Source organism: Argentina silus, assembly GCF_951799395.1.
Source record: "Argentina silus genome assembly, chromosome: 13".
Lineage (NCBI taxonomy): Eukaryota > Metazoa > Chordata > Actinopteri > Argentiniformes > Argentinidae > Argentina > Argentina silus.
Window position 1 is genome coordinate 17,198,574 of NC_139667.1, and position 123,087 is coordinate 17,321,660.

General features: G+C 40.4%; 5 protein-coding genes across 7 annotated transcripts; all 5 read right to left on the reverse strand.

Moving 5' to 3' along the window:
- Positions 1-2,506: 2,506 nt before the first annotated feature.
- Positions 2,507-25,101, reverse strand: LOC310814622 (CD109 antigen-like; the record flags this gene model as incomplete). The annotated part of the gene is made up of 34 exons (XM_083684116.1): positions 2,507-2,750; positions 2,886-2,988; positions 3,743-3,899; positions 4,096-4,238; positions 7,175-7,240; positions 7,422-7,577; positions 8,438-8,628; positions 9,715-9,886; positions 10,268-10,499; positions 10,921-11,002; positions 11,304-11,480; positions 13,652-13,793; positions 15,498-15,716; positions 16,593-16,706; positions 17,023-17,140; positions 17,796-17,892; positions 18,911-18,980; positions 19,291-19,380; positions 20,041-20,190; positions 20,479-20,652; positions 20,860-20,922; positions 21,115-21,219; positions 21,601-21,858; positions 21,992-22,101; positions 22,369-22,525; positions 22,669-22,774; positions 22,998-23,079; positions 23,318-23,357; positions 23,626-23,751; positions 23,869-23,994; positions 24,219-24,247; positions 24,477-24,637; positions 24,888-24,903; positions 25,035-25,101. 34 exons carry the CDS (start codon positions 25,099-25,101, stop codon positions 2,560-2,562), a joined length of 4,290 nt encoding a protein of 1,429 aa, XP_083540242.1. The 3' UTR covers positions 2,507-2,559.
- A 1,008-nt stretch (positions 25,102-26,109) lies between these two features.
- mtres1 (mitochondrial transcription rescue factor 1) lies at positions 26,110-29,024 on the reverse strand. Its single transcript, XM_083683031.1, has 4 exons — positions 28,911-29,024; positions 27,387-27,946; positions 27,170-27,242; positions 26,110-26,643 (listed from the first exon to the last, which is right to left on the reverse strand). The coding sequence occupies exons 2-4, from the start codon at positions 27,824-27,826 to the stop codon at positions 26,461-26,463; spliced, it is 696 nt and encodes a 231-aa protein (XP_083539157.1). The 5' UTR covers positions 27,827-27,946; positions 28,911-29,024; the 3' UTR covers positions 26,110-26,460.
- A 475-nt stretch (positions 29,025-29,499) lies between these two features.
- utp25 (UTP25 small subunit processor component) lies at positions 29,500-43,027 on the reverse strand. The gene is made up of 12 exons (XM_083683954.1): positions 42,620-43,027; positions 42,439-42,478; positions 41,563-41,722; positions 41,158-41,424; positions 40,287-40,375; positions 39,390-39,800; positions 37,517-37,733; positions 36,898-37,100; positions 35,691-35,873; positions 35,224-35,333; positions 33,303-33,548; positions 29,500-31,716 (listed from the first exon to the last, which is right to left on the reverse strand). Exons 1-12 carry the CDS (start codon positions 42,718-42,720, stop codon positions 31,461-31,463), a joined length of 2,283 nt encoding a protein of 760 aa, XP_083540080.1. The 5' UTR covers positions 42,721-43,027; the 3' UTR covers positions 29,500-31,460.
- Positions 43,028-45,520: 2,493 nt separating this feature from the next.
- Positions 45,521-60,181, reverse strand: bend3 (BEN domain containing 3). 2 transcript variants are annotated; one of them, XM_083683952.1, is made up of 4 exons: positions 60,068-60,181; positions 56,274-56,328; positions 50,445-50,641; positions 45,521-50,257 (listed from the first exon to the last, which is right to left on the reverse strand). In XM_083683952.1, exons 2-4 carry the CDS (start codon positions 56,323-56,325, stop codon positions 48,017-48,019), a joined length of 2,490 nt encoding a protein of 829 aa, XP_083540078.1. In that variant the 5' UTR covers positions 56,326-56,328; positions 60,068-60,181; the 3' UTR covers positions 45,521-48,016. The 2 variants fall into 2 exon arrangements, with proteins under 2 accessions (XP_083540078.1, XP_083540077.1); XM_083683951.1 differs by having other exon boundaries at positions 50,445-50,653.
- A 9,074-nt stretch (positions 60,182-69,255) lies between these two features.
- On the reverse strand, positions 69,256-117,724 carry pdss2 (prenyl (decaprenyl) diphosphate synthase, subunit 2). 2 transcript variants are annotated; one of them, XM_083683781.1, is made up of 8 exons: positions 117,070-117,724; positions 103,144-103,278; positions 90,713-90,911; positions 83,328-83,402; positions 82,661-82,834; positions 80,249-80,380; positions 79,383-79,418; positions 69,256-69,664 (listed from the first exon to the last, which is right to left on the reverse strand). In XM_083683781.1, the coding sequence occupies exons 1-8, from the start codon at positions 117,312-117,314 to the stop codon at positions 69,509-69,511; spliced, it is 1,152 nt and encodes a 383-aa protein (XP_083539907.1). In that variant the 5' UTR covers positions 117,315-117,724; the 3' UTR covers positions 69,256-69,508. The 2 variants fall into 2 exon arrangements, with proteins under 2 accessions (XP_083539907.1, XP_083539908.1); XM_083683782.1 differs by lacking the exon at positions 103,144-103,278.
- Positions 117,725-123,087: the final 5,363 nt, after the last annotated feature.

The following is a 123,087-nucleotide window of genomic DNA, read 5'->3' on the forward strand; positions in this document are numbered from 1 at the left end:
ACCAACATTCAAATGCAATACAATGGTGACATATTTTTGCGATTGCACCATATTTACCTATATATTGGAATGTAGCACTATGGCATGGTAAAGGTATTTAAGCAACACATAGAGGACCCCAATTTGCATGTGCTAAAATTGGGGCAAAGTCGGCCATCTTTACCTTAATATTTCTAATAGCAATGAGAAATAATTCAATAAGAGTTTTGAATACTGCGTCTAGCGTTTCCATGATATGCAATGCATTTTCAGACTGTTTACAAAAACTCTGATACAGCTTCCTCAAAACCATTGTTAAAAACAAGCTACAATAAAAATCATGCTATTGAGATCATAACAATCACGAATATATATATAGGTCAAAAAACATTTTCTGATTTATGAGATTTAATCTTAGTTTCCTCTTGCTTGAAGTGAGACCACAACACAACTTCAAAACTGAAAGCATGATGAAACCAAGTCTGCCATCTAGTGTCAGAAAAAGAGTACTGAAGCCCGACACATACAGTAGTGTGTACAGCAATACAGAGCAGTACTGAATAATTGCACTCCAATTTCTGAAGCAAAAAACATGAACAGGGAGGTATTGTTGCTTTTTTTAAAGGCACCATTTCCTAGATGGAAAGTGTTTGTTTGACAGACCTTGCTATGGCTGTAATGGGTTAACTGCAATGTAATTGGCGTTGCTCCTAAACTCTGAACAATGTGTACACAGTGGCATGGCATGTTTTTGTTGAGAAATGATTAATCTGTGTGTGTGTGTGTGTGTGTGTGTGTGTATGTGTGTGTGTGTGTGTGTGTGTGTGTGTGTATGCATGGATGTTTGTGTATGTACGTGTGTGTGTGTGTGTGTGTGTGTGTGTGTGTGTGTGTGTGTGTGTGTGTGTGTGTGTGTGTGTGTGTGTTTCCCCTCTATGGCGTTGTTTACTTCCCATAGGCCTGGCGATCTGTGTGCCCTCACAGCTGAGAGCGCAACATGTTTGTTTCAGGTGGTGTCTTTGATTACTGTGTGGTTGCTATAGTCCCACCACAGTGGAGGAGGGGAGGAAGGGGTGGGTGGGAGCTTTGCTGTGTATGTCCTCTGGTCACTATCCTCTGTCCATAGGACACCTGTTTTAGGTGGCAGATTAGCGACACAAGCTACTACTATTGAAATGAATTGGGTGACGTCAGACTTCAATGTGTTCATTATTTTACAGTCATTGGTTTGAAGTAGAATGCCTTTCACCTAGGGACAACCTTCGCACAGAAATGCACATCAATTACAACTTGCTCCGAGGGTGCCCCGATAAGGAACTTGCATAGTTTCAGCCCTGCGCAGAACATGCATAGCTGCACCTGCATGTAGTAGCCACAGGAACCATTTGGTTGCAGCTGAGGTCCCCCATCCACCACCTTCACATCTGACAAGCTTGTCACGCCTGGACAACGACCCTAAGCACACAGCCAAGACAACACAGGAGTGGCTTTGGGACAAGTCTCTGAATGTCCTTGAGAGACAGAGCCCGGACTTGAACCTGATCGAATATCTCTGGAGAGACCTGAAAATAGCTGTGCACCGACGCTCCCACCGATGCAACCTAACAGAGCTTGAGAGGATATGCAGAGAAGAATGGGAGAAACTCCCCAAATACAGGTGTGCCAAGCTTGTAGCTTCATACCCAAGAAGACTTGATCATGCTGGAAATACCCATTAGAAGATGGGTAAATTGTGGCCATGAAGGGATACACATGGTCAGCAACAATACTCAAATCGGCTGTGGCATTTAAGCGATGATTGATTGGTATTAACGGGCCCAAAGTGTGCCAAGAAAACATTCCCCACACCATTACACCAACTCCAGCATGAGAAGGGATTGATTGAAGCACATACTTCTTTGTCACAAAAAACATTCATGAAGTTTGGTTCTTTTATGAATTTATTATGGGTCCTCTGAAAATGTGACAAAATCTGCTGAGTCAAAAATATACATACAGCACCTTGAATTATCAATTTTGGTGATGTAGAAAGTTGTGTCAATCAAATTTGCTTTGTGGCATGGCCTCTTAACTTCTTATGAGTGATTATGATTGACTACAGCTGGTGACTTATATCATTCCATTTAAATAGGGCTCATTTGATACACTCATTACACTCACTTGGAGCCATTTCAAAGCAGCTACAGGTCCCAAGATCAACTGTGCAAACAATTGTTTGTAAGTATAAAATGCATGGCACAGTTGTGTCACTGCCACGATCAGGAAGAAAACGCAAGCTATCACCTGCTGCTGAGAGAAAATTGGTCATTTCAGAAATTCATTTCGAAATAAATATTTATAATCTTCAAAACATAAAGATACACATTTGCAATACCCCAAAAATGCATTCACATTTTCATCCAGAGCATAAAATTATGACAGTAAAATGTTTTATTTCTCAACGTTTACAGATTCACTGATTCAGGCAGGCTATAGTTAATAATAGTCTATTCATTGAATAATAATGATATATTATTTCTATTTGGCCAGGTAGTTTTTGCCAACTCACAATTCCTTTAAGTAAAGACGTGGTCCGTTTTGTTACAATAAGAAAGAGGTTATTGCGGCAAGTAGACACCCAACACTATAGAGGGCGCTGTTCTTCAAGTGGGTTGTGGATGAGCTACTTATGATGATCCCTCCCCCGCAGCGACTGCAATACCTTTCACAGAAAGCACAGTAGCCCATGCTGTGCATCAGAACGGAGTTGTATGACCTGACTGCTCTTCGCCCTGTAAGATTTTGTGGAGAGAAAACATTTAATTAATAATATGGTCTTGAGGTTCAAGTTAAGTGATATTAGTATCATTGTGTATGTGTGTGCGTCCATGTGTGTTTAAGCATAAGCGGGAGAGTCTGTTTCTTACTAGGCTCATAGTAGTCGTACACCTGAACCACTGCGTCTTGGACTTGTGCCACCTTGAAGTCTCTTATCATTGGGAACATGATGCAAACCTCTGATGTGGTCAGCTGTAAATTAAATCAAGTTGTGAACAACAAATAATGGATGCAACAAATCCATCTGCAAACACACAGCAAATACTGCATTGTGTTGATTCCTATCTTACTAAACTAAAACATATATGATACTTAAAGGGGCAACCTGGAATTGGTACCTCCATTTTTCATTTCAAATGAATGATATACAGTGCCCTGCATGAATAATGGGACAGTGAAGCATTATTTCTTCTTTTGGCTCTACAGTCCAGAAGTTTGGATTTGAAATTAAACAATTACTGAGGATAAAGAAGAGATTCTCAACTTTTATTTCATGGTATGATGTGTACCCAAACGTGATGGGACAGATTTATCAAATGTATAAATTAATTACTCATGTTTAGTATTTGGTTGACAATCCTTTGCATGCAATAACTGCCTGAAGTCTGCAAGCCATTGACCCCACTAGATGTTGGGTATCTTTTCTGGTGGTGCTCTGCCAGGCCTGTACTGCTGCCATCTTCAGTTGTTTATTTTGGGGACGTTTTGCCTTGTCCTATCATCAGGAAATTAAATGCATGTTCAATTTGGAGCATGTTCAATGGACAGTCCTTGCATCCATAGCTCCATCTATGAATTTGAGAGTGGTTACGTTTCTCCAGCCCCATCCCTCACCTGTTTACCAAAAAAAGTGTCAGGGAGAACACTTTGTTTTTGTTAGAATACCAGATCTCCCCACATAAAAAAAATTGCATAAATTATGCTTTACATATGAAAAACAACTTACTGAATCTAAATACAGACTAACTTTCCCAGCAGATGTCTCCACCTTTCTGACCAGGTCTCCCATGGCAACGGCTTCTGGGGCGAGAGTAAATCCACTGAGCATGCCCACATCTACCAACACCATACCAGTCTGTGCAATCCTCTGGCTTTCCAACAATCTAGTGGATGAAATGAAGAATCAACTTTATTAAATTGTACATGTTTAGGTTGCTAGTGTACATGTATTGTAATTTAATTTTACCGTGGCAAAAATTCCAACAATAGAAATGTGGTCAAAACAGGCAAGGTATCGGGTAGCATACAAAGATGAGGTGTAATCAAATACAATTTATCTCCATAGATATCAACCCTGACCTGGTGCATATGGATAAAAGGACATGGTCCAGGTCCTCCATGTCATCCAAGACATCCACGTCCAGAGAGAAAGCTTCATGATCTGTGGCATCATGGTGTCTCTCCGACAACACTCTGATTTTCACATTGTAAAACATATGAATCTGTGTGTGATGCAATAAGGAACAGGTGTTAGCTGTGGTAATTTAATTCCAATATAATTGATAACTGCCTAAATAAATCATTATTTTCTTTCAGACTCTCATAAAATAGTGTTTGAACAAAAAAAATAGAATCGTCTCTGGATTAGTTTGAACTCATGCCAAAATGTAATATAGTAGATGGTTCCATATTGATGCAGAGGGGCATCAAAAAGGCCAAGCACATCAACAAGCTAAGGATCGAGGATCACTTCAAGAACAACTCTGACCACCCCCCCCCCCCCCCACCCCCCCCCCCCCCCCCCCCCTATCGACGCCTCCTTGCCTGATGAGCTGAACCACTTCTATGGCCGCTTTGACAAGGACAACAAGGAGGTGGCCGTCAAGGCTGTGCTCCCTGCAGATCACCAGCCCCTCACACTCTCTCCCACCGACGTGTGTGCGGCACTGAGCAGGACTAATGCACGTAAGGCTGCTGGTCCTGATGGCATCCCCGGACGCGTCCTCAGGGCCTGTGCTGTGCAGCTGACTGAGGTTTGGACTGACATTCAACCTGTCCCTAGCCCAAGCAGCTGTCCCTGCGTGCTTCAAAACCACCTCCATCGTGCCGGTGCCAAAACACTCCACTGCAACGAGCCTTAATGACTTCCTTCCAGTTGCACTCACGCCCATCATCATGAAGTGCTTTGAGAGGCTGGTCCTAGCTCAACTCAAGACCTGTTTACCACCCACACTGGACCCCTTCCAATTCGCCATCAGAACAGGAGGACAGAGGATGCCATCTCAACGGCACTTCACTCCGCCCTGTCCCACCTTGACAATAGCAACACCTATGCAATCATCCCCTCCAAACTGATCACCAAACTCAGTGAACTGGGCATCAATACCTCCCTCTGCAACTGGATTCTGGACTTCCTAACCAACAGGCCGCAGGCTACATAACCACACCTCCTCAACCCTCACCCTCAGGATTGTGAGTCAAGGACATTTCTCATCCCAACCACAGACTATTCACCCCACTCCCCTCCGGGAGGCACGACAGGTCTCTCCGCACCCGAACCAGCAGGTTCAGAGGAAGCTTCTTCCCTGCGGCTGTCACCCTACTGAACTGAACTCCAACTCTGCACCTAGGTGACAACCTACCAACCCCTACACCCCCCCCCCCCCCCGGACAATTGTACTACTCTTACCCTATAGTATTCCTATAAACTGTACATCCTGTATCCTCACTTGTACACACTGCTCTTATATTATATACTACTGCTCTTCTGTACATATCTGTCTATACTGTTCATAATGCACATACCCTTATTTACTTATAATGCTACTGTTAATACACTGTACATATCTGTACATACTGTACATATCTGTTTATACTGTTCATACTGCATTCCATATTTATTCTGCTTATTTACTCTGCTTTAATGTTACTGTTAATACATATACTGCTTATACTGCACTACTTATACTGCTCATATACTGCACTACCTGTATATATTGTTCACACTGCACTTTTCTGCTTTTTTTGCACTTCTGGTTAGACGCGAACTGCATTTCGTTGTCTCTGTACTTGTACTCTGCATAATGACAATAAAGTTGAATTTAATCTAATCTAATCTAAAATACTTGGGTAGACAAGTGAAAGCTTATGTACACTTATGTACACATATGAAAGATATGTACACAGGGGTCTGGAACCAAGGAAAATGCAGTCTAAATTTAGTGCAGTTGAGAGCAGGGTCTCCCATCACATCCTCCATGGATGTAATTAAGCAATAAGGCACGAGAGACCAGGCTTTATCTTGAATAAAGTCACAGCTGAGGGGCAGTGTTAGGTCTGACTGGTTAGACTGTTAGGAAACAGGCTAATCAGGCCAACCATTTGGAACTGGTTTTCACAACAGCCAGTGATGGTGAGTGATCAAGTTAAGTGTGACAAGAACTATCAAACCAATTAGCATACAGGTTGGTATGACAGGACAATGTTAATGATTTGTATGCTGCCACCAGTATGGTAAACAGGTAAAATGTGTCATGTTACTTTAACAGGGAATAAAGTATGGCTTCGGCCAATCACAGTGCTTGTTCTGATCAAAAAGTTGTATTCAATCTTCATTATTTCAATGTTTAATAATAAATGTAACATGTCCAAAAAGTTTGAAAATGTATATATATACTCACTGAACATTTTATTAGGAACACTACACTAATACTGGGTAGGGCCTCCCTTTGCTCTCAAAACAGCCTGAATTCTTTGTGGCATTGATTCCACAAGATTCCTTTGAGATTCTAGTCCATGATGACATGATTGCGTCACACAATTCCTGCAGATTTTTCAGGTGCACTTTCAAGCTGTAAATCTCCCGTTCTACCACATCCCAAAGGTGTTCTATTGGATTCAGATCCGGTGACTGGGAAGGCCACTGAAGAACACTGAACTCATTGTCATGTTCATGAAACCAGTTTGAGATGGCTTTTGGTGTGTGACATGGTGTATTATCATGCTGGAAGTAGCCATTAGAAGATGGGTAAATTGTGGCCATGAAGAGATGCACATGGTCAGCAACAATACTCAAATAGGCTGTGGCATTCAAGCGATGATTGATTGGTATTAACGGGCCCAAATTGTGCCAAGAAAGATTCCCCACACCATTACACCACCTCCAGCATGAGAAGGTGTACAGGTGTTCCTAATAAAGTTCTCCGTGAGTGTATATATACACCATTTACTGTATATCCATATGTTTGGAGTCTATAGCCTCTTGGTTTGCTCTGTCACTGGGAGATAATTTGCATATTGAGTCTATGTACCGCACATATGAATATCCATAACAAAACCCTTGCATTCTATTTTCAGCTGCTCCATATCTCAAGGAATTAAGTGGCTATGCTCAGATTGATGTTGATTTGAGATAAGGAATACAGTGGGCTCACAATACCTGAAATAATGCGAATCCTCTTCCCTCCATGAACACATCTATGAGTAAATCTGTTTCAGCATCTATCTGAAAAGTACAAAAGTTCTTTTGGCAACATTCTGTACATTGCACTGCACTGTCTGCATGCACATCTTTATACACAAACATATCCACTTCTATACTGTACAAAGTCAAGGCGTGCACATATAACCATCTGGAGATAAACAAACATGAGTATGATGAAACATCATGCCTTCCCCTCCATTACCTCTGTACTCTGATGTAGCAAGTAATTGGTGGAGTTGATGTTGAAGTGGGACACTGAGCGAGAGGCTGAGGTGGAGACTTTGATGCTGAGGTCGATGGCATCTGCCCCGCTGAACATAGCGTAACTGGATAGGGCCTGCAGGGCTATGACTGTGTCCTGAGTGGAGGGAAAGGTTAAAAGTGAAGTCACATGCAAAATGTATGGTCACCGGGTGAAGATACATATCTTTGTTTAGGAGGTGTAATTAAGGTGTAATTTCTGAAATGTTAATTGAAATCAGACACACTCTCTAACAAACCTCGATGCCACAACAGAAGTCCACAGAAGTGTCCTATTGTAAATTACAGTCTCTTAAATGTCCAGTTTGTAACATTCAAGCTTCCTAATGGGTGTAATGACTATGTTTAATCTGTAGCGATCAAGGAATGAGACCCCTTAAAAGAAATATTTCATTTACGAACGCTTGTTGCTACAAATGTTTTGGTTCCGCAAAAGCGCTTTCTAAGTTGGAGTATCCTACCTGATACTTGGTTTGTATACAAACATGTTGTTATGGCCAGGGGTGTTCTAGGGGAGTAGACTCAGTGATTTTCGCCTTTCTGTCTCTGGTGGCTATCTCCTCGAATCGCTCATGCAAAAACACAACAGCTAATGTTCCACACTGCAAGTCCATTTCGGGGGTTTATATTACTATTATCAGATGTTGTTTGGAACTTCAAACTGAATTTTGCCGCGATGGCCAGAGGTGGCAGATTTCTGTCAAAGTTAGGACCAGCTCCTCTGTACTACTATTGTGTTTTAGAAGAGGAGAACTTACAGGAAAGAATTTCATTGACATACACTCCCCTGTATCCCAGTACATGTGACAATAACATTTTGAACTTGAAGTGATAAACAATAATCCAACATGGGTAGGCAGTAACTTCTATCTCTCTTATACTGTAGTTAAATTCATCCCAGAAGCACTGAGCTTAGAGCATAGATTGCGGGTATTCTGCCTAAGGTGGGGGTCTCACCTGTGTGGTGCCGAAGCCCCCCAGGTGGTTCCTCTGCTGGCTGAGCCACTTCATGAGGGCGATGCCCTCCACCACGCTGGCACGCCTGAACAGGGACAGCAGCACATACGCTGCCATCTCTATCTCCACCGAGCGTGGCTGCCACCCGTCCAACACCTCACCACCAGACGACCTCCAGGTCATGACCCCGTCTGGAGGGAACAACAACAACACACACAACTCAATTCCGATTCTCTTATTACCTTCTTCAAAAGTGTGCACATACAGTGCCCTTCGTAAGTAATGGGATAGTGATGCATTTTTTTTCTTTCTACACTCCAAAAGTTTGGATTTTAAATCAAACAACAAAGGTTAAAGTAGAGATTCTCAGTTTTTATTTGATGGTATTTGTGTACATATTGGTTTCACCATTCACCATTGGTTTCACCATTCACTTTTTATGCATAGTCCCCCTATTTCAGGGTACCCCAAAGTGATGGGACAGATTTATGAAATGTCCAAATTAAGCACTCATTTCCAGTATTTGGTCAACAATCCTTTGCATGCAATAACTGCCTGAAGTCTGCAACCCATTGACCCCACCAGATGTTGGGTATCTTCTCTGGTAATGTTCTGCCAGGCATGTACTGCCGCCCATCTTCAGTTGTTTGTTTTCATGTGCTTCAACAAATGAAACCAGCCAATAACTTCACTGTCCCATTACTTACGCAGGGCACTGTATTCACTCATATCACCATATATATATATGAAAGGAATAGATTGCTGTAGGAAATATGGTGGAAATTCCCTCCAACCCATGTTCACACCAATCCAACGCTTTTGTATTCATAAGGGGAGTGAATTAAAGTCATAATTACAGAATAATAATTCAGGGTTGGTAAGACAGGGTGCAGCATAATTTTCTTAATTTCATTATCACCAAATACAGGGTTGGTTCAGTGTATGCATGAGACATGGGAGCCCAATACCTCAGTCAAGACTGAAACCAAGACCAATGTTGATGAGTGAGACAATAGACTTCCAAGCAACCATGATTATCAAGTAGAATCATTCTTCTCTTTGGCATTAACATCTTTACAGACACGCTCAGAGATCTCATTAAAGGGGCACTCACCACTTTTTAATCTCATATTCATTATCTCCAGCATCATACCATCATATGTGTCTACATTCATGAAAACTGTGATTTTCTATGTTCTGTAGTCAAAAAGATACAAAGAAAATGTCCTAGATTAAAAAAAAAAAAATCAGTTATTTGCTTTCAAGTCCATAATTACCACTCATGTCAGCTCGCCTTGTGAGCTCGGCCAGGGCTGTGCCTGCAACAGGACTGTTGGCCAGAGACAGGGCATAGGCCACAAGACACAGGCTGTAGTTAGTGGACACTCCACTGGCCACTCTGTCCTCCAGGTACTTACTGGCCAAGGACACGTTGCCTGTAAACATGCCCTGCAAGCAAAACAGTGGAGGACAGCATGACATAACAATCACTATCTAGTAGACCTGGTCTAAAATAGTATTTACATTTTTTTCAAATACTTTGAGTGTTTGCTTGGGCCTGCCTGGAGTGTCTGATGGGTGTGGTTTGCAATTTTGAGACTATTCCATTCACTCAATTGTGCCAGGCAAACTCAATCAAGCACAGCAAAGTATTTAAAATGATTTCAAAACAATTATTGGTTGATGAACTGCCAACTCTAACTCCTTTACTTCATTTGATCCATGTATTGTATCCATTATTTATCCATGTGAGTTTCGTTTAGATATAAATATATTTTATAAGGGTGCCCCCCCTTTGGATATAAGGGAAGAAACTTGGGTTCTTCTCACCACGTAGGTCTGGTCCTCCAGCAGTGCCATCAGCACGTAGGCAGTGAGAGAGACAGGTCCATCCTCCAGCCCCCCCTGCAGCTCTGTGTGGATGACCCTCCCTGCCTCAGTGAACTCTCCCTGTGGTCCCTGCTGCCGCACCAGCCAGCCCATGGCCCTGGAGAGAACGGTCTGGTCTATCTGTATAAAGGGCCTGGCCTGCAGGAAACACCTCAGCACAAACGCTGTCAACCTAGAATGTGGGAAGAGACAAGAGTTAAGAGTTAGTGAGACACTTTGGAGCTTTACACACTACTGGTGGGACCCTGGCTCTACTGTGTTGGCTCTGACATGTTTCGTTTTATACTGTTTTAGCAACTATAGAGGATGCATAACCAGCCCAGACCAGCTCAGTTCAGCTCTGTAGTGTAAATTGCCATTGCCTGGTTGCCATCAGAAATCACTCATTACACCCCAATTTGGGATCACATGCAGTAGTCTCAGAGTTGAAAGAGCCAAGGTAAAACATTTTATGTTGAGTCCATAAGACCACGCTCTTGTTGCTTTCATGCTTTTGCAATGACTAAATATGAAGGCTTAATTAATTAAGAAGCCTTTAGTCTGTAGTTTTGGTATGAACAGCACAACCTACAGACATGAACCATGTGACCTACCATGTGCTACCAGAGGTGTCGCTGGTTCCGAAGGCACTGAAGGAGCCGTCATCTCGCTGGTAGGACAGTTCTCTCTGATAACCTGAACATGAATGAGAGAATACAGGTTAGGATGCCTAGGAATCTGACCACTAAATAATCCATAAGGGCAATTATATGTACTATTATTACTCTCATAAGATGTCTGAACAACATGCCTGTCTGTCTCTACGTTAAGCCAACCAGCAGTGGTCTGCCAAAATGTAGACACATCAGACACTTAGATGCTTCTGCTTGGTTCGATCGAATTTCAGACCAAAGCAAGAAATTCCAGAAAAAATAAAATAGCTCTGCTGCACATATTTTTTAAGGGGATATCAGTGATTTGTCTGAGAGCAATTCACCTTCCATCATGTACATGAGAGCTCTGTTGCGTATCTCCTTGTTGGCCTGTGGGGTGGTGTCCAAGTACTGCAGGACATACACATTGGGGGCGAAGTTGATCATATTCTGTTCTCCACAGCCGTAGGGTATCTGAACCAGCAAGCCCAGCCCAGTGATGGATGGGCCCAGGATATCACCTGTCACACCCCATACAGAAAAGATTCATAAAAAGTGTATAAGACATATATGTTGTATATGGAACTTACAAGTAAAGCATATGGCATACACAACTCATGGTAGATTCTAGTCATGTCTGACATAAATGCAATTTGCAGACATACAGAAAATGTATCATCTATTGTAGAAAAAACTTAATTCACTACATGTAAGGTCTCCCACATAGAAAATATTTCTGAAAATGCAATAAGATTCCTATAAGATTTTTCCAAGCCAGTGAGATTTTGGTCTCATCAGAAAATAATGACTAAATCACAATTGAACTTTCCCAAAGTTATGTCGGTGTACATTTATAGAATTCCAACATTGTTTATGTTTCGCACACACACACACACACACACACACACACACACACACACACACACACACACACACACTCACTCACTCACTCACTCACTCACTCACTCACTCACTCACTCACTTACTCACCAACCCATGCAACATGTAGGGTCTGAAAAAGAGAACTTCAGAGTATCTAATTCCAAAATTCTGAATTAATCCTAAACCTGAGTCCTTTAAAGTCGTTTTTAGTGATCAGGGCAACCACAGTGGTGTCATCAGCAAACTTGATGATGGAGTTGGAGCTGTGCATGACCACACAGTCCTGGGTAAACAGGGAGTACAGCAGGGGGCTGAGCACACAGCCATTGAAGGCTCCTATGTTAAGAGTCAAAGTGGTTGAGGTGATGCTGCCTACCTTCACCACCTGGGGTCTACCCATCAAAAAGTTCAGTTACACAGGGAGGTGTTGAGACCCAGGTCGCTGAACTCAGTGACAAGTTTGGAGGGGACAATGGTGTTGAATGCTGAGCTGTAGTCAATGAACAGCATTCCCACATGGGTGTCCCTCTTGTCCTGGTGGGATAGGGCAGTATGCAGGGCGTAGACGATGGCGTCATCTGTGGATCTATTGGGGCGATATGCAAACTGAAGGGTCCAGAGTGGCAGGTAATGATGAGTTGATATGTGACTGAACTAGCCTCTCGAAGCACTTCATGATGATTGAGGTGTGTGCAACAGGACGGTAGTCATTGAGGCAGGTTACCTTGGTTTTCTTAGGGACTGGGATGGTAGTGGTCGCTTTACAGGTGGAGATATCAGACTGGGACAGGGATATGTTGAATATATCTATGAAGACACCTGACAGCTGGTCGACGCAAGCTCTGAGAACATGGCCTGGGATGTTCTCTGGTCCGACTGCTTTGCGGGTGTTGACATGCTTAAAAGCGATCCTCACATCAGCCGCGTTGATTGCTCACACACTGTCCTCGCGAGCAGCAAGAGCCTTAAGTCACCCCTATATGTCATACATTATTACAATGGCCACATTCAGGCGTATCAGATGTATGAAGTATAAGTCACATATAAGACACATATACAAATTGAGTATTCACATATAAAGCAAATGTACAATGTTAGCCATAAGAATCTTAGACTTTTTATAAAAATGTTCCATTTGGGTACGTACACATTTGCAATGTTAAATGTACAATGCCATATACATATTTTCCATATGGGACAACACCACACAAACAGGAAGAGAGGGGGAAGCATTTAAACATTACACAACAGCCGTTGACGGTAATACAGTCGGTTGGTGTTTGAGGTGGCAAATATTTATCATGGTGTCCAATGACATTTCAGACCAAGCAACAAGGACTGAGAGAGTGCGAGAGAGATAGAGAGACAGAGAGGGAGAGAGAGAGAGAGAGGAGGAGAAAGAAGAATAAGGCAGAAATGCATTAAAAGAGAGAGAGAAATGCCACAGATCCTGGGGCTTGAGTATTTAAAAAAGCTGCCATTGTACACAACAGGCACAGTAACCACAAGGTTTCTAGCTCGGTATTCTACCGTGACAAATTCTCAACATCCCTGGACCTGAAGGTAAAACAAACAACGAAGCAGCTGCTCCACTGTAAACAATGCATTTTGATAGCTACAGTATAATTTCCATTTTCATTGTTTAATACCCAATAGTCTGGGAGGACAGCTTTTCTATTTCCATGTGCGTGGTGGCACACCTAAACACAACATGAAAAGTGGGTATTTATCGTGGTTGAATTCCCAAAATGTAATCAATTTTAAACAAAGCTTTGTTCTGTGGAAAACAAAAAAGGAATGGTACACATACCAACCACTGCCACATGAGCCCTCTTGCTTCCTGGTACCACATCTGGAGGGAAGGAGAGTGGGATCACTCTGGACAGGTTCCACTCGGATGGAGCCAGCTCCAGGAACAGAGTCTCGGAGAAGGACTGTTCCACACCCTCTGACTGTGGGAGAAGACAGACATCTGTTATGCCTCAGTGTGGTCGAGTGGTACTGATCACAGCTCTTAGCACATATGTGATCTCTGGCTGGAGACCAGGGTTCAATCCCTGCCCCTTCCTACTTTGTTCCCCTCTTTGTCTACCCACTTGATTCTATTCTTTTTGTTTAATAATAGCTCTACTAATTCTGAGGGAATATTTCTATGTGGGACAGCTAAGACCTCCAGCCTGCTGTAAAAAATAAATGAATAATGGACCCAATATCAGTATTCACGCTAGAAATCTGGGCCATTATAGTTAAGAAATACAAACTAGAGAGTGTTCTGAGCTGGTTTGCATATGATAATGTGATCTAAATTTAAGTCAGGGATCTATGACCTAAGATTCAAACAATGGGCAGAGAAAGGTATCACTGCATTATGTACTATTATGGAATATGAGGAAAGTATGAGCTTTCAGGACCTGAAGGAGAAATATGGTCAGGATTTTTTTTTTTTTTTTTTACCTGCAGCTAAGGGATTACTTTATGAAAGAGATAAGAACTGAGCCTTCCATAGGCGTGAATGGTGTAATCAGGGTTATTATGAATGCTTATAAACAGGAGGGGCCTCTCTGCTTTTTATCAAGGCTTGGTGGAGAGCAGGGGGGATTCAACGCGATACGTAAAAGTTAAATGGGAATCAGAATTTAATGTCGAAATTTAAGAGGAAGAATGGTATAAAATGTGTCAGACACAATATACCTCCACCAATTCGCGAATATGGAGAGAGTTCTGTTGGAAGAACTTAACTAGCTTTTTTGTCACACCCAAAATCAAAAGCAGGCAGCTTTCCACTCAACAACCATGTTGGATATATATTTTCTGGAGTTGTATAAAGATGCAGATGTTAACTTAGTTTTGAAGGATATTTTGGGCGATGAGATTCCCAATATTCTATATATATGTACCTTGGGATCATTGAAGATGTTGTGATGAGAGGGGATCGATATCTGACCAAAAGATGGTATAAGATAGACCCTCCAAAACAGGTGCAGTGGTTGGATATTGTCCAGTAAATATACATAATGGAAAAATGTACGTACCTGGAGTGAATGTTTAATGTCAATATGATGAATATGAATATAACTACCTTTGGACAGTTACGTGTATTATTATATGTTGTGTTTTTATTATTTTTATGTTACCTATTGTGTTGTTCCATATTTTTTCCCAATTTGTGAAAACTCAATACAAATTTAATTAACAAAAAAGAAAAGGAGAGTGAAACCCATCTGTTAATCTGTTACTAAGAAAAGGAGAAAGCAATGAAGCGCTCAATGTGTAGGATAGGGTATAGGCTGGGGAGATTTATCCAAGGTGCTCAATGGGGTGCTGTATGTCAAAGTTAGGAGAAACAAGAAAATATTAGCCACCATTGCATGAATAAAGTATGGGCAATTAAAAGTTTTTGTCAATATCTCCCAACTTAGACATCTCTTACTGTAGATGTACCATGAAGCACAAGTATCATTCAGTACCAGCAATAGAGTGATATGTTCTAATGAGGGGAGAGGGGTACAACAAGACTTTAAAGAAACCCTGCATTGGTAGCTTTATGTAAAATATACCAAAGTGACATTGTTTTTATAAGACATTTAAAACAGTAAACAAAAATAACTACAGATCATGTTCTGTAACTAATCCAAACAAGCCACGTTGTCCTGTACCTTCACAAGCATTTTCCGGACGATATTGTCCGAGGCCTCAGAAGAAAATGCGTTCACAGATATCTCCATCTCACCAAGAACAAGAGGCCTTATGGGAAAGAGAACCGAGGCCCCGTCCTGACTCCCCACGGTCACCATACGTGTATTAACCATAGAAACATCGCCTTGGGCTGCCAGGATAAACTCAAACAACTCACTCTCCGCAACCATTACAATGACCTGTGGAGAAGAGGAGGAATAGGAAATCAATGATGGATGGATCACTTACACACAGGAAAGCTGTTTGATGTTGGACATACAAAGAGGATGAAGGTAAAAAAAGGTTGTCTCTTTGGCATATTCACAGAGCTGCATGATTTGTGTTCAATGTTTGACAGTATTACAAATAAAAAAAAATCCAGAGAATACATTTCCAACACATAGTGAGCCTATTGAGGAATTTGGCTGAAGCACAAAAGGTTAAAAAGTAAAAAGGATAGGAACTCCTGCCAAAAGGGTGCCTGCCTGCACATACACTGACCATAGATGAGTGAAGGTTTTGTGTGGGTGCCCCACATAAAAAGCAGGCTTTTCTTTTGCTCTCCAAGTTCACAGGCCAGCCTCACCAACATTTTGGCCTGGCTTTTTTCAAGAATTGCTTTAAAAACAGCCAAAACATCAGTAAATCTGCACTAATTTAATTACTATCAATAAATGAGAACTTAAAGAGCAAAAGAAAAGCCTAACCCAACCCAACCAATTGACTTGAAATTCACTACATTATCTTCATGTCATATGTCACCGTTTATAAATAAAATCGATGATCCGTCAAAAAAGGACAAAATCCCACACAAATCAAAATGTTATCGTATAACTATATCTTATATCATATCAATCCAGGTCACTTTGTTCAAATCACATGAAACTTGGGCATCAAGGACATCACTCTGAAGTCCTGTACTGAGTTTGGTGTTGTTCACTTGAGGATGATGCTTCATTACTTGAGCCCTGTTTCATTGTTGCTCACAGTTATATTTACATACATTTTGCTTAGTGTGAGGACTCTGACCAAATTGAACATATGCTTCAACCAGTCCAAATACACAGTCCACTTACCTCCATTTCCTGCTGTAGATAGTTGAAGAGGTTAACCTCTAGTACCAGATCCTCTCCTCTAGTGATGTATGGTGGAAGATCCAGAGAGAGTGAGATGTCCTTGGAAACTGTCAGCTGGAATGAGACGCACCATGATCAGAATCAGAATCCCAGCCTCTACGTACATTCCTACCCTGGAACACCTACAGTCATTCTCCTAAGAAGAAGAATATCTGCAGCACACACTGTAATGGCATGGAATGAGATGTGCTGTATGAAGACCACATTGGAATAGGGTTGCTACGCATTTTCCATTTCAAATTTCCAGACTTTTCCAGATCTATCATTTTCAGATTGGTCAGTTGATTTGTGGGTTTGTGTTTCGGCATATCTGTCAAAAATGTGCGTGAGTGGCGTTATCTGCATCCTGACCTCTGAGTTATGTACATACTTTCTGTGGTATGGAGGTGAGGCCCAAGCCAAGGTTATCTGACATTACAAAAGCTGTGGCTCTCCAGGAAGTGATGCTGTCTGGAACAGCCACACGGAGACTGGTTGATGTAGACTCACTGATATGGGAAAAAGAGAATGTAGTATTTAATCAGCAGCTCTTCTCTGTTTTGACGCCCCAGTGGTGGAATGAGCTTCCCACCACTATCAGGATGGCAGTGTCATGTTGTGTATTGTAAAGAATGGGACACGAGGCAAGTAGCGGGATGGTAGCTTTAGTATCGCATGGCAGTAATGGACACCATACAACTGTCACATCCGCTTCTTCTACGCGCTAATTTACTATGTAATGCTGCCACCAACTGCTGTTAATCAGTATGAATGCAATATACCTATCTTCCAACATAAAGACCTAAAGACCCATCTCTTTAGACCACACTTGGGCTCCTCCTCCTCAGAACCCCCCCCCCCCCCCCCAAACACATTATTGTTATTACCTGAAAAAAAACTAACAACTTGTTTTCTTTCTCTAGCACTGTGACTGCAGATGGAATTTGTTCTTATTATGACTGGTGTAGAGTTGATTCACTTACTTTAGACAAATGCACATATTTTAAGTCGCGTTGTATAAAAGCTAAATAAGCTAAATAACGTAATGTAAATGTCATTATTTCAATCCCATACTCTTAATGTATACAATAGTGGCAGAATAAATTACAGGGTAACAAATAGGACAACACTATAGTTTTAAAACAGGGCAAAAAAGAGCCTCACCTTATGTTAATGTCAAGCCACAGCCAGGTCTTAGAGGATCCCAGGATGGGTCTCCAATCGTCCCAGTGCTGCACTGTCATTCGGTCCTCCATATCCTCTGATGAACACACAACATAGACAATGAATGATCTCAAGGTTTATATACAGTGGGCCAGGTAGACCATCGCAGTGGTGGTCTACCTCAATGCTGCTGCAGCTGACACAAGGTGTGAAGTGCTGCCAAAAGCCAAGCTACTATGTGCGGCGCTGAGTGTATTGGTCTCCAGGCCACAATAATAGTGCCATCTACCTGTGATAACATTCCCTTTCTCCCCTCTTTGAAAATTACAGTATCCAATGCATCAAATGTAGGCTCATGTGGTTGCCAGAGTGGGCTCTGGCAATTGATGAATCTGTCCCATCACTTTTGGGTAGCCTGAAATAGAGGGACTATGCATAAAAAGTGTTGTAATTTCTGAATGGTGAAACCAAATAAAAGCTGAGAATCTCTACTTTATCTTTATCATAATTGTTTGATTTAAAATCTAAACTTTTGGAGAGCCAAAAGATGAAAAAAAAAAGCTTCACTTTCCCATTACTTACATAGGGCACTGTATGTTTAGCTAAAACGATGTTAGGTGTAGGGGGCATATGCCTACTCTTACTCTTACTAATAAATGTATTTTGTCAATCTTGTTTTGTGCAAACTATTTTTTTTATCATAATGCCTTTCCCCCACTTCGTCAACTCTCTCGCCCCACTTCATCCCACCCAAATAGGAGGGCTTCATCTGGGCTTTGGCGATGGTCAAGCTTTATATTTGAAAGTAATTGTAGAACGTGATGGTCACACTGGAATTGACCTCATTTGGCCAGGAACAATACCGACCCAATTGTCTTTTTAAGCAGAACTACAAGTGAGAGCTACAACAGCACCCTGGTCCCGACTTAGTGGAAAACTATAGGGTGTAGTATAACTTATCTCCACCAGAGGGATCAACTGATACCAAATTGTTCCCATTAGAAACAGCTAACAGAACAAAACTGAGCTTACAATGACATATGCATTTTGATTGTGTGAATGAATTTGGATTGATTTATTTAACCAAATATTGTGTGGTGTGTTTATTTTCATACCCATTTCAAGCTCCTCAGATTTCTCCATCTTATGCAGATTGGTATCAGTCAACACAAAAAGGTTACAAGCCTACAATATATGAAAAGCAATAAACAAATATTTAATGACAACATTTTACACTAATAAAACCATTAAAACATACATTTGCATATAATATTTGCCATTGATGTACTGTACATTAAGTATACTGGATTTCATCCTACTGTGAAGTCCACAATCAGGTAATACAGTACTTGAATGATATGATATGACTCAGGTAGTCAAGTCAGCTTCATAATGTAACACTACATGACAAATAAAACATGGATACTGTGAGGCGTAGGGTTATTTCAGGTTCAGTATCATCCATTCAGTAGGACACAATGGGTGGTACCAGTACCGTGAAAACAGAGAGGGGGTCGTCTCTAGTCATTCCATTGTGGTCAGGTCTCATCTCCGCCATCACATATTCAGCCATGTCCCCCAGCACCTGAACACACCCACAACACTACAGTTACCACCTCTTCGAAACAATAACATTGCCTCAGAACAAAGTAGGTAGCTATATTACAACAGGTTAGGCCAGTTTCAGCAATAGAAGGTAATGACGTCTCAATTGATACAATACCTGACTGCAAAAGAGTTTCATAGAAATGGTTAAAAGCACTAGATTAAGCACAATGAGACTGAGATGATTGCATGTCAGCATAAGCCCCATAATTAAACTATTTTTGACAATATCTGATACCTCCTTTGTTTGGTAGACCTTTTGACAGGATTCAGAGAGGTATGAGTTTCAGCAACAAAATCTTGGATATGGATGCTCTTATGTAGTGACAATAACCAATGCAAAGTTGTATGTGTTGTTTACAGTACAGTATGTACCCTAGGTTTTACTTGTATCTATCCCGAAAGCTTTGTAGCTAAAATAGTACTGAAAATCTAGTCCCACTCCTCTCCTAGATCAGCAAAGTTCTTTATTTAATTAATGTCATTCTTTCACGCACAGAAAACAGCTTTGTGGCTAGGTTGTCGGGACAAATTAAGTACTTGAGCAAACAAAGGTTTTATATTAAATTCAAGAGAACTTTATTTATCCTCTCTGGGGTAGTTTTGACATTTCCTGATCACAAATACATTCTCTGCTTACCTCCTCTCCGATGTCACTGTCAAACTTGGAATACTCGTCTCCCATACCCACAACTGAGATTCCTACCAGGGACCCGGGTTCAAGGACACTGACTGTGAGAGACACCTTATCCCCTGGCCGAGATTTCCCGCTACTCCAGCTTAGAGACACCTGGAGGAAAAGATGACATGTCAGCATACATACAAATATACACAAGCCAACTAAGCCCTGTCTATTACCCAGATAGAATAATAGACCATGACAGTGTTAAAAGCATTAATACTGTTAATACAGTATAAGGCTTTATATGTAAAAGGATTCTAAAAGTTAGAGTTACAATTGTAACACTGTATAGATTTTAAACTTTATTTTGCCACTGAGGTACGCAGAGTAGTATTGATATTTTGAGTATCTTATTTGAAGATTAAGCAGTTGTCAAGTACAGACAGAATAAATTACATTGTTTCGTAGGACTCGGTCGATGGGGACATGTATTGCATTGTTGATGACCTCTCCATCAGGGAGGACACAGTACACAGTGATGCATGCCTCGGGCGACCAGGACAACAAGGGGGTCAGAGAGAATGAAGAGGTCTCCGTTCCAGCAGCCACCACTTGACCCCTGGCCGTGACCTGGAAGTGAATGACACAGAAGGTCATCCCAAAGAGCATGATCCCCTACATTTCCTGTTAGAAAAGAGTTGTTTTGCAGAGCCATACGTTGGTGTTGTGTAGTGCTGTACTGAACATTTCATTTTCATCTACTGCCTATGAGTGATGAAGATTATTATTGTTTGTGTAAGAAATATTTTAAAATGCCTAACCAAGAAAAACACTTACCAGATAGTGAAGCTTGGTGAGTTGAAAAGTGCTCTCTACAGTTATATGCAGTGGTTCTCCAACCTGGAACATTAAATGATAAATTCATATATAAAATCTTTCAAATTGATACATTGTTTAATATTGTTTGAAAAAACCTTCCATTTCCAGGACCTAAATGACTGTATGCTACTTCATCAAAAACAGTTATAGAGGTCTAATTCAGAGCAATAAGAGTCAAGTGTTTCTGATGTATAGTGGATGTGGATAGATCACCTGTTCTGGGTGAGAGTTGACGTGGTGTATCTGGATGTATGACCCACTGGGGGAGACGTGACCATTGTACATCTCAAGAGTCTCCTCACTGGACATGAACTGGGCCTACCGAGAGCATCACATGGGCTAAAACAATGATATCTTGCGGTACAGTTAATTGTCATACTAACATACAGTATGTACTGTTCTCCATCCTTTTCCCTGAAATGTACACATGTCCACTCCTCTACACAGATTTAAAAGTATACGATCGGTGTAACAGCCCATGCCTACACTAATCCTATACTTTTCAATCTGTGTATTGGAGTAGACAAGTGTACATTTCAGGTAAAAAGATGAAGAATTGGGACACAAGACTAGTGTTGTGTATTTACTTCTTAACGCTTAACACTTAGCCTAACACAAGCTCAACTGCTGTATGGAAGATTCTTTGTGGACTGACATTCCTGTGGAGAATAGACTACCTCGAGACCAAGTGGAATTCACCTGTATCACAAGCATCTCCACCTGATCTTGTAACTGAAACTCAATGTGTACAATTCCATCCTCGGGCACTGGGAGAAACAATGTCTTTCTTTCATCTTCTTCAGTCTTCATCCTGTTTAGCAGAGAGTCAGATGAGTTGCTGCTCTCTCCCTGTTCCTGTCCCCTGGGTTTGGACGTTCTCTGTGTGATCTCGATGAGCACAGAGTCTGCACGATCCGCTGAGGTCAGCGGCTTTCTGTCATAGCTGGATATTTTCAACTGAGAAGAGATGTGCAATTTTTAAATCATGATTAGATCAGAGCATATGGTGGAAAGAGAAACTAAAGAAAATATGTCTCTTAATACTCTTAAAAAAGGCTTCATACTCCAAGCATACTGTAGTTTCACTCACTTGGGTAGAGAAGAGTAAAGATGGCTTCAGTGCATGTGGGAAATTGCAGAATTCAAGGTGGTATTTATTCTCCATTACATGCACTGTGACTGTCCTATTGGTTTTGAATCCTTAGGATGGAAGACAAGATCACTGATATGAACAGTCCAATGAAATCTGGATTAAAACATTCAGAGATGGTTTATCGGACACAGACAAAGCATAGTCCTGGACCAAATCCCACTTTCAATGGAAAGTCTCCATTGAAGATAGTTTAGGCTTAATTTGTGTCATGGAAAACAGCCCTCAAAGTTTACCAAAGGCACATCAAGACTGACTCAAAATATTGGATATTCTCTATTTGCTAATTATGTGCAAATTAAACATGTAGAGCTCACCTGTCGAGGTCTCTGTGACACAAGCTGTGACATAAACAGCAATGCTTTCATCATCATCAGTGTAGTGCATTGAATCATCTGGCTCTCTTGTCCTGCTGTACTGATGCAGAGCAGAGAGATCATCCTTGCTGAAGAAAAACTGGGTGGACCCATGAATCTGAAAAACAGATGGTAAGAAATTAAGTGAACACACTATAACAATGGTTCTACATAAATTACTCAATTTGGGCTCAAACTGCATTCTAATTGCATGCTTTGTAGTTGTCAGGTTCCCCTCATAAGCGTAACTGACTGGCTCACCTCTTCAGTAGTATTCAGAATGAATGGATGGCCAGAGTTGTACGAAGTCGACACAAGTGTTACTGTGACAGATAGAGTTCCATGCACAGGTTGTCCATTTGAGTGCCTGGAAATGAGTATACACATGTATGACATTCTCTTGAAGATACTACACAAACTTAGAAACGATAGGAACTCATTTTCATGAAAAGTAAAATTTTCATCAAGCTCAGAAACATCAAGAATCAACTAAAAACTCTTTGAGAGCTTTGTCACATGCTAAGAACTCAATAACATTCAATACAAGTAGAAAGACACAGTATATATTCTTAAAATGCCATGAGACTCACTGGGCAGTCACAGTCCCTGAGATGTCATCCCCCACCAAAATATCTGGAGATGTCCTCACCAACACTTTAAAGTGGGGTGGCTCTACAACGGTGAAGAGTGGTTTAATCAGTTAATGGTTAGTGACAGAACCAACGTCTGGAGAGAAGTCTGTCCTTGTCCATAGACTCCTTTCAGGGTAAGGAACCAAATATGTGATTTTATAATTTGGGTGAACTATCACTTTAAACAGCCATATATACAGTAAATACTGCATATACATACATTAGGTGAACAATGCTGAAAATTGCTCATTGGCTCTGGATTTATCGAGACATCTTACCATAGTAATCCACAACAAACTGCTTTTCTGTGGTCATCTCCTACAGAGGAATAGACATGAAGTGATACAGTACACTTTCCTAACACATTACTTCCTGTGAAGCACTAACAGTAAAATAAATGTCAATGAAGAGAAACTATGCACACAGATGGAATAAATGCTGCTGAATTAAAAACCATCATTGTGCCAATTAAATCAATACCATCTAAATCAAGGGGTCATTATACAGTATAATGACAATGCACAATGCACAGTCAAAGTATGGTAAAACATTATTTTATTTTTTTTAAATAGCAGTTTATGCTTACATTCACCATAGCCTCGATCATCCACGGGCCAAGGGGAGGTGTCCTAGACAGTTGGAATTCTTTGGACACAATGCCCAGAAGGCTGTCCAGGGACAGCCACCTTTGACTGAGGTCTCCTTTGCTATCCTGACGCACAGGGAGTGGACAACAAAGGGCCATCAGTCAAACTCTACACAACACAATGCTGGCTGGGCAATCTATTAATCTCATTCTATTTTGTTTTACACAGGATTTTTGACCGACCCATATAGAGATATCCACCCTGCCCTTGTGTGGCTTAGCATCTTGACGGAGAGACAGGACTCTCATTTTGACCGTCTCTCCTGGTCTATAGTTGGGTTTATCAGTCTGGATGAAAGTGTTGAAACTCTGTGGGTTGAGGTTTAGAGAGGTCGCGTTGGTGAAGATTATTTTTTCCCCCTGGAATCCCTTCACCATTAGTGTATAAGGATGGCTTTGGCTTAAAAAGCCTTCAGGAATCTAAGAAAGGAAAAAACATGTATTGAGGAGAAATATATATCAGGTAGAGCTTCTACAGAGTGTAATTACTTGATAACAACATTCAAATTGCAATTAGATAGTCAAATACTCACAGGAGGAATAGTCAGAACTCCTGTCAAACCTTTGAAAAAAAAAAGAAGAAAAAAACAGCAACACAGTTTCTTTCAAAAAGGTTGATCACAAGCACTGTCCTTTCTTGCACCCTTATTGACGCAATATTGATACTCCACACAGTAAAAAGACATTAATCGAGGACTTCACACAAAAAGTATACTTAAAACTCAGAAGTATATTTCTGAGTCCCAAAATATTATTTAAGTCTCATAAAAGGTCAGAGAAATGAATGTCACCTCCTTGAAAGGTGCTTTCTGTCTGGGCCAGACTGGTGTTGCCATGTGTCAACTGGGCTGTGACCCTGACTAGCGAGTCAGTGAGGATAGTGATGGCCAATGTTGTGGGGGTCCCAGGACTCAGAGCACGAGGGATTGAGATCACATACATGGGTCTTATACTGTGAGAAAGATGATAGAGAAGAGAGATCAGCAGTACAACATACTCGTACATCAACTGTCGAGCCCCTAAATTGATCAGAAAAGGGAAAGAAGCAATTTGACTACTACTATTTGACAACAAATCATGAATCCACAGAATACAATTGTTTTTCAACGGATGATCAAGTTTTTTCCGAAGTGGTAGAAATTAGATACCTATATCATTTGCTTGTAATATTTCTTCAATTCAATTCAGAAACATTAATTTACCTTGAGGAGTTCTGAGCTGAACCAGGAATAACAGTACATGTAAATGCCACACAAACTCCCAGGACCCAAATCCACTCCATGACTCAAGCCTACTGTGGTTTGATCAACAGTACTTATCTCCTGGTCCAGACAGATTACCGACTGTACCACACCAGTCCCGATAGCTCTCCCAGCTCCGCTGACATGTGCCTGTGTTAAAAACCCCATCTACCATGCCAAAGCCCAGGGGGACACTACACCCCCCCCCCGAAACAAACACAACACGTAGCCAGCCATATCACATTCACTTACCTGTGGTGGCCCATGGGGAGGGGGGGGGGGACTACACCTCTGCCCAGAGCAAAGAGCTAAAGATACTTCTGTGTATGCTGTATTCTTTTTTGGTGGCAAAGACTGCATACAGTAGTGGATGCTGTCATTTTTCCTCTTTCTTGTTTGGCCCAAGAAAGTATGACTATCATGAAGTGTGAATGTTCTTGACACAGATACAAGAATATTTTATTACACTCATTAAACACCCCTTTTTGTTCATTATCACCGATGTGTTATGTTGGGAGTACAACAATGTGTATGCTACACTATGTCAAGAGCTATTGTGGGACCTGTAGCTGCTTTGAAATGGCTCCAAGTGACTTTCCTGACTTGTTCAAGTCAATGATGCGCTTTTTCAGATCCGTGCTGAGCTCCTTAGACTTTCCCATTGTAGCGTTTTTGGCTGAGTGTAATGAGTGTATCAAACGAGCCCTATTTAAATGGGCTGAAATAAGTCACCAGCTGTAGTCAGTCATAATCACTCATAAGAAGTTAAGAGGCCATGCCACAAAGCACATTTGATTGACAGCTTTCTACATCACCAAAATTGATAATTCAAGGTGCTGTATGTATATTTTTGACCCAGCAGATTTTGTCACATTTTCAGAAGACCCAAATAAATTCATAAAAGAACCAAACTTCATGAATGTTTTTTCTGACAAAGAAGTATGTGCTCCAATCAATCCATCACAGAAAAATAAGAGTTGTAGAGATGATTGGAAACTCAAGACTGCCATGACATACATGTTCTTTACAAGTGTATGTAAACTTCTGACCACAACTGTAGATGATCCTGGATAGCAAAATAGGGTAATACAGAATCAATGAGCAGATGGGCCTGTTAAGAGAACTGAGTCTTCACTCAAACAGAATCAAACAGAAGCATTGTATACAATAAACAGATCCTTTCCATAGTTTATTTCAAACTTCATCAATACATACAGTCCTGTTTAAATATAGTAACGTCATGGATTTTCCTGCAAGTGTGAACAGTTGGGAATTTGTTTGGAATACCCCAGAATTGTACATGTCTATGGAAATCTATGATTATAGATCATTTTTCATGGTTAGAAACTTTAGTGAGCATCTTCTAATTTAACCACATGATCTTCAGAGCTGTACAATTAAATTCCATATATGATCAAACATCTTGTATGACAATACACACAAGACAGTTAATGCAGTTTGATGTTACATTATTAATCCCTACATGTGGATGGACATTCATACATGGTTATAGTCAGTATTGTTCATTGAAAACTCATTGCTTAAAGTCATCCTGCTTGGGGAGCTCTAAGTTTTTCCAACGCCGTAAAACAACTTTGTACTTCTCTCCGTCCTTGGATTCACCCAGTACCTTCTGAAGGATAACTCTCATAAGGGTAACAGTGTCTGTTTCTCGGTTTTCTGATAGTACTAGGTCCAAGGTGTCCCCAACTTTCACCTGAACAAAAATATCATTACAATGCAGCAATCACATGGCATTCATAAATTGATAGAAAAATGTACTCCCATATTTGGGCAAATGGTTTGGCTGATCATTTTTCCCTCTCATATCTTTCTCTGTCTATCTGCTCGATGCAAACACTGCGCCTCTCACTAAGTGCAAGTGTTATAGTTGTAGACAAGTTTTATTTTGGGGAACAAAAACAGATGATATTATTGTATATGATGATATTTTCTAAAGTAATATTGTGAATAAAAAAATGTTGATATCACCCAACCCTTACAAATATACAGTATTACAGTAGTATAAGACATGAATTGACATCTTCACAGTAAAAGATGAAACAACTCGGCAACACCAAATCACACATTGTCCATTATCAGCCACACAAAGTGGAAAAGTTCTGACTTTTTGTGAGACCACCTGAAATGATGCTGTAGTGCACAATGTAGTACTCTGAAATTGTATCTAAGCTATTGAAAAACACAGTAATTCTTTACATTGGGAGATAAAAGCCACTCACCGATTTACTTTTCTTGATGAGCTTCTGTCCATTTAGCCTTAGCCTGTTGCCGTAGAATGCATCCTCCACTTTGCTGCAGTAAAGAGAAACACATTTTTAACACTTGCTAGCTGTGCATACGTACTGGCAAACTCTTTGTTTTTGTTTTTAATTTCCATATAATCTCCTCAAGTGCTTGCTGTTCAAAACATAAAGTCATAATTCTGTTACCACTCACTTCCGTGCTATGTCAAGGCCAGCTTTCATGATTACATCATAGCGAAAGGATTGCACATATTTCTCCAAGTCTTTGTAGTCCTTGGTTAAACTTGGGTCATCCACAAGTTCATCTTCATAGTCACTGTCTTCAGGGTCCCGTTCATCATCATCTTCCTCCTCCTCCTCCTCCTTTTGCATTGCCTTTGCACCTCCTTTCTTCTTACTGCTTTTGAACCTCACCTGTTGAACTGACCAGCTCTTCCCTGAAGCCCAGTGTGTGGCAAGCTTGTGAGGGCCGAGGGTCAGGAAAGCAGTGGAACCCTGGAGCTGGCGAGTGTATATCATCCTTGGGCAGGACCATTTGGTCCACTGTGGTCCGTGTCTAGGAGTTAGTAGCTGGTGTGTACTGAATCTTCCCAACTGTCTCAGAGTCAGTGCCTGCACCAACAAACTCTGCATACTGTGGCTCCACTTTGTGACTTGAAAGAAGTTTTAAACAAAGTGTCGCAGTGAGCCAGTGGAGCATAAAGTAGTGCCTACACAGTCTTTCAAGTGGTTCACCTTGTGTTGCCCCAGAGCCTGGAATTGAAATACATTTAATTAGGATTTAAGTAGAATTTAGTCCATTTGACAAACTGAGTGAATAGAGCTCTGAAGAATGCCATCAGAATGTAGTTAAAAGTTCTTTGAACTTACTTCCGGTGTGTAAAGTGTTGTCATTTCTAAATAGTAAAACCAATACATAACTCAAATAAAAGATGAGAATCTCTACTTTAATTTCATAGTAATTCAAATCCAAATTTATGGTGTATATAGCCAAAAGAAGAAAAAAAATGATTCACTGTCCCTTTACTTACGCAGGGCACTGTATTTCTTGACCAATCTATAGACAGCACAAGCTATCTAAATTAACAATAATATGGCTCTGTCTGGGACACAGCACAGCGGAGTGTGCCAGATATTTTTTTGCTATCCAGGATCAGATCGAGCTCTCTGATTTCCCCTATATTACTTAAGATCTGCCAGATAGATCTGATCCTGGATCTCAAAAAGAATCCGGATCATTCTGATCTAGATTAAACGTTTTGAAATACTGGGCCCAGGCTAGTCATAATCGCGAGGGCACTGAATGAATGGAAATATACAGAGCAAAACATTTTTGAATTATTGTATTCGTGTTGACTTTGTCGGTAGATATGTGGCCACACAGAGAAAACTAAGTCATTTGTCGATTTGACATTGATCAGTCCTATCTTGCTTGCATACACTACTGCTTGCGAACGTACTGCTCTATACTGACGAAGAGGGGTGTGTTTCTCTGAGCGCACGTTTTCTGTCTCCACCACTACTTGTTACGAAACACCAGGCAGAGGACATGGTAGCCAAGATAGCTAGCCTAGCTAGATACCTGAGTGTCATAAACTCACAATCTTAATAGATTGCTGGCTACTATTCTTGCTCAAAAAGAGGGAAATACAGAGCGAATCAACAACCTACAAAAAAACCTATATTACCATACCGCTTATTATTTTCATTTGTTTACCTTTATTGTGTGTTGTTCTCCCTCATTCAATTACAGCAACTTCGAATAGTTATATTTTTTTTGTCGGTCTGTTCTCCGAGCGATAATAAGCGGCAGATTCCGACAATAAGAGGCAGATTCCGACAATAAGACTTCCGGTTTTGTTTTCGCGACTTCAAAATAAAAGCGCGACATAAGGGACCAGTGGGAAGTGATGGGATCACAATATGTTATCGTATTTTTCATGAAATAAGGAAATATTACGTAACAGAAATGTACAATTTCAAAAAATATATATTTATAATGTACATATTCATGCAATTGCATGTCTGCATGGATTGTACACATATAATATTCCAAGGCTAAACTAAATTTTAGTCTACAGAAGCCTAAATTTTACATTTACATTTATGGCATTTAGCAGACGCCTTTATCCAAAGCGACGTACAACAAATACATTTGTTTAAGTAAGTGGATCATCTATCCAACAGTCATCATAAGACAAAGTAATCAATGCTCACACCAGGGGCCATTGGCAGTCGTAATGCCAGTAGGCTAATTATTATATATATTTTTTTAAATATATTTTATTAGCAGGAGAGAACTTGTACAGTGAGGACTGATAGAACTGTTTTCAGGTTATACACTTCCATATGACTGATACAAATACTGTGATTACATTTTCTCTTGCCACACCTCTAAAGTTCTATAGCCATTGTTCTGAGAAGCACTGTATGATTTACCATATGAATAGCGGTGGTTTCGGAGGGAGTGGTGAGGGAGAGCAGTAACGGGGGGACAGACGTGTCTTGCCGATAGGTGTGAAATGTTGAACGCCGATTGATCAATGAGAAAGTCTCCCCATTGTTCTCGCTCTCTCGCCCCCTCCCTGCGTAAGCACAGGCCCATCAGCTGACGCCTACCATTATGTTTCATCTGTATAAAGACAACCTTGAGAATTGCCTCTTCAGACTTGTGCTAAACAGACCCCTGGATTTACGCTGGGCTACTGTCTCTTGTTTGCAAGCAATAAATACCGGACTCAGATATTGTGGCTACTCAGGACTTTATTTCTTGAATCGCACCTCTGAAGAGCTGAAGTACAGAGTGGTAAATCCTAGACATCCACCACAACATGCATGTCATTTGATGTAAATTTCTTATATATTTTGCCTAAAATCTTAAGGTATCTTGTTCAGAGCCCAGTTGAAAGCTCCCCATTATGATATTAACTATGGCTATTTAGACAAAGAGAACCATTGAACGAGGATAAACCTCATTCAGGCAATGGTATTGGACTCAATGCCAGTCAACCATTGTGCTTGATCAGGAACATCCCCTTCAAATTTGGAGAGGGTAATAGGCACCAGTATTTGTTGCTGCTTATATTACATATCATCAACATTATCTTTTTTCCAAGCATCACTGAAGGAATGACAATATTTTGTAAACATCTTATAGCAGAGCATCATAGATTGTTCAGAGATGTATTCTCTTAATAATGTTGTTCCAAAACATCACCACATGAGGCACTTGAATGCATTTGGCAAATTGGCCCTCTGGTTCATGTGTGGCTCATGAGATATGAAGCGAAACACAATTTTTTCAAGACCAGTATAAAACATTTCAACAAACATCAAATAGCTATTGCATACCACTGGGAGTACTGTCAAGTCTGAATATCTTCGAGTTGGGATTTGTCCTTGACCTCCAAATATAAACCAGGACTGTATTTTGGTTTATCAGCTCACCGCTATTGTATGCATGTACTACTATTATCAATGTTTCTATTACATTAACATACTACAAAGCTGAGTGAGTGTTTTTAACTGCCCAAAAAGCATTGAAACCTATAATTTCAGGCAGTTTGTATGGCGTTTACGTGTGTGGATCAGAGAAAAATAAGCTCCAAGCCTAATTTTACATTGCTGTTACAAAAGTCGCGGAACGTCTGTGCTTTACAGACACGCTGGTGTAGCAGGTAACATTGAATACAATATAGTCTATCAATGTGTGACTATCACGCTAGTCTCACGGATGTGGACTTCACATGCGTGGTGCTGTTAGTCATGAACTTAAGTCTCTGCAAGCATGCTTCAGGGTGACATCTCAAGCTTACACTAATGGAGGTAGAATAACATGATGAGTGATGCTAAAATTATGAGATGACCTTTTGAAGCAGATGTGGTGTTGATGATTCAAGGGTCATAATAGGAGTGAAAATTTCATCCAAGTAAAACAAAGCATGTATTTCTTGCAATACACAAAGTACATAGCCAATATCATACAGGGTGGCACAATAATGTCAATACAGTAGTAATATCACAAGTATGTATTTCTAAAAAATACGACCAGAAATAGTCACAGGAGGACCCATAACATGATACTCAAAGGTTAGATGTACACATTTTACACCCAATGAAAAAGGATAGGTACTGTAGATATTAATCTACTCATCCAGGTCTAGTATCAGAACTAAAAGTTCTGATACATGTACCATAACAATATCCTGGTCCAGTCCCTCTGTCCCATTTTACACATATCCTAGCCCCTCCATTCAATCCCCAAAAGTCACAAGGCCTTATCCTCCTCTCCCGTAATAAACAGGTGCACAGGCTTCTTAGATTGCAGCATCTGGGCAGCCCTCTGGGCCCCAGCAATGGCGGCCAGGCGCTGGGCATCGTAGCGCGAGTAAAGGGCTGTGCAGGTCCAACTAGCCTCTTCTCCTTGGCCCCCTGTCTGCAGCATATTGCACACCTCACTGTAGAAATGGGGGTAGGTGGGCAGGCCGTAGAAGATCAGATTCTGGATCCCCCTGATGTTGTATCTGATGGGGGATGAGAGGAATGATTAAAAAAAGGTAGTATGTTATGGGCCGGTTTCTCTGACCCATCATTAGCTTAGCCTTTAGCCATGTAAGTGAAAGACCATAGCAACATGTATGACTTGTGTTGGTAACGTTGTAGTCTTATAACTCGAGGACTATAGGCAGCCATTGGTATTTTTTCAAGTGAAACAGCACTCTAATGCTCCACCAGGAGTTCTTTATGCCAAGGAGTATGACGTCTCAGCAGAGAAACGCTGAGTTGCTGCATCCTGGGCACACCATCGACTTGACAGCATGTCCCTCTGGATGCCAAACGCCAGTGATACCTCTTCAACAAGATCAGGGATTTCTGCACTGAGGAGACCAAGGGCAGTACATGCCCTAAGCCCTCCAAATCCAATATGGACTGATTTATTTCCAGAACCACATTGTGTCTTCTGGAGTAAGAGGGCAGCATAATGATAGACAGCACAGACAGCTATCAAAACTTCATGAAGCTGCTAATCATCACTAACATATCAAATTATGCTAGACAGTCTTATACTGCTAGCATAGTTAGGAGACCACAAGGTAACCTATTCAGTTTTTATTTGTATTTATAGGCCTATAAGTAAATACACTCGCCAGCTAGCTACTGTCAATTTGCCATACAAACCCTTCCCCGTGGGTAGTGGAAATTGGCTCACACATAGCTGATGCAGCAGAAATATGTATTTGTCAATATCACCATATCACACTCAATTTTGGGTGTTGGAACATAATATTGGTATTGCAAAAGAAATTGATTATCCTCTCTTCAACAGAGGCCTTTGTAAACATATTTCTGAGTGCATATGACTGATTAAGGGGTGGGAGAATGACAGCTCAGAGTTGGTTTTTTTACACTGCGTGACTCAGATGAAATTACAAGTCATCGTTGTCCGAGATCAAGTGAAAGACCGAGTAAAAATATGAGGTCAAGACACTCAAAATGTCTTTGCATCCACATTCAGCTCCCTTACCATCAACACAGTGCCTGAGAGTAACAACACACTGAGCAATGGACATCAGCTCTGATAGAACAACTAACAGAATCACATCTGGAGCAAGTGAAAGATTGGTTTGTGATGGAACAGTGGATGCATCGGAGGTTGTTGTAGCTTGGCAGAGACTGTGAAAAGTAGCCAGGGCATGATTTCAATCAGGATGAATACAATTCATACATTTGATAGGCCTTTCTTGAAGTCAAAGACAAACACTATTCTCATCATTTGGCTAGTAACTAATATTAGACAAATAATTACATTTGCTGTTTAGCTAGTCACTAGCTTTCAGAACCTGACTTTGAATTCCTCTCACATTCACTTTCGAGCATTTACAGAATATGGACACATGTTTTTTTTTGTTTTTTATATATAGTTATTTCAGAAGACTTAAAATCATAAATCGAGTAATATGGCTCATTTATAGAGGCCTTCAATGAGACTCAGGGTTTGTTGCCCCCTCGACTCGACAGGCATGGCCTTAAGAGAGTGATACGGGCAGCAATGTGTATAGTGGACATTCTATGACTGACAGTAGTTTTAAAGGAGCTGCGCCATCTTTACCTCTTGTAGAAGTGGAAGCGTTCAGTGAAGAGCAGAAACTGCTTGTCTCCCTTCTGAAAAAAATGCCTGGCTCGGGACACCTCTGACTTGCTGGAGTACTCGCAGATGCTAGCAAAGTTGATCTCCTCCTTATTCATGAAATTGCGTACCCGGACGTAGTCAAAGTAGGAGGGCACATAGACCAGGGTGTGGGACATGACAGAATCCCTGTACTGGGGGAGGACCTTATCCACAAAGAATTGGAACCTGCAGGGATAATGGAACAGTTAATATGTTTGATTGAATTCATCTGATGATGTAAGTCTGAAAGTACTATAGATTCATTAGCATTGTAATAGGCTTTTTCACAGGTGTAACAAAAGTAAACAAAATAAAACAGCACCCTTATAAATCTGATTTTATAATCTTGGTAGGGACACGGCTCGTGGCTCATAATTCTGAGACAAATAAACTCTCTGTGTGTTTACGCTCTGTCAGTATATATTTCTAGGTGCTACTTGCTTTTACTTTATTGTAATGTATTATTTGATTAACTCACTAACTGCCAAGAACACTCACCACCTAGAGAATACTCACCACCTAGAGTGCCAATTGTGTTATGTGGTATTTACTGAGCAACAATACTTTGATTGGCTACAAAATGATGCATCATGATTTATGTATTTTTAGTGAATAAAGTCACCCATGGCACTGTAGAATGTTGACAATTTGGGCGACTTCATTGACCTTAAATTAAATGAGTTAAGAAATCTCATGGACTTGCTGGTTTGTTTGAAAGTCAGGAGAAGCGTTATAATTGTTTTGTGATAGGGTAAAAAATTAATCTTTCCTGTATCGTATCACTGCTTGCATATCGAGATGCATACAAAAATCGGCATGAGTATCAAAGATGCACACCCCTACAATTTAGTAATTACCATTCATAAAAAGCTGGGTTAAAATTAGGCAAATAAATAGCACTTGTTTGTTCCTATAATCAGAGATTTAGCTATTGAGGCTGTGTCGTGTGTCACTGTCCAGTGGTCCCGGTTCAGAATTTACACTGGCCGCACCTGACTGCCGGAGTTGTGACTGTCATGAGACAGATTGACCACTTTGCTTGCTAAGGCCAACTTTTTATTTGTCCCGAAATTATTTGTATTTTTGCATTTATGGAGAGCATTTGGTAGGGCATTTTCTTAATCTATTGGTCATGGTAATGGTGATTAATCTTGTCGCTGCAATTTCAGTTTGTTGCATGGCTGTGTTCTAGCCTGTTTGATCTGCAATCATAGCTGATTTTATCAGGATGTGGCCATTTTCAGTTTTTTTGCTTTTTAACTGTAACATTTTATACATGTTTTGGTTATGTTATGGTTTGAAACAGAATAATTATTAGGCTATTTACTGAGTAGCCAGTTTGGTTTCACTAATAAACACTTGAACCAATTATCAGAGACCGTCTTCAGTCATTAATCACCAACTATATGGAATAAACGCTATGGAATGCAATAGCATGTCTTCCCCGCCCCATCTAATCAGCCAATCCCAATCACAAGCCGCCACTGGTAATTTGGTTGAACTATGCCTTTAACATCCTAGCATTGATCGAATTTAGTATTGATCGAAGCCTACTAAATAGTATGAGCTTTCAGCCACAGCCATAATCTTTCTTGTAAGACTCATAGGCTCAGTTAAAGGAAAGAGAGAAGCAAACCCATGAGTTCTTAGTAAATACTGTGTAAATACCAGCTGCAATGGGCTGTTAAATAAAGTACAAGTCACACTTCATTTCCCAGTGAAACCCTAGCCCGAGAGCAATACCACATTGTAGGCTACTGTTACTCGCAGTAGTCAAGTTTCTAGCAATTTGGCTAAATAGTCTGGGCACCTGGCTAGAAAAGCCCCTGCCCCGAAAGGATATTATAGAGTCTGTCCTTACCTTGCATCCTGATCCATGAAGCTGTCAGAGGTGATCATCTGGAACACATGAGGGAGCTGGACCAGAACCTGACAGATTGAGCCTGTTTTAGGCATATTCTTTGAGGCAACCTGGAATAAAAATATGAAAAACATGATTCATGAAATGTGCAGGGCTTGAATTTGAGGAATTGAGTTGTAGGCTTCAAAACCGGTGGAACACAGGCTATTCAGGGACTCCCCGCACACTGTCTCTGCAATGTTTTGGTTTAGGGTATTGCAAGCAGAGACAGTGGTCAGGAGTCCCTAATTTTCCTACTTATCTTGATTTCTCTTGCACACCTGTTGCAAAGAGACTTCCTCAAGTGTGCAAAAAAAATTTTTTTGGTCATTGCAGGCTACAAACATTACAAAGACAATGTGTAATATCCAAAACAAGTTGGCTGTATAAATGTTATGAAGTGCTAAGAGTTCAATGTGCACACTGACTTGGCCGCGGTAGTTGAAGCAGTGTTTGGAGAGGATGTTGTTGATCTGTGGGTCCTGGATGGTACTGAACACCAGTGTCTGCCTGTAGTACTTGGCCCAATTGTTCAGGTTCCACATGCGTACCCTGGAGAAGTCCACTCCATGGGAGTCCAAGGGTTGCAGGTTCAGATGCTTCATCACATGCTGAAAAATGACATGGTGGGGAATGGGGTTCAAACAGTGAAGGCTAGTGAAGGGAGAAATCCCTGGATACGGACTTAAAACACATCAAACACTGCAGTCGCGGTGTAGTGAACAGTTATTTAGATAGAGTACCCTCCATAGGTATTTTGACACATTTGTTTTTTCTTGGCTCTATTCTCCAAAAGATCCATAAGAAATTAATATGAGGTTATAGCAGAGATTGTCAGCTTTTATTTGAGGGTATTTGTATAAATATTTGTGTCACCATTTAGAAACAAAACAACTTTTTATACATAGTCCCCCTATTTCAGGGCACGAAAAGTATTAGGACAATTAACTTGACGGGTGTTTCTGATTACTCAGGTGTGTTCTGTTTCATCATTTGTGCAGGCATAAGAGTGTTGTCAGTCTGGTCTTGATTCTAGGCTTTGAATTTGGAGTCTGCTATTGGTGTCTGTCAACATGAGGACCAAAAAGGTGTCAATGAAAGTCAAGGAAGCAGGGCATAAAATGTAATGAGGTTACCAGCCACTCATCACAAAAAAAACCATTAACACGACTCCTGACGTTGTAAATTACTCCCTGCTCAGATCAAACCTCACGTAGGCTTTAAGTTTTGCACCTATCCCTGTTTCAAAATACAACTAAATATTTTCTCCTGCATGTTTTCTCTCTCATGTGGTTGCATGTAAGTTGCTTTCTTGTGCTGTCTTGCATAGTTGAATTTCACTTGAAGGGCTAGCTGTGAACCACTGCCATAAGTGAGGTCAGAATGTCCACTCATACAATACAGATAAGACTATGGCCAGATTGTCACACCCCTATTGGCAACCAAGATTCAAGAATGTACCTTTAATACCCCATTGCTGATACCTCTCAACTTTCCCCATCAGATGAGGTTATGAAACAATCCTAGCCAATGTATTCAGATTAATGAAAGAGAGTATTCATGGACCATGGGCGAAGGGTGAGGAATGAGTTAAGGACTGGCCCGTAGGTGATAAGCAAAGAAAGACGACCATACCAGGAGATGCTCCCAGTTCTGCATGAGGAAGACGTCAGCCTGGTCCACCACCAGCAGCTCAATGGAGGACAGGAAGTCAAAGTTCCGCTTGGCCTCGCCCTCTGCCCCCAGCACTGTACGGAGGCCCAGTGGCGAGGCAATGATGATGTCAGAGGAGTAGAAGGGTGCATAGAGCCGCATGCTTCTCCTCAGGATGGACACCCCTGGTTTGAAGAGGGGAGTCAAATGCCAGTCACGGTAAGAGGGGTGGGAGCAATGGGGGCAAACATTAAGGCATTGAAATCTTGTGTACAAAAAGGATTGATTTGGTTTATTGGAAAAATTAATGGATGGCTTAAATGGATGGTTCACTTTTTTAGACTTGAAAGACATGTTTTTTCAGGTTTTGGGAACCCAAGCGTTTCTTTAAAGTTAATGGCCCCCCTAGCAGCTGCCACTCCTGTGTGTAACCCCCTTAGGTGTTTTCAGCGAAATGCAGTCTACCGGAAGCATGTTCAATAAATTATATTTTGATGGCGTGCTACACAGCCCGAAAAACAACCAACAATGTATATACACAAACATTTCAATAATATGGAATTTTGCCAGCTATGACTACACATGTATTTAGCTAGCAAACCTATTCTGAAGTGGTCATCCACGTTGCCAGAGAAGATGGCGTGGTAATCATCTGGTCTGAAGTGGTTAATGGGCTTGTCATCTGGCTCTTCCCCAAACTCATCCTTGAACCTCTTCTTGTTGCTGACGTCCATCTTCTTGCCCTTGGTCTCCAGGAGGCTTATAAGCGTTTGGACCACCCGCAGAGCTCCGTCACGGAACGGCACCAGGATCAGCACCTGTCCACAGAGACAGAAGTCAATTATAGTATTGTAACTAAGTTTGTGTTTTAAAAAAAAAAAAAGTTTTATTATAAATAAAAGTATTGATATGTTCTTAAGAGGGTTGGAATAAGTTTAATCAATCAAGCTGCTGTCCGTTCTTGTACTTTTAAATCAGGGGTTTTCCTGTATATGAAACGATGCATGGTTCAACATATTTTCATTTTAGGTGAAAATGCATTTTAACCACAGTTGTCATAGGTCAGTAGTGAAAACATCTTCGCTAATCACTTTATTTTACTCCCAGCAGCTCAGGCTACAGTAGGTAGGGGTTTACCGCCGCTGCACTTCAAAGGCGCCGCTGCACCGTATATACGCTGTGAAGTGCTCCCGAAAGCCACCACAAGGTGGTGAGAAGAACTATGAAGGACGTTTGAAAATAGAATGGTTTGCCTTATCAGCTTGCCTTATCAGATATATTGGCAAAATTAAGTTTATTATAGTAGCTCATGAATTACAGAGATGAAGAGTGGAAATGGTTTAAATATCAACGAGGACCTACTATCATACCGTCATCACGAATTCTCACAGCGCAGAGAAGTGGGGGAAATGTTTTAGCACAAATATTTCGTGAGGGGGTGCTGCCTAAAACGCTGTGAAGGGGGTGATGATGTATTTGGATTAACCTTCATTTAGAAATAATTAATGTCTACATGGATACTTGTTGATAACATGATGTCAGACATGGAATATATGTGGCAGTGTGTCCACAAAATTGCATATTAATTAACTCATAGGATATAATGTTTCTCGGTTGATTCCGCACATTTCAGCTATATGGACATAAATATGTTACGTGAAATATATAATGTGAACTTATAGTGGTGCCAGAGTTGAATGTATTGCAGATCATGCATTCTCTCACAGCACAGAGAAACAGGGAAATGTCTAGCATGTCTAACATGAATAAGCGCAAGTCTGCTTTACTGATTTACTAAAAACAAAAAAAACTGCTTTACTAAAAACAAAAAAAATACTTTATAAATGGTGAACCCAAACTGAAAAACAAAAACATTGAATTAAAGCTGAATCTCTACTTTATCATTTGTATTGCAGGGCTCACTTGAAAGAGATGTTGGTCCCAAGGTGATTCCCTAAAATCTATTTTCCTAAAATAAAGGTTAAATAAAAACAATAATAATAAAAAAATAAAATAAAAAAAAAGGATTTCACATCTATCATGAAAATGTGTCTAGGATGGCAAAACCATGGTAAAATAGTGGTAAAAATATTAGTGAGACTAATATGCACATAACAATCGAGTTATAAACACTAGATGTAGCCATGTAGTCAATTTTATTAATCTTCTGTGATTTGAGTGGCCGTAAAACAAATGTTGGTGATTCACTGCCACCTGCTGTGCTGGAGTGTTTGCTCAACTCAGCTCCAGTGTCTCAGGTCAGTAATTTATTGCTACCAATAGATAGATAAATTAAACAATTATGCCGAATGTAATGTTAAGTGAAATTCTGGCCCTGTTACAAGTGCTATTCAAGCACATTGATGAAATAATGTGAAAATCTGTTTCAGTTAAACTTAGCTGGATTGCTAACCAGCACACATATGCTATACTACTCCAGAATCAGACTAAACAAAAGGTAAGTTCTGCATTACCTTCGGCCGGGTCAGACCCTGGTCCCTGTGCTCGTCCTGTGGCTCTACCCCGGCTTTAGCCTCTGCTTGGCGCTCCCTCAGTTGGGCGTTGTGTTCCAGGACACGCGAGTTGGCTTTCAGCACATGGTTGAGTGCATGGAGGCAGTAGGCACTACGCACCTTGCTGCCCTCGCTCAGTGGCGACCTCTCTGGGAAGTAAATGTCCCTGTAGGAGCCCATGAGGGCGAGCAGCTCCTGCTGCAATGTGCTGATCTCCTCTGGCACCCCTTTGAGGTTGGAGGACTGGTTAAGGGATGTCCAGTTGGCATCCAGGACTTTGTGGAGTACAAGGGGGCTTGTGCTTCTCTCCTGGCGAACAGGGCCAAACTTCTCCAGGGGGGAGGAGCAGAGAAGGGTGCCCAGTTGTGGCCACTGTGTGTAGGTGGACAAAGTCAATATTAAGTGAGGAACACAATGTGGGCCTTCACACTTTAAACAAATGCATGCACACACATTAACATGCACTTATAATATGCCTCAGCTGCCATCATTGTGTAAACTAGCAGACAAAAACAGCTAGCCTGAACAGGCTACGTTGAAGACAGGAGCAGATTCAAGGGAAAGGACAGGAAATGCAAACAAATGATATAATTGGTTTGAGGAATGAAGCAGATCAGTTTGACAAAACAGTGACTGTGTTTAACATCACCCATTTTAACCCAAGTGAATGAATCACAGATTAAAGCCCTTCATGTTAGTCATGTAGATTACTAGAAATCACTGAAACCTAATTTTTCACACTTGAGTGATAATTATTTCATCTGCTGATCTCAAAATGGTATCTAATTAAATAGAAATCACAATTTTGACTGCAGAGCAGCTGCTTACCTTGTTTTACCTTATTTAACAGCTGCTTACCTTGACTTGAGATCTGGCCTTTGTGCCAGAAGTGATCCTTTTCACCTCCTCCTCACTTAGCTCTATGTTGAGATGCTGCATAAAGGTGTCTGAAAAAAAGCAGCAACAGACAGCTAAGTAGGCCTGGGCCCGTATTCCTAACGCCGGGTACAGAGAGGAGACAAGGTGAAACTGCCCAGTTTAGAACGTTGTGATAAAAACGCAGCAACACAGCTCTGATAAACTGTAGAAAATTACGTAACTGAAATTATCTTGCTAGCTCGCCACATTTTCCTCACAACAACAAATGTTTGCTAGCGTTAACATAAGTGATCTAGCTAGTAACTGGTTAAGGGAAATAAGCTAACTCAACAGAATTGCTATAATAGCTCTGTCTCATTTGTAAGACTTTAGTTAAGATTTCACATGTTAAATCTTGGATATGCCAACTGCCAACAGGAAACGTAGTTCCCGGGTGACGTAAGCACATGGCAATCAAAACAACTATACAAGAACCCAACTTTAGTTATCTAAAGTTGTTTCTGAGTGATACAGCTGCAAATGTAGTTTCTGGCTTAACTTTATCTGGAAAAAAAATGCTTACAAATCGTGTGGGTCATCATTAATACGCATATGAACAAATCGCTAAATTCAACTCTAGTGAAGAAGGCCACAGACATGGTAGCATTGCACAAGTTTTAAAACGACTGAGATTCAAGTCCGAATTTAGATTCAATGGGATTAGTAATGGACACATGGTAATTTCCTGTCCTATATTCATGAAAATTAAGCATTTAGCATTTCTATAGACTATTAGGCACCACTGACTTCATTTTACTCATTTTATTGTACAGTCATACACTGCCATGACTTCCAAGTCATTTTTACTTACCTTCCTTGTCCTCCTGCTCAGCAGTACTCTCAGCGCTCTCCTGTACTCCCTGGCCTCCTGAGAAGTTGGTCTCCAGACAAAACTGAGACTCATGCTCCCTGTCTGTGAATTCCTCTCCTCCTTCCACTTCATTCTCCAATGCATCCTCACAGTTTGGCCCTTCTTCCACTTTCTCATCCACTTCCTCTGATGCCGCAGTCAAATCATTTTCTGCTTCTTGATTCTCCTCTTCTTCGTCATCAAGCTCACTGTCTCCATCTCTCTCTCCTAAGGGCAAGCAGCAACACTGTCACACTGAGACTGGTCTTAGCTGCAAGATATGCATCGAAAAACACACCATGAAATTTGCTTGCACAAACCAAACCTCAGCTATACTTCTGCACTTTTGACTTTCCTGAGGCTTACCTTCACTGAGATCCTCTTCATCCAAGCTCTCTGCATTGTCGCTTTCATTGTGGTCTGCTGGCCGGCTGAGAGTTGACAACAACTTCTGGTAGGCTGACCTTTGCTCAGGGTCATCGTCCTCATCACTTTCGGTGCAGGACTGCTCTGGGCTGTCAGGAAGCTATACATATAAGAGAGCAATATTAGCCATGTAGGAGCCAGAAAATCAATACTAGTTCAGTAATACTCTCTGAACTATCCTTGCCGTCTTATTGATAATTCTTTTTTGCTGTGCGTAATTTTTGAATGTCCCACCACGCAAAATGAATCTAAAGGCAAACAGTTGTCTAATCCAAAAATTATGTTCATAATTAGGTCTGATTAAATAATTGCATAAATGTTCCATTTAGACTATCCTGTCTAGATCAGTGCACAGAGCTTGGCCTCCAGCTGGTCACTGACCATCACTCAGAACTTGCATTAGAGCCTGCATCAGTCCCTCCAGTAGATTCCTGCCTCTCAACACACTAGTCTACTAATGCTCATATCCCTGAGTCAACAAATCAAATAATGCAGTCAAATAAAGTATGTTTAATTCATGAATTTAAGATGAATATAAGACACTAACATTCAAACGTGAGCTCTTATCTGTAAAACAGGATTTTATTTACATTAAAAAAGCATAACAGTGGGAGGGGACTGGGTAGGGAAATAGGAAACTGAACATGACAGGAGAAAATATAAATGCCAAAATTATTGCATGTAAAACTCCTCTCTAGTTCAGAGTACTAATTCTAACTAGTTCAGCCTCGATTCTCCAGCTATCCACCAAGCGTAGTAGGCTAGTAAAAGCCTGCTGTGCAGCAAAAACCCGTCAAGACAAGGCTCGCTACTCACCAAGTCCAATATTTGTGTTTTCTCTGGCTTCTCATTGACACTAGAAGAGAGAAAACATAATTTTACCAATTCATTCAGTTCATGTACCGGTATGCATTGTTTCATACTAGCTAGCTAGCTAGCTACATAGCTAAGCATTTCAGTTGAGGAGCAAAACGAGTGGACTTGACACTGGACCTACATGTCATGAAATGGATGCTCCTCTCCAAATTCTTTCAGATGTTTCTTCTGCTTTTTTGATAAATTGCTGTAGAGGTCATTTTTCTGTCTCCTCTTCCCCATCGTTTGCTATGTATGTGAACTAGTACTCGCAGCTCCACATGTGTCAGACCTGCTACTTGAAGCCGAAGACCTCGTTCTTCTTTAGTGGAATTGTATGGCGGTTGGCAACCAACGTTTTTGGTACATTACCGCCATCTACTGAACTGGAGTGTGTCCCAGCATTGTTTTACGACAGATATATATATCTGGCCCCCTTAAAATATAGTTCAATAGCCCTGTCCTATGCAACCCTCCACACAATAGGTCAATGCAGCTGAGGACTACTGTAGGTTTTGGCCTAAATTAATAGACAACTAGCCTACTGCACACAACTATTTGATTTGAGTGTGGAAAATGATTATGATTTAGTGATAATGATTGATGAATGATGGCTGTGAATCTGATTGTGTATCTGTGGTCAAAGGGTGCAGGTCTCAAAATGGAAAATTTCTGAGGCTCATATTTCACCCAACTCTGATAAAATAGTTTACCTACCCATGCAGGTATAGGCCTACCCCAACACGGGGCATATCTAATTCAGCACAATGCCATCTTTTTTGGCACTTTTTTGATTAACTAAGAGCAGAAAAGTTCAGTTCATATGAAGTCAGGGCAAATCTGAGGCAATGATGAAGGTGTTCATTTGTCATGTGTCAGGTGTATGTTTTAATAGCATTCATGTGAGAGATGCTGGATTCACACATGTACACTGATCCAAATTAAAAGGTTAGGGGAAAAGTTAGCCCTTGGCCTTGCATGACGTGAGGCTGGGAAGGGGTAATGACTCACCAAAAGCCGCGTCCGTCCTTCGCTGTCCCTGGTCCTGTATTCAGTAAAATTATGTCGGGGTCACTTTTTCCAGCCTAATGCACATCTCAGAAAACAACTGAGTTTAGCCTATACATGACTTAATCAGATGATGTAGTGAAGCCCGAGTCAGTGGTTAATCTCCTCTGCTAATTGCTAATTTATCTCAGGCTAATAACAGCCTCTTCTCCTTAGCACAGCCAGCAGACCAACAGCTAAGATTTTAGGATTAGCTTAGTAATTATTATAGGCCAGTAGCCTAAACACACAATAACCAGGAAAGGCATTTTTGAGAAAACATTTTTCTCAATTTAGGCCTAGCCTACTCCCGTTATAAGGAGTGCCACTCAATTCTGGGAGTTGAAACATGATATTGACAAAGGCTTTTTGTGAGTGTGCCTTGACATATTTTGTAGCCAATGTTTTTACCCTAATGCGTTTGATAGTACACACACTTAACTTCATAATTGCTTAATCACAATCACACAAGATATAGGAAGAATTAGAATAGCATTCACTGCCAACGGGGCTGATGAACACCGTAGCTGCATCGAGAGATCTGCGAACAGAGCCCGGTAGGCGTCCAGTCGCTGCGGCGGATCGATACCCGGCCCCTCCGTAAAATAACAATGTTGCCTAAAGGCATGAATGTGGAAATATTGAATAGCATATTGATGTAGTCTTAGAAATACAGCAGGTGCGCTATTGATTTCCTGGGCAAAACATGTACCACTCCTGCATTCTCGTAATTACGGAATGCTCATAAACCTTGAATTCTTAGGTCCTGTTCACAGTATTTCAAAACTTTGAGTAAAAGACTGTTCAGAATGACCTAGACACTTAGTACTAGTACTTACCTGTGTAGTCCAGAAGGGGGCGCTGCTTCACTGTATTAGTACTAGTACTCACGCTCTAGCCGTTGACGTGTTACTGTGCGCCGAGTAGACTGTTCTCCACTTGCCTAGTTAGCCGGTGCCGTTGTTCTAGTACTTTTAAGAATGTGACAATAAAGATACCATCGAAAGATAGAGTGTTTCAGAATCATCATTCAAGATACGACACCAGGATCAGATCTATCTGGCAGATTTTGATTAGTATGGGGGAAATCAGCAGGCTCGATCTGATCCTGGATAGCAAAACATTTTTAAACCTGCATATTTTTTCCCAATAAAATGCCCCACAATTTTAAAACTGTTTTTGTTTTGCTTTCCAAAAGCATCTGCGAGATTCAAACTTGTTAGCTCTATGTCCAATTGTCAATGTGTGAAGTGAAGCGGGATGGCAAATTTCACCTAATGACGCTCTTTGGCTGCTCCACAAGTGGTTGTAAATTCATGAAAAATTTTAAGCTTTCTGCAACATCCATTAAATCAATATCTTTTAGAATTTGTGGATTTGATTGATCTTAGTTCTCAAACATTTTAACTGGAATAATAATGGCAACGTTAAATATAGTTTGTGATAATAAGGATGAAAAATGATCCAGACTGCAAATAAATATTAAGTCTCACTTGTATCGTATCGCTGCTTGCGTATTGCGTATGCACGATCGAATCTGCTTGAGTATCAAAGGTCCACACCCCTACAGTATATACTTTTTATTCTCTACAATCACATACAGTTGATTGTAGCTTAAACTATTAAATTAATTCACCCCCCCCCCCCCCCCCCCTACCATCGACCACCCTGACCCAGAGCTGAAGATACAGTAGCAAGTCCCAGAAGCTACCCATTAAGCTGTAAAGCAGAGTAATAGAAACAAAGCTGCCCCAAAGATACGACTTTTAAAATCCAAACTGTTGGAATACAGAGCTAAATGAAGACAAAATGCTCCCTCATTCCAATACTTATGGGGGGCATTGTATATCTGTTTGCAGTTATACTGTTGATTTGTCTTCTTCTCTTTAACTGCCTTAATTCTTTGTGGCATAGATTCAACAAGGTGCTGGAAACATTCCTCAGAGATTTTGGACCATAGAAAGGTACAACACATAGCATAGGAGAAGTTAAAATGTAGCATGTACAGACCAGTATTTATTTATTTTGTCTGTGGACAATCCCTATTCTATTGACTGATCCAAATTCTGTGTGGGACCCAGTGTAACATTAATATGCTAAAAGTAAAATGCTAAATTGTCAACTGATTTTATTACAAATAGTTAACATGATCTGTTGCCATGATAGGATACATTTTTATAATACAAACTTCTATAAGAAGGTATAACACATAGCTATTAAAAACAGTGGTGCTACAATGTTACAACAAATTTGCAATGGAAAAAAGAAAAACATCACCAGTTTGTGATCAATCATTGTGATCATCAGTGGAGGCTGGTGACTTGAAAAATTTAGGAGGATGGGAGACTTGACAGATATGCGCATTGACGGCAAAGCCTGTTTCAAACATTGTCTAAGACAAATTATTTTAACCTAAAATGTTTATTAAAGACATTTATACTCAAATATTATGGGGAATGGGTTAATCTAGGTAGTATAGCTGAGCAGTGTGCAGGACAGGATGCAGTGTGCAGGACTCATCATGGATGGATGGTGAAGAGCTAAACTCTTCCACTCAGGGCAGGACAGGAAGACAAACACCACAAATGTGATTGTGATTGACTCTACATACAGTAATGAGAGAATTTGACAGGGCTACTCACAGTGCTTGGAGAGGAAACATTAATGCCCCAGGGGATGAGAGGGCACATGGGACATGACTTCAGTTTATGTCAGGAGAGAGTTGACTCTTAACTGAACTGATATTATAAAGTAAATATATATAACAAAACTAAAACAACTTTTTTTTCTTAAATCTCCTCTTACTAAATATATGTCAAAAGTTATATTCGTCTCTCAATAAATCTGTCTCCATAATGTTGCTCCAGAAAGAACTCCAGTGAACTACAGTGCCCTGCGTACGTAATGGGACAGTAAATAATTGTTTTCTTCTTTAGGCACTATACTGCAAACATCTGTATTTGAAATTTAAAAAAAGAGATTCTCACCTTATATTTGATGGTATTTGTGTACATATTGGTTTCACCCTTTAGAAATGACAACGTCACCCTATTTCAGGGCACCAAAAGTCATGGGACAATATACAGCATACCACCTCATCTGTAAAACATTGTGAAACACAACTAACCTGTCTTAATTGATGATGTAACTGCTGACGGCAGCACCAGAATGTATTCTGAAGTGTACAGGAACATCTTGTCTGCTCGAGTACAAGCAAATGCCTCCAAATTAATTGGATGGTGCTTCATCATACAGTAAGACAATGACCCAAAACACACACCATCACTACTAGGGAGTTTTTCAGGATAAAAACTGTGTAAAGTTCTTGACTGGCCTAGTCAATCTTCAGATTTAAATCCCATTGAACATGCATTTCATTTCCTGATGATAGGATTTTAGGCAAAAAGACCTTAAAACAACTGAAGATGGCTGCAGTACAGGCCTGGTAAAGCATCACCAGAGAACATCCACAGCATATGGTGGGGTCAATGGGTCACAGACTTCAGGCAGTTATTGCATGCAAAGGACTATCGACCAAATACTAAACATTAGTGCTTAATTTGGACATTATGTGAATCTGTCCCATTACTTTTGGTACCTTGAAATAGGGAGGCTATGTATAAAATATGTTGTAATTTCTGAATGGTTAAACCATGTACAAAAATACCCTTTAATAACAGTTGGCAATCTTTACTTTAACCACATAGTAACTGTACTTTTTGAGTATAGAGCCAAAAGTAGAAAAAATGCTTCAATGTCCCATTACTTGAACAGGGGACTGTAGCTATCCTATAAAACACACACACAAAAAGTAGCTAGCCTATGATTTGATTGGATGGTCAGGACGTTAGTTTGCCATATTTGGTGTGAGCCCTGTCGTCGGTAGCCCCTAATTTTACACTGAAATGAAGTGAAAAAATAAAAAACACAAACGAATGGGGCTTATGGAGCAGTGAGGAAGACCATAAACATATATTTCCTCTGTTCCCATTCAACCTGCAATACAATTTTCCACCATTTGGAACCACTGTTGAGACCACAGAAAGTGGAACTTCAATCTATTTGAAGTGTGTGATATTTGAGTGCATTTTGTGCAGCAGATGTACAGTTTTTGTCCAGAAGGAAGAACCATCCTCTTCCTCAATGGACCAGCCTCCACTGATTCCTATCCATCTTGTGATTGTGAACTACTGTTTTTGTAATATTTACATTGTCATTGTTTTTAAGGCTGCAATAGCTTATCAACAGGGAAGGTGAGATTAGCTATGACAATATTGTTTTGGCATATAAATAACTTAAACTACATTATCTAATGCTGTAGTTCAAAATTACAAATACATCCAAGAAGAGTACTGATGAAAAGCCAGTTTTAATGAGCTAGCCTCATTCTACACAGGACAGTGTGTAAAGGTTCCACTATGCTATTTAGCTTATGTAATTGTGCAAATAGTTTCAGTAAATATAAATGTTGCTTATCAGCCCAGCTCTGTGACTAGGACACAGTACTTGATCTCTTGGCCTTCTTCAGTATGTCACACTTCTTACGGTTGGGGCGCCTGCAGCGCTCGTCAATGCTTGGCACACATTCGTAGTGCCATACCTCCTCCATCTTCTCCACTGGGTACACAGCCTCCACATAGTGCCGGATAAGCCGGAGACGCACTGGGTCCAGCTGCTTCTTGTTGCAAGCACCTGAGTGGTTATACTGTAGCCGCAGGTTCTCCTGGGTGAAGAGCTCAGGGAAGAGGCGCACCAGTAGACGGGCTGCAAAGTTTCCCACAGAGAGACTCTGCTGGACAATCTCCCGCACCTCTGTGTCTGAGAGCAGGTAGACCGAAGGCACAGGGAAGTCTGGTATCGACACAGTCAATTCTTCCAGGGGGATCTTGCAGAAGTCTTTGCTACTTTTTTCTGGGGGTAGTGGGGGGATCTCAAAGTCTTCCTTCAAGTGCTCAGCATTGAGCTGGTTCACTTGGCAAGCAGACAGAAAGTCCCCGGGCTCTTGCTCTGACTCCGGGGCGTAGACTTTGCGTTGCTGCTGGTACGACCTCCTCTGTTCTGTGTCACGTCGCCTACACCGCTCGTCCAGTTTACCCACAAATTCCAGGGTCCACACCCTATCATTCTTAGCTCGCGGATAGAGCAGTTGTACGTAGTGGCGAATCAGGTTGACCCGGTCAGGATCCAGCTGTTTCTTCCCAAGGGAACCGCTGGAATTGTAATGCTTCCGTGCGTTCTCATAGGTGAAGAGCTCAGGGAACATCAGTACCAACAGGCGAGAGGCAAAGTTCCCAATTGACAAGCTACAGTCGTAGTTGTTCCTCAGTTGCTCCTTAGAGAGCAGATACTCCTGAGGGACACTAAAATCTGGTGGCGGGATCTCAAGCTTATCAAAATCGACTGGCACAAGCAAAGATTTTTTTGACCTACGACCTGATCTCTCATAATCACACAAGTCACTGATCTTGATGATGGAGACATCGTCTGGAATGCTTGTGGAGTCATAGCTCTCGTCATTGTTTTCAGGCTCACTGCCGTTGCCATTACTGTGAGAACCCTCGGGTACTTCCTCCATGTGCTGGACACACACTTGTAGCCAACTATCCTCTGGGACATCAGGAAAATTTGCCTCCATGTACTTCCGAATGATCTCTATCCTGTCAGAGTCCAAGATCATTTTTCCCACACTACCAAAACCTCTATGTCCCTTTGTCATTTTCCCCTCCTCAGGGAAAAGTCGATTCACAAGAAAAATCACAAAGTCTTCAGGGGAGGAGAATTCATCAAGATCCTCTCTCCCCTGACTGTTAAACGCAAGGTCCGACATAACCATGTTGTTGTGCTGGCCATTGGAGTCTAGTGAGAGGTCTTCATCTTCTCCCACCTCATTTATGAAATGGCAAGTTTGGTTCCGCTCAGCCTTAATACCAAGGCCTGCAATAGTCTGTTTCCCACAAGACTGCCCACTCTCCATATCCTTCTGGGCCCAGAAGCGATTAAAGAAGTCATTAATCTGTAATAGGCATTCATCCTGCCAAATGTTGTTGTTCTTAACTAGAGGGAAGCATACCTCCACGTAGTTGCGTATGAGCTGCAGATGTAGGGAGTCTAGAGTTCTCTTGCTGGCGATGCAGCCATGGGTGCACTCCTTGGCTTTAAAAAGCTCTGGGAAGAGATGCACCAGCAGTCGACAACCCAACTCCCCGGCACTGGATGTCTGCTCCATCAGTTGACTCAGCTCCTCACTTGTCAATAGGTATTCTGGTGGAGGCTGGAACTCAGTCACCATCTCTGAGGGTTTGATCTGTTTTTTAATGCGAGTAACCTCCAGGGAAAGTAGATCCACCTTGCTGTGCAGCTGTGTCATGCTTGAGTTCAGCGTATTGAGGATGAAAAACATCTTCTCAATCAAGGGGTAAAGATTAGAGTCAGTTGAAGACATGGACCCTGCCCCCATAGCAGAGAAAGGTTCACTTCGGTTGTGCTCCTCTGTGTTGACCAGCCTTGGAGATAAAATGCTATTGTAAGTGAGCCGTACTTCTCCCTCATGCTGGGCATGCTGGTCAAGGCTTGGTGTGACCCTCTTCTCTGTGATTCTGTGAGAGATGCTATAGAGAGGCTTCCTGTAAGAGGCTATCGTCTTCTCCTGGGCAGGGTCCTTTTCTGCAGTTGCTGTCAGGCAGAGGGGTTGAGGTTTGGTATCTTCAGGCAATTTCCCCAAGTGCTGCTGTGCCTAAGCAGGGACAAAAACAATATTCACTTGTTAAAGTTATGACTTGTTATAAAGTCATAACTTCATAATATAAAAATGTAAAGCAAAGACATATATGGATGAAACTTAACATTTACTCCCCATTTGTACATTTTGGTTGAATATTAAGTTATTAAGTTCAATCATGAGGTATTATGAGGTTAATTACCTCTTTGGTGACTCTAACTCTCTTGCTGTTGCTGGACTGGTCCAATTCAGCATTTTGAATGTCAAAGCCCATCTCTGCCGCAGTACGTTTACTGGTGGCCTCAGAAGTTCCAAGGGACCATCCTCCAGGTTCTTCAATTGGCTCACAAACAGCACAGTCCTCTGTCTCCTTTTTAATGTCTTGAATGGGTTTTCTCTCTGCACAAAACTCTTCAAGTTAAATTCATATTAAAATATTGTAGTGTATCAATACTTTTTCACAGGCTTTTGGATGTACTTAGTGCCTGGAAGATTACATGAAGTACTGAACACTAGCCTTGTCCACTTCATAATGCAGAGCCTAAATTACTTAATGATGTAACATTACAGTTGACTGTAAGTTGATTAAAGAAATAATTAATTTGTTCCAATCATTTGATTAATCTTCCGATTAATCTGATGTGGATATGTGAAACATTTTCGCCTTGCAATTTAGATGGTCAGAGACTTTCTAAACATGAAGCCCAAAGTGGTGCATGCCTAAACAATGAGTGGGGCAGTAATAGGGTACTTTAAAAAGGGATAGTTCACCCAAATTGCTAAATCACAAATTGGGGTCCTTACCCTGAAAAGAGTCTATGGACTAGGACAAACCTCAACCACCACATTGGTTCTGTTTATCGAGCACTGTAACTAACAGCTACAGGGTTCTCGCCAGGATTTCTGTACAGTGTGGTGCTGGATTGCATTATCAAAACTTGTTCAGTCGTTTTCATTAAAACAGTTTGTGTGAAAGATTTGCATTTTTTTTATAGCAAAGGTTTTGCTGACAAATAACAAAAAAATACATATTTGTTTCCAACTTGAGGCCACTAGAAAATGTGGCAATAATATAAAGTAGTGCCTCGACATTTCTAGAAGTTTGAATATGTGGAAGTTCATTAAAATCCATCTTGCAACTTCACCTTAACATTAGTCATCCCAAACGCACGTCCACGGGCACGATGGGATATGATAATAAAATATCTCTGCCGTTGTGAAACCCATGCTGACTTTTCCTAAATATCAGTTTTTAGCATAATAGCGTTACAATTTTAAAATCACACACAGAAATAATATAGCCACTGAAAGAAAAAGCAATTTTGGGTTCACTTTTCCTTTTTTTGACTTTAGCAAATGACTTGTGTATAGACCTTTGTGCAAATATGTATAATTATATTTCATTACATGTCATTATTGCTTTTAAGGGGGAAAAGAAAAATCTGCCCCCCTTATTGCGATTCCTTCCCCCGATGGGCCAAATAGCCACTGTGAACTCACTTTGAAGTTGAGTGACTCTTTGGCAATGTTTGAATCTCCCTCTCTCATGCATTTGTCTTGTAATAGATGTATTTATTTACAATGTTATTAAAGCCTCATTTGATGTATTCTCACGTGACCATTCAACCCAAACTCAACAATTATTTGCACAGTGTTAATTAACACAGATTTGCGTTCTTTTTTACTTGTTATCAAGCACTGGCGCTTCACATTTGACCACAAGTATTTTTTTTCTATATGTTATATTCAATATGTAAGCTCTTTAAAATACAAAATGTGATAATCTAATGACGATTCTAATGATATTCTAGTTCTGACTAAAGCCTGACAGACATATCGGAGCACCGATATTATCGACGATATTGGCCTTTTACAGAAATATCTGTATTGGCACATATTTCTCCGATAATGCACCAATAGAGAACCAATGTGCATCACCCTCACATTCCGAAGTTATAGATAATCTGTGTAATCCAAGACAAAATATAGACATATATGGATTTTTTGAATGAATTAACTTGTTTATTAGCGTTTGCTATTACTGGAGTGCCTACTGAAGAGGCTGAATTCAGCAACGTATTAGCTCTTTGGACTGCAGTGAATTAGCACAGTTGCTAACTAAAAGGATGTTGACTGAACAAGAGAGTTATTTTACAGGAGTCACACAGTAAATTGATATATTATTTACCAATCATTTATTTCCTGTTTTCGTGGCTAGTGGTTTGCACCTTGCAGTGTAGCCTCTGTAGTTCTGCTGGTGAAGTCTCCTGCGGATGGTAGTCTCTGACACATTCACTACCTCCTGGAGAGTGTTCCTGGAACAGTTGTTTTGAGGTTTTTCTTAATCATGGTGAGCATTCTTCAGTCATCCACTGCAGAACTCTTCCTTGGCCTACCAGACCATTTGTGATTTCTGAGCTCACCAGTGCTTTTATTCTTTCTTTCCAAACTGGTGATTTTGGTAGGTTCAAAGTTTTGGCTATGTTTCTGGGAAATGTATTTCTGATAATTCAGCTTCATAATAGCTTCCCTGGCCTAAATTAATGTCTCTCTGGTTGACGGACACCAACAGCAGACTCCAAAGGTTCACAAATCCATTGAGAGCTCTCTTATGACTGCACAAATGATGTGACGGAACACACCTGAAGAACCAGAAACACCCGTCAAGCCAATTGTCCCATCACTTTTGGGTACCCTAAAATGGGGGACTACGCGAAAAAGTGTTGTAATTTTGTAATTATGTACACAAATACCATCAAATAAAAGCTTTAACTTTAACCTCTTCTTAATTGTTTGACTTCAAATCCAAAATTTGAGTGCAGAGCCAAAAGAAGAAGAAAACTATTCACTGTCCCATTACTTAGGCAGGGCACTGTATTTCACATGATTGATATGAGAGCTTTCATGAATCAATCAAAAAATAGGACTGGAGTGGGGGATGGTGAGCGAATTTATAGCGGTACATAGAAATTATCATCAATCCTTCTTCGCGGTGATATCACACACCAAAAACCTACACACCCACCCACACACACTGCACCCCACAACATTATGCTGCTTGCTAAAATAGGAGGCCTAGTGCTGGCTACAACTTAAACTAGCAACGATGTAGCTAACCAGTGGTCAACTAGGGGGACAAAGTACTTCCAGGAGGTTATGGAGATTTGCCATAACCATCTAATTATATGAATGGAGAGATTACAGCTAGTATTGGCCAAATATCCCTCAAGCAATGAAAACGATATACCCTAAATCTGCCTCCAGTGTGGTTGTACACAGTTGCAGCCAGCATAGTTGTCCCAGGCTTTATACCTGCCTTGATCAAACAAATGATTGGTCCTACCTGTAACCGGGCCACTCTGAATCCACACGTTGGGTTGCATTGTCTCACAGCAGATAGCGCGACTCCGTCTGCACGGATCTGTCTCGTATCTCGCACACAGTCATGGGATGGATCAAAAGTAGCTCGCCTAAAATGTGCGGCCATATCGTTACCTTGGTTACAATGTGTAGACTACTCGTAAATGAAACAATACATCGACCAATTATTTCCATGTTTTTCTCATGTCTTAATTACATGACCTTGAAACTTGCAAAGGACTTCATTGGTGTAATCGTTATTTAGTTTGGAAATGTACACTAAACTCGCATAGATTGTTCAGTGAGCCAGTCAGCTGAGCAGCTCACATAGCTGTGCAAACTTAAGTTTTCATGGTTTTGTAACATAAGTAGCAGTCCTATAGAAAGTAATGGTAGGGCGTATGTAGGGCGTTTTTTCAGTAACGTGATTCCCATTTGGCATAGAACAAGTAACTATGCACATAAATGAGTAAATGTCAATCAACATAAATATCAGACCTTCGGGTTAAAAAAAACCTGCAAATGAAATGCAAAAAAACTATGTTTTAAGTGAAATAAGGTTTTATAGCCGAAAAATGCTATTTACTTTGCTTGCAACAAAGATGGTAATGTTAACATAAGAATGTAGACCTATAACCTAGGCCTATACCAAAATGCTAACCTAGGCTATTCTTCTAAAAGCAGTCCACTATAAGGTCTTCTTTGAAGAGTAAGTATTTGGCTGTTTGAGAGAAGGTGTGAATCATAAACAACCTGCACAGTGGTGACTGCATGTTGTTTAGTAGACAAACAAACTGAACTGTACTGTAGCTGGAGTCAAAGCTGAGGGTGCTGGGAAAACCATATCAGTGCATAGGATAGGCTCAATTGAATTTCCTGTATTTTTCAGATGTAAAATCACATATATTACTTAAACTGTAGTTTTTTGCATTTCATAGAGGCCTACCTTAGGGGTTTTCCATGGATCTTTGGTGGTAATGTATAGTAGGGCTGCGCGATTAATCAAATTCATGTTGAAATTGCAATTTGGCGCAATTTTGCCGATGCACTGGTCAGGGTTTTAGTCAGGCTTAATGAAAGCTGTCAATTTGAGGGCGTGATCTGGATTGCAGGGCTGTCTGCAACAAGTCAAATGTATGGTCAGACAAGTAAAATGTTGAGTCAATTTGCCTGAACGGAGAAATAAAGACATCACACCATCTTTCCTTAAACAAATGAATGTTTTCCTCAAATGTCGGAATTGTGACCGAATCAATACAATATCCGCCCATTTCAATACAACAAACCAAAAGAAATCTAACGTTGCAAGCTGAGACAGTGAGTTTGTTACAGGTGAATTCCATTGCCTAGTGCGAGGGGTTGCAAAACAAGTTCATAGACGCGCTTTTGCAAATAAATGAAGCACATAGCCGTGTGTCCATTTGTTAGCTAATATCATTTTTTCTTATTAATAACGCTAATAATAATAAACATTTTGATCAGTAATGGTGAAACGACTGCATCCTAAAAGAGTACAAATGGAAATTGGCTTGACAGGTGTTGGTACGTTCACATAATTTGTGCAGACATAAGAGAACTGTCAATGTCTAGTATTAATTTTAGGCTTTGGAATACTTCTACAGTGGATGACCGAATAATGCTCACCATAATTAAGAAAACCCCCAAAACAACTGTCCCACTGATCAGGAGGTAGGTGTGAATGTGTCAGAGACTATCATCTGCAGAATAGGTCACCAGCCGAACTAGAGTCTTCACTGCAAGGTGCAAACCACTAGTTATCCTCAAAAAGGATGGTCAGGTTACAGTTTGCTAAAAAGTACCTAAAAAATCTGGAGGTCTGGAAAAAGGTCTAGTGGACAGATAAGATGAATATTATCATCAGACTTCAGGCAGTTATTGCATGTCGACCAAATACTAAACATGAGTGCTTTATTTGGACATTATATGATCTTTTTCAATACTTTTGGAGCCCTGAAATAGGTGTATGTATAGGTGTAGGTATGTTTAAAAAAAATCTACTTTCTAAATGGTGAAACCAATCTAAAAGAAAAAACATTGAATTAAAGCTAAGAATCACTCATTTGACCCCATAGTAATTGTTTGATTTCAAATCCCTGTTGGAGTATAGAGCTAAAAGAAGACAAAATGCTTCCTCTTCCCAATACTTATGGAGGGCACTGTATTTGGTTCCTGCAAACAGAGAGCTAGTGGCAGTTGTATTTCCCCCTCAGTCTTTCAGAAGAAGAGTAACATTGTCTAGCACAGTCTAACTTTGCAATATTGTAGCCTCTCAACAAACCGACTGGCTCGGCAAACTCCACAACATTGTAGCCTCTCAACAAGCCGACCAATCGCCGACAGGCTTTACGAATTTAACAGCAACAAAAAAGTTTACCCTGGTTCAAAGTAATCTGTTGTAATCCCCATTTGGGTTTTATTCTTGATTATATAGGTTATGTTTTTTAGACAGTGGTGGGTTGTCATGTTGATCTATCTTTGTGTTATGGTTGCACAAAAATCAAAGAAGTGGGTTTTGTTGTTGGGGGGGGGGCGGGGGTTCTTATGATTCAACCTTGTGGGTACACCTCCGAATTTTGCCATACACCAGTGAATGTGTAATGTTGCATCATTATAAACTCAGTTAAGCTGTGGAAGTGGTCAAGAGACTTACCTCTCTCAAGCATTTCTCCATCCGAGTTTTCCCCATGCTCAGAGGAATTCATATCCTAGAGTGAGATTGGAGACAAACATTTCTAAGTAATCAATCAACGATACAGCCATGCCCTTGTATGCAATTAACTTAATCTTGATATGGACCTTGTTGTTCTGGGACACTTTGCTACATAGCTGCAATTGTCACCAAAATCAAACCTGGGACATCCAGTCAACTGTATGAAACACTATGTTAAAACATTCTTAGTGGTTACACGTACGGACGCGTATTCATATTTTGTTCACTATTCGTCTTAAATCTTAGGGCAATACGTAGCATGTTCACTTAAGTTATTATAGCAGGTCAGCATCGGATCAATCCAACCGCGAAGGTTTGACCATTTACTCTCTTTCTTAGGATTAGGTATAGGTTAGGGTTAAGGTTCAACATTAGTTGTCCTTAACCTTGAAGTATTAGCCAATGCTCTTCGCCAACCTGGAAATTGGTTGTCAAAAAACAAGCTTACAGTAGGGAATTGGTTATGTTTAGGGTGAAGGGGGCAATCAGGGAATCAAACAACATAAAGTGGTCACCCCACCACCAAAACAGCTGAGGGATGGGGCTGGAGAAATATAACCACTCAAATTCATTGATGGAGCTATGAATACAAGGACTGATCATCTATGAGGTCAAAACAATTATGTACCGTGCAGGTGTGCAATCCTGTCGAGAGGTTTTCAAGCCGGCACTGCAGTTGGAGCCAACAAGCATGTTACCCCATTGAAACCCATGATAAACTTGGTATTCCATCTGGCCAAATACGTTTTGGACCATGATCTCGGTGTCTATTATTTCCTACTATTATATGTAGTCTTCTCCCTTGGACATATTTTTCATATATCACAAGCCACATCAGAAGCAACTTTTTAAAGCAAATTTAAGCAAGCATACAGTATCAGTGAATACGTGTACCCGATGCAGGTCAGAAAAACATTTAAACGTGCCTCTTCATGTCGCTATAAATCAAGATGACAGGGCCCATTAACGGTATTCAAAAGAATGAAAGGCTATAGTGTAAAGCACTACTATTTGTGTTTAGCCTACATGCAACAGTCTATTGCCTATAGGAGAGATGGGATGGACAGGACAGAAGGAAACATAGTTCGGAATGTTCATTACCACTGCATTGTCAAAAACATGAACATTACAATAATTAAAATTATATTAAAATATACAACTAATATCAGTTCACAAATGGGGCAATTGAAGACACAGATATGAACTTCTGTGAAAACACATTAAGCCTATCCAATACAATTCAACAATGCGTGGTGAAATACCTCTAATAAAAATGTGTGAAAGGGTAAAGCTGTCTAGGTACACCCATGATACCATCGCTCAACCATGAACCTTTTAAACTCTCACCTACTGTATTAAAAGAGTGAGAGCTGCAGGAGATACAGATCAGGCATGTCAACCCCTATAGACTTTTTAGCCAGGCTGTCTGTCTGATCGGGGATATTTAAATATAAATCATTGTTCCTTTCATATAGAGTAGGTCACTGTTTAAAATCTGCATGTTGTCATCATGGCGGCTCAATGTCACAGGTGCGACAGATAATAGTTGTGAAGGCGTGAAGTTCTGCCCGAAAGCTACCACAAGGTGGAGGAAAGAGCTTTGAAGGATGTTTTAAAAGATCCAACCTTCTGTGGTAGAAATTACGAACAGTGCTGACATTTGTGTTCCCTCCAAAAAATCACTGACATTAAAATGAGAGAATGGTTTGTGATTGCAGAGTGGATTACAGAATATCTCCTATATTTAGCCAAACAGAGTTTATTAAAGAGCAGATCAGATCATGAATTACAGGGAGATGAAAAATGTGGAAATTGTTTAAATATCAAGTTCAAATATATTAATGGGGACCAACTCCTGTTTTCAAATATCCTAATCTACTCTCATACTTTTTTGTTGTATAACACATTCTCTCATATGCACGGACAAGCAGGGGAAATGTTACAAGATTAAATAGAATCACTCTTATTTGTGCCTCTATTCAAATGTATTTTATAGGCTACCTGTTATTGTGTGATTTACATAAATTAACAGTGATTTATTGATCTAAAAAAAATACTGTCCTTGGGTTGCTGATGAATCAACAAAACATGAGCCAAGAGGCAACAACCATTGTGCTTTGCAACGTTTTCTCTAGACTTCCCGTCAATGTCATTTGATCTGATTAATTAAATAGCATAGGTTACAATTTGTTCATTTTCATCATTTCACCATTGCTTTATCGTGGTTGTTTTCATCTTTAATACATTATCTCAGAAACACGATCTTACCTTCCCCATAACATCGCCCCACATTGTAGGCTAGATCGCTGCCCATTCAGACCGATTCCATAGAGGGAATTTGGGGGGGTTGTAGGAATGACGGCTTTACATTTCTAGTCTTTGGCAGTTTTTTTTTATAGCCCGCTAAATGTTCTAATGGAAAGTCTAGATTTAATGGTAATAGGCCTGGTTGTTGTCAACTGTAGCAAACAAAAATATCAAACTCATGTATACTTTGTGTTCTTTAATTGTGTGTCAGTGAACATTAAGCAACACAAATGCGCTGGATGCGGTGAAGCAGATGTGCCTACAACACCTCCAGTCGCTTACAGTACGCACTGCCAACTCCAGCCGCAGAAAGGAGCGTTAATATGTTATGAAAGTCTGTACGTCACCAAAATGCAGAATGTAAATAAAATGAGAGAATTTTTTGAGAAAGGGTCATTGTTATGATTGCTAGCAAAAGAGACGTAGCAAATTAACGGTAAATTCCAATAAATTACTCACTGGAAATTAGAACATATTTACAGTTTGTTTGCAACCACTCAGATTTACTTTTGCTAGCAATCATAATGGTGACGTCTGTTTACAAAAATGACGAATGTTTCCAGTTATGTTTACATTCTGCAGTTTGTACAGATTCTCGGAATCTCGGTATTCTAAAAAGTTAGAGTGAGCATTTTGGGGTAACACTGCCAACGGTTGATATCGGAGTGGCCAAGTAAAGTGTAAACCTAACCCCCAAATACGTCACTTGGGGTAGAATACATTTCGATGCCCATGTTTTCACATGCCCACACGTTCATGAGGTGATCTTGACAACGATTTTGAGGTTTAAAACAATGACAATGGATGTATGAGCCTTATGGCTAAATGCCATAAACACAAGCTGCGATCGGACGTTAGGATACGATCGGACGGAGGATAAGTCAAAAGACAGGTATGCAGTGACCTCTAACGGCAGTTCGGGCTAGTACTTAATCAAATTCAACACAGAATATGTCAGTCTGTCAGGGACGCAAAAGGCACCTGGTTGTAGGAATGACCCATTCAGCTTCAACAACAGTTTGCCATTTAAATTGACATGTTATTCTTTATAGCGATGTACAGTAAGTGGAGAACAAGAAGTCTGTGAAGGTGTTGTGATTCGAGTTCTATCTCGCTCACCCCACAAGTACTCCCTTCCATATCCACTTCCTCATTCTTCCACTATAAGCCCACGAACCAAAACATTAGAAAGGCAGCTATCGTAGCCTACCCTTTCCTCTGTAAACACTAATTTCAGTCCTACAATGGAATTGACTAAATAAGGCCATTCAAATGACTGTATGTGAATCTTATGTGAATGCACAAGCAATCTGATAGCTAATTAAATTGAGGGCTATGTTTTAATGACGTGGTAGTTCATTGTCGTGGACGAGTTTTCCCACTCTTGGTGGAATCACCTAAAATAACTCCGATAGGTTCAAGCTCACCTTTACGATTTCATGCAGTCCTTTGGAGTAATTGAAGATGTGGTGGACATATTTGCAGAGAGTATCCTACGAATTTTACACACGAATAACTGTTGTTCGTGTTTCTCCTCTATTTTTTTTCTTGGCTGTGCCATCTCGCGTGACGTGACGGTGCGCGCGCCTGCTGTGTCATTTCCGCACAGCTGTGAATGTGTCCTGTGTGGCCCTGTGCATGAAAACAGCGGGCACAGGCTCTCACTTTTCATGATTTTAAAATCGAGTCAGTCGTGTTTTCGTCAAATAGTGTTCCCTATCTGACAGAAATGTAGTTTTTAAGAGTAATCTAATGATACCTGGTCCGGTCCATATTGATGATTTAATTAATATTATGTTATGCTTCTCACTATTTGCAATTATGACTATTTACTACTCCAGTAATGATTGCCAATCATGTAATACAGTGTATACAGTGTTATAAATGTGATTAGCAGTTTTTGGAATATTATAACCATATGTGATTTTGTTATCTCCATACACTTAAGACTGTCACATGAAAATAATAAGAATTCAAAATCTGCATATTTTTCATTTATTAATCCGGAAGACGAATATATGTATATATTATATTAGGGGTGGAACGATTCACTGATACGTCGATGCGAATCAGTCCAAGCATCCACGATACGGCTGCACCGATTCAAAGACCCCAAACTGATCCAAACTTAGGTGGAAATCGGTCAAAGACTGTCACAACTTAACATAAAGCAATCACCTGCCAGAAGACTGCTTGTGACCAGACAAGCCCCCCTTCACCAACGTCCGAGTGGATTATTTCAGACCCTTCGAAGTCAAGAGAGGACGCAGCTTAGTGAAGAGATACGGTGTGATCTTCACCTGTCTGACTATCAGAGCGGTTCACCTGGAAGTTGCCCACTCTCTAGACACTGATTATTGTATTAACATACTGCATTGCTTCATCAGCAGAAGGAGACAGGTGTCCGTCATGCGTTCTGACAACGGCACTAATGTTTTTGGAGCAGAGAGGGAGCTGCGCAAAGCTATTGGAGATCTTAACCAGACAAAGATACAAGATGTCATGACATAAAAATGAATCAAGTGGATTTTCAACCCACTCGCTGCTTCCCACCATGGAGGTGTATGGGAAAGACAGATTTGCAATGTGAGGAAGATATTAGGATCAGTGCTCAAGCAACAAACCTTGGAAGATCTCCAGACAATCCTGTGTGTCGTCGAAGCCATCATTAATGATCGAACGATCACCAAGGCATCGGATGACCCCAATGACCTTGAAGCATTGACACCTAACAACCTGTTATTACTGAAAACACAACCAGTTTTCCCTCCAGGTGTGTTAAAAAAAGTAGATAAATACGCACAACGTAGATGGAGACAAGTCCAATATATAGTAGACCTCTTCTGGACAAGATGGACAGGTGAATACTTACCTCTCTTACAAGAACACCAGAAATGGTCCAGACCAAAGAGGAACTTCGAGCCAGGAGACATTGTGCAGACTGTGGATGACTCTGTCTCCCTGGAATTCCTGGATGATTGGAAAAATCATCAAAACCATGCCATACTCCAGTGGTACAGTTTGCCGCGTGAGTGTGAAAATTAAGTCCAGCACCCTTGAGAGACCAATTATAAAGCTCTCTCTACTAGAAGAGGCAGCTTGAGAGCTTGAAGTTGGAAAAAGACATGGAAGAAACTTAGTTAACAAGTAACAAGAAAAAAAGGAATCGTAAGCTATCTGTTTAAGTCTTTATTGAGATTTGTATGGTTCTAGTTTGAGTTGTGAGTATAATTGTTATGCTCCCCATCTAGCCTTAGGAGCTGGGAATGTAAGAGTATTGCAGAAAAAGGCATTTCTTAAATTCGTTTTATTGTATATGGATACATTTGATTTCATGGTCAAGTGTAAAATAATACTGGTGTCGATTTGGACATTTGTAATGAGAGCTAAATTAGATGCTCCATTAGTTTAATCTGTCTGACGTCAAAGCCATGCCATTATTGCTTTACTCATATTTTCCAAGTAAACAGTCGAACAAATTATTCCTTGGATATGTTTTTATTCACGTCAGACTCATTGCTTCACATGGACAATTGTGGTTGCATTATTTAAGAAAGCTGCGCCACTACCATTTTGTTGTGCCATTGCCGTCTCTAATTCAAATATCTTTGGTTCTCAACCAGGTAGCTGTTTAACTTTAGGCTAGTTTTCTGAGAAATGGAACTAAAAAAGAAAAAACCGAAGGACATGAAGAGAAAGAATGTGAAAGTGAAAGGCAGTGGGCACTCTATATGTGTTGAAAGTTGCTCTGTTTTCATATCCCAGAGTCTACCTTTAATGTACAAATATTCTTAGAAATGTATGAAAATGCAAAGGTAACAAGTACGTTAGCCATCATCAATGACATTTTGCCTTTGATATCTCTTGAACCCCAACAAATAAAGGGGATCACTAACTAGAATACAGCAAATCTCAGAAAAAAAATCTACATTCTATCACAGTAAACAGACTGTTTTCAGGAACCAATCGATTATACTGGGTACAATATTGGGTAGCGGGTTTGCAATTTTTTGACACAACACCATCCATTTTCCAGATACATCTGACATAATAATAATTTATTACATGTATAAAGCACTTTTCATGATGCATGAATGATGCAGAAGCGTGTCACTGTTTCTCCACAGCTCCACTGAGCGCAGCTGACGGGGACCACGGCAATATACACTCACCGAACACTTTATTAGGAACACTGTACTAATACTGGGTAGAGCCTCCCTTTGCTCTCAAAACAGCCTCAATTCTTCATGGCATTGATTGCACAAGATGTTGGAAACATTCCTTTGAGATTCTGGTCCATGATGACATGATTGCATCGCGCAATTCCAGAAGATTTTTCAGGTGCACTTTCAAGCTCTCCCATTCTATCACATCCCAAAGGTGTTCTAATGGATTCAGATCCGATGACTGGGAAGGCCACTGAAGAACACTGAACTCATTGTCATGTTCATGAAACCAGTTGACTGATGACTTTTGCTTTGTGACATGGTGCATTATCATGCCGGATATAGCCATTAGAAAATGGATAAATTATGGCCATGAAGGGATGCACATGGTCAGCAACAATACTCAAATAATCTAGGCTTAACCTGGTCATTATTGCATGCATAGATTCTAGCAGATTATCCTAGTACACAGATTCATCTGCGGCATCTTCGGACAAATGAGGAGAGCATTGTATCATAATTTGAGGAGATTTACTTAGACAAGCAATAATGTAAGCAATCCAGCTTACTTAAAGTCATACAATCAAAAGTGTAAATACATCAAATATAAAACAGACTGTTGTCGGCGATAGTTCTAAGAAATGAATCAATTCAGAATAAGATTGTCTTAGCAAGACTATACATGCTAACACCACATAGGAGATCGGATAAGTAGATTCACCAAAAGAAAGTTATGAAAACATTTTATACCATCCCAGACCAAATGGAATTTCTACAGAAAACATCAAAGGCCTTTTCATCAAATGGGGGAGGCCTTCTGGCAAATTGTAAAACAACAATTGTATTCAATTCATAAACAGTGTTCTCCACAGGTCTTCCGCTGGATCCGGAGAAAACGGTGCGATTCCATTTCCATTCCAATGACCATTGGAATAAACTGATTGGCCATTTGGCTGAATTCCTGTGGAGCGATATCAAGATACATAGCAAAATACTGGAAAGAAACACAACACAATAATGAAAATAACATAAAAATATAACACACACATCTATGAAACATTCAAATGTCATTATAGAAACACAAAGGAGAAAAAAGGTGAGAAGAGGTCATGATGATTTAATTGCCAACAGGAATGGTGCAGGAATTGCCAACAGGCGTGCCCACTCTTCTGTGACACAATGAACCAGGACAGTTGTAAAGTGATATCAGTTGATCAAGGCAATTCCTTTGGCTCACAAACACAGATAGTGATTCACTGATGGCTAAAATAGGAGAAAACTGCATGGATCATCCCACATTTCAGTAATCCCACAAAACTGGCCTGTATGACAAGAGTGGCAAGAATACGGTGGCCCAGAGGGGCAAAGACTGTTAGAAGACTTATCTGCTTGAATATTTGTGGCTATTGGTAATGTTTGAAGACCGGCTTCGCGATAACATGCCCAACAACTATGCACATGTACAATACATGCTAAGATCCCGCGTACGGCACCTGGGTCCGGTTGTCTGCCGTGTCATCCCTTTTGTTCGTTTTACTCCATTTTCCACTTGTCTCAATAAAAAAAGATTTAAAGACTCAACGATCCTCAGAGGATAATTTCTTCTAAAGGTGCTTCACCATTTATTATCAGGCGGTGTATAATTTATGCAATAAAAACAGGTTGTTTCTTTTGTCATTCATTTTCGAATGTGTGGAGTAGTACTATTGAATATATCTTTATTGACTATAGAAATTGCAGGCTCTAGTCTAGGGAAACAAAATGTCAAAGTGCAGGGGGTGAATGCTTTTTCAAGGCACTGTATGATTCTACTTACACATTATAAAGTTTCACTGGTGTTACATTCCCCACTCTGAAATAACATTCTCAAATCCCATGCATCACCATCAAACAGATTCCTCAAATCAATACATTTCATTCTATTCTGTGGTGGACAAAATCATATTTAACACACACCCAAGCACCCAATATTCTGTCACTAACCACAAATGTGTTGATATCTGGATAATATAACAAGACAACGTGCTGCGGTTAAGACAATGCAGCCGTCATTATTTGGGTAATGAGCAGTCTCAGTGGCAGTGTGGTGGCAGTCTGATCTGTCAACAAATGAAGCGTGATACCTGTGCTGGGAAAGAAGAGTCAGTGGTCCCTCAAGCGAAGGCTTGCAAGGGCCAGGATTTGGCACTTAACACTGAGCAGTGCTCGTTAAAATGTAATTTTTGAACAATATGCTAATTTTTGTCATAGAGAGAACAGCATATTGTTCCTAATGCTGTAAGTGATTTCATCCATCAGTGTCAGCAACGTGATGGTGTTAACAGGTGTTCATGGAAAGGTCATTTGTAACAAGGCTAATTGACTCTAATATCACCTGACACTATTATAGATTTATTTTTTAGACATCTTACAATTACTCCCACAACAGAATTCATTCTCAGAGGTTTTTCATTTGCAGTGATATGCAGCTTGCCATATCAGTCGTATCTCATGAAAATAATACATTGTCTGTGTCAGACACACTTACAGATATTGCTTTCTTTCAATATTTTAGTGCAGGTTTCATCATGTGTGGATAACAAAAGTCACATGGTAATACCAAGTCTAACCACAGCCATCCTGGACTGGCCTGGTTACGCATCCACCATAGTTGCTGAAATAGTGCTAGAAAAGACAATGTGAAAGGAAAATATCTGAGCCAGCATGGTATGGTTCAGGTCAACTCTGTGGTGTGTAAAGCCCCTAACTAAGCTGAGCAGAGCTGAGCCAAGTATTGTGTAAAGCCCCTAAGAACCATATCCATTCAGCGTTGGTGTTTTAGGGGAGAATCCTAAGTCACATTGCTCTCACTTAACTCTGACTTATCTCATGATTGGTGGTCATCATTAAAAACCTTGAACGACAGATCGACTGCATAAACTTCCAGCTCATTTGTCATTGATTAGATATCAGCTTTCCAATAAAGTGTGCATTGGCAGAGCCTATTGTGACGCTTAATGATAACAACCTATATAGGACAGCAATACATGATATCAGCCCACTTTTGCTGACAAATCCGTTCACCTTCCCCCACTATATTATAATTCACTGCCCATCATGAATTGTTTAAAGTCTGAAGGTGCTTAAAGTCATAGCTGACAACTTTCACTCTAAAATGTACTTGACAAAAAACTCCACAAGACATTTTTGTTGGCCTCTCAAACCACACAAACAATTTTCATACTTTGCCGGGACCTCCCATATAGTCAGTGAAGTCAGTTAGGATACGAACAACTCACATTTGAATAAACTGTGCGTAGTGATCTTGACTTAAACAGGAGCAAGTTAGGATTTAGGGTATATAGGCTATATACACACAGTGCCCTGCGTAAATAATGGGACAATGAGGCATTTTTACTGTGAGGTTAAAGTAGTGATTCTCAGCTTTTATTTGATGGTATTTGTGTACTGTATATATTGGTGTAACCATTTAGAAATGATAACACTTTTTACACATAGTCCCTCTATTTCAGGGCACCAAAAGTAATGTTGTTTGTTTTGAGGTCTTGTTGCCTAAAATCGTATCATCAGAAAATAAAAGCCAAGTTCAATTGGATTTAAATCTTAAGACTGACTTGACCAGTCAAGAACATTCTACTTTTGGGCCCTGACAAACTCCCTAGTTGCTATGGCAGTATGTTTTGGGTCATTGTCTTACTGTAAGAAGCGCCATCCAATGATTTTGGAGGCATTTGCTGATACTCGAGCAGACAAGATGTTTCTGTACATTTCAGAATACATTCTGCTGCTGCCGTCAGCAGTTACAGTACAGTTATCATCAATTAAGACAAGTTAGCCAGTTCAAGTAGAAGCTATACATGCCCAAACCATAACACCCACCTCCACCATGTTTCACAGATGAGGTGGTACAGTATGCTGTAAATCGTGATGCCTCTGTAGTTCGGCTAGTAGCATATTCTGCGGATGGTAGTCTCTAACATATTGATGCCGACCTCCTGGAGAGTGTTCCTGATGAGTGGGACAGTTGTTGACAGGTTTTTCTTAATTATGTTGAGCATTGTCAGTGTTTGCGATTCCTGAGCTCACCAGTGCTTTTTAATGATGTTCCAAACTGTTGATTTTGGCAAGCCTATGGTTTTGGCTATGTTTCTGATTTTTCAGCCTAATAATGGCTTCCTTGACATTCATTGACACCTCTTTGGTCCTCATGCTGACCGACACCAATTGCAGCCTTGAATCAATACTAGACATTGACAGCTCTCTTATGGCTCTACTTTAACCTCATTGTAATTATTTGATTTCAAATCCAAACTTTTGGAGTATAGAAAACATGCTTCACTGTACACACACAGGGCACTGTATATGGGCATAATCAGAATGTGTGCACAATCCATACACAAACTGCATTTAAATACCAAGTGTAGCCACAGGCTATGTCTGTTTCTCTCACCATTTGTATTGCATGCAAGTATTGTATCTAAATTATTTTAAACCAAAACTTTCCATTTTGAGAAATCCTTGTTTTTGTTCCCAAACCTATTACCCTGCAGATTTGTAAAACAAACACAAAAAGTGTCTTGCTTAAATGTAGCATCTTGTCACGTTGTGCATGATTGTGGTCTCTCTCTGTTTTGTTTTTGAGTTTGGAGTACCATTGTCCTCAGTGTCCATGAGCGTGTGGGGAGGCGGTAATGGAATCTATTGCGCTACGCTGGCTCTCTTAACTGTGCAGCAGCTGTAATTACACCATAAAGGGCAGGGGGGGGAGCTGCTGTCCACTCCACTATATTCATGTTAACTCAGCCCTCCTTGCCAACCTATTAGTCAGAATTCGACAAATGGCAAACCACAAAAAATATCTCCATCAACAAAAACACAGACTGTTTTGGATATGATACACAGCCCTGTTCAGACTACTAACATTCATCCTTCTACCTTCCTTGGCCTATTTGATAATCTATAAGAATCTAATCCTACCATACAATTCTCCATCACTGTGCAGAAGGGAATTATTGCCAGAATGTTCTGTGCATGGACCTCAAGTTGGGAGTGTTTGTGTAAGTGGCAACCAAATCAGTGATCACTTAAAGAAGGGAGGGTTGTAATTTTTCAAGGATTTGAACTGACATTTACATTGAGCTTGTGCTTCCCCTGGTGACACAAACTCTGGAAACTGAGGATGTCCACTGCACACACCAGACCACAATGCAAAAATATAAGAAAAATGTCCTATGGTAGCTTTATGGCTCTCAAAGGTTGAAAGCTTACCTACAAAGCCACAGTAAATATGAAAATTGCATAAATTAAGTGTGCAGAGGCTCTTGTTCAGACACAACTTGTGTAACAAGCAGCAGAGCAACAATACAGCATCAAAGCAGTATAGCAATGTTCTATGCTCTGGGTCCGGCAGAGTGGTCTGAAACAAGAACTGAGTTTTACATCAGCTCTTAGTATTTTACTTCTCTAATCTATGACCCAGTCCAAAGCAGTATACTAATCATTAGCATCTCCATGTCATACCAACCTGGATGTTAATTGGTTCGATTGTTGTTGTCACACTTAACTTGATCACTTGATCGCTGGGTGTGATGGAAACCAGTTCCAAATGATTGGCCTGATACGACATGTATGGGCTGTTTCCAACTGTCTGAATCTTACAGTATACATAAAAAAAAATGGCATAAATAATCTTTCCACTTAAACGCTAACAAAAACTCAAACTGCAAAACTGCAAACATAAAGTATGTATGACTTATGTTAGCAAATATGCAACAGTGAAGTCCTTGTTCAAGAAAAACTTTCGTTTTTGTTATTGGAATATTTATACATGTTTGGTCCCTTTAACTTTTTTATGTTACTCTCCTCTTGTCAGCTCACAGCAAATACATATTTCATCAATGGCCGGAGGCTTGCCCGGGTACACACCGTACCCAGTGAATGGAGGCAACATTGCAACTCAACAGAGCCAAAAACACGAGCAGGGAATGGACCACAACAATACCATTATATAAATGCCCTGTGCATTTCTAGACCAGCCTCTTCTTCTCCACCTTTCCCTTCCCCCTATGTCCTTCAGGTTGGGTTACGTTGTGACAGACAGCTGGTTGTGGTGGTAGTAACGCCCCCTTCCACCCGAGTTTCACACCTTGGCTGTCCCCTGCCGAGAGCACCCGGGAAACCACAGGCCACCACCCTGGCGCCAGCCTGCAGAGCTGCCTAATCAATACCACTGCATTTCCTGTCCATTTGCTCAGGTCACAGGAATGGGGCCTTCATTAATAATTACTGCTGGCGTAGCTTCAAGTGTGCTTGTGGCAGGACCGAGGGAAGCTATTTGACCTTTTTTTCCCCTCCTTATTTTAGGAAGAGGGAGTCGAGGTAAAGCGGCAAACACAATACAATAACTTGCTGCAAGAAAAGTCCAAACAAGACACATGATAACCAATGAATAAATGAGAATTATTTTAATGGCAAACAATGCATTCTGAAGTTTCATCTCTGGTAAAAAGTATTGATCCAGCACGACTGATCAATATGAGTGCATTGATTTAAGCCACTGACTGGCTTAAATGGAAGAACATTTGTTTTTGTATGAGTGTCAAATGTTTGTACATATTGTCCCGTGGCCACCAGGGACAAAACAGTTACATATTGCACATTTAAATGGAGTTTTAAATAGGTGGTACAAAGGGAGGGGAGCGATCAGAATTTTGTGACAGCACAGGCAATGTTCTCCAAAGCGGAACGTGCCTCTGAGGATGGGAAACTCTTCATGGCTTCTAGAGCTTTGCTGCCATGGTAACAGCATAGGTCCACGGCCGAGCTCACACCTTTCTCCGACTTGATTGCAGCCAGAAGCTGTTGAGGGAGGAGACCATAGACATAACATCATCAATCTATATTTCAAATCATTTCTCTAAGACATTAAATGTAGAGAACAGAAATTAGTTTAAGAAATCCAATGTCTGCATGTATGGCCTAGCTGAACTTTTTACTTTGTAGCTTATGGTTAATATTAGAGGAGAAAATTACAAGGAAATTGCATGATAAAAAGACAAATTATAGCTGCAAGCAGCAATGAAACAAGGTCCAGAATTGTGGACCATTTGTGTAACACCACTTCTAGCAGGCTGTTTTGGGCCCCCATCGAAGGATCGACCAAAGCATAGCCTGCTTAGCTTCCCAAACAAGCCAACCACTGCTGGGTGATTGTGGAATGATGATAAACTGTCTTAAAACGCATGTTGAAAACTGAGTTACTTTTTGTGTGTGTATAGAAATAAGTCCTGCTTCACGATGCTGCTCCCTGTCCTCAACTATGGTGACACAATTTACATACACATGGCAGCCTCAGTTCTCAGACTCAGTCCATCACTCTGCACTGCAGTTCATTTTTAGGGATAGTTTCTGCACCCACCATTGTCTTCTTATGCATAGTCCCCGTTTTTCAGGGTACCAAAAAGTGATGGGACAATTGGCTTGACAGGTGTTTCTGGTTCGTCAGGTGTGTTCCGTCACATGATTTGTGCAGTCATAAGAGAGCTCTCAATGTCTAGTATTGATTCTAGGCATTTGTTTGCCTTTAGAGTCTGCTATTGGTGTCTGTCAACAAAAAGAACTATTTATTCTGTGACAGATTGTGATGGGTTCTTTAATATATTTCTCAAAACTACAAACGTTGGCAAGGGAAAGTGATACACAAATGTACTATGGTGTAGGAATATCATAATGATCGTGATTTAACCATGACATTACCGTTATTAAATCATGGCTTTGAACACCTCTCGGCCAATCACAAGAGAGATCATTTTGTCTGTAGAAATTAGCCCCCTTCTTCAGCATCAAGGAGCATAAGCGCTCAATGTTTTAATTTGTTCAATAACGGACAGTGTCTTCAGTAAATTCTTACAACATTTCCAAATTTCCAAATAGTGTGCCCTGCAGTAATGGGACAGTGAAGCATTTCTTTGCTCTAGTATTGCTCTATACTCCAAAAGTTTAGATTTGAAATCAAACAATTACTATGAGATTAAAGTTGAGATTTTTTTAACATATAGGTTATATCATTAACCTATATTTTGCTGATATCACTGTAGGCCGAAGTAAGTAATACATTAGCCATAACTATCTGTTTAAAATAAGTTTTATGCAACATTCCATGGTGTGTCCAATTAGGGATGGGCATTTGAATTGTTTTGACTGTTTGGGTACTCCCATGATTATTATATATTTTTTTTTACTTGTATCTAACGGCCCCCCAAAAACACGATTGCAGCTTTAACACTTACGCTTAGCAAGAAGCGTTGTGTGTGAAGGGTTAGGGTTAGGCCTATTATCCCTATTCAATAGCTAATCGTGGCTCTGCCAATACCATCAGATCGCTCAGTATGAACCAAATTTACATGTCAATTATGTATTTGAATCAATTAATACAAACTGGTAGCCTATTGCATTTGGTGACAACACTTTTACTTGCCGTTAGTCCCGCATCTTCTTTGCAATAAGAAAAAAAAAGAAAAATAAGTAATCTCTGGTTGAAGATCAAGTTAACGTCCGTTCAAGTACTCATGCCCATCCACATCTCGAGTCGATGGCATATACAACTGCACATCCATAATGTCCCTCAGGTCACCTCAACTTCTAAACTAACCCTGAAATGCTTAGTCTCAATGGGTTTCCTCTCAAGTAGGCTTAATGTAAAAATAAAGAAAGGTTGATACTGAATTAAACAGGCTATGCGCTGCTACTACAACTTGGTCTACGAATATAGAAACCTGCCTTGCACAAACTGCTCCTATCTCACCCAAATCTGTGGGCTGATTTCAAATAATGCTATGAAATAAAGCAAGGTTATTTCACTACATCCACACAAATCAAATAATCACTGATGTACATCATCAAAGCTTTATAGCGCGCATAATGTGGGTTAACTGGGTCAGCATAGGCGCCAGACAGGATAGGCAGCAATAGCTCCTTCGGTTTACAAAAATACTGTCCCTGGGCTCCTAATGAATCAAATATACACCACAACATGGCCCTCAAGACACGAAAAACCCAAGATAGCGAGAGATGAGACGGAATGGAAAATGCCTGATAGGGCTTCTTTTGGAAACAAAACATTTCTGTAGGCACATTTTCCCCATGGCACTAGGCGGGATTCAAACAATAAAACATTTTCTGAAGGCTATTATTAGAATCACTTTGTGGGTTATTACAATGTCATTATGAAAAACATGAATTACAAAAATTCAAATTACATTAAAATATACAATTAATATCAGCTCACAAATGGGACAAGTGTAGACGCAGATATGAGCAACTGTAACAACACATTAAGCTGATCCAAGCCTAGAATTGTTCAATGATGCCCCCTGGTGGTTGCTTTGCTGAGGTGAAATACCTCAAATATAACATTTGAAAAAGTCAAGGCCAATCAGTGTAATTTCAGAATTTCAGTTGTATACTATAGCATCCCCCTGGGGTCAATCGGTGTAATTTTTTAAATGCCGAATCTCTATGGCAAGACGTATTATTCACCCAAGATTTGTCAACGCACAAACACACAAACAGTGCCTTTGGAAAGTATTCCGACCCCTTCACTTTTTCCACATTTTGTTGTGTTATAGACGCAATTTAAAATTGATTAAATTAAAAGAATTTGCCATCAATCCACACACAATACCCCAGAATGACAAACGAAAACAGGTTGTCATCAGAGACCCTATAAAAACAAAGATATTTATTCCAAACTTACATGAACTATTATCCTTGCATTAAGATGGACTCAAATCAACTTATTGAGTGATTTGTTGATGACATTTTTGCATTTTAGCTAATTTTAAGAGTGTCATAGCAAAGGGTCTGAATACTTATGTACATGAGGTATTTCTGTATTTCAATTTTAATAAATTTACTGAAATTTAAAAAAAATGTGTTTTCAGTTTGTCATTCTGGGGTATTGTGTGTGGATTGATGGCAAATTCTGTGGTCTGAATACTTTATGTAGGCACTGTATTGTGAAGTAAGTCCCCGTTTAAAACAGTGCATGCATGAGATGCATGAGACTACAACTTCAGTAAACATATTTTAATATGCAAGGATTCCCGTATCCTGTATTCATATTTTTGATTAATCTCATTGCCCACTTGGGAACCTGTTTTGCCAATCCACCTATTCTTAATTTAGCACTTAATTAGCAAGGAATACAAGCTAGCTCAATTGTCTCTAGCATTACGTTTGATTATCAGCTTCAAGAGCTCCTTCATCGTACACATCGAATGCGTGGGAATTCCCACGGACAGCCTACATGGTGCTGCAGCACTACTCAAATAGCCCAAAGGCTCCAGGAAGCTCTGCAGAGCCTAAACACATTTGAGATTATTTAAAATTCTTCCTTGCATGCCAAGGTGTACTTCTGTTTGCATCCACCAGAAGACGCATGCATTGAAGCTTTCACAGCACAACAATAAGGATTCATAGAGTGATCAAAAAATGTAGATTATTTACAGAGAGCATACATTGTATTGAGGTGTAGATTTATTTATCAATGCAAATGGTGTTCTATGAACACAAATAAAATGTTGATATGCAGATTTGGGGGGGTTTACACACAGGGTAGATACACCCAGGGTGCTCTTGATGGTGAAAAAAGCACAATAATGGACACTACAATAGGCGGCATTGGTAATAATGTGTACAAATGAAAGTCTGTCACACACACAAATACACCTTACATACAATATTTGCAGTATATAACATTTAGTATTTAAGTGTGTGTGTGTATGTAAAACTTCATATGAAATTCCCCAAAATGAAGAGTGGATATTCAAACACACATACGGTGATCTTGGCTGTCTTCCCTCCTCCTGTTCTGGCTCTGTCAGAACATCTTTTTGCTTTGGGCATTTTACCTCATGAATTCTGGGACTGAAAAGCCCCTGTGGGTATTCTCTGCAGGCAGAGAGCATTGTTACACTGCGCTTATGCGGGTGCACACTCAGTTTGGAAAGGGGGGGCGAAAATAATGGAGTTTGATAATGGTCCTGTCCTATCCTAACCTCCCAGGTTCTGTCCTATGCTTTTCTCCCTGTCTTTGCACCTACAGTGCCCAGCATGAGTAATGGGACAATGAAGCATTTTTTTGTGTACACAAATATGTATGTACACAAATACCATCAAATAAAAGCTGAGAGTGTCTACTTTAATCTCATAGTAGTTGTTTGATTTAAAATCAAAACTTTTGAAATATAGAATGAAATAGAATATAGAATAGAAAATACTTCACTCTTACGCAGGGCACTGTATGTCAAACAACAGGTGGCAGAGATTTTCAAAAGTTAGCCTGAGACTCCAGCTATGTGCTGTTTGAGATGGAAAAAAGCAGGGCATCCTAGCATTAAAAACCCTCCCAAGTCCACCGGTTCGCAGGCGAACAGAGAGATTTAATACATTTGGGATTGAGTGGTGAAGCCCCTTCTCCAGTCTAAATAAATTAATTTAATCTTGTTTAAAAGTAGCTTTGTTGTTTTTTTTGCTGTGGCTATCCTGCCTTAAGCTCTGGGACCTAGTTTCTGTTTGAAGCTATCTGTTTGAAGCCAATTACTGTCAATCTCCAGTGGGAGGGCCTGAAACTATTCTGCAAGGTATTTTAACTCCTGCTCACCTTGGACCAGGACTAATACATTTGGGATTGAGTGGTGAAACCTGTCTGGTCGTTATCTGATCGTTAGGTGGAGGGGCTGCTACCCTGCTAGTCATCAGCAATTATCGAATCTGCATTTCTATCATGACGGTCATAGAGTGACAGCCTCTGCGACTGCCTCCTGACACAAAGACGAAGGAGTCAATCTGTGGAGTCCATTGTGGAAGGCCTGAGAGGAAGGCCAAACTACAAAGTATTTTTATTCTATTAGTTTATTTTTTCACTACTCTGAGTGTATTGAGCGCTACCTACATCTTGTATTGCCCACAAACGCTCTCTCTTTATATCGGCAAATATCACAATGTGCTTTCTCCCCATTCCTGTTATTTCATCCCTCAGGAGGACACATTGACGCTACACATCCCCTCGCAACCATTCCAATCTAATCTACCCACCATGCTCAACTGACCACAACCTCACTGTCGTTGACACGCTGGTGGAACAAGCTTCCCACTGCTGTCATGACTGCAGAGTCGCTACCTATCTTCCGCCGTAGTTTGAAAACCCATCTCTTCAGGCTACATCTTAAATGTCCCTCCTAAAGACCTCTTCATCCCCACTACCCCCCATGTGCAAGTTTCTCTCCTATAAATAAATTTAAAAAAATAATTTAAAAAAAGCCCCTTGTCCTAGCATAGATTACTTTTTCTTATGATGACTGATGTATAGATGATTCACTTACTTAGACAAATGTATCTGCTTTGGATAAAGGCATCTGCTAAATGCCATAAATGTAAAATGTAAATGTAGAGAATTGCTGTGGGCCCTGAAGCCAAACACAAGCAGATGAACCAGTTTTTTTTATTAGAATCTGACAACCCTCCTCTTTGTAAAACTGTTTTTGTTTTTATGCTAGGATGTATAGAACTTTAACCTTCAAAGTCAAGTAGGCAAATCTGAGGAACCGTTTCACTGAAAGACACTGACTCTGGCAACATGCCTGTTCTGCCATAATCTGATTGCCATTGATTAGTACACGATAGGGAAGAACAGACTCAGCTTGACAGGGCGGGACATCTCCGGACGCGTGAACCTCAGGTAGATCTGACTGGCAATGGACAGACCAATGAACAGCCAGTAGTTAACGCTGAAGTAGTTAATGTGATATTATTTATATACAGTGCCTTCGGAAAGTATTCCGACCCCTTTACTTTTTCCACATTTTGTTGTGTTATAGACTCAATTTAAAATGGATTAAATTAAAAGAATTTGCCATCAATCCACACACAATACCCCAGAATGACAAAGTGAAAACAAGTTTTTAGAAATGTCAGTAAATTTATTAAAATTGAAATACAGAAATACCTCATGTACATAAGTATTCAGACCCTTTACTATGACACTCTTAAAATTAGCAAAAATGTCATCAACAAATCACTCAATAAGTTGAATTGAGTCCATATTAATGCAAGGATAATAGTTAATGTAATTTTGGAATTAATATCTTTGTTTTTATAGGGTCTCTGATTTGCATGTGATAAATTGGGAATTTCGGCTTGAATCAGATATAAGATTACATTTTTACAAAACCACTTCGCCTCTCTATTTCAGTGTAGACATGCTGGATTCATTCCTGTCTATGCAAATCTTATCTCTTAAATCAGTCAACTGATCTAATGTATCTATAGTGATGTGGATGATATTGTAACATCCCAGCAAAGGTTAAACCATTGTAAACCCTTCATTTGAACTCCTCCCACTAGCTCGGTGCTTCTGCTGCCCTCGGTGTAGGACTAATAGGAGGAGGATCACATTTGTGCCCGAGGCCATCAGGCTGCTCAACATCAATCTCCCCCCTGACTCCGACTGGCACTAACTGGCCTCTCTAACCTGCTCTGGGGCAAGCTAACTCTAAACGTCCTGAATTTGTGCCTCAGGTCACATGCTGAAAATTTATCAAATAATCCCTCCCTTTTGCAAAGAACTGCATAATTTAATTAAAAGCCACCCCCCTGGATATTGCACAAAAGATTAAAAATATATGTATTAGCATGTGCTGAAACATCATACAAATTATCACTGATACATCTAGGTTTACCCCTCTCAACTGAGTAAAATAACATAAGAATGCATTTGACATCTTACATATAACAAGTTTGTTAAATAAAAAAAATATTTTAGGCTATGATGGCATGGTGAAATAAGGAAGTGTCTTAATGGTTGAATCTAGGAAGCTGACATTCATTGATTTGGGCAACAATAAAAACGTGGCACAGACTCACTGCTTTTTGCATTGATATCAGTGTTTGATTTGCTGAATGTTTCAATGCACGTGCAGTTATTTTCACGACTGAAGTCTGGGTTAAATTAGCGGCAGGCATTGGATCAGGATCAGCGTTTGTGATGTCGAGGAAGCCTGAACTTGACAATAATTGTAGCCAGCAAACTTTGGATAATCCTGCATGCATAGCTCACTTTGTGACATACCCCTCCGGTGAAGGAGATTCTCTGACAATGGCTCTGTCTCAGAGTCTCTCTGTCTCATCCACAAATAGGGCCTGGTACCTTATCCCCCATGATCTGGTTTCAGACACGAGAAGAGATCCCCCTCCCAATCCCTCCTCTGTTGTTTCAGTCTCTTCCTGCCCCCCACATCTGTGCCCTCCTTTCTTCTCCAACTGACTTTGGAAACCAAAATGTCAAAACTCGCTATTGGTTGCAGTGTGTAGAAAACCTCCCTGCATACATCTTTGGCAGTCTTGCAACCCATCTTGCTACTGTACGACGGTGCCTCTGGAAATGCCTCTCTATCTATCTATCCATATACTGTATCTACAGTGCCAAGAAAAAGTATGTGAACCCCTACACAGTTTTCACAATTTGAGGGAGGGGGGGGGGGGGGGGGGGTGTAACCATGACTTGCTCTTGTTTTCACTCTCGCTCTGCTTTACACTGAGTCAGAGAGGTTCACGCACATTGACACATTTCCCAAATTTCTAGTTGTTCCCCTTTAAAACAGAGACAAATCTAACACAGTTAGCATCATCCCTAGCCACAAGCATGATGATGGCAGCATTATGGTGTGGGGATGCTTGTTATCATCAGGAACTGAGGAGTTCAGGAACAAGAGAAAAGAGAGAGCAAAGAAAAGACAAAATCTAAGGGGTGAACCCGCTAACCACAGAGAGAAACTTTACCAGTGGGGTACAAATTCACCCTTCAGTTGTCAAAATGACACAAGCACAAGTCCAAAGCTACACTGGAATGGCTTAACACAAGAAGAACGCACTTGAAGATTACCAACTTGATGGAGCTTGGGCAATTCACCAAGAAGAATGGGTGATTATTGCCTAGTCTGCTGTGCAATGTTGGTATAGACTTATCTGAAAAGTCTCAAAGCTGTAATTGCTCACAACAGAGCTGTGCAAGTCCTGACTCAGGGGTTCACATATTTATTCACACTCTTAGTTAAGACCGCCATATTAAACATTTCGATGCATCCCAAACCTCTAATGTCTACAGGGACTTGGGAAGCATCCAAGAGGCAAGCAAGGTGATCCCCTATAAATGACCATTTATTTTAATTGTTATGAAATACATTTGGAGTTACTGCATCATATGAAAAAATGTAACAGTATTTTTGTTGCCTCTATAGATAAGCTGATTGCATAAGTATTCAGTCCCTTTGCTGTGGGCACTCCTAGAATTAGCTCAAAAGGCTAATTCCATAAATGAAGGGGCCAGTGAGGATTTACTGTGTTAGAGCTGCATGCTGTCATGACTGCAGAGTCACTACTTCCATCGTAGATTGAAGACCCATCTCTTCATCTTAACTGTCCCTCCTAAAGACCTCTTCATAACCACTACCCCCCTGTACAAGTTTCTGTCCTGTAAATAAACTACCATTGTGACTGCCAATAGCCCCTGGTCCTAGCATAGATTACTTTTTCTTACGATGACTGATGGATAGATGATTCTTTCACTTAGACAAATGTTGTAAGTCACTTTGGATAATGGACAGCTGTACGCAGTGCTGCAGCACTACTCAAATAGCCGGTAAGCTGTATTATACTGTAGATTCATTAATTGTACAAGCGCAAGGTTTTCTTTGCATTTGTTGGTTGCCTTTTGCATAGCATTCTATGGATATTTTGGATTTTTTATAGGTCATGTTTTTTTTAACAAATTAGCTTGTGATGGAAAATTAGAAGGTGGTTTCACTTTTCATGTCACTCCCTAGATAACTGGTCCAAAATCAAGAATGTTAACTACGATTTAAATATAATTTCACAAACTAGTGAAGATCTTCTCACCTGAGCAGCAGTTTATGAAATGATAACCTATTCTCATTGATATATTGAGTGCAAAAGGTCTGGATCAATGATTATTATATGCTTAGTGCATATTTGGCCTCTTTGACCTTCGACCCCTTGAAAATTAACTAAAAGAGTAGAAGTGAGCCATAGATTTAATCAATTACAAGTAAAAGGTGTCGCAAGCAACAGTTGAATGTCTTCTTTAAATAAGCCATGACCCCAGGCACACAGATGCCAGTATCAATAAGCCTATACATGTTGAAATTATGGAACAAATGCAAATGCAATACTGGTGGTTCTAGTGCCAGTATGGATAGTTTAGGAAAATCTATGGTTCTATTTCTAATAGCTGCCTTCTGTTAAAATGATCAGGGACAGCCACAACTAGACAGAAAAAAAGCTATCTACTGCTCGTTGACCAGAATAAGAACTGCAAATTGGATTGAAATGACCCAAGTCATGACCCAAGTCAGCCTAGAGATGTGGATATAATTGCTCCACAAGATCCAAAAGCAGTAAGGCAAACCTTACCTGTCTCATACCTAGGGGCCAAGAGATTTTCTTGACCAGATGAACTGACGCTATAAAGAGCACAATAATGGACATCCCTTCTGCTCACCTTTGTATAGTCCATTTGTCTTCCAATAGTTCTTGCCTGTTCACAGAAAGACAGAGACATAGCAGAAAGACCAAACATGTAGTAGTTAGCCTTCTATTTCCAATTCCCTATTGACACAAGACACAAGTCTATTATATTGGTCACGGTGAAGATCCACACCACTAGAAAATAAACACAGAACTTGAGCGTAAATGCATGGAAGAGAGAAACAGTGGGTAAAAAACAACTTTTCTAATGTATCAGTTTACTTACATTATTCTCTCTATCATTTCACATTGCTAGATTATCAACTGAATTAATGCATCAATTAATGAATGATCACTCCTTGCAGTTGACACACCAAGACCGAGTGCTTAGCTTTTTTTCTAAAGCTAAAAAAATTAGTGATACAAACAATACAATATATCACTAGGATAAGTAAGACCGAAGATGGCCACTTGAATATTGACCTTGTGTGGTTTCTACTGTCAATAAAGTCTATGACATTCTATACTTTGAATGAAAATCTGTTGAACAAGGTAAAATTTTAATGTCCTTAGATTTGAGAAGGAACATTTATTTTATTTAGTTTATCTATTTCTTGATGAACAAATCTATTGTACTTTTCTCTGTCTTTGAGCTATCTAAATGCGTAGGCTACAACAGGAGTTTGAAATATGAGAGAGATACAAATATTTGACAGAATCAGATTCTCAATAATCAATCAGGGTTAGGGTTAGGGTCTTAGCCCATAACCTTGGCTCATACATTTGGAAAATGAATGGCTGTTTCAGAAATGTAGGCTATTCACTGTTGACTTAGTCAATGCTCTGTGAACATCATATTTCAGTCATTTGATCAAATCAAATGGTAAGGTGGTTCAGTACCTGTTGCAGCTGGTGATGCCATCTCTCCTGCCCCACAATCTGCCGGTGGAAAACCACAGGAGAAGAGTTCAAACTGAAGGTAACCGGGTCAGTTGCACTGCTCTTCACAAATGGTTGCAGGTCAGAGTTTAGCTATAGAGGGGAAATACATGCACATACTGTAAGTAACATATTACTTTTAAATAAAATTACAGCCCATCACTGACTGAATTTTGTAAGACACTTTGATAAATTGTCAGTAAACTGCAAATACCCACTACCTCCTTTTTATACAAAACAGCAAATAACCGCCACATCACGCACAATTATAAGGTAATCTATTCACAACATCTGACCTGTCTCAGAATAAGATAACACCAGCCCCAAATTACCTGTGTAGCATGCACAAGCTTTGCAAAGCGAATTCATTTTTACATTCTAATCAAGCAAGTGATGAGTTAAGGATACTGGCCCAAAACAGTTTTTTTTTCTCTCACCATAATCTGATTCCTCGTTCGTGCGTCATTAAACAACCTTGTATTGGGACCAACCTGAGACAGTATAGAGTCAAATGCTAATGGAAAGTTACCAATTTTCGAGACACCCTTTGATCTCAAATCACGGCACGGGTTCGGAATGTTCCACTTGAATGTAAGGGGCCTGGTTTCTAAAATTGACTAGATTAGCATTTGGATCCTTCAGGCAAACACAGATGTTTTTATTTTGACAGATGACTAACAATGCTATATATACACATCACATCATAAATACAACATGCTAACTAAATCAGTATCGGACGCTGACATAACCCTTGGCTTGGATGGCTACAATGTCTACAGGTCTGACAGGGTGGGAAGAGGTGGCTGTGCTGCTCTTTGAAAAAACATGTCGGCACTGAATTCCACTACAATACCCAAGCATTTTGAATGCCTTGTGTTAACACTAGACCCTCCATGGACACCCACGGACATTATATGCCACTTTATAATAAAATAATTCTGCTGTAAGGCTCATGGGATTTTGAGTAGCGGTTGATCTTTATGAAAATAATCGTTCTAACCGTTCAGTTCCAACTTCTTATATTTAAAAAGGCTATGCCTGTCTGAGCCTGACCCTCTGGTTGGTGTCTCCGAAATACATTTTACAATGGCCACTGTTGAAGAGAGGACAAACTCAGTGTTTTAGCAATACCAATATTATGTTCCAACAACCAAAATTGTGTGATGCATGATACTGAGAAAAACATGTTTCTGAAGGCATGTGTGAATTGCCGCGAACCACAGGGAAAAAAGTGTCTCTCAATTTTACAGCAAGTGAAATCTATCAAAACAGATTTTTTTTTTAAGGGGTCTCCATTTTGAAATGCTGACTTTTGAAAGTTAAAACGACCCCTGATTGACACATCACTGCATGGCAGAGCCAGAATAACCTTGTGATGGACTACTGCTGATATTACAAAATAACTAATGAATAGTCATACACATCCAATGTTTTCTTTAATAGAAGATATATAATTGTATCTTTGAGAAAAGGAGATGGAGACAATTTGATAGGTTAATGTAGCAAAACAATTGTTAATAATCATTAATTTACACTTCTGCTATTGGGTAAAGTATATCTATATAAAAATAAAACACTTACAATTCTAAAGTCAACGTATTGAAACGATTATGTCGTCCTCCTATGACCAGCCTATGGTCACCGTGTAACTGTCACAGCCCTACTCTGCGGTTGCTAACCCATGTCCCCCTCCTTCCCTGACTTTTCCTAAATGCCTGTTTTAACATGTTAGCATTGTTACAATTTCAAAATCACACAGAAAATGTTTTATCTGGAAGTATTCATGACTACCACACCTTTTATTGATAGCCACCACCTCCAAGTCACATCTTGAGGTGCAATTTTCCCCCAAATAGTTAATTGAAACTAGCCTCACCCTAGCTTTATCCTCATAATAGTAAATCAAAAATTACACCTTACAGTTATTAATGGGTTTACCCATTTCAACCGGAATGGCTATCAGCAACATACAGAAAGACAACAACAGTTATTTGCATGATCAATGCACGATTACATGCGAATAGAAGCCAGCACGGACACAGCCTCAGAAGAAGAGTACAGGTACCCTTCATCACACCTGTATTCATGTTAAGATGCTGCTAAAACATTTCCCCCTCTGCAGATGTTGTGTGTGGAACAAAAATGTATATCGAAAGCTCTGAAGTTGTTTCTGGCCATTTTGGAAGCAGAACCGGGTATCTATACCCAACACTAATTGGTGGTATGAATTGGTGGCATAGCATGGCGCCATTGACTGTTCACAAGCTAGAAAACTGTTGATATTTTGGTCTAGTGTAGAAAGAGCTTCAAGCAAGCTACAATTCCTTAATTTTCAAAGCAATCTTTCCAACTTGTTGCATTCGTTGCACTTACCTTGTGGCCTAGTGATAGGTGTTTGCCGTATTTGTAGGCAAGTCCTTGGGCGTCCTTGTCATGTTTGGCGAGCTCCATCGCTGCCTGACAGCTCTTTGCCAGCAATGCACCATGGGACAGGAATGTTTGCTCCTCCCACGAGGTCATGGTGATGTCATCAGTGAGACTTTTCTCCTTAAAGAGCAGTTTAATATATTAACCACTGGCTGTTTCCATGGTGCCTCGAAATGTAGATACAGCAGGATCTCAGAGATATGGATAGGAGGCACACGAGTGCTTATGGCCAGCTCCAAATGTTCGGCCCACACACAGGGCTGGTGTCATGGGCTGAAGTGCCAATGTTAACATAGGCTAACCACTCCAGCAGTAATAACCGTATAGTAGCAACAAATTCAAGTTGCGAGTCTCAAAGTTTCAAACTGATTTTATGTTGTTATCTGACATAAAAATTATGTCAATTTGACACTGAAAGTGAAAATTGAATGACACTAAATGCCAGCTTGAATAAACATTTATTAACATTTATGTCAGATTTTATATAGTCATGTATGTAGACATTATATCTGCTCTATGCATACCTCTTCAAATAAAGTGCTACCAAAACCTTTGAGCATGCAGAGAAACAGTCCCTGGTGGTGGTATAGAAATACAAGAATGGTTGTCTTACCTCCATACTGTTAGAATTCTCATAGTAGATACCCTGCACCAAGTCACCGATGGCACTCGAGATCAGCTCAACAACCTGTTAAATGGAAAAAAACACATGTTTTGGTTAACATTAGAAGCAGTTTTGGTGCGTTTTGTAATTCATAATTAAAATAACATTAGCGCTGTGAAAGTCAGAGTTTCATTGTTAGAGTTTTGAAGTTACAAATAGAATCAGGGAAAAACACTTTATACCTTTAACCGCCAATAAACGCTTTAAAACGTTGGTTTCCCCCAATCTGTCTCTCCTCACTGACGATATATAACACTTATAATTATTGACATACCACAGGATTGAATTTAGAACAATAGTGTAATGTTGGTGGTAATGGATGAGAGAGAGACAAACAATATCCATCATTAATGCTCTATGTAAGCTATCATATATGAAATAAAACAACCTTGGTTGGAACGTGTATAACCCAGAGATGGCTCCCTCTGCGCAAAATACACATACCAAAACAACCCATTTAGCTTAATACAGACTACAACGTTAATTTGCAGATAGTGTATTTCTTCTCATTCATGTCAAAGTCTTCCCTATGACAACATATAGGCTACTCCCCAGAATTGAGTTCTTGTTGTACATCCGCGGCATCCATTTTGGTGGTCAGTGTCATTATGTTATTGATTAGAATTATCTATAAGGTCTGGTCAGGTGCACACCGGAAGAGCCAAGGATAGAAAATGTCATTATTATCCTGGCAGCTTGGGAAAGCAGTCTCATTTGAAATACTATGGAGAGATGTGAGGTGAAGGTCTCCTTCTCCCATCTAGGCCAGGCAGCCGCACCTAAAGTTGTCAAACACTATAAGGCTTGAATTTCTCTTCATTCAGTGGCGGTCCTCTGGACTTGCTGACAATGGAAATGTGTGAGTTTGACACTCCTGTGATGGATGCTCACGTTAGTCTGCTGAGTTAGCCGAGGGCTGCTGAGAAGAACTAAATTTGCACCAAACTGTCTTGGTTGAGCGATTTGGAGTTGTGGTTATTGTGAAAACCATCTTAACTTGTATATATTTTTTTTAAATATGTTTTTAGGGCATTTCTGCTTTATTGGGATAGAGACAGTAGAGATTGACAGGAAGGATGGGTGAGAGAGAGAGGAGGGATGACATGCAAGGTAGGTCGAGGGTCGGAATCGAACCAGGAACCTTGCGGTTACGTGGTAAGCGCATTAGTGTGCTACGCCACTAAGCTCCCCTTAACTTGTATTTTTGATTAAATATTCATATAATGAACACAACACAATTTGGGACAACTCTCCCTTTAAATCTTGTTGGACAAGCTCTAAGAGACATGGTGGTGGTTTAGGGGAAGGCTGAGAGGGGACTGGCTGTAAATTGACCAGCTCTTGCTCCTCACATTAATCGGGCCAGTGAGGACTGCCTGCTGTTTTCATAAAGCATTTCCAGACAGAGCTTTGTTAATTTGAGTCTTATTTATAGTGACCCCCATAACTGTATTATGAGGCTATATCAGGTGTCCAATCGGAAGAGCCTAAATGTGGCTGAAAAGCAGATGGCAAGAAAAATAAGGAAACGTCATGAGAGCTGAGGGGTTAATGAGGCTCTAGAGCAGTAGTCTGACATCTGGTGTTCCATCTCTTTTCATATACCTCTGTGTTGTTAGTCATTCAATATCTAACTATTCGCATAATATGGTGGGGTTTGGTAATAAATGTTTTACTCATCATTATCATGATATGGATGTCCATCCTATGCATATCAGTGTCCCACAACATTTACACCATTCTGCATGCCCAAACAACAGACAAACCCTGAGTCACCATCAGCAAGCTCTCAGTAGGAACAACATGACTGTATTTTAAATAGTATGCTCCCATTGTACCAACCATTCAATGTAAATTGTCAGACACCCCTAAAACACCATCACCAGCCGCTGACTTGTCCTCCATCTCAAATAACATTTTCATATGGGCAGCTCCACCTTCCATCCCAACAAATTGCTCCTAAAGACCAGCGAATGGGCATTGGGCACAAGCATTTACAGTTGTACTCTATGAATGACAAGAGAGAGAATACATGTTATACACTTCTTCAGTACATCCAACATTTTTTTTTTTTTTTTTTTTGGGGGGGGGGGAGTCTCAGTGACATTTGGGGAACTAGAGCCTTTAGGAAATATTGAGGAAACTCAAGCCTCAAGAAAGACCAAAAAGTACAATGTGCCTTCAGTGTTACCAGATGTGCTGTCTTTGCTGGACTGGGATCGAGGGGTGGGTGGGGTGGTGGGGGGGAGGTGTCTTTTTTTGGAAAGTATCAGATAAGCCCCCCTTGCTCTAGTACCAAATCCAGCCAGATCGTTTTGTGCCGACAGGTCTGTGAGGGAGAGAAACTGGAGCCGCACTCCAAGATCACTTTACCATTTATACAAGTACCAGCCTAGGATTCCTCTCAAGGCCAGGACACATAATCCAGATCAATCACTCCCCCCCAAAAAATTCCCTGGTTTATGTGTAATGCTTGAAAACCTCCAAGTGCTACATCTACAACTTCAACTGCTACCTCTACCTTAGTGATTCTGTTACATTCCCATATGTGGCACAATGTGTAAAGCATAAATTCATGGTGAAATGACCAATGAAATGGAAGCTCTCTGAGCCCTTACTGGGGTCGTAGGACCTCTGGTTAAGAATCACTGTGCTAATGTTTATGATCAAACAAAGAATACTTCCTTAAAGCAACCAGCGAGTGTCCAAGTTTCATTCTCTATCCAGTATTGATTTGAGGTCTTAATATTGTCACTGTGAGAGACGTGTTTAGGAGAGAGTGGCATCCTTATTTGGCTCAAAATGTAACAAATGAAGACATGTGGGTGCTCAATTCAATACTTTCCTGCAGAATAATCTGTTATGTGGCTCTTGAGAACAGTGAGGTTCAGTGAGTCCACTTCTTATATCTGACCAGGAGGGGGAGCCCTAGAGTCTTATGAGAACACCAGTTACCTATTTCTAAATATATTTGCAAATGTTATCCATATAGTCATGTTCAGAGATCATGGTTTAGAAGGCCATGATAGGCTCTGCAGTATGCAGCTTATTCTGAATATGTTAAGTAACACTTACTCTCCAAATTAGATTGGATTCAACAAAATGGGAATAAACTATCATGCAGTCAATGCATAACGGTAACATATATATATATATATAAATGACTGTCTCTCCTCAAACAATTGGCCATTTTCAAAATTTCAAAACATGGGGAGAAGAAGAACAAAGAGGTGCTGTATTTCTGTTACCTGATTTGTCACGGTTGTCATTTGCATCATAAGGCAGGAACTTTAGGTAGCATTTTTAGATGCCTGTTTGTCTGTCCTGAGCATAAACCCAGTCAGTCTAAACTGAAGGAGAGGGAGGACAGAGGGGGATTTTGTCCGATAGAAAGGTGGTTATTTTGATCCACTTGTGCAGCCACATTCTGACAGCTGAGCTTGGTGACAGACTGTCAGCAATGGGTTGCCAGTGTACACAAAAGAAATGACCTGTGGTGTGTTAATGAGATCACAAATGCACACACAAATATTTGTGCACTGCACTTCCATATTTCCCTCTAAATTGTTTTTCTGGGGATATTTCACACTAATCTTAAATTGCCCAGAGCTAGTCTGCAAAAGCACTGAAGGCCACATGCTTCATGTCTGTCCACTATGAAAAGCCTTGAGCCTATCATGCTCAAAGGTGCCAAGATCTTACCAAAAACTATTTTCTATTTAAAATAGACTGGAATAGCCAACAATCAAATACTGCAGCGTGCAATTGGAGGGATGGAATCGGTTGTGTGTAGAGCTGCAATTAACACATTTTTCACATTATTAATGTCAATTATTCCATTGATTACACCTTAGATTAATCTATTAATCATAAAAAAGAAAAATATTTTTAAATAAAGCAGTTAAAAACAGCTTAAAACTGTTTACTTGATGTATCATGCTGGATATGCATTTTTTGTCGTAGGTACTAGGGTTGGGTGGTATATTTTTATTCATACCTTTATACCATCCTCAAAGTTGACTAGATTCACAGTTTTTATTTGAGGGTATTTTGTCATATTTTTCATATTGGTTTCAACATTTAGAAATTACACAATTTTTCATACGGCATTACCCCTATTTCACGGCAAAAGAAGTATTGGGACAATTGGATTGACAGGTGTTTCCCATCACATCCCGTATTGGTGTCTGTCAACATGAAAACCAAAGAGGTGTCAATGAAAGTCAAGGAAGCCATTATGAGGCTGAAATATTAGAAAAGAAAAAAAAAGGTGAGCTGGTGAGCTCAGCAATTCTAATAGGTGCAATGTGAATGCACTGTAAAATTAAGTCTATTCACTTTGAGTGTTGACCCCTCAGTATAATTTCACACATTCTTTTTTTTTTTTTTTTACATTTACGGCATTTAGCAGACGCCTTTATCCAAAGCGACGTACAACAATACATTTGTTTAAGTAAGTGAATCATCTATCCAACAGTCATCATAAGACAAAGTAACCAATGCTCACACCAGGGGCCATTGGCAGTCGTAATGCCAGTAGGCTAATTTTTTTTAGTATTTTTATTTTTAAATATATTTTATTAGCAGGAGAGAACTTGTACAGGTAGGTAGCAGGGGAGAAGAGGTCTCGGGGTTAGGGTTAGTATAGGGGGGGTAGTGAGGGTGAAGCGGTCTTTAGGAAGGACTGTTAAGATGTAGCTTGAAGAGATGGGTTTTCAATCTACGGCAGAAGATCAGAAGTGACTCTGCAATCCTGACCGTTGTGGGAAGCTCATTCCATCAGCGGGGCACCAGGACAGTGAAAAGCCGTGACCGAGTAGCGCGGCCACTGCATCCACGTAGAGGCGGCGGTGCCAGGTGGGCAGCCGAGGTGGACGAGCGGAGTGATCTTGCAGGGGTTTGGGGGCTAACCATTGCTTGCAAGTAGGGAGGGGCTGTTCCCTTTGCCGCCCGGTAGGCAAGCACCAGGGTCTTGAATTTGATGCAAGCTGCTACCGGGAGCCAGCGGAGGGTGCAGAGGAGGGGCGTGACATGGGAGAATTTGGGGAGATTGAACACCAGACAAGCGGCAGCATTCTGGATGAGCTGATTTTAATATGCTGTAGTTTTTTCTCATATGTTTAGATAACTCACATGTTTGTAATGAAATCCCTTTGTTAATTTTAGCACATTTGATCCAAGTTTGGAATAATAATATTTTCTGGTGTCAAGTTGTAGGGTCCTGCCACTTGGGGGTCAAGTTAGTCCGGGCTTGTATCCCCCAGGTCAGTGCCTACTGTGAAGAAGTGGCATAAGCATTTTACCACTTTCTGAAAGGAATTCCTAATACAGTAGGCCCGTGTTTAAAAGGAAGAAGCGGGAGAAATGTTTAAGTGCAATCTGACATGAATAAGCATAAGCCAGCTTTGATAATGCAACCTATTGTTACAGAATAAAGTTAGGAATTTTCATGCGAGACAGGAGTATTGGTATTGGACAGGATATTGTTAGCTGCCTAAACCAGGTAGCAGTAAGGGTTTGTAGTAAACATGAGGTAAAGTTTATCAGTATCTGTAACTATCTATCTATCGTAGCCTACCAACCAACATCACATGGAAAGAAACATGTGAGCTGGCCGAGCAGTTGGCTCTTTCAACTAGCAGAGATTTGTCTTGCTGCGAAATTATGGTGACTGTATCAATTTCCCGACAGATTCACTGCATAAACTTCCAGCTGATTTAGCCTCATTTGTTATTGATTAGATATGGTAATATCATTGTAGATAGTCGGTGGTCAGCTTCCAATAAAAAAAAGTGTTCATAGATTTACTTCTGTACATCAGATAATAGTGGTTTTATTTGAATACAACAAAATAACCACAGCGTTTTCAATGCGTCTCTATCAGTTGGAGGGCAACCCGCCCAACATCTGACAAATTGAATGTTTGCAGAGCCTATTGTGATGCTGAATGATAACAACCTATATTGGACAGCAGAAGACGACTGACATCAGCCCACAGTCGCTGATAAATTCGCTCACCTTCCCCCACTCCTCTCGCTGTCCATCAAAGACCTTTGAAAAGAGAGTTTGTTCTGTTTAAATAAATTGCTGAACCCTCATCATCCATGGTTCTATGATCGGTCTAATGAGACTAGGGGGTCTATAAGGGCGTGTACATGTTAATATAGCCTCAATAGGCTATGTTACGTATGTTGCCATACTACCTCTATCTTAGCTCACTGCTTAATATATTAAATATTTTTTAACACAACCATTTTATTATTTTTGTTATGTAAAATGTAATTGATTACAATATATGCAACAAAATATGCAACATTTTGGCTCCTGCTAAATCAATGTTTGCAAATAAATTTTCAATACAGGAATTAGTTAAATTAAGACTCTTACTGTTCTAGGGGAGGAGTGGACTTAGATGTAGCATTCGAATTTCAACTCTTGCCATGTGACGCTTTTGTTTGTTCGTGGGAAACTATTTGAGCTTGTTGTAAGTGGAGCTCAAGCAAGCACTCACTGGAGCTGTAGCAAAATGTGTAGCCTACAGATCATGACATGAATGTCACACATATCAAGAACTGTCCAAGGCTACAGCAATGATATGACATCTATATGAAAGTTATTCATTTGTAGCCAACTATGATGCATGTTATGCCAGACAGGGGTGCAAAAGAACAGTAAAATACCGACAGGTAGGCAACTATGAATGACTCGTTGGATATGGGCAGTGAAACAGTAAAAATATAATTTGTTCACAGATGAACAGTTGTGAGTTTTATATATTAGGCTATAGCCTACTGAGTAATATGAATAATCGCATGTCAACATGACAGCTTACTTTCACTGATCACAGTAGATGACAAGGCTTATATACTATACTCTCCCTCGCTGTCCCTCATTCTAGCCCCACCTGCTTGCCTCCTTGACACAATTCTCTAAGTATTCTTTAAGTCGAACGGCGCAGCTGACGGTCAGGGGAAAGGACAGCTGGTTCACTCGTACGCAAAATCATCCATCACATGTTCAAGGGACAAGGCTTAAAACAGTTTTACACTCCTCCATAGTTAAACAGTGTGACATGATCGTATCACTCGGTCGCTCTGTATCTAGCCTACCTATGGGGGGATTTGATAAGTCATGGGCTCCCTGCCATATTGGTATTTGAATGTTATAGTAATTTAAACCCCAGGCAGGGACCTATACAGAGCTAATTACGCCAATCTTGTTGAATGTATTGCCATTCTCATTAAATAAATGGTTAAACTGACTGAAATGTTCTATTCAAATAGCTTCAAAAAATATATGTTTGGGCTAAAGATCAGAGCCAAACAATTTCTTACCTTAGTGTTGTTTAGCTGGGCCAGTCCAGTGCAGGCGTTAGCCAGCAGAAAATCTCCACTCAGGACGGCCATCTTGTTGCCAAACTGCATGTCCTTCAGGGGGCCATCAGAATTCGTCCACTCCTTGAGATTAACAATCCCACGATGAACCAGAAAGGCAGTGTGGATGAGTTCTGTGATTTCAGCAAGATTGCGTTGGCTGCATGGGAACAAAAATACAGAGTTAATGGAACAATCAAATCAGCACACCCCTAACTTTTTTTCTCTTTTTCTTTTTACAAAATAACAATTTTGACCTACTTCTACAATAGCAAAGTAGTACGATTGAAGAAAAAAACAATGAAGATCAAGGCACTCTCTTCAATTGCAATGTCAGGGAGTGAAACAAAGCATCAAGCAATCTTAAAGTGTCATAATAAATTTAGGGCTGTCAAACGATTAAAGAAATTAATCAAGTAAATCAAGTAAATTGCATGATTTTCAAATTCCAAGATATTTTTATGTAAAAAAAACCCAATTATATTAAATTGTAGGTATACTGTTCTTGGATTTAGTAATCTATCATCAGATGACTGTTTGTTACAACTTTCCTGACAGTTTATGATGGTGCTCAGAATATAGATGGTGTACACAATGGAAGCTCACCCACCAGCTAGCAACCAAACTCACGTGGCACAAGAGAAAGTAGCTAGGCTAGTGACTAATTCAATCTCTTGTTGGCGAACCAAACTAGAGAGAACTTTGCTCGGTAAGAGTGAAGCCTGAATCAGCAAAAACAATAAAAAGAGCAAAACCCAAATGTGAAGGTCAGCCACTGCATGCTACACCGTGAAGCCCTAGTCGCAAAAGCAATGCCACCCGGTTTAACAGAAGTTCTAGAACAAGCTATCAAAGTAGTTAACTACATAAAGTCACGTCCACTGAAGTCGTGCGGCAAGGCTGGTGGCAAGGCTGGGCAAGGTGCTGTCCCATTTCTATGTGCTCCGAAATGAACTGGCACAGTTTTTAACAGAGTACGACTTGCCCCACAAAGAGCAGATAAATGACAAATCCTGGTGGGCCAAGATCGCCTACCTGTCAGATATTTTCAGCCATTTAAACAAACTGAATACCAAAATGCAGGGAAGGAAAACGTTCTCACGGCCACGGACAAACTGAAAGGTTTCCGGTCCAAACTTACACTGTGGCAAAAGAGAGTGGCATGCGAGAACCTAGATATGTTCCCATTAATAGCTGATGACCCCGCGTGCAAGACAGCAGCTATATTGAAAGAGATAGCAGCTCATCTGAATATGCTCGAGGAGAGATTTGACTCATATTTTCCAACAAACAAAGACAACCACCACGATTGGATCTGTGATCCTTTCAACTCGCTATCGTCAGAATCTGCAAAACAGCTGCCAATCAAAGCCCAAGAGGAGGTGGCAGATCTCGGGATGGATCCCACTTTGAAAGTTTGGAGACATGGGTTTGGATGCATTTTGGCTGCTTAGGGCACATGAATACCCAACTCTGTCAGACTGTGCCATCAGTGTCCTGTTACCTTTCCCTACATCTTACCTCTGTGAGCTGGCCTTCTCATACCTTTAATATTATTAATCATTCATGAAATACATGAAGAGCAAGAGTAGGCACCACATGTCAGTGGAGCAGGACCTGCACATCACGCTCTCGTCAATCTGTCCCCGCATCCAAAGACTTGGATGCATGTGTCCCACTGATTGCAGATGTCCAACAAAGCACTTGTGATTTGTTTGTTATAAATTGCCTAAATGCTACTCCTTTCAGCATCCCTAAGTTACTTCATCGTTTTACAACAAACGATAATTGCATTTTTATGATTAAGATTATTTAATTTAATTGATGTTGCAATTAGGCCTTTTCATATGAATTTGCTGTGTTTTCCAGCATGTGACCAAGCCTTACCTTTTTATAGGAGTAGGTCGTTTTTTGTCAATATCATATCATCAATTGTTCATATTAATAAACAGGTGTTATGCAAACATTTATTTTCATTTTTGTGGGTAGGGGAGCCTTGGAATAAAATCACTGTAAAGCGGTGCCATGGTTTTAAAACGTTTGTGAACCACTGCCATCGTGAGATGTCAAACCGAATTACCCGAAATGTATTTATTTTCTCACTTCATCCCTCACATTTTCTCACTTCATCTATCACTAACAAAAATAGATAAGCCTTACAAATGCTAAGTTTTAATAACAACTACTGTTGATTTTCAGATAAAAGACCTGAAAGTAGTGAAGTATGAATGGAGCCTTTAACGTGCCCTTAGGGAGACTATAATCAAATGTTGATTCAGTTATTGCTGTGGATAATTAGGTCCCTCTCCATATGGGCTGAGCCTGCCATAGTGAGACAGAGGGATCTGTCAAAGTAGGGTTGAGTGTGGTGATGGCCACTTAAGCCCATCTTTCACCCAGTGATAAAAATGCCCTGATGAGATATTTCAATTTCAGTTGCCTGTCAATGCTGTGTTCTTACCAATTTCTGTACACATACATGTCTGGCTGCCAGGTAATTGTGTGTTTGACGGTCTCTCATAGTTGTTATTTAAAATGCTAGAATGTCATTCATTTCTCTTCTCAATCACATCCATTGTCCCCTATCAGCCTAGAGTAGACGATTTTGGCCCACTTTGCTGTCTAAAAGGCGCAGGACTCAAATGTGTCATGGTAGACTGAAAGTTAGGGGTGTGCATGATAATTGAGTTGCTATTTTATGATGGTTGCCATGAGCAGTGAATCGAAATATACTTAGACAGGTCCAGTATTTAGGATATGAGCTTTGAAATAGTGCTATATGGCCATGATAAATTGTTAGTGATCAGGGAATGAGATTGCATGATTTTTACGTTTTGGTTATTTACAAGAATATCCACATATTTCCTGCTAATAAAAAAAAAGATATCTTATTAATATTTCAATTGTGGACACAGAGGGCAGCAAAGCGTAACACTACATGCTGGATTTCAGAATGTGTTCTAGCTGTGTCTTACTTTCATTCTTGGATTTAAAAGAAGCTGCATACACCATTGTTTCATGACTCAATTAATCAATTAAAGCCACAATCTGTAGTTTGAAAAAACAACAAAATGTCAGCCAGCCACAAAACTGAGGAATGGAGTTGGAAACGAAAATTCATAGACAGCACTCTGCAAGGACTGACAGTGGCATAGACATGGGAGTTTTAAACATATTTTGAAGCTATATAATGTTTGTTACATTCCTGTCATATGCAAACATTGGAGTAAAACATGATAGGGTAAGACAGTTGTATTAAGGTCATGAGGCATCTTTATATCCAAAAATTGCTTCATGAATTATGGATTGTGGCTTTAACTGGTCATATTCCTAACAGCAACCCAGGCTATGGGAACAATGCATTGTGACTGTAGCATAAGTATAGAGCAGGTAGCCTACACTGGAACTAATAATGAAGGTCTCAGATCATGTGAGACATACACACGTAGATAAATAATTACTTTGACATGGAGGGCTATTCTGATAGACATGCTTTGAGATTTCAAGCAAACCCCCCTTGGACCCCTGTAGAATCCTTGCCCAGGCTATGCCTCAGATCCACAAATTATGATAAGCAGCAGTGGAGCCCGGGGAGGGAAAAGGGGAGAAGGGGGCTTGTGTATAAATAGCTTTGGCGCCCAGTTGCATAGCAACTGATGCCATCTTGCTGAGGTGTTCCGCCCCCTAACACGCCCCTTGTCCTGAGTGTTCTGTTCCATTTTCCTCCCTTCACAGGGTCGACATCACTGTGAAATACAGCTGTGTATGTGTGTGTGTGTGTGTGTGTGTGTGCGTGCAAGGGACTGAGAGAATAAGTAAGCCTGTGTGTGTTTTTGTGTGTTTCTGTGTGTGTGAGTGTGTTTATGTTTATGAGTGAGTCTGTGTGCAAAAAAACCCAACAACAACTAACAAACTAGCAAAATCAGCTGGAAAGCTAGTGATTTTTTACATAAGTGACTTGGCAAAAAAAACAATTTTCTTTTGCATTTCCTTCATTTAACAAGTCAGTAGGGCCACACATAGCCTATGAGTGCCTGTATAAAAATAAATAAATAAAATAACCGATTTTCAAGTAGATTTTTCTCCTACGAGTACCTGTTCAAACCAAATCGCTTTAGAAACAAGCCTTGTCTCTCATGTTATCAGTATAGAATCTTGGTCTTTGTGATACTTACCAAAAAATTAAATGAGGTTGAAATGCTGTTTTGCAGTCTCTTCTTGTGGGATCTAATTTTTCATTATAGGCAATTGTACCTTTCATTATGGCGGCTCATACCTTTTTTAATTGGTAAGGCACTTGCCAAGTTTTTGGAGGAGTACAGGCTAATACGGTGGCTTCGTAAAGTCCTCAGACCCCTTCACTTTTTTCACATTTTGTTGTGTTAGACTCAAGTTAAAATGGATTAAAAAAGTGTTTTTGCTATCAATCCACACACAATACCCAATAATGACAAAGTGAAAACACGTTTTTAGATTTTTAAATTTCTGCAAATGTATTAAAATTTAAATACAGAAATATCTAATTTACATACATATTCAGACCCTTTGCTATGACATTCTCACAATTAGCTCAAAGGCAAAAATGTCATCAACAAGTCACTCAATAAGTTTAATTGAGTCCATCTTAATGCAACAGTTCATGTGATTTTGGAATTAATATCTTTGTTTTTATAGGGACTCTGATTTGCATAGGAATCAATTACACACTGTGAGGATCAGGTTTTCATTACAAACTGAGCAATTGAAGAGGAACAAAACTGCTCAGGTATGCTACCCTGAGGCCTGGGGAGACGTACACAAATCTACAAAGTTGAATGACGAAGAGGAAAAAGCTCAGTCGGTGGGACAACGTCATCTCAGTCACTCTACAAAATTGGTCTATAGCCAAGTGGCCAAAAATAATCCCTTAATGGAAAATAATCTCTCACATCCATAATTGTGTTTGCAACAATGAATTCAAGTGAAATCACATAAACTATTATCCTTGCACTCAGATAGACTTGTTGAGTGACTTGTTAAAGACATTTTTGCATTAGAGCAAATTTTAAGAGTGTCATAGGAAAGGGTCTGAATACTTATGTACATTAGGTATTTCTGTATTTAAATTTTAACCCTAAAAACATGTTTTCACTTTGTCATTATGGGGTATTGTGTGAGGATTGATGGCAAAAATAAATACATTTAATACATTTTAAATTGAGTCTATAACACAACAAAATGAGGAAAAAGTGAAGGTGTCTGAATACTTTCCAAAGCCACTGTATATAGCCTATGCACCCATGTTTCAAATGTGTGCTCAGTGTGCGCATTAAAACAGCTGCCAATCAAAGCCCAAGAGGAGGTGGCAGATCTTGGGATGGATCGCACTTTGAAAGTTTGGAGACATGGGTTTGGATGCATTTTGGCTGCTTAGGGCACATGAATACCCAACTCTGTCAGACTGTGCCATCAGTGTCCTGTTACCCTTCCCTACATCTTACCTCTGTGAGCTGGCCTTCTCATACGTGAAATACATGAAGAGCAAGAGGAGGCACCACATGTCAGTGGAGCAGGACCTGCACATCACGCTCTCGTCAATCTCTCCCCGCATCCAAAGACTTGGACACTTTAAAATGTCATTGTCTGATGCCTTGAAATGTGAAATTTTTCAAACTTGCACCGCCAGGGGTTCCATTAACCGGCAATAATCTGTAATTTACAGATTTTTAGAAGCATTCAAAATGCCATCAGTCATTTTGACAGACACAAATATTGCCGGAAAAGCATTTAAAGGGGCACGAACTAACTATAATTAAAACAGCAAAGAATCTGTGAAAAACAGCCTACTGTTATTTTAGTCCCGCCGATGCTATCATTATGATTACTAACCAGTGTCATCTCTGGTCTACATCATCAGGCTGGCATGCCTTCATCATTCTATTGCATTCTAACTGATGAAGTGAAGCAGTGAAGCTAATTTATAGTTTGAAATGTGAATTTACTCAATATAACTTTCTCTAATAATAATTCAGTAGAGTTTGGTTGCCAATATCTCTCATCTGGGGATTTTTTGGTGCCCTGAGCCCTGATCGGTAAACATGTAACAAATATAATGAGGGGTCAAAATGGACTGTAACCTCGTCCATCATGGTGGCGGATTAAGATTTATTCTACCGGAACTCCTGTGCACCGCCATCATTCATGTGTCAAGATGTTTTTAAAGTGTGCAATGTACGTGTGATTTACTGCAAAGTCATGAACGTGCATGCATGCGTTCTGTAGCTTCTTGAGGACGTATCTGCGTAAAGCACCCCTCGCTGGGGGTCTTACCAAGCCATTCATTGTCAGTCACATCCCTGTTAAAAGTAATAGAAAGCCCACACGTGGTTAAGTCAAGCCCCACCTGGTGCCTTATACATTGATACTGTGATTGTCTGAAATCTCAAACACTGCTCAACTCACCGCCACCTGCCAGCACTGCTTGTAGATAGTGTACCTCAGAGAGAGATACATCATTTATCATTGTTGTTGTGATGTTTTTCAACATTTTCACAGCAAATTATTGAATATGCCTATATAGACCCTGTGTATAGGCCTACCCTTTCAGTTAGATCTATGAAACCTCAAATTTCGAAAATCTTTTCACTCTCAGTCAATGCACGAATATTTAAATGCTAAGAATTCCCTTATCCATTTAGGCATCCATTCCAACATTCATCACCCCGAATCCATCAGATTCTCTTCAGCTCTGGCTCTGTGTCTAATGCCCTGGTGAGCCATAAGCAACCGGCACTAGAGTGGGAGACGTTTTACAAATGCTGCCTGTCAGAAGGGAGGAGAGCATACCCCTGGGGGTATCAATCAATCCTCTCCCAATCAGTTCATCAATGCAGGTGCTAATGAGCCCATGTTCTGGTGGGGGTGAAAGAGGGGAGATAAAATCAGAAAAGAGAGAGAGAGAGAGAGAGAGAGAGAGAGAGGGGTGGGGGGCAAATGAGGTGACCCTGCTGGCATTTCTACATCTTTGCTTTGCATGTGTGCGAGAGAGAGAGAGAGAGAGAGAGAGAAAGAAAGAGATCATGTAATTATCACATATGATTGTGTATGCAAATGTCAAAGTGCTGAGATGTGTTGCATGACATACTGAGAGCACAATTGTCACAAAACTGAGTGCAACATTAAACATTATACATATACTTGCATTATACAGTAGGTCAGAGTTTAAGAGGTTGATGCTTCTGCAAAGATATTGCCGGGGTACGGTGGCAGTAAACTAGCCTTCTCCAAACACTTTATTTGAGGTGTTTCACTTCGTCAATACAACCCCCAGGGGGCTTAGTTGAGCAAATCTAATGGATGAAACAGTAGCTCATATATGTCTTTACTTGCCCAATTTGTGAGTTGATATTAATTATATATTTTAATTGTATTAGTTTTATTGTAATTCCTTTTTTAAATTCTGAATTAACAATCATGGTGAAGAGTACTGTAACGCAAAGAGTGCAGTTTGTGTCATTAGTTTTCCGCCCTGGTACCTGGTACCGCCCTGAAATACGTTCAATGTGAAATACGTTCAATGTGAACTTGTGGTATTCACATTGAACGTATTTCACATGATTGATTAATGAAAGCTCTCATTTCAATCAAAAAAAGTTTACATGCCATGTGCAATGACGCGAACTAATCTGACAAGGGTGTCAAAGTATAATGAATGGGGGCAGGCAAGTGGGGCTAGAATGACGGACAGGGAGGGAGAGTATTGCAGATCAGCCCTTCTCACATACTGTGATCAGTGAAAGTAAGCTATCATGCTGACATGCGTTTATTCAAATTATTCAGTAGGCTATAGCCTAATATATAAAACTCTGTTTATGTGTAAACAAATAATCTTTTCACTGTTTTACTGCCCGGACCCAATAAGTCATGTTGGTATTTTACTTCTTTTTTTTTGCCCCTGTCTGTCATATTATGCATCATAGTTGGCTACAAATGACTAACTTTCATATAGGTGCCATATCATTACTGTAGCCTTGCACAGTTCTTGATATGTGTGACATTCATTATCTGTAGGCTACACATTTTGGTGCAGCTCCTTTGTGTGCTTGCTTGAGGTATTGCATTTCTTAGTTTTAATAGAGAATTTCAAACTTTCTTAAGTGATGTTGATGCTGAATACGGGGACCTGCTCTACCATTCAGAAGTGCGCTGGCTAAGTCGCGGCTCCGTGCTTTGGCGGTTTTATTCTCTGAGATCAGAGATCGACCAGTTTTTGAAAGAGAAGGACCGACCTCTTCACCAGCTGAGTGACCCTCTATGGTTGGCTGACCTGGCGTTTTTAGTTGATCTTACTGATCACCTTAACACACTGAACAAGAGCCTACAAGGCAAAGACCAACTTGTACCGCAGCTTTGCTCGCACATGAAAGCATTCTGTGTGAAGCTCCGACTCTTTGAGACACAATTACGCATCTTCAATGTTGCGCACTTCCCCACACTGTCTGAAATCAAATCTGCTTTTCCAAAGGCCGATCTCTCTGATAAAAAGGGGAAATATGTGTCTGTGATCACATCTCTCATGACAGAATTTTCTCAGCGCTTCCAAGATTTTTCTGTCATTAAGAAAGAAATCAGGCTGTTCGCGACTCCCTTCCTGATAAACGCAGAAGAAGTGGAAGAGAGTCTGCAATTAGAATTCATAGAAATGCAGTGTGATGATTCTCTGAAGAATCAAAATCAGCTTCTCTCCTTGCCTGACTTCTACCAGAGCTTGGAAAAAGCCACGTTTCCTCTGATGAGACGCCACGCGAAACGAATGATGAGTCTGTTCGGCTCAACATACATATGTGAGCAAACATTTTCTCTGATGACGCTGAACAAAAGCAGATTGAGAACCAAAATGACCGACGACCATCTCTGTGACGTCTTTCGCATCTCAACCACCAAACTGACTCCTGACCTGGCAGCCATCCTGCAGGCCGAAGCGCAACTTCATTGCTCCCACTGACAGCAACGCTGTTCTCGTTATAGGTGAGTTCAAAATATATTACACAGTATCCATGTGTTATTAAGCCCAATTACTTAATAAATGTAGTAATTTTTTTTAAATGAAGCATTTTTTTTAACAAATATTAGTTGATCTGTTAACAAGCCAAACAACTTATTTTCATAACAAGCTTGAAATATATATATATATATATATATTTATTTTTTATCCCCCCTCCCCACCCCATACAGGGCTGTCAAGGGGGACCACCATCCAGAAGCAATCAGAGGCTGCTGTTTAGAGAATGAGCTGCCAACCCTTTTTGTTCTAAAAATAATAGAAAACCCATTCATGAAAAGCTGTGATATAGGCTGATTGATTTTGCTAACTTTAATAAACTAGGTGAGGCAATATACACCTCACCTTGAGTGAGGGGCCCAGCTGTTTGTATATTTTTCCATATGTGGCCCTCAGTGAAAAAAGTTTGGACACCCCTGTATTAGTTCATAGAAGATTGACATGCAAACATTGATTTTACTGTAGCCAAAATGTTGCATATTTTAGAGAACCTTTACATCATGAAAATAATCAAATGGCTGTGTTAATTTATGCATTTCAAATTATTTTTAGGCTACCCTGCTTGGAAGTGTGGGCTTTAGAAGTAGCCTAACCAGTGCGACATCTAGGCAAGAAGAGTTGCTATCAGTATATTAAGGAGTGAGCTAAGAAAACCAGAGTGCCAACATGGCACCTTCACTATGTGCGGAGGAGTAAGGTGTGAATTACCATTACCATAGATGAAGACAAAAGGGCGTTAACTGCTTAAACCAAGCTTCCTTGGGACATGACTTGTTTATAAAGCTTCAGGTCTACTGCTTGTCCTTGGTCTGACAGGTAGCAATCTTTTACTGTCTTTCTAGTGCTCCCGACAATTCGTCTGAGATTACTTGAGTCAACTGTTTGCACAGCGATTTGTGGAGTCGACTCCATTGGGTCAGCCCTAGTACAGTGATCTAAAGTCTAGATATCAAAATGAACTTCTTGCTCAGATCTGAAAACAGAAAAAATAAGCTTCTCACATAAATGTAAGGACCTATTGTCGCGCTTACTTTCCCTGTCCCACAAAATAAGTATAACATTGCAAATTCAAATTTGTTATGTACAATATTCTAAAGACCTGCATCACCAGACTGGGAGCTTTGCTGTTTCAAAAAGGACGTATTTAAGTGCTTTTGGAGCCTTTGTTTCACAGTTGCATGTGTGCCCCCATTTCTTCTATTGTAGAGTGATAAGGGTATAGCTGGTGCCAGTAAGTTTCTCAAAACCAAGTGAAATCACAAAAAAGTGTCTGTAGTCTTCTACAACATACATCAAAAAATAGAGATGTGGTTAAAGGGTCAGCAGGTAGCCTAGAGGTTAGAGCTGGTTCGATCCCCACTCCAGGAGGGAGCCGGATGTGAGCTGGTAACTGGAAGGTTACTGGCATCATATCTAAGGTGCCTACCACTGCCGTTGTGCCCTTGAGCAAGGCACTTAACCCCTAACTGCTCCAGGTTCATCAACAAATCACTCAATAAGTTGAATTGAGTCCATCTTAATGCAAGGATAATAGTTCATGTAATTTTGGAATTAATATATATCTTTGTTTTTATAGGGTCTCTGATTTGCATAGGAATTAATTATACACTGTGGATTAGGATGTTACTACCAACTCAGCAAATTTCATAATTTTCTCTTGATCCTGACCAACTCCCCAGTCCCTGCCAGTGACAAACAAACCCATAACTTGATGCAGCTACCACTATTCTTCACAGGAGCGGAAACTGCATTGCATGTGCTGGATTTGCACCAAACTTAATGCGTTGTAGTAAAACCAAATCAGAAACACATTTCCAGCCACTTTCTTTCCTGTACCACTTGAATTCATTGTTGCAAACACAATTATGGATATGAGATTGATTATTTTCCATTAAGGGATTTTTTTTGGCCACTTGGTTATAGACCAATTTTGTAGAGTGACTGAGGATGATGTTGTCCCATCGACTGTGCTTTTTCCTCTCCACCATTCAACTTTGTTGATTTTTTGTAAGTCTCCCCAGGCCTCAGGGTCGCATTCCTGAGCAGTTTTGTTCCTCTCCATTTGCTCAGTTTGTAATAACAACCTGATCCACACAGTGTGTAATTGGTTACTATAAAAATCAGAGACCCTATAAAAACAAAAATATTAATTCCAAAATTACATGAACTATTATCCTTGCATTAAGATGGACTCAATTCAACTTATTGAATGATTTGTTGATAACATGTTTGCATTTTAGCTCATTTTAAGAGTGTCATAGCAAAGGGTCTGAATACTTATGTACATTAAGTATTTCTGTATTTCAATTTTAATAAATGTACTTAAGTTAAAAAAAAAATATATATATATATATATATATATATTTTGTGGATTGATGGCAAATTCTTCTAATTTAATACATTTTAAATTGAGTCTATAACACAACTAAATGTGTCTGAATACTTTCCGTGAGTATTTAATTTCACAATTAATTTCAAGCAATCAACCAGAGAGATATGAAATCAGGGTTTCCCGGCAAAATGAAGCTCTTCTGATTACTATTCAATTAAAATGGAGATGACAGCACTTCACTCTTATACAAATTTTGATTGTGACATATGTCCATCTGATTTCATTGGTTTGCAAATGGTTAACAACAGTTACTAGATGAAGAGGATTTGTACAAGCCTGGATGAGTTGGGGGACAGGACCAAAGGACCAAAGCACTGACACACTTTGTGAGATCATGAGCAGCAGTAGTAGAACATGTTTGCTTTGGCTGGCTCATTAGAACTGTACTATGTTGGGCATTCATTAATAATTTGACATAGAAAGTTGCTGTACACAGGAAGTAAAAAAGTCTTATGCACATACCTCATCTGTTCTCATGACTCAAACACAAAAAGCGGTGAATCAGAAGAACCAAGACTAACAGTCTTTTCAAACAATCTCAAGGGCATGGCAATTCTGCCAATATGAAAATCATGTCTGTGCAACCTCCACAGCCTGATCTACAGCAAGATGTCATATTATTAGGATTGTTATGAAGGATTTTTGCATTGATCATGTATTGGAAGAAAACATTTTTTATTGCAAAATGATATTCTGTTCTTCCGATGACACTGAGATTTCTGCCTCTGATCTGATTGCCCAGAAGATGTCAAATGAATTATAGCTTTTATGATTGATCTAATAAATGCAAATTTCATAAAAACATATGAAAAAATATGAATGTCTCACACTTGATAGTTCATGTTTATTGGATATTTATAAACATTTTTAAAATTAAAAATGAGTGAGGAAATTGGGGAAAATGGGCTATGATCTCAGAGAGTTAACTACCGCATGCAAATTAAACAAAATGTTTGTTACCTGGGGTAAATACCGCTGACCATGTCCTGAGGAAGGAGATCGGAGGCCGTGTGGCTCGGTCCTGCTGCTTTAGACATAAGCAGGACCACCAGCCCCCGCATCTGTAGATTGTTTCTGCTGTCATAAACGAAACCCCTGGGGAGAGGAATAAGCATGAATGAGACCCACATTCAAAAAAAGGCCATCAACACTTTTTTTTATTTTATTCTATGGATCAGGTGGACACAAAAGGGAAAGTGGCGGACTGAGGGATTGAACCCCCAAGTATCTCTAGAGGTGATGTGTGGACTGTAGACAGCAGCAATACCACTGGACCAAACTCAGACACACACTTTTTTCTTTTATGAGAATACCACCTGGTTTATTACCTTGAGTTGATTTATCCAGCTGCTACACCACACACATAAAATCCACATTTGTGATAGAGTTGATATATTCCTCTTGTAGTCAAGACTAGATAGATACAGTGTATTGTGGATGTGCTCTGTTACATAAACATTCAAAAGAAGACTTAAAAGGGATAGTTTACTCTAAAATCAAATGTTTTAAATTTTCCACATAGTCTCACTACAGCGGAATACATTAAGACATCTGTTATGTCTATATCCTGCAACTAATACATTTGGGATTGAGTGAGCCTGTTCTCCAGTCTGAGTAAGTTAGTTTAATCTTGTTTCTAGTCAGAGTGCTGTTAGTAGTAGTTTGGTTTGCTGTGGCTATCCTGCCTTAAGCCTGTTAGTAGTTTCTATTGGAAGCCATCTGTTTGAACTCAATTGCTGTGAAGTGCTGTCAATCTCCAGTGGGAGGGCCTAAACACTATCCTGCCAGGTATTTAACTCCTGCTCACCCTGGACCAGGACTAATACATTTGGGATTGAGTGAGTGGTGAAACCTGTCTTGTCGTTAACTGATCATCAGGTGGAAGGGGCTGCTACCCTGCTAGTCATCAGCACAGAATCTACATTTATATTGTGACGATCGCAGAGCGACAGCCTCTGCGAAAGCCTCCTGAAACGAAGACGAAGGAGTCTATCTGTGGAGTCCATCGAGGAAGGCCATACTGCTAAGTATTTTTATTCTATTTTGATAATTTTCATTACCCTGAGTGTATTGAGCCTACCTATATCCTACATTTCCCACTAACCCTCTCCCTCTATACCGGCAAAAAATCACAATGTGCTTTCTCCCCATTCCTGTTATTTCATCCATCAGGAGGACACATCGACACTACACCTCCACCCGCAACCCTTCCAACCTAATCTACCCACCATGCTCAACTGACCACGACCTCACTGTCACAGGAAGACTTTGGAACTGCCAATCAGCGGTCTGGAAAGCAGAGGCTATCTCAGCCAATGCCTGCTTCATGTCTCTCCACTTCCTTGCTCTCACAGAGACATGGATTACACCGGATAACACAGCTACTCCTGCAGCCCTCTCTGATGCCTACTTCTTTTCTCATTCCCCTAGACTCTCTGGTCGAGGAGAAGGAACAGGACTCCTCATCTCGCCAAAGTGGTCACATAATGTCCTTCCCCTGTCACACCTGTCCATATCCACCTTTGAATTCCATGCTGTTTCTATCACTTCCCCAGTCAAACTTCACATTGTTGTTATCTATCGTCCACCAGGTCAGCTTGGCCACTTCTTAGATGAGATGGATGTCCTTCTCAGCTTCTTCCCTGAGGACGGCACACTGCTCACAATACTGGGTGACTTCAACATCCAGTCGGAGAAGCTTCACTCGTCTGGAGCACTTGACCTTCTCTCCTCCTTCGGCCTTACCCTGTCCCACTCAAGGCGGGCAATCAGCTCAACCATGTCTTCACAAGATCCTCCCATACCTCAAACCTCACTGTTACCCTTCTTCCGGTTTCTGATCATCATTTCGTATCCTTCTCCTTCCCTCTCAAATGCTCACCCTCCCAGCCAGTCTTTACCCCCACTGTATCCTCTCATCGCAACCTGCGCACCCTCTCACTCATCCACTCTCTCTTCCTCTGTCTTATCCGCCCTACCCTCTGTTGAATCCTTCTCTCTTCTGTCCACTGATGCAGCTTCCTCCACCCTCCTGTCCTCTCTTTCCTCATCCTTCGACTCTCTCTGTCTACAGATCTCAAGGCCAGCACCATCCACTCCACACGCTCCCTGGCTGTCTGAAACCCTGCAAGCTTATAGAATAGGGCTCTGGGCAGCTGGGAGAAAATAGAGAAAATCTGGCCTTCCTGATGATCGGATAGACCCTTACCTCTCTCTCCTCCTCAACTACACATCATCTGCATCAGCTGCTAAAGCTTTACCATTTACCATTCCAAAATTCAATCCTCTGTCTCTGACCCAAGGAAACTGTTCTCCACATTTTCCTCACTCCTCAACCCTCCTCCTCCCCCTCCTCCCTGTCTGCCAATGACTTTGTCACCTACTTTGAAAAGAAGATTGACGACATTAGCAGCTCCTTCCCTCTACCTCTCACCAACAATGCTACCTTTCCTCCCAAACCCACTGTGCAACACCCAGTTGGTTTATCAGATTTCTCCTCCCTCTCCCCTGATGATGTTCTAAAACTGGTCACATCCAAGCGGGCAACCACCTGCCCCCTCAATCCTATCCCCTCCCTCCTTCTCCAATCCATCTCCAAAGACCTCCTTCCTTTCCTTACCACCTTAATTAATTCCTCTCTATCCACAGGATCTGTCCCAGCTGCCTTCAAGACAGCTAGAGTCAAGCCTCTTCTCAAGAAACCAACTCTTGACCCGTCTGCTGTCCATAACTACAGACCGGTATCCCTTCTCTCTAAAACCCTTGAACATGTCTCTAAGCAACTGTCTAACTACCTCCTTCAGAAAAACTTCCTTGACCCTCACCAGTCCGGCTTTAAAGCTGGGCACTCTACTGAAACTGCTCTCCTCGCTGTCACAGAGGTCCTCCACTCCGTTCGAGCTTCCTCCCTCTCCTCTGTTCTCATTCTTCTGGACCTGTCTGCTGCATTCGACACAGTAAACCACCCGATCCTTCTCTCCACCCTCTCAGAATTGGGCATCTCTGGCTCTGCACTCTCCTGGTTTGCATCCTACCTGGCCGGTCGCTCCTACCAGGTGACGTGGAGAGGATCGTTGTCCTCTCCACGAGCCCTCACCACTGGGGTCCCCCAGGGCTCTGTCCTTGGGCCTTTACTGTTCTCTCTCTATACCAAATCTCTTGGCTCTCTAACGTCTTCACAAGGTTTCTCCTACCACGCGGCAAAGGGAACAGCCCCTCCCTACTTGCAAGCAATGGTTAGCCCTCAAACCCCTGCATGACCACACTGCTTTTCCACCTTGGCTGCCCGCCTGGCACCGCCGCTTCTACGTGGATGCAGCGGCCGCGCCACTCGGTCACAGCTTTTCATTGTCCTGGTGCCCCGCTGGTGGAATGAGCTTCCCACTACTGTCAGGACTGCAGAGTCACTACCGATCTTCCGCCGTAGATTGAAAACCCATCTCTTCAGGCTACATCTTAACAGTCCCTCTTAAAGACCTCTTCACCCCCACTACCCCCCCTGTACTAACCCTAACCCCAACCCTAGAGACCTCTTCACCCCCACTACCCCCCTGTACAAGTTCTCTCCTGTTAATAAAAAAAAAAGAAAAAAAAAAGGCTTCTGGCATTACGACTGCCAATGGCCCCTTGTGTGAGCATTGATTACTTTGTCTCATGATGACTGTTGGATAGATGATTCACTTACTTAAACAAATGTATTTGTTGTAAGTCGGTTTGGATGAAGGCGTCTGCTAAATGGCATAAATGTAAATGTAATTTAATGTAACTTGCAGCAGCCATGAGTGAGCATTTTCTATTTCTCAATTGAAGTAGAGGGAGTACACATTACAATGCTTTACAAACCATCAACATGTTGTTCAAGTATTTCCAAAATGTCTTGCATAGTGACTTTACTGTATGTCTGCAGGGGCCATACATATGGGTGTCAGGTCCGTACTACACAATTCTGTTACAGCGAGTACCCCATTTGTGACTGCACAGTATTCAGGCACCCCCATTTCAATGCAGGGGTTTTGCAGCACAAACCTATTGGACTATGCTCGCACTGGAGGATCTGCCCGCCCACCCTTTCTAAAGCACCTTTCCTGAAAGACAGTGAAATAATAGCAAATAGGATCTAAGATAAGTGGCATTTTTGACTACGTACATTCAATGTTTTAGGGAATATTTAGAATTTAGTCATGCGTAAAGCACTCACTACGCCTACTCCAACATGTTTAGTTGTATGAGGGATTATCAATTGAATGTGGAATGGCTGATTATCCCAATCCCCTTGACAAATCCACCCAAGACTCCCATTTACCCCCTAGTTGGCAAAAAGCTGCTGCCCGTGGGATTTTAGTGGAAGCAAATTGGAGCAGGCTATGGACATAAAATGCATGCAATATGCATAAAAATTAAAGAAATATGGTTTAAGGGTGAACTATCCCTTTAATGAAGACAGACACTATAAAAAGAGAAAAAAAATCCATTTTGACTAAAATGGAATATAGGATACTTTTGGATACCAGGCTGTGCAGTAATTGTATGGAAATGAGACGAGAGACACTATGCTAATGAGGTTGTACAGTACATAGCTCTCCTTCCCCTCTCTCTCGCTCTCTTTGGTGCCCAAAACTCCCTTTAACCTCTCACATTGCCACTAAGCCAACAAAATGGTTAATTGCTGCATCATGATGGTGACTCATAGACAAGGTCAACAGACTGGTGAAGAGAACTGCCTTTCAAGATCCCCATTAATTTCCCTGCTTGGTCAAAGATTATTTGGCCACATTGTAAATTGTAGCTACAACACCTCTACACTGAGATTAGCTCCTGCATTTTCTTTTTGGTATAAAAATTGCTTTGATTTTATAAAAATGTTTCATAGTTAATTTTAAGTGACAACCAGGAGGCACAGCTATCGGGGGTGAGGGATGCTGAAGATTAGATTTACAAAATTGCAAAGAGGGGACAACTGCAACTTTAATTGAAGAGCAGAATCAAATTGCTCCTAAATGCTTTAAACAAAGAGATTAAATGTGACGACACTAAATCAGTCATTTATGCTGAGTCCATATTGATCAGCTGTGGTACAACAACGGCTGCCAGCACGGGGCCACACACAATTTGAGCAGAGCTGCTGCTCTAGTGCTGGCTGCTGTATGTGGAGATGAAATATCTTGCCTCCCACGGGAGCAGTTAGACAGTGCACCTCTAATCCTGTCCCTAGGGAGCCCCTTGTGCCATGAATCACACTCTCGTTAGAAGCCCGGAGTAGACACGCAGTGCCGCCCACTTCGCTCCTACCCAGACACCAGCCTCTGCAAAACGTAGCTCCCACATCTCCCCTTGACCCAGCCCTGCACCACAGGGAAGAGAGAGAGAGACGCAGCAAGGTGGGGAGGAGAGACAGAAAGAATGAAGGGAGGGGGAATAGAGAGAGATACAGTAAGTATGATAGATAAGTTCAAGTTTGGTCATATGAACTGGGATACAGGGGATTGTATGACAGTACAATAAACATTTTACTCGCAAACTCTCCTCTTTGAAAACAGGAATAGGAAAGCCATAAGCCTAATTAGATCAGTAAAGACCAGCGAAACCCACATTAAATAAGTTGTAGTCAAAAGTATTTTCCAATGCTTGGAACCGAATGCACACTGGGTTGAATAGTGATGTCTTTGTGAAAATAGAAATATGAATTTGGGTAGATCTATAGTAGAAGGGCTAAATCTCTGATAGGGATATGCCTAATCAACTGAATTGATGGATCTTTAAATCCAATAATCAGAAATTGACCAATGAAAATATAGCCTAACCATTTCATAATGACATACAGAATATTTCTGATTTTAAACCCATAGTTTGTAAACTTCAAATCATTCAATTAATCATTGTTGCTGATGAATTATTGTCATGCACCTTCCCACTCTCTAGTAGCTCTTTCATAGGAATATCATCACACTGCTGAATAGCCTTCATCATTATTACAAGAAATACAGCATATAACCTATATACAGTACAACTCCCACTCCCGCAAAATCTTCATACCAGCAGGGGCACTAATGAGAGTAAAGAGAAAATATGTGGGGTCCAATTGGAGATTTCCCTAAACAGCAATCTGACTGATTCCCATGGACAGTATCTATCTATCTATCAAAGTTAACATGTTAATTCCTGTGATAAAAAACTGCGTTTTTTAACAGCGTTAACACAATTTCTCCAGTTTGTACCAGTTTTATTTTAGCTGAGCGCACATGGATTCGATTTATGATTGATTGCGTTTGACATGAATAGCCTCAGCAAGCAATGAGCATATTCTCTGATATTGATCAACAATCGGTGCTTATTTTTTGCAGCTGGTGATTTGTAGATCAGTGATTCTGTGCAGCACCTTGTTCAAACCGACCATCAAACGGGGAGGCTGTATTGGAAGGAAACAGACCTTTGCAAGCTGTGTACGGTCGAGGGCAGATGCTCAAAGGGCAGTTGTGTGCACTGTCTGTGCCCAATGTGGTTGTAACTAGTTTTCTATGAAACATGGCAGCCAACTTACCAATAACCGACCACTGCATTCCGTGATTCTCACTGACAGTGATTATTTATGGAATATTTTCATAAACGAAATAAACAGGCATCATGAACCAAGCTTTCCAGTGGCGTACATTTACTGTCTTGCTAGTTATCTCTTATGGTTATAATTAAGTGTATTGTTCACCAGCCGTTCAGTTTATGATGTATTTTGTCCCCTGAAACTAGCTAGCTGGATTGTTAGATTTGGTTGTGCATAAAAACGTCTGACCATCATGTCCATCTCATGACTGAAATAAACCTTTATTTTTGGTAGGAAATAAACTGTTTCTAAATGCATACAGTCCACTGCAATTAGTTAGCTGGTGTGTTTACAGTTTAGTTGTGCTAAAATGTTTGTGATTAATTAGCATGGTTAGTTCATGATGCACTGTTTAGAACTGACGGAGGGGGTGAACATCGACGCACATTTTTGTTATAGTTGCCAAACATAGCTAGACAGGTGGAAGATTAAGCACCTCATCATACTGCAAAAAATCGAATGGGAAAGCTGTTATCAACGTCAGCTCAATGAATTTCGGATTTTGTGGGTCATTTCTGCTACATGAATAGCTGCAATTTCACGTACTAAATAGGACCTACAGTACACATTATGGTTAGTATACACTATATGCTTTAAGTAGACAGGACGCAGGATGAATATTCGGACACAGCCTGTGACTACTACCAGAAGTCAAGTTGTCATACACACATCCCTTTGTGAAGGTGCTAGGGAAATTGTTGTTACAAAGATGTTAACATGTTATGAAATAATTTCAAGTAATCTACAAAGGGTATTTTGACAAACTAGCAGGTAAAATGACTGGTAATACAGTAGGACTGCAAAACCAAATGTTCTGTCCCTGTGGGACAAGTCTGTAGCCTGAATATGGCAGATGATTAATATGTATGCCAGTCTCCACGCCATGGCACATCAATCAATCATAAACCCCCTCCTGCAAAGGGGTGGAGCAAGAATGAGTGCAGGGAGAGATGGAGAGAAGGAGAGAGATACAGAGAGGGAGAGAGAGAGATGGGTTGTCCTCATTTTAATAGTTGCAGACCTATGTATGTTTGCCACAATCCATCCTATTTTTTCCTCAAAGGCTTTACCAAAACTAGCTCATACGTCAGCCCCTTCAGGGAAAGGTGGGCCAAAAGATCTCCAGAACACAATGCAACAGTGAGGTATAATCCAGAGGCACTTAAAACCAATTTATGCTCACTCCGTGCACAAACTCTGCAAATATCAAGTCGTTCATGCCTTTTGCACTCTGCAGAGCGGAGTGAGGAGATGACAATAAAGAATGTACCTCCCTTATCTGCTGTCAACCAATCATCTGTGCATCGTGAAACCCTAAGTATGACCACAATTTTTGGGCAATGCAAAAGTAATATGAATAAGTCATGTAACGGAATTACATGAAAACGTCCCTGTTCGTTTAATGTAACCACGTTTCCCCAAAACTCTTAAATATCTGCTCCAAATTATGATTCAAATATATCTGCAGAAAGAATGGGGGGTTAGCTTTCATATACCTTGAGTTTTATGCTTGTTGAACTACAGTTCAGTGAAGTGATGGTAACAGAATTACTGCATGGGTCCCCTACAGAAATGAGTAACACTTTATATGAAAGGGACATCACCCATTCATCTGACAAACACTTCATGACACCATAAATGTTGTGCCAGTCTTTTATAACATATTTATGTAACATCTGTCATATATGATAGGAACAGTATGTCAGATTAAATCAGGAATGGATGTCAAAATAAAAGTCCTTCCAAGCAAAAACATAAATTCTGTCAGAATAATCACAATAATTGGCTTCTGCCACTCCATCGCAATGTGCAATTAACTACATTCATTTAAATGCTTACTTGAATGAAATTTGTGTTGGGTGGAGCTCTCGGATTGAAAGCTGACACAGTACAGCACAGGGGGTCAGCATGTTAAAACAACTCAGAACTGACTGTACTGTGAAGTTGCGATTAGTAGCGCAGTATTTTGGAGCATCTCAACAGAGTGAGGCAGTGGGGAAGCCATGGCCTGCTGCACCAACCAATATTATCAATGGCTGGGGCTGGGATATGGCTGAGGATGCATCCTAAATGTGCATGTGGCTGTGTTCCAAAATGCGTTCTTGCGCTCTATCTAGAGAGTATACGAAGTATGGACATGCTCTAGATAGAGCACAATAACGCATTTTGGAACACAGCCTGAGCAAGACTGTCTCAATAAGTTGCAGGAACAACGGTAACCTGTGAATAATGATACGTTTCAAACAAGGCTATACAATGATGGATCTAACGGTACCTAGCTAGTCAACTTAAACTGTAATTTCTTTTCTTATTCATGATTGGGTATTTAATGTAAAATGGCTTTTAATGTGCTCACTGTTTAGGTCTCTTATTGTCTGCAGGGAAGCTATGGTTCAAACTGTTTTAAAAACCACATAGTATGTTACATTGTGCCTGTTTTGTGCTTTAATATTGATGACTGACTCATGCTGGACAGCCTGAGATGCAGAAATCCCCCTCTTCATCCATGAGGTAATCTGCATCTACTCTGCAAACCCCCTGATGTGGGAGGGGCATTGTATAATGATCAGTCATATAGGCACCTCTGATTTCTAAAAAGGTACAACAGTCATGCCATGACAGAGTGGCAGGAAAGGTAGAATCAACTGTTCGACTGCTTGTTAACACAAATATCTAATCAGCCAATCACATACCACACCATGTGTCAGTGCATTCTTTCCTTGCTGTCCTTTTTGTAGAAGTATGCAACGTATGTATGTCATCATTCTCAATGGAATATTGGTATGATCTGCTGGCTTTGCTTTCCACACTGGACTCAACAACAATGAAGTCTCCATTTATTGGAGCATGTGATAAGGATGTTGATGCTGTGCTTGATAAGGATGTCAATGCAATGGTTTGTAAATACTACTGTATGATTTCCCACAGTTTTTCAGCTGTACATGTGGAAGAACCCTTTTTGAACCCTTTACAGATCCATGTAGAACCCTCTGTGAAAAGCGTTCTATATGGAACCCAAGAGGGTTCCTTAAAGGGTTCTCCAACAGGGACAGCCTAAGAACCATGTTAGGTTCTGTACAACCTGCACAATAACTGAAAATATTGTACACTTGTGTGGGTTTTTGGTAATAGAAGTGTTGATGCTAGTTGACCGGGGTCTAACATTAATGAGGTTTGATGTATTTCTAAACACCTTTAAAGACTTTTTCTGGTAGATGTTTTCTTAGACGCTTCTCCATATGTTTGACAAGAACTCACAGCCTTTCCCTATCCTTATGATGGAAGATGGTCGAGAAATGTATTTCTGACTTAATGTTACTGTTTAATGTGGCTGACACTCTTAATATGTAGTCTTACAATAGAGGGACAAACACAAAGTTCAAAACAATTTAAGTAAATTGCGGGGAAAAGTCAAACTGTCTCAAGGTCTTCCCAGCATACAAAGTGAGGTTCCTCTCTCCCCTGAGCCACTGTCTTTCTCTGTAACTCCAGACTTTGGGGCAAAGTTAGCTGAGCTGCATTTTTTAAGAATGAAAGGAAAGGGAAAACAGAAATACAACTCCATGAGGGTCTGCCTGTCTGCTATTGTGGATATTTTTATCCGCTCCGCGTCTTGGGCGGAGACACAGTGGGAAATACGAACCAGCCAACCCAAGCTGACAGTGAGGAGTCAGACTGTCAGAGGTCTACTTCGCCCGCTGTGCTACAACACCCAAATGGATTGTCATATCAGATTTAGGTGTATAGGTTATTACACCCTTGGGCTATGGTTTCCAACACACTCATCTGCATGGCGGGATTGGGTTCCAGCACTCTCTTTATCATTCCCAGTCCCTTTCCCTCTTACTTATAGCGATCTGTCCATACCTAGTTCAGAGAGATGGCACTGGGGGGCACTCTGGCAGTCAAAGTTCTCACCTTTATTCAGATAAATAAGCTCCCACTTTAAAGTGATGGTTCTCTATTTTGACACTTTCTGATATTTATTTTTGTTGACAATTGACCAAGATGGTTTTTAAATGCTTACCTTTGTTATTTAGTTATGCCTCCAACACTTAATTTGAAGATAGACCGTGAGTAAACAAGGCAAGTAGCTTTTTGCTCCAAAATGAGCACCAAAACATCCAAATTCCACAGCTGCTGTAGATTAGCAATGTAAATGTTGAACATATAACTGATCACTTTTGTAGTGTTCTCTTGCAAATCTGAACTATGTAGACAAAGCTTGAGTTCTGACAGGAATTCTAACTAGGGTTTTTGGGCAACCTGACACCTTACTCAGGAAGAGAAATAAGATACTTTGATTTAAACATTATTTTGAAATAATTATTTCGTAATATGCCCACTTACAACCCTAATAAGACACATAGCTACACAAGTAGCGTTGGAATTTCTAAAAGGATGTTTTGGTGCTTAATGGAGCAAGAAGCTATGTGCCCCGTTTTCTTCTGTTTCATCTCTAAGTTGAGCTATCGTGATTGCTGAACATAACTAAAGAACAAAGGTAAGCACTTAAAAACCGTCTGGGTTGATCGTAAACATGGGACATACAGTGCCCTGCTTAAGTAATGGGACAGTGGAGTATTGTTTTCTTTTGGCTCTATACTGCAGAAGTTTGGATTTGAAAGCAAATTTACTGTGAGGTTAAAGTAGCTTTTATTTGATGATATTTATGTACATATTGGTTTCACTATTTAGAAATGACAACACTTCTTATACATAGCCCCCCTATTTCAGGGCACCAAATGTAATGGAACAGATTCATGTAATGTCCAAATGGAGCACTCATGTTTAGTATATGGTCGACAATCTGGCATGCAATAACTGCCTAAAGTCTGCGACACATTGACCCCAACTTCTCTGGTGATGCTCTGCCAGGCCTGTACTGCATAGTAGACAGTGTCTTTTAACTTCTCATTTAAAATGTAGTTTTTGGTCATTAATCATATTTATAGTATCAATTTGGGTTTTGCTTGTTTACACTAAGTCCCCCACTAATACTAATACATTCATAGTGATTAGCCCTGACAAGTAGCCCTGCCTACCTGCGACTTCAAAGCCCAGCAATTCTTAAATAATTTGGCTTGATCGTCTTCATGGGTAAATTCAGTATCAAAACAGTAATCTTTGCAATGTTTGTTTATATAGCTCGTACAACTTTGTTGTAAGAAAGATAGCTGTTTAGCTCAAGTAGCCTAGCTGCAGTAGCTAAGGTACAGCTCTATCTTGTTCTGTCCATGTTTTATTTTATTATTATAGTCAACTTCAGCTATAAAGTTCAGACATGTAATTAGCCTGGACAACTGATAGTGATCATCGTTTCATGCCTGTCATTTGACATATCCACTAACATGGCAAACGAAAGTCGTGAAACAGCAACCACTAACGGCTGTTTGGGCTAAAATGTAATGCTCTACAGCACCAAAAAGGGTAGCTAGAGTAAATAAGTGTCTGCTTACCTATGGTGTATTGGAAGAAATGTCATCATACAGTAATAGTTACAAACCACTGCATCAACATCATCACCAAGCACCGCATCAACATTTTCATCTTACGCTCCAATAAATGAAGATTTCATTGTTGTTGAGTAAAGTGGCAAAGCCAGCAAATCACACAAATATGAAGGGCATGTAACTTCCATTGAGAATGATGACATACATGTTGCACACTTCTAAAAAAATAATAATAATAATAATCAAGGGATTTAATTGGAATTGTGAGAAGTAGTCCCTGTGCAGAGTCGTATCATTTGTTAAACTTTGCTATCAAGGGTTATTGTTTGGCATACGTTTGAAAGTGAAAAATGTAGCCCCAGGGTCATTCTGTCACCGTGGAATTGCCCAATATTCCAATTGCATAGAGAATCTCTTGGCAGACCAGGAGAGTTGTTCTTATCCTGCTATGCAGTAGACTGCAGAGAAGGAGGAACAGGATTTGGGTGCACCCCATCAATCAGAGGAGATAGGAGCAAGGTTAACCACCATAACCTTGTGCAGGAGTTAAAGTTGGATGTGTAATCCGTGTCATGGCACCAAATGTAACGTAGGTCATCTTAGACCTCAGCAGTAGATCGTCCCAAAGACAAAGACTGTTTGTTGGCTGTTTACTGTTATCAATTCTCATCAATTGTTGGAATGTGGTAATTTTTGCACCCCCCCCCCCCCCCCCCGAGACAACACACTCCCAAGGGAGAACAGAGCTCTGGGTTCAGAGCTCAGTTAGGGGTTAAGTGCCTTGCTCAAGGGCACAACGGCAGTGGTAGGCACCTGGATATGATGCCAGTAACTCTCCAGTCACCAGCTCACATCCAGCTCCCTCCTGGAGCCACCTTCCGATTGCTGGCCGGCCTCTCTAACCTCCAGGCTACCTGCCGCCCCAATATGATGTATACATGTAACTCCATCCCAAACACTGTAGGCACCAAGGAAGAAACTGTATGTCAACCTGGCCTGGGGCAATGGGGTACTGTCTCTGTATCCAGTGATGATGATGGTCAAAGGGGTTGCTATTTATTGCTCTCCAAGAAGCACTTCGGGTTCTGGGGGATACAAGCCCCGACTCTGGCAAACACTAAATTATCTTAGTATTACATAAATCAACATATAGCCTAGTACCATATAGCCTAGTACCGTAGCTGGTACAGTAAGTACACGAGGATGCTAGCTCTACGAAGCTCTCAAGCTAGCAACTTGACCTCTACCCTCATCTTAGTCTGATCAATATAAACATTCTAAACAAACAAGATCCATGTCAAGTAGAATACATATTAGGAATTTGTCTCAGAAAGTGGGAAAATGCTTATGGCGCTTATTCACAGTAGGTACTCACCTGACCCCACAACTTGACACCAGAAAATATTATTATTCCAGACTTGGATAAAATGTGCTAGTGATTTCATTACAACCATGTGAATTATATAAAATTATAAAACCCCATAAAAACAGCATGTTATGTAATTGGGGCCAACACAAAGTGAAGACTTAATGTAACAGTGCATTCACATTCACGCCACAGGAGCGCTGGGCAAATGGAGGAGGTGCTGTCATTCATTGGAGGATACAACACAAAGTACACCATCAACTACGGGAGACCAATCAAACTCCAGCAGGGGCTTGAAGTGGCAATAAGGTAAGAACAATTGTTTATTGTTCAATGTAGAACATAAATAACACAATTATCACGATAACACTGGACATGTGCACAGAGTTTAATACTAGCATATCAATGCTTATCCAAACTAACAGTACAACCACCCTCATAGCCACACAGTCAGTCTCTCTCAAAAGTCTTACCTTGCTGTTTTAAGCAGTGGGTGTTTGGTCCCAACCAGTTTCCTCACGTGCATTGCCACATTACTGAGTTCATCACTCAACAAGCAGCGCAAGCTCATAAATGAAGTTGGATAGCCGACGATTTTCTCAGCGTCCGAGACCACTTTATTCCAATTTGATGGTGATGAATTCGAGAAAAGACTTATGTTCCTCTGTCCACGATTTATTAAACCAATGCAAGAGAGTCGAGACCAAATTACTCTCATTGCTACGACTGGTGCCTAGTAGTATTTTCGCAGTAAACTAAACCCTGTAAGTCTCTTCAAAGAAACAAGCACAAATATATAATTCAAAGTAGCAAGCGAGTTCAAATGTTTTAGAAATAGGAACACACGGGATGGCCTTGGGAATTAATTTATAGAGAAAGCAACTTGTCTCGTATGACTCCCTATCCATCCATGCCTACAATAAGAAGTTAGTTGGACTATATGATAGCTGTCATCGTCGGTGTCGACAATGTTATGTTAAATACATTATCTTCAACATGTCTCTTAAGCAACGAACAATCTCAGTACTCCGACACTTCCTAGTTTATCATAAAAAATAATTGGATACTTAATTCCTTCCAGATAAGTCGTGTGGTCAGATTCCTTACGACCTGCAGCATATGCATTGACTCAGGAGGCCGCCATCTTGACAAGTTGAAATACGGCATGTCGCAAAACATGTAAAATTCAGTTCGATTGCATATAAGTCATACGGTGGTGCAAAAAAACCCATTTCTGTCGTTTTGATGATATAATTATCACGTTAATACGAAATAATTATCACGTTAATAGAGAGACTGAAATCATCTCGTATTCACGTGAAAAAATCCTGTTAATATGGCATATTATAACGTTAATACTTGATACTTAAATGATCTGGTATTTAGGTGAAAACATCTCGTTAATACGAGATAATTATCACGTTAATTCGAGATAATTAAAATACCTTATCACTAGCCTACATAGCAATGGTTTCACTTAATTGGGATTTCACTGGATTGATTCACTTGGTTCACGTGGTTATGGCACAACTGGTAGAATTAAACTTTAGCCTTGGCTTAAGACATAGCGAAATGTTACTGTCCTTCAGCAATATAGATGGCCTATAGACAGCCTATATAAGGCCTTTACGCAGACATACATACTGTAGCCAGTGGAGGTAGAAATCGGAGAACGGGCTTATTGTAATGCAGGGAACAGAATGAGGAATGGTATCAAACATATACACACACAGGAGGAGATATCATACACACACAGGAGGAGGTATCATAGGATCCTCATTGAAAACAAGGTCGAAATAGACAGAGAAAAACTGTGTTTTGACATACAGTTGTTTCCTCTTCGGAGGCTGGGTGCGCGCTAGCTTCTATTCACATGTAATCGTGCATTGATCATGCAAATGCACTGCCCTCCATAAGTATGGAAAGAGGAAGCAGTTTGTCTTCTTTTAGCTCTACACTCCAACAGTTTGGATTTTAAATCAAACAATTACTATAGGGTCAAAGTAGAGATTCTCAGCTTTAATTCAATGGGGGTTTTTTTCAGATTGGGTTAACCATATAGAAAGATGCTCCCCCTATTTCAGGGCTCCAAAAGTATTGGGGAAAAAACATATAATGTCCAAATAAAGTACTCATGCTTAGTATTTGGTCGATCTTGGCCAATCCTTTGCATGCAATAACTGCCTGAAGTCTGCAACCCATTGATCCCCCAGACGCTGCGTATATTCTCTGGTGATGCTCTGCCAGGCCTGTACTGGACCATCTTCAGCTGTTGTTTGTTTTGATGTCTTTTTGCCTAAAGTCTTATCATCAGGAAATGAAATGCACATTCTATTGGATTTAAATCTGAAGATTGACTTGGCCAGTCAATAACCTTCCACTTTTGACCCTGTATAGCTCCCTAGTTGTTATTGTTTTACTGTCTGATGTAGCACCATCCAATGAATTTGAATTAACCTTCTGCTTTTCGGTCCTTAATAACTCCCTAGTTGCTATGTTTTGGGTTATTGTTTTATTGTATGATGTAGCACCATCCAATGAATTTGGAGGCATCTGCTTGTACTCGAGCAGACAATATGTTTCTGTACACTTCAGAATGCATTCTGCTGCTGCTGTAAGCAGTAATTAAGACAAGTTTGCCAGTTCTTGTGACAGCTATACATGCCCAAACCATAGCATCCCCTCCACCTATTTCACAGATGAAAAATCTTGGGCAAATCCTTTTTTCTCCAAACTTCCCTCTTGCAACCATTCTGGTACATATTATTTGTCCACAAGACCGTTTGCTGGCATTTTAGGTACTTTTTAGCAAACTGTAACCTGACCATCTTTTTTGAGGATAACTAGTGGTTTGCACCTTGCAGTGAAGCCTCTGTAGTTCGGCTGGTGAAATATTCTGCAGATGGTAGTCTCTGACACATTCACACCTACCTCCTCTGCAGAGTGTTCCTGATCTGTGGGACAGTTTTTTAATATTTTTTTTTATTATGGTGAGCATTCTTCGATCATCCGCTATAGAAGTCTTCCTTCTCCTACCAGCCTGTTTGCGATTGCTGAGCTCACCAGTGCTTTCTTTCTTTAGTCTAAGGTCTTGTCTATGTTTCTGATAGATTTTTCTGATATTTCAGCGTCATAATGGCTTCCTTGACTTTCTCTTTGGTCCTCATGTTGACAGACAACAATAGCTGACTCCAAAGGCAAATGCAAAGCCTAGAATAAATACTAGACATTGACAGCTCTCTTATGCTTGCAATTATGTGACGGAACACACCTGACTAACCAGAAACACCTGTCAAGCCAATTTTCCAATACTTTTGGTGCCTTGAAATAGGGGAAATATGTATAAAATGGGTTGTAATTTCTAAATGGTGAAACCAATCAGAAAAAAAGAAAACATTGAATTAAAGCTGAGAATCTCTACTTTAACCTCATACTAATTTTTTGTGATTTCCAATCCAAACTGGAGTATAAGGCTAAAAGAAGACAAAATGCTTCGTCTTTCCAATACTTATGGAGGGCACTGTAACTGTATTGTCTTTCTGTCTATGTTGCTGACAGCCATTACGGTTGAAATGGGTAACCCATGCATAACTGTAACATTAGTTTCGATTGACCGAGATAAGAGTGAGGCTTGTTTCAATGGACCATTTGCGCTTGCAGCAGGTGCTAATCGCATCTCAGGATGTGATTTAGAGATTTTGGCAATAAAAAAAGGTGTGGTAGTCATGAAAATTGACTGCTGACTCTCTCCACTGCAGTCCCACCGATGTGGATGGGGGCATGCCCCCCCCCTGCTTCCTCCTGAAGTCCACGATCAGCTCCTTAGTTTTGCTGATGTTGAGGGAGAGATTATTATCCTGGCACCAGTCCACCAGGTGCTGTACCAGGCAGTGATACAGCCGGTCAGGATACGCTCTGTGGTGCATCTGTAAAAGTTTGTAAGGATCTGGGGGTCCATGCCAAATTTCCTTGCCGGCACTGACGCGCCGTCATAATCACAGAGTGGCTGTGGTGTGACCATGTTAAGTCTTCAGTGATGTGGACACCAAGGAACTTGAAGCTGTCAACTCTCTCCACTTCGGCCCCTCCGAAGCAGATGGGGGCGTGGTCCTCCCCCTGCTTCCTCCTGAAGTCCACGATCAGCTCCTTAGTTTTGATGATATTCAGAGAGAGGTTGTTAATTTGCACCAGTCCATCATGTGGTCTGTCTCTCTCTCTCCCTCTCTCTCTTTCTACCATTCACCATGAGAGTAGAATGTAACATTTATTTATGATGTATTTGCCTTGTAATAGTTGTATAAGTTTACAGTGTTTTTAAAGCCTCATTTGACTTATTCTCACTTGACCATTCTTGCCCTAATCAACCCAAACTCAACAATTCTCTGCACATTGTGTTACTTGAATTACTTGGAGTCAGTTTATTAATATTAACATATACTGTTATTAACAATACTTTACACTTCACATTACATTTCCTTGCCAACACTTCATATTGTAACTGCCAACCTATAAGGCCCTACAGCAACATGATCTACGCGTACTAACATCATCTACGCGTACCCTTCTACCTGTTGAGCTATCAAGACAAGACTTGCAAATATGAAAAGGTACCCGCAATTGTTTTCAGTGTCATCCAGCAGAGATCGGTCTTCTCAGAGCAGCATTAAAACCAATGACAGAAGCCTGTCTGCCTCGGTCCAGCGTCACATCACATTATCTCGGAGCAGTGTGCTTTGGAAAAACGATGCTAGCACTGAACATCCTATCACTACCAAAATGTGGAAGTTTAAGTATATCCTTAGTCAAATGTGCCTGTAGCCCACTTGGACCCACTATCTTTCTCCCTGGGCACACCCTCTGTAAGTGTTGCAACACTATTGTGTGTGTGTGTGTGTGTGTGTGTGTGTGTGTGTGTGTGTGTGTGTGTGTGTGTGTGTCTTGTACAAGCTTGATGATGATGACTATTTATTAAAATAATAAAAAATTAATTCTTGTTGCAACCACTGCCTTTTAGCTTTATTCCCATGCTCCCTCCTTGATTTACAAACCTGTGTTATGGTGAAATATAGTCTGAGGACCTCCCCTCATGATACATAAAGGTGGCGTAGTCTTGCAGTTTCTTAGTAATACTCCCCCACATTACATTATTATAACTAATGAATGGCCTACTGTCAACCTAAAAGGCCCCACATTTAACAATTTATCCATATTGGTGCAACCCACCCTGAGAGATTTTGGCAAATTTGACAGGCATGCTTTTGTGTTTCAATAACAAGGTATAAATCTAGTCCTTATGTTGTAGCAATTTCATGTAGCCAGGTAAAACAGCTGACACCACCAGTATTTTATCACCAGTTTATCTGCACATACACCCCATACAAAGTGTCTGAAATTATAGCCTTCAATATTTTTTGGACGCTTAAAAACATATTCACTCAACTTCAGCTTTAGTATGGTAATGTAATAGAAACATTGCTAATAGTAGTACATGCATACAATATTGGTACCTGTTTGAAAAACAAGCTGATAAAATGCAATACAGTCCTTGTTTACATTTGGAGGTAAAGGACAATCCCCAACTCAAAGATATTCAGACTTGACAGGATTTTCAACATAAAACAACAAGTTCAACATCTGGAATTTATTTGTTTAGTTTCTTGCAGACTTCTGCATCCATGTGTGCAACTGTTGTAGCAGGTTAAATTTCTGGTGTAGCAGGTTAAATTACTGCACTGTAGCAGCTACCTTAGGCTGCACCTATACAATTCTACAAGTTCTCCAGAAGTGCATTGGGGTATGGGGTGATTTAGGACTGGGGGTATCACCCGATGCATTTTCATTAGTGGTGTCAGTTGATTAAAAAAAATGTTGCCTTATTTACCACCTTGCAATGCAATTTAGAGATTCTGAGGTGGGAGATGCTGTATGATGAAGCACCTTCCAATGAGTTTCGAGGCTTTGCTTGAGCAGACAAGATGTTTCTGTACACTTCAGAATTCAGTAGTTACATCATCAATGAAGACAAGTTAGCCAGTTCCAGTGGCAGCCATACATGCCCAAGCCATAACACACCCTCCACCACATTTGACAAATGAGGTGGTACAGAATGCTGTGGATGTTGGGCAGTTTTTTTTCTACCACACTTTCCTCTTGTCCTCATGTTCATCTTGTCTCATCTGTCCACAAGACCTTTTTCCAGAACTCTGCAGGCTCTTGGAGGTACTTTTTAGCAAACTGTAACCTGGCCATGTTTTTTTAGTAGTGGTTTGCACACTGCAGTTTTTCTCTTTCAATTTCACTTGCAATCACTCTGCTACATGATATTATTCATCGTATCTGTCCACAAGAGCTCACCAGTGCTTTCGTTTCTTTTAAATAGTACCAAACCTGATGTTGGTAAGCCTAAAGTTTGGGCTATGTCTCTGATAGATTTTTTCCGATTTTCCAATGCAGAGACTCTGCCACATGTGAGGACTAAAGTGATGAGATCA

Bases quoted from the DNA above. Each gene is read 5' to 3' on its own strand.
- pdss2 (XM_083683781.1), bottom strand. From the start codon at position 117,314: ATGAGAGTAATTTGGTCTCGACTCTCTTGCATTGGTTTAATAAATCGT. The intron at 90,912-103,143 runs GTAACAAACATT...GTTCCCATGCAG, and splicing joins GTCAGCGGTATTTACCCCAG to CCAACGCAATCTTGCTGAAA. The intron at 69,665-79,382 runs GTGAGCAGAAGG...CTCCCTCAACAG, and splicing joins GACAAATGGACTATACAAAG to CTTCTGGCTGCAATCAAGTC.
- mtres1 (XM_083683031.1), bottom strand. From the start codon at position 27,826: ATGCAGAGTTTGTTGGTGCAGGCACTGACTCTGAGACAGTTGGGAAGA. The intron at 27,243-27,386 runs GTGAGTGGTAAC...TCTTTACTGCAG, and splicing joins GGCCTTGACATAGCACGGAA to CAAAGTGGAGGATGCATTCT. The intron at 26,644-27,169 runs GTGAGTGGCTTT...ATTTTTGTTCAG, and splicing joins TCATCAAGAAAAGTAAATCG to GTGAAAGTTGGGGACACCTT.
- utp25 (XM_083683954.1), bottom strand. From the start codon at position 42,720: ATGGGGAAGAGGAGACAGAAAAATGACCTCTACAGCAATTTATCAAAA. The intron at 41,723-42,438 runs GTGAGTAGCGAG...TTATATGTATAG, and splicing joins AAACACAAATATTGGACTTG to CTTCCTGACAGCCCAGAGCA. The intron at 35,334-35,690 runs GTCAGTGTGCAC...TTTTTATTCCAG, and splicing joins GCTTCAACTACCGCGGCCAA to GTTGCCTCAAAGAATATGCC.
- bend3 (XM_083683951.1), bottom strand. From the start codon at position 56,325: ATGAATTCCTCTGAGCATGGGGAAAACTCGGATGGAGAAATGCTTGAG. The intron at 50,654-56,273 runs GTAAGTCTCTTG...TTTAACTTGAAG, and splicing joins TGGAGAAATGCTTGAGAGAG to AGTTTTGTGCAGAGAGAAAA. The intron at 50,258-50,444 runs GTAATTAACCTC...GTCCCTGCTTAG, and splicing joins GAGTTAGAGTCACCAAAGAG to GCACAGCAGCACTTGGGGAA.